Source organism: Strix uralensis, chromosome 17, assembly GCF_047716275.1.
Source record: "Strix uralensis isolate ZFMK-TIS-50842 chromosome 17, bStrUra1, whole genome shotgun sequence".
Lineage (NCBI taxonomy): Eukaryota > Metazoa > Chordata > Aves > Strigiformes > Strigidae > Strix > Strix uralensis.
Window position 1 is genome coordinate 4,592,891 of NC_133988.1, and position 142,610 is coordinate 4,735,500.

General features: G+C 47.5%; 1 protein-coding gene and 1 long non-coding RNA gene across 5 annotated transcripts; one reads left to right on the forward strand and one right to left on the reverse strand.

Annotated features, from left to right (window-relative positions):
* The first annotated feature begins 3,303 nt into the window (after nt 1-3,303).
* TBX5 (T-box transcription factor 5) lies at nt 3,304-74,308 on the forward strand. 3 transcript variants are annotated; one of them, XM_074887308.1, is made up of 9 exons: nt 3,304-3,412; nt 35,186-35,361; nt 37,166-37,260; nt 39,969-40,088; nt 40,747-40,894; nt 43,055-43,207; nt 52,326-52,417; nt 63,521-63,747; nt 72,075-74,308. In XM_074887308.1, the coding sequence occupies exons 2-9, from the start codon at nt 35,215-35,217 to the stop codon at nt 72,656-72,658; spliced, it is 1,566 nt and encodes a 521-aa protein (XP_074743409.1). In that variant the 5' UTR covers nt 3,304-3,412; nt 35,186-35,214; the 3' UTR covers nt 72,659-74,308. The 3 variants fall into 3 exon arrangements, with proteins under 3 accessions (XP_074743409.1, XP_074743411.1, XP_074743408.1); XM_074887310.1 differs by lacking the exon at nt 3,304-3,412 and adding an exon at nt 28,562-28,587; XM_074887307.1 differs by lacking the exon at nt 3,304-3,412 and adding an exon at nt 31,890-32,709.
* Nucleotides 25,188-31,101, reverse strand: LOC141951273 (uncharacterized). 2 transcript variants are annotated; one of them, XR_012631308.1, is made up of 3 exons: nt 30,974-31,101; nt 28,893-29,003; nt 25,188-25,370 (listed from the first exon to the last, which is right to left on the reverse strand). It is a non-coding gene; the product is annotated as an uncharacterized LOC141951273 (long non-coding RNA). The 2 variants fall into 2 exon arrangements; XR_012631307.1 differs by lacking the exon at nt 30,974-31,101 and having other exon boundaries at nt 28,893-29,743.
* Nucleotides 74,309-142,610: the final 68,302 nt, after the last annotated feature.

Genomic DNA, 142,610 nt, shown 5'->3' on the forward strand with positions numbered 1-142,610 from the left:
TGCCTCTGTAAGCAGGACACACTCAAATCCACAGCCTTTGAGTATATAGAGCCTCAGCCCATCCTGTGTTGCTATAGGATTCCTGGTGTCATTGGATTCATTCTGATTTCCATCGGTGGAACATCTGGTACTTTGTGCTCATGTCCCTGGTTCAGTTTAAATCCACAGCCCTGTTCTGACAGAGGGGCTCTGAACACCTGGTATGTTTGCTGGTACCTAAGCTCTTCTGCTAGCACCTGTGTAACCACTTGGAAAGCCCATGTTGCTTCTTGCTTTGCATCCATCTATACATCCTGAAATGGCAATCAGAGGGGAGAGAGGTAGAAACACCTATTGGGTCATATTGTTCATCCTCTTTTTTCCCCGTTCCCACTTTGTACCTGATCAATTCACTTTTTGTTCAGGAGATTCTGGCCTTTTAAGTCTCTAGTCAGTGGAGAATTGAAACACGTTCCACCCTTCTCAGGCCAGCAGAGCTTGTGGGGAGGATTTTCCTGCTTATTCATTGTAAAATCGCCTGTGCTTCATTGTATAGCCTCATCTTTCCTGGGCTGCTTACTGCCAGGCTCTTGTTTGCCCAACAGGAAGGAGCAGAGGGACGGTGTGCTCGGGCCCCACCAGCACCCTGTCAGTGCTCTGGGGAATGGGCCAAGGGGTGGGCAACAGTCATAGGATTCCAGATATTCAATAAAGGAGAGCAAGTGTATTTTCTCTTTATGCTCATCCTCGCAGACCCTTCATGGTTAGGGAGTGTTATTTTTCAGATGCTCCCCAGGATGCCCATAACAGAGCTGAGGGGGAAAGGTGGGCAGTCAAGGTCCAAGATTAGCAGCCTCTATCAGATCTACTGTGGTCTGGCATCTTCTGGATCACTATCACAAACTACAAGTGATCCAGCTGTAACAGATCGATCTGATGATACATGGCAGAAGCACAGGGAACCCCAAAAGATATGGGGGCTTCTCTGCACTAGCTGTGTGTAGCACCTGATGATACTTGTCCTCAAAACTGAAGGTCCTTTCTGCCCTTTTCAGCATGAGCATTTCTTTCTGTGCTTCTAAAACTTTCTCTGGCTTTTTTGGCAATTGCCCAGCAATAGGGTGCACGTCCCTTGTATCCCACCTCCGTGTGTGAGCAGAGCTCTTGCTGCGGTACCTGCCCTCCCGGCACTCCTTACTGCAAACTTCAGGCTAACCTTCTGCCCCGTGCTCTCTCTGGGACTAATAATATATTTTTACTGGATTTTGGATAAAACCACAATTGAAGAATCTGGATTTTGAATAATTGTTCAGCCACTTTTCCCTGAATTTAATCCTCACAAATAATTGTGTGCTCTTTCTCTGTCCTTTCTTTCTGCTTTCCTCTGTCTTCTTTTTCCCCTTTTTTTAATCCTCTCTTGCCTTTCATGAGTTCCCTTAACTGGGTAGCATCTGCCAATTTTATTAATGGGCTGTGTAATCCATTTACAGGGTCATTAATGAAAATATTAAATAAGGCCAGACCTAACAAAAGATCCTTGGAGTACTCTGCAAGATACCTCCCACAAGTGTAATACTTGGCTTACTGCCTTGCTGGCAGGTTTGAATCCACAAAGCAATGTTCATATTATTATTATTATTGTTATTATTATTGGCACTAGGTGATAACTAGAAATCCAAGCCAAACCCTGGGTTTTGCGGTGATAGGCATGGTGCGCATATGCTCTGATTATTTATTAGAAAACAGCAGAGTCATAGTGTGATGGGGGTCCTGGTTTTGTCCAACAGCTACGCGAAGAAGAGACAGTTACTGGTCCCAGGGTGGTTACAGCATGAAAAGAGGGACGTAAATGAAGGATGGGAAGGGTAACAGCGAGATCAAGGACGCTGCCAAAGGCTTTGCCCTCTGACAGTAGCCATGCAATAGTCCACACTGCCTCCCAGTCAGATAGCACTTGTCTCCATCTGCTTGATTTTACCTTCCCCATTAAAGTGTGCAAGTGCTGGGTGCCTCATGACCAGTTTCCACTGCCCAAAATTGCCATTTTTGTAGAACAGCAAAATCCTGTATCTTGAGGGGGGGGACGGGACCAGAAAGTATATAAACCAGCCTGTGTCTTCTGGAGTGCTACTGCTCAGCAGAGAAGCTGAGTGCCTGATATAAAACATAATCAGAGGGGATTCAACTGACCTACCAGCACATTGCAAGCACCATCAGTGCTTGTTTCTGCTGACCTGTTACACAAATGAGTGTTCAGGTTGATTTTCCGATTTCCGAGTAGATCTCCAGTCGCTCCTCAGATGAAGGGGTTGAAGAGGCGAGCACAGCGTACAGTAGATGGTAGCACAAAGCCGTAGGTAATCTGGAGAGAGAGCAGAGGGGGAATACAGCAAAATACCCGATGAAAAAGATTCTGGTGGGTGATTTTCTGCAAGAAAAGTGAATTTTCAGAGCTACTTATAGCGCTGGGAGCTACCCAGCTCCCAGTCAAAATCCCACCTTTCAGGTTTTGAAGAACTAACACTAATTAAGATAAATGCTTGTATATGTAAAGTGTGTATCAGATGTGTAAAGAGGTATTTGTGTGCACACACCCACAGATGTTTACTGCGGATTATTTTCATACCAGCGCATATGTGGAGCCTCCGGGATGCTGCAGGTTTAAGGCCTTCAGCTGCATTTCAGGAGACCTACCGTAGTGCGCGTGCCTGTGTATAAGATACTTTTATATAGTCTCCTGTCCAGGTGCATTTTCCACAATGTGTATGCATATACCAGAACTCCTGTGTGACTGTATAGGGAAAACAAAGTCTTTTTGTTACTTTGCAGCTTCGTCTGAGCAGCTTTCGGGACTCCCAACCTTGCAGCACTCCTTGCAGACCCTTAAGTCCAGGCAAAAAAACAAACAGAAAGGGTTAGGGGTTGAAGGAGGGGGGGAGAGGGAGACGTTTCTATTGAAAAGAAGAAATTTCTGACCATGTTAGTTTTATTGGCCTGGAGGAACCCTATAGATTAACAACCAGCAACCCCCCCCTCACAACACATATACACACACGCACTCCTTCACTGCCACCCACCCCCACTCCAACCCGGAGACCTTAAACAATCCGGTAGAAGGTGTGACTTCAAACTTGGTGGTAGGGATAAAGAGAAAGGAAGCCGGAATGTAAGCACTTGTGTGATGTGATTATTCCCAGAAATGCCTCGACATCTCCCCGCTGTCCCGGCACGGCTGCCAGCGGTGCCGTGGAGCTCCAAGCTAAGGTGCTGACCGCCGACTGCAGAGACACTGTGATACCTTATCGAGGAGAGGCATTGGGTCCCCTCGTAGTTACAAGCGGAAATAGGGCCCGTAGCCAGCCGAGCCTGCTGCCAGGGCCACTGCGGCCTCGGCATCCATGAGACCTCTGCCGAGCCCCTGTCTGCCGCCAAGGTAAAGGGGGGCTCCCCCAGGCTCCCCCCCCCCACCCCCTGCCCCTGCCTGGGGGCTGCCCTTTGGCTCCCCTGGTCCGGGCTGCAGGGCCACGCCTGGGGTTGGCACCGATGGGATGGACACGAGTGGGGGCAGCTGTGATGGGAGAATGTGTGGGGATACCCCAGTGGGTGGGCATGGGTGGGCTTGGCCTGACGTACGTGGGGTGGACTCGATGGGGTGGACACGTGCTGGCTGTGGCAGGGGGGTGTTGAGGCCCCACCCGTGGGTGCGGAGGGTTTGGGGTGCGCTGACTGGGGCTGTGAGCACTTGACGGGTGCCTCTGGGCTCGCTGCCCTCCCTCCGGGTGTCTGAGTTTGAGGGTAGGTCTGGGGTAGGTCTGGGACTGCCTCTGCCTCCACCGCTTTTGGATGCGAATGTGCCTAAAGATGCTCTGGTAGAACTTGCCTGGTCGCTTCCCAAATGCTTTAATATTCATTTGTTCACCTGAAATGATGCCCGGTTCTCCAGCTCTGATCCCATATGTTGGGGAGAAAAACAATAAGCTTATTCTCTTATATTTTTTCTTTCTTTATTTTATTTAAATGATTTCATTTACAGGGGAGGTGGAAGTGGGAGAGAGCTAATGTATAACAGGTGTTTTGATTTCATGTTACTCTTTGAAAAGCAAATCTTGCCATTTGGACCCCGTATTCACCCTTGGTTGGTGAAGAAAGTAATAATAGGAATTGTTTAGGAATTCATCAAAGAAAAACCCACCCCCTTTCCCCGCCTCCCCTTTCCTGCGCCGTCGGTGGGATCCGGCACCCCCTGATTATAGATGGCACAAAGCTTCGGGTTTGGGTTTTTTAAATTATTTGGTTTTGGTCCGTTTTGTTTTCTAAGACGCTGTTTGGCGTTGTGAGTTAGCAGCTTGTCATGGAGGGTGAGGGGTTGGCTCTTCCCTCCCCGTGGCTGCGAAGGACGGGGCGAGCAGGGGGATGCGGCTGCGGCTCCGCGGGTGCGGAGGGCAGCTCTCCCGCGGGAAGCGCGCAGCCTCCGCGGGTGGCGGGGTGAAGGGCAGGCAGGATAGGGGCTCGAGGAGCCGGAGGACACACGCATGTGTTTAGAAAACTGCTACCGAGCAGCGCCCGGCCCTTTCGGGGCTCTGTCCTGTATCTCCGCCTTTGCCGCTGCTCATGTCCAAGAAGTAGCTCAGCATAAATACATATATTTCTTTTCTATTTCCGCCTCCCTCCCACCTCGAAAATAATGAAAACCATGATTCATATAAACCACGGCCCGGCCGCTGCGTGCTCCCTGTGTCAATCGAGGGGCGCAAAATGCGCCTGGACAGGTTCTGCGGGCTGAGGTTGAGCAGGGTCCGAGGTGTGGCCCCGACGGCTGCGCGCCTCTGGCCCCCAGGAAAAAACCCCGGGGACACGGGGACGAATAAAGATGTTTTGTTGTTTGGGTTTTTTGTTTGTTTGTTTGGGGTTTTTTGTTTGTTTGTGTTTGTTTTTTTTTTTTTTTTCCCCAGTGAATGCGTTCTCTGCCGGGAAAAGCGCGTTTCGATGATTTTCTTGTTGCCCGAGAGCTTGAAGATGCCTCCTTGCCCGTTCACAAATTCGTAAAAACTAAAAGCGGTGGTAGGGCTGAGGTAGATCGGTACACGGGGAAAAATAATGTCTTTACACTGGGGTGATTTGGAGTAAAATCTGTGATTGGAGAATTAACATCGAGTTGGTAACGTGACAGTAACGATTCCACCACCCCGGGGTTTTTCAGGGCTAGTTTTAGGACGGGGTTTTAAATGCGCCTAAAATGCGAGTAACTTCTGGCTTGTATTAGTCCAGGTCAGGGTAAAATGGATTCAGGATCCTAAATGATGTCCACTCCCCAAATCAACAAAACTAAACAAATATTTGGCAATTCAAAGAGCCCGATCCTGCAAATCGGTTTCACGGCTTGTTTTGATGCTTTGGGAAACCCGTGGGTAAACGCATTTCTGCGCACAATTATTTGGAAAATTTTATTTCTCCTGCCTGATGCCGCTGTGGGTGCTTGTGCAAAAACTAACTGCCGGCTGCCATTGCTGCCTGCTCCAAGAAGATATATTTTCCTGGAGCTCAGGACAATTTTCTCCATCCTTCTCTTTGCGAGGCTGCTCCATCCTGCAGAAACCCCTGCTAATTTGTCCGACCGATCTTAATATTCAACACGAAGCCGAAGGAATGAGCCGGCTCATTCTTCCTTCGGCTTTAAAGGCTGTTTCAAAGCTTTGATTTGAGCGCAGGGTGGTGGGAGGGAGCTCTCCGCACCCCTGTGGAAGAGGCAAGGAGGAAATCAGAAATGAAACATCTTCCCTCCGAGATGGAGAAAGTCCTGCGAAAACTCTCCAGACACTCACACCCGCCCGGGAGCTCTCCCTGGCAAAAAGCGCGGCCGTGATTTCTTCAGCAAGTGCATTGCGAGAGCTCTCCGGAGCAGGAGATATTCGGGGTTTAAATTATGGGGACAGGAAAAAAAATAAGTGTTTTCTGTCTGGAAAGCAGGGAATTCGCCTCCTTTTCCACAGGCAAAAAAAAAAAAAAACCCAACAACAACTTTTTGCTCTTGTGTTGAAGCCGTTGTGATTTATCTCTCGAGCGGCTCTGATTTCGTAGCGATCGCGATGATGGTTTTTAATCCCAAACCTAACTGTAGCCGGGCTTTGCCCGAGGCCAGACAGCTTCTTTCCCTCTCAGCCTGGTCCCGCGTCTGCCAAGAAAATGGGTGCCTCGCGAATATTATCGACAAACCGCTTTATTTTCCCCCAAACCCCAAAGGTTCAGTGATTCTCTCTAATGCCCCCCCACCCCCCCGCATCAAACCCAACCCAGCGCCACCGTTAAACCTGGATTTTCTGGGAGTCACTTCGGGCGCGATTTTGGGGATTTTTCTCCCTTTTCCGTATTTTTAGAGGAAATCCTTTTCTCTCCCATTAGACACACATAGACACCCCTGAATTCCGCCCCCCCCCCCCCCCCCTTTTTGGCTGGGGAGAACAGCGTAATTTAAAAGCCGCCGTGCGCAGCCCGAACAATAGGAGCCGTAAACTGAGACTATAAGAAAGTTGTCGGCAGGGACGTAGGAACCACAAACACGTTTTTTTTTCCCCTAACCATACAATGTGGAAACTCTTAAAGGGCGCTATCTGTAGACATCTTGCAATCACTGGTCTTCCTTGTCATCTGAAGGAGAAAGGGGAAAATATATTAAGTGAAGACACACTTTAAAATTACTTATACATTTTAAACATGCTGGCAAAGGGAACTGCCTGATAAACTCTTGCCCAGATTTCCTTTTTCTAGGGTAAATTATTTCAAGTTGTTACACAAACATCTCCCTCGTCTCTCCTTCCCCCCCCCCCCCCCCCCCCCCCACTTTCCCGGATTTAATTCAAACGAAAACAAGCTCCTGCAGCCCTGCAAACAGCCCGGCCTTGGGACAATGGCAGGGCCGGTCCTGTAGCCACGAGTGGGTGCAAACACCCTCCCCAGGTGGTTTTAGGCGGGGGGTAAAATGAGAATGATGATTTAAGTCGATTAAAATGCTTAATAACGACCCGGCATACCGCTTGGTTTTGCAGCCAGGTGGGAGCGGAGCTGGTCCCGGCCGTGCTTGGGCCGGTTCCCCTGAGCCGAAATTGCCCAAAAGCAGTCGGGGCAGCAAATTATTTCCCTCCTAACGAATTTCCTAGCCTGGATTCCTGTGCCTGACGGCGAGGGCTTCAGCCAAGAGCACGTTGCCGCCTGTAAAGCCGCCAGCTCCAACCAAGTCCAGCGGTGGAGGTTTGGCCCCGGAATAAGCGGCGCAACTTTCCCACCGTGAGATCGCGCTCCCTGGCTTTACAAATGGGATTTAGGTGGGAGAGAAGAACGATGTTAAAAGGAAGGGACGCTCTGGCGATTTATTTGTGCTTTTTTTTTAATCAGGGATAATATTAGGCTTTTTCTTTTTTTTTTTCCTTTGTTAATAAAAACGGGGAAAGGCGCGGGATTTGGGATAGAAACAGGGCAGGAGGATGCGCTGCCCGGTCGGGGATATCCCTTTGTGGAGGGGGGAAAATGGGGCAGGAAGGGATGGAGGCACTGCTGCGGCTTCTCACTGTCGGCGGGAGGAAGGATCCGGCCCCGATCCGCGGCCCGGACCCACGGGGGGGTGGGGGGTGCCCCCACGGCAGGACGGGCCGCCCGGCCCGGCCACACGCTCGGGGGGGGTGGGGAGGGAGGCTCGGGGTCTGCTCCGGGTCTAAAACCGTGTGGCAGGATCGGGCCCTCCTTTGCCAGCGGGGTCTCCTGCCGCCCCCCCGCACTGCCAGCATCTTCAAACGGCGTCCATCGGACAACCTGAGGGTAACGGGGGGAGAGGGGGGCTTTTTTCTTTTTTTTTTTTTTTTTCCTCCTAAGTCTCTTTCAAGCTGAATTTATGTTTGTGTGATGAAATGCCCCTCTGTGTTTAACATTCCCAATGATCATTTGTTTCCTTAGCTCCATTACTCCTTTATGAGAGCGCCTTTCGCCCGGGCATGTTTAATCATAACCGCTTACGCAATATTTTCTTTGGGATAGATTCACTCAGCCTTATTACATATCAATTATTTCCTTACAACTTCGTTCCACACCAGCTGCTTTGTTATCTGGGCCTGCCACCCCTTACCCCCCCGGTGTGTGGTGGGAAGGGAGGGAGACGTTTGTTTTTCCTAGGATAAAATACTGCTAATAATAATGCAGATTGAGTGGAAGGAGAAGGGGGAAGAGGCGGGGGGGGAGCAGCCCCGCAGCCGGCTGGGCTGGGGATGCGGTGCGGCCGGGGATGATGCTCCGCGTTGCCGGGGGCTGCATCTCCCTGGCACAAGCAGGATCACTGAGGGTCGGGGTCCCCTTCCCCACCCCAGGGGCTCCCTCCCCGCAGTGTGTGTGGGGGTGTGTGTCTCCCCGTTTCCCAAGGCTCCAGGACGCTGCGTTTTTGCGCCCTATTTTGGAGTTTCTCCACCGTGTCTGCGCCTCCCAGGCTTCGTGCTGGCGCAGAGGAGAGACTTTCTGCTTTACAGTTCCCCGGGGGACCTTTACCCACCCTCCCGCCGTCTCCTCCGGCAGCCACCCTCCTGGAAAGGACATTTAGAGTCGATTCGAACTTCCCCCCGCCACCCCCCACCCCGGTTTGGTTGTCAAATAATTTCAGTGTAAGTTTTATCGTGATTCTACATCGTAAACACGCTGCCAGGCTTGGCTTCTCTTTTTCTCCTCTTTCCGATCCCCCCGGGATGGGCTCCCCCCGCCGCACCCAAGGGAGGGGCAGCGGGGCTCTTCGCCCGGGTCCTGGCTGGCGGGGGCAGGAGGGAATAACCCCTTGTAAGTGGGGACAACCAGGAGTCTCGGGGTCCCGGCAGATCCTGCACCCCTCGGTCCTCCTTCCTCGCCCTCCGCTCTTTACTCTTCCTGCTCCAAAACTCGAGCGGCAGCTTTTTGTTTGCCATCTGGGGAGTCCGCAGCACAGCCCAGATTTCTTTTCTTTTTCACTTTTTATTTTATATTCCCCCCCGATGCCAAAGAACCCGAGATCCTTTGGTTAAGCTGTGTCTTTATAGGGGAAATATATATATTCCTTTATGTGGGCTATAAAGCTGTGCTGGGGAAGTGAGAGGGGCCGATGTGTTTTGGAGCAGTCCTGGTTCACGCACAATCGTGACTTGCTGTGACAGGGACCCTGAACAACACCGTCACCATGACACGAGCAAAGTTGGGGGGCATGCAGGTATGGAGGGTGTCAGGCGTCCAGGCAGATATGTTGTGGAATTGGGGGGTTAATGCTGAATTTCCTGGCTCTGGAGAGCTGGTCTCTCCATCATCTTTACGCGCGCACACGTATATGTGAACAGATGACTTGGCACCAGCGAAAAACACTTAAAATAATGCCTCTGCCTCTGGCCAGGCCTGTGTAAATATCTCACTCTCCCACATGCCCGCCTAGCTTTTCCTGATGCTGCGTTACTTGATCACAAATACATAATTTGCACGAGTGTGTGTATACACAGAACCGCTTTGATCTTGGCGCAGAAATGCCCCCCCTCGCCTTTGGAGGGGCTGCAGCCCCAAGAACAAAAGCAGAGAATAAAAATGGTCAAATAACACATTTTCAAATGGGAAGCGTGTGTCGGCTTCCTCGAGTGGTTCTGGCACTTGGAAGGGGGGGGGGGAAGAGACTTTATTGAACATATAAATTTAAACTTAGTTACCGCTAACAGTTGCCTTATAAAAGGGGTCCATATAACCCACATCTTTTTTTTTTTTTCTTTCTGGAGTCCCTAGGCATGTTTCCCAGTGCACCCGATCTCTTGGCAGCGCTGGCCTACAAGGAGCGGGGCTGGCTGTGGGCTTTTGCAGGGGGAGATGTTTATTTTTCAGTCATTGTTGGCTCCCTCCCCTGGATTATTTTACTGCTGCAGATTTAAGCCTTCTACTTATTTCTTGATTCTCTGGCAGAGCTTTCCACGAGTGCTCCCAGCTCTGCGCTTTCTCCCTTCGCTGTGTCTCGGGGTGGTGAAATTACAGGGTATGAGGGAAATGTGTAAATTATAGGGTTTATTAAAATGTAGGCGAGCGTGGCTCTCTAGGCGAAACAGATGCAGGATGGCTTGAAGTCAGCCGGCCTGACAAACTGCAGAGCAGGGAGGCAGGGGAATCATTAGAGGGACATTTCCCGCAGGGAGAGAGGAAGCGGCCCTGGGGTGGAGGGGGAGGCTCTCCCTCCAGAAGCCCCCCAAAAGCAGGGCAGATTCCCCCTGGGTAGCGCCAAGGAGGTTGGTCCCAGCGAGCCGGAAGAAGCCTCTGAGTGCTCAGCCCCTGCACGCTGCATCCCCTCACTCCCAACCCCCGGGGGGGTCCCAGTGCTCCCCAGAACTTCCCCTGCCCAGCCACAGACCTGGCCTCAAAGGTTATGATTTATTTAGGCTGAAGCATAATTCTCAGTTTATAGTTTGGCTTCTCTGATATTAACCTCAGCCGCTTTTGTGTTAGTCTTAGGGATGATGAAGGGACTTTCTGTGGCAGGAGAAAGCTCTCAGAAGGATGTTGGGGTTTGGGCACTGAGACTCCCTTTTTCTCCTTCCCCTCCCTGCAAGGAAGAACAACTGGCAAGAAACAAGGCTGTGATATAAATACAAAGTGGGGAGAGGGAGAAAAAAGGTCCTGGATGAGGTGGTCTTGGTGCTGCCCCTGCCCCCAGCTGTGCACCCTGCAGCAGGGGCTCAGAGTCCTGCCAGTGCCTGGGAGATGGAGGTGGGTAAAGCAGGCTGAGATGCCACCAGGAGGGTGAAGGCTCATGGCAGGAGCCTCTCCAGCTTTCCCTGAGGTCAGGTGGAGAGTGGGTGTCTCCTTGGCAGGGCTGAGATACACTGTGCATCCAGCACCCTGCTGTGTTCTCGGGAGCTGTTGTCATCCTCACAAGAGGGCAGACAGATCTCATGTGGTCCCTTCTCCTCTTATCACAGGACCCAAGGGCTGACCCACACTCATACCATCACCCTTTTGATCATTCTCTTTGTTGCTGCTTCTCCACAGACCCAAAATTTGATGGAGAAGGTTGTCTTGAAGATAACTACTTAGCCATAAGTGACCTCACACAGCACGTCCTTCCACACCTGGGCCCATGATGTCCCTATAGCAGTATTTGCTTTCACAGAAAGACATTATGAAAGCAGGCTATGCTGTTTAGCTGCCTGGATTAGACACTTCAGCATGTGGCAGCAAGGCTTAAAACAAGGTAGCAAGCCAGGCAACTCTGCTCAAACTACTAGGATGTCCTCTGTGGATCCTAAATAGTCCAAGGTAAATAGTTTGAGCTTTGCTAGCAGCGTTACACTTACAGTCTCTCTGAGAATTTTTATCAGCCCTGCTGTACTGCAAGAAGCAGAGCACAGCCTCTGAGCTGCAGAAAGTCATACAAAATCTCACATGGAAAGATCTTGCAACTCTTTTAATCCCACAATATCGATTGCTACCATAAAAGGTTCTGTAATGGGAATTCTGGGGACGTTCTCTCCTATCCATCAAACTAACCCAACTGAGCCTTTTTGCACCACTCTTGCTTCAACACCTTGTGGAGCTGATGAAGTCTTCATTTATTCATGTATTTTCTGTTTGTTTTGGAGGGTGTCAGATCTTGGCAGAGCAGCAAAAAGCAGACAGGAAGGTTAACAAAGGAAAGCATTATTTACTAATCCCTTCACACACTCCACTTGAGGTAACTAAAACATGATAATAAAAAGAGTAATTAAGAAGGGCATTGAAGTATTTATTCAACTCTCCAAGAGCCCGGTTTGGGGATCTCAACCAGCCTGTTATGTTTACCATGATGTGGCCGTCATCCCCTCCTGCTGCTTGGTGTGTGAATCAGTGAGAAAGGCTGCCCTCCTCTCCCTCAGCCTTTCTTGGTTTTACAGCATTGGTTGTCAGTCTTGGATCTCAATTTATGGCCTGCAAACTCTTCTATAAGCTCATTTGCTGTTCTTCCTCTCTCTTTTTTTTTTTTTTTTTTTTGTTTCTAGCTACTACATTAATTTAAGAGGAACATGTGGAATAGGAAATGGTCCTTACCACAGCTCTGGGAGAAGTCATCTGAGTGGAAGAAGAGACAGGTCTAAGATAGTAGAGACTGGAAAAGCATCTGGATTTTAAATAATAAGGATATGGAAGAGCTCAGATTGAATAGTGAGAAAGGGAAAAGAGGTCATGTCAGCAGGGAACAGGAGGAGAGAGCCTCCTTGACGAGCTCAGTTCCTTCTCTGGGGAAGTCTTTTCTCTTGACAGATGCAGAAATCAGTGAGAGCTTCATTTTCTCATTCGGTGAAGTTTCCTAGCTAAAATGGCTTTGAAAGACAAGCAGATTTGCAAATAAAGGACTGTCAAAACCAGCTTCTTGGTTCAGAGTTCTCTCTCTTTCAAAATAGGAATGGGAGTCAAAAAAGGCTGGTGGTTGAATGGAAATGTGCCTAATGTGATGTGGAGAGAGCTTATGCACTCAACAGTTGTATTCTCAGTGCAAATGGGGGCTTTTGTGTTGTTTGATATTTCAGCAAAAGCTGAAGAGGAAATGAAGCAAACCCGTCTGCCTTTCCAGAGGGAATTTTGCAGTGTGCATGCTAGAAATATCTCCCTCTTTTCCCTTGGACTTTGTGGCTATTTTTATGTTACCTTAGATCGTGATCCTGAGTTCTTTGATTGTTACTTCTGGGGTGCTATTATTATTCCTAATAGCATTTGCTTTCTATTTTTGACTGTTGACTTGGTTTTTTTAATGATTTTTTTTTAAACAACAAAGTTGCCTCTTCTCTTTAGCTGCTGGCTCAGCCTGGGGGGAAGGAGACCTTTGCATAATTGTCTATACTTTGCCTCTGTTCTTATCTCAACCATACATAATTCTTCCAGTGCTCTACTGATTTCTGAGACACACACAATGTGGTGAGTGCAATGCTCATTCCTCTGTGTAGAGGACCAGGGGAGTGGGTTCATGTGTTTGGAAACATCAGGACAGCTGGCCAGGCAGTAGCTATCAAGTGTGAGGGTGATTAACTGAATGGAGGCCTGTAGACTGGAGCAGCAGAAGTACTGGGCTGTGAAGATGGAAGAAGGCAGGTGTCAAGTGTTGGCTCTCAGCTGCACACGGAGTTTGTTTTATTCCATGATCTAATGCCCAGGCCAGTCCCCCCCTAGTACCGAGCTTAGATGTTCCCCAGCTAATGAACTAAACAAAGCAAAGGTGCCAGCTGAGGAGTCTGGTTAAAATTGTCCTGTTAGAGCTTTGACTGTGCTCATAGGACGTGTAGACAATATTCCTGACCGATGTAAACATCGAGAAAAGAGTGCAAAAGGCTAGTTGTGTGCGGGAGGCAGTGATAAAACAGGTGTTATTCAGTGGGAGGGAGATCCTGCCTTGCTACCGAGCGGGTCTGAGCTGCTGCTGCTGAAGTCAAGTGGCTTGGACAGTTGCCTGTGCTCTCTGCTTCCCTGGGCTGCTCCTTCTGCTACAGATGGATCCATCAGGCTCTGACTCTATTTCCACTCCTGTGCCAGCCTTGGCCATCCGTGTCACGTTCCAGAAGAAGAAAAAGGTCCCATGACTCACCCATGGTTTCTCTCTTGTGCTGTCTGCCTTTGAAGTTACTGCATTTTGATCATCAAATCCACTTTTGCTGCAATGGTTTGTGGATTCAAAGTGTCTCAGCAGCAGATCTGTTGTCACAACAATTTTTTGCTTCCATGGGACAGTTGTCCCTGCCTGGGTAGCTCTTGCCAAACTGTGTGTTTTGCCTGGTTGAGGTGGGCTTGGAAGGATGTGAAGTTTGCTATCTCAGAGCAAAACCAGCGTGACAGCTGGCACATGAACTGGGCACCAGGTGCAAGTGTTGTGTTTACAAGTGTGCATATGCCAATATGGGTATTCGCCATGTACTTTCTGTCTAAAAATGCCTTAGTCCATTTCAATGATCCCTGTTGAAATGAGCAATGTGTCTCCCTTCTGTCTACTGCTGTGCCTTCAGCTCCTCTTAGAGCCACTTGGGACTCAACATCTATTTTATATACAGAGACAGAAAAAACTAAAGGATTTTATTGTGCGATACAGGGAGGATGGATTGAGATGGGAGTCCTGAGAATTCCCAGCCAAGGCTCGATGGAGGTGCAAATGAAGCAAAACTGAAGCAGGCTCTTTACAGGGAGGGATTGCTGCTGGTGGGATAGCAGTAACAGTGGTACTGGCTTTTCCATTTGAAAGGAAGAGCAAGGATGTGGGAAGGGAAGAGGTATATGAGTCCACTCTGGGAGAGCTGAGGCTGAAAGGAGGCCCCAGCATGAATTCTTCCCTTCCCACTAACTTAGAGCGTTTTCTCTATTCTGTACAGAACGTGATACTCTCTTAGGAGTGACCCTGCTGACCTCCCGCCTCCTGATAGGATGGCGAGTAAGTGAGTGCAAAATAAATGGCACCAAATAGACCTTTTCAAAGAGAACGAGGGAAATAAATCAGGTTATTCTGGTGCGGCATTGACAGCATGTCAAAACAACTCCCCAAAGCGTGAAACTTGGCTGGGGAATGGTAATTCCACTGCCATGATACTTACATGCCAGATGTATGGCTTATCATCATGTCTGTCTGTCTGTCTACCTGTCTGCCTACCTGCTGTTACTGTATCCATTCTTTAAGCACACATAAGCTATTTATGATCTTATCTCCAGTTCTGGAGCGGGAAGTGGGATCTAAATGTGTGAGAATTACTCGGGGAGGAAAGTCTGCTAGATTGTGGTAGTTGGTGACTCAAAGTAGCAAAATAATCTGCTAGTCAATGCTGTATTAGATTGATGGCTATATCTTACTTACTGCAGAAGCTCTGCCATCTTGCTGAGACACATAGATACCAAGGCAGGTGGGTGATAGCAAGAGTGTAATGGATGCTGCCAACTCAAGCTGGTACTCAAGGCTAGTATTATCCAGATCACTTTTCCACCTTTCTAAAGAACAGTGACAAACAGATCTAGAGCTTGTCCTGCCAGAAAAATGTATTGCATCGTATTCTGCTGAGACCAAGCCTTCATAATGCACACAGAAAATCACTGCTCAGTAATTCCACCAGGAAACTGAGAAATGAAATCCAAACATGATGAACACCTCCAAAGCCCTCAACATTGATCTGTGCTGATCAGTAAGAGCTGATGAACGAGGTGTAAGAAATTAGGCTGGAGAGCTCCACACCCTCTCCTATGTGGTTCTCTGGACACACATCGCTGAACTTGCTGTGTACAGGAGTCTTTGAGAGGGAATGCATTTGTGGATTTCATGCCTGTGAGCTTCATGGTTACCCCAGTATGAGCAGAATAAAGAAGGCTTAGAAATGCTGATGAAGTTAGTTAGTATACTGGAACATTCCTGTAGATTTCTATAAGTTCAGAAAAACTGTAGAAAATTATACTCCCTGGTAATTTCCAGGGCTAAAGTCTGAGCTCACTTCCAGTAGTGCAGCTGCTGTAAATTTATACTAATTAGCAGTAGTCTGAGTAATTTGGGGAGTAGTTAACGTTTTGGCATTTGTATGCTTGTTTGTTTTTCTCTTTGGAGGATTAGGGGGAAATATATCTGTGCTGCACATTGGATCTGGTAGCAGGAGGGGGTGTTTCTGTTGCCAGTTTCAGACCAGATTTCCCGGCTGTGCAGAGCGTGTTTGTAGAAGTGGAGCTCAGGACATGGCCAAGGACTTGAGCACACAGACCCCTTTGATCCCAAGCAAGCCCTATGGCTTAGCACCAACAGTTCTGTCCATTGGGTATTTTGTGTTTCTGGAGGAGATCTCGAAGCTGTCTGTGCTCTCTCTAGGTGGGGAAGTGTGGGGGTCTAAAGGAGCATGATGTGCTTTAAACAAAATCACTGCTGTCTGTGAGAGACGGGTGAGACATGAGTAGCAGAAGCATCCAGATATGAGCTTCAGGATGATGCCTCATCCAAAAAGTATTCCTGGTCCACAGGCATTGTTTTTTGCCTAGGCTGAAATGTAGCAATTTAGGACTGAGTTGCTATGCAGGATGTCACTTATTTCTGTTACCTTCCACTCTTGGAAATGACCAGGGCAACAGCAGCATCTGTCCCATTTTGTCTGCATGGAGACCTTAACATAACTAGGGATGAAACATATACCCGAATATGTACCCTTGTGTCACAACGTGGGAGGCATCGTGTTGTGCCTCTTCATGCCCTGTTTGGTGGCAAAGATCTTGTATTTAACATGGATGGGTTCTGTCCTGGTCACCTGTTCTGTAGAAAACTCAGCTAAGGTCAGACTCACAGTGCTAAACTCATCACATGTATTCATCAGGGCTAAGAGATCTAAAAAGTAGATACTTCATTCAAACTGGTTGTTGAGGTTCTCTGTTATCAGTGGATGGGCAGGGGCAAGCCATCCCTACTGTTGCAGAGTGGTGTGATGACTAGATAAAACCCTTTTCTTTTGACTTCAAAGGGAGCCTGGGGTAACCAGGGTGGTCTAAATGCCTAACTGAGGTGGTGTGAAGGAGGGAAGGGTCCTGTGCAATCAGTTAGTAGCAAGACGGGAGCAGAGCCCAGGCTTCATAATTTCCCATTCCCAGGACTTCTACCTTGTTTATTAACCTAATATCCTCTATCAGCTTGGTTTATAAGCATCACACATCAAATAAGAGAAAGGGGAGATGTCACATGTGACTACGCTGGAGGTGTAATTGCCTTGTAGCTGGATGTCAGAGCCCTGCTACTGGAAGATAAGGGAGGGGTGACAGAGCATGAGGAAGGACCACCTGCCTCATTGAGTACAGGCACTCGCAATTACAGGTGACCATGTAATAGCCGCTTAATCCAGAGGGGTCCCCAGAACATCCACTGCATACGCTGCAGGCCATAAAACACTTCCCAACACCCTATAACAAATTTAAGACCGTTAGTACAAAAGACCAAAAGCCACAAAATCTCAAGCATGCAGGAGAGATCAAGGGCATTGCCAGTGTCCCGGGTCCCGGCAGTAGCTGGGAAATTGTTAGGTGAAAATGTCCAGATGATCTTAGGAAGTGGACCATGGCCCACCCTACAGAGGAAAGCAAGAAAACCTTACCAGTCCCTGCCAAATCTGACCCGAGGGGAAATTCTTTCCTGAATACAGGCCAAAACCCAAAGTAATTGCACATGTACTCTTTAAAAATGGATTTTATTTAGGAGAAACACATTGTCATCATCATCCTGTAAACTGCGCCAAATGTGTGCTAAGGACTTCCCGTAGAAGGAGAAATGGAAAGGCTTCAGTTTTTTGCAGAAATGCTGCAATGAGTGAGGTACCTCCACCCCACCACAACCTGACTGGTGCTAGATGGAGGACCCTCTGTAGATACCCCAGGTTTCTTGGGGAAAGAGGCATTACTTAGCTGGAGTTGCTGTTTTTTCTTGCCAGAGTCCCCAGACAGCTGTGGTATATTGGATTTATGGCTTATAATCAATCTCAGTCTTTTGAAAACAAGACAAAGCTTTTTGGAGGGTTTACTCAAGGTCCTGGCCTGAGGAACCTTGCCTAGGGTTGGTACATCCATTGTGGCTGATTTAGCATAAATCAGCTACTCTCTGACTCCAAGGAAATTCTCTGTGATGTACAGGGTTTGTAAGTACCACTTACATCGAACTAACAGAATCAGAAGGACTTGTTCTCTTCCGTTTCCTGTAGTCCCAACCCAGTTTCTCTCTTTTCCATCTCTTTTCCCTTTGAGTCGACTTTCTGTTCTCAGTTATGGCAGCAGTTGCAGTGAGAGCTATCTAGGCTGCAGTTTAACCATGTCCATAGGAGCAGATGGATTTTAGAGTGTTTGCCAGTAAGACTTACCCAGATTAGAGGGCTGCTGAGTTTCCAGCCTTACTAATGTAGCCAGCACTATGCTCTGGATAGAATTAAGAGAGGGTCTGGGAGAGGATGAATAGACGCCCACTTGTTCTCTTACATCCTTTTGCAAAGTTATGTGATGCTAAAGCCTCTTATTTCCATGGCGGGTGAGCCCACCACGGGATCTCAAAGTACTCATCCTACCCAAGACCTTAGTACTAAGTAATGTCATCATGAAAGACATCAAACTACAGATAGGCACACAGTTGTTCAAAAAATGGCCCAAAATTGAACAGAGCAACTGGTCTTGGACTTCCTGTGTTCTTACCCAGGGTCTGAGACCCAGAGATCTTGCCTTTACCGGGTGAGGGGGATCAGGGCTGACACGACCACCCTCCCCAGGGTACTGCTCGGGGATGGTCTGTGAGCGTGGGACATGCCGCTGGCCCTGAGATGGTGTAATAAAGACACTTATGCACTAGGGACTGCACAGACACCACTGAACCAATTCAGAAGCCACCGAGTAGGTTTCAAAAAGCTGTCAGAAATGTAGGTATTTGCATCCCACTGAAATTTAAGTGGGCACCTAACTCTCTTGATCTTGTTCTGTGATTGTGTTGTGACAATGGTCATGCATGCAGGGAACTAATATTTCCTGCTCCGTGGGTGCTGTAGAGCTCTCCCAGGTGCAGCTATGGGAGAACAAGTTGGGACAGGGAGGACCCCAGCTAGGGACTTCCTTTGGGTGAAGTCTTAGCCCTGCAACCGTGGTGTTTGCCATGGGTGGATCTGTCCTCCCTGTTCCGTCCTGGTGACCTTGTCTCTGTTCTGGCTGTGCTGAGGAGCCTCTCCGGCCCCGGGAGGGTGGATCACAGGCAGCCTGGCCAGTGGTTGCTGTTTGGAATCCAGCAGCGTGCTGCTCCTCTGAAATCTGGTGGCAGAAAAGCTTTGGCAGAAGTAGTGCTGTAAGCAGCAGTGGTGTTTCCAGCATGCCTGGCTGACTGGCAGTGATGATCCAAGACAGGGCAACTGGTTCAAGCAGCCACAACTTCACGCTTCTTGCTGGCCCTGAATCTGCTCTGAGTGGACATCTCAGGGCCAGCCCCCTTCTGAATTCACTCTCAGGAAGCTCAGGCTGATTCCTGAGAGTGATGAGCTTTCTGGCATCTTGGGTTTGATGGGAACCTTGCTGTAGGCCCCCTTCTCATGCCTGGAGAAAGCCAGGAGGAGTGTGGTCCTTGATCAGAGCTGGGTGCCAGCCCTCCTACCCACCAGACCCTTTCCCAGCTCCCACTGGCATTTCCTATGCAAGCTCTTGCTTGTCCAGTTGTTACAAAAAAAACCCTAAGATTTAATGACAGCTAACCTCTTAAAGTTGAAGAGCCAAGTGCTGCTGAGAGAGTGTTGCCATCTATTTTTTTTAATATGAGGATTTTATTTATATATATTAGGAAGGAGCAGATTAAAAGCAAAAGTCAATATTAAGTTAAACTGTGCATGAAAGAAATAAAAATAGCCCAGGTTGCACTAGGTGGGGAGAAGAGGGCATTCCATTATTTCCTTTAAAAATTATATTTAAATGAAGGGTGAACTTGAAACTTTGATAGGACTGTGTACACCCCCTTTGGAGACTGCTCCTGCAGAGCCAGGGCAGCATGGTTTTCCCTCCCGATGATCATTTCCTAATTTGTGTGCCCTTTTGCATGTGGGAAAAGCTCACTAAAAAGAGGCGTCATGGGACGTTTTCTGAAATATATCAAAATCAGCACCTACAGACAAACCCCCCCTCCTGCTGGAGGTTTGATTTGGAAACTGATGTGCTCCTCTTTGTTCCTCTCTCTGAGCGATGTGCTCAGGTGCCACTCCTGTTTCTGAAGATGCCATGGGGCCTTGGTCTGAACTTTAATAAAGCTCAGTTTCTTCATGTTTCAACACCTACTGAGCCTCAAGGCCAGATCTAGAGCACATTTGCTGGGATGTGGGTCCCGAATCACTGCATGGTGGGGCTGGGATGTTCCTTATTCCCACAGGGCTTGGCCTTGCCCCACACTGCTGGCTGCAGAGGGTCCAATGGGATGTGAATGGCTGCTTCTCCTTCCAAAACCACTCAGGGGAAATCATACCAAAAAAGTCATGGAAAGACAAAAGACATGAGCACAAGGCAAAAAAACAAACCAACAAAACAACACAACGAACTCCCCCAAAAAACTCCAAACATCCACGTCCCTTCCTCTTCTCCATGATTTTGAGTGGATGGTTTAAAGCGGTGAGACCTGTTTTCACTCAAGCGAGTGGGGCCATCCTGCCACTGTTGCAGGAGCGGGGAAGAGCCAGGTCCATCCCCACGGGCCTCGTGCCCTGGGGCGACTGAGGCGGCTGTAACCCCAACCCGATGGGCTCGGCCAAGCCGGGCAGAGCCCTTGGCAGGCATTAATAACCCAGGGGAAGGTTCATGCTGCTCTGGCCAGAACAGGCCTTGCTGCGTACGGAGCCCCAAGCCAGTCGTAGGGGTCAAGCTAATGCTGACATTGGGGCCTTTGATTGTGTTTGATTCATGTGTGTACACCCCTGGTAGGTCAGATGGGCTGTTAATCCCTGAGTCCCTTCCCCCTGCCCCAGGAAAAAAAAAAAAAGATAATGAGAAATAAGTTTAGTGGGCGACTTCCCGGCTCACTTCAAGGTTTGTGATGTGAGCTAGCTGCAAGGTCTGGCTGTTCAGAAATGCATTTCCTTCATGCTTTGGGGTTTTTTTGCTGGCCTGGTGACTAAAATGTATTGGAGGGGAAAAAAAAAATCTCAGCTGATGCATGGAGCAGAGCTGGGACTGGCAGTGAGCATGTTTTAGGGAGACCCAGGCTCCCTGGGAAGCTGTGGGAGAAAGGGAGTGACCTCACTTTTGCTGTTTGTATTTAATCCTGGGAAATAAATTTCCATTTAATCTCAGCAGCCAGTGGATTGGAGGAGGCAGGTTTGGTGCAAAACTGTGTGCATCTCCACCCGTTGTCTGTCCAGAGGAGAGACCTTTCTCCTTGCTTGAATGTGCATTTGTATGTGATGGAGAGGTTTTTTTCCAGCTGACAAAATATATTTGGTGTCCCAAAAAGACCTAATAAGCAGTCTATGGGCACTCTCGGCCAACAGACAGAGGGACAGGGCTGCGGGAACAAGCCCTCCTCGGTGGGCAATCCCGAGGGAGTGATTCCTACTGGGAGGAGATGGGGCAGAGACACTCGCCCCTGAGGCCCGATCCATGCGGTGGCTGCCCCCGAGGGCCCCCCCGGGCTGGGTGGGGGGGCCGTGGCGGGGCCGAGCAGCGTCTCTGCCCTTGTCCGGGGATGCGGAGCTTCCCCGTCTGCCCCAGCCTCAGCGTGTGCGGGTGAGTGGGAATGAGGAGACGCGATCCCGGGGAATTCGGGAAGGGAAGAGCCCGGGGACCAGCAGCTGAGCGGGGTCCCGGAGGCGCGACACCCCCTTTGGAGGCTGAAAATAGCGTCTGCCGGGCCCCGGGCTGGGGAGGCTGCTGTGGGCAAATGACCAATTAGGGAATCTTTGTCAGATTCGGGAAAGCCGAGATAAGTCTCTTTTATCAGCCTATAAAAATACCACTTTCACTTATCTGGAGCTACCTACGCCGCCCAGCTGCGGGAGCGGGGAGGGGGGAGCGGAGCCGCTCCGCAGGCAGAGGAGGAGTCACGGATGTGCTTGACAGCGAGGGGGGTTTTGGAAAACCGTTTTCTGCTGGAGAACGAGCGCTCTCCCCTCTTCCCCCCGGAGCCCACCCGCTCCCCCCGCCGCAGCCCCCTGGGGCGGGGGGCCTCTCCACCAGCAGGGCCCCGCTCCTTCCCAGAATCTTGCCTTTCCCTCTTATTTTCCACCCTTTTCCCCGGCATCATGCCGAGGTGGGCGGGGGGCTCTGCCAGGCGGCAGAGGAACCGAAGAGTTATTAGGTCAGCGCCGATGGGTCCGTGTATATTCCGTGGCCGGAGCCTGGAAGAAGCACCCACGGGCACGGGTGGATTCTGCACCCAAGGGGTTCAGGGAAATACCCCGATGCGAGCGGGTAGAAGTTGGCTCTACGCCTATTTGTGCACGTATCTTCCCGTGTTTCTATCGAAATACTCAGATCCACGCAGGCACGTCCGTGGGTCCGGGTGTTTTCTGGACACCCAAACGCATTCTGCATCTGTGCATCTGCATCTGAAGGCATCTCCGTATGGATACCCACACGCAAACAGAGGATCAAGACGTGGAGAGAGTGCTAACATGCATTCCTACTGTGGGAAAACATGCTGCACTTTGATTATTTTCTCTGTGGTTTCCAGTCTATTTGGGCTGTAAGAAAACGATCAGATAGAGCGTGGAGGGGGGGAAAAAAACAAAACAAAATAAAACCCCAACAGATTAGGCAACTCAAATCAAATCAGTGCTTTCTAGGGTTTTTTGTGTGTGCGTGTGGGGTGCTGGTAGAGAAAAAAATACGGGGAAAACTACGGTTTTCGTTAAAATACCCCAAGCAGGTTTGCCCAGGTGGTGCCTCGGGTGGGAGCAGCGCGGAGAGGCGGAGGCTGTCCCTCGCCCCTCGTCCTCCGAGGTCCAGGCCCAGCCGACACCCCCTGCTATATTTTTTTCTTTTTTTTTTTCTTTTTTTTCTTTTTTTTTTTTTTTACGGCAGAACAAGAAAATCTGGCTGGCACAGGCAAAGTAGAGCCTCTTCACGGGGTTTCGGGGGGGCTAAACCTTGGTTATCGTGGGTGGGGGTAGGTGGGGGTGAAGTGCCTCTCCTCGGGCGTGGGTAGGCAAAGGTTTGCACCAGAGTTTTTCTCGCGTCGTTTGGCTTTCGAGGAATAAACACGCGGGTGGGGAGCAGGACGCTGCCACCTCAGGGGGGGTGTGTGTGAGGGGGGGGGGCTCGGGGGAAGGGGCAGCCTCTCCCATCGGACCGGTACCTTTCGCACAGATTTGCTGGAAAGGTTTCCAAATTCTTTTCCAAATATAGCCCCGGGGCGGCCGCCCGCCTCCCCCATGTGCCCTTCACGGCCCTGAGCTGCAGCCGAGGGACAGCCGCGACACCCCCCTCCCCCCCCCCCCCCATGCCCGGCAGCCGAGAGGAAACCCTCTGTGGGGGGGGGGTACTCCCACCAAAACACGCGTGGAAGCTGCTGGTCCGAGCCCGGGAGCCTCCCGCAGCTGCCCTCCGCTTTCCCTGGGTTTCAAGCGTTTTTGGGGGGGAGGGAATAGGATGTTTTGGTCCTTTCTCCCTTGCTGTCACCCCTGGTCCCTTCCCAGAGGAGGGGACCTTCCCCGGCTGCCCTGTCCCGGAGTCAGCGAGAAGGGCTAAGGATTTTTGCTCCAACCTACGCGGCCTAACCCAAACCTGGGTATTCCCACCCAAAACGTCTTGGATTAAAGGGGGGGGGGGCACTGCTGGTGGGTCGGGAAGTGCCCGAAGGAAGCACTTAGCTCCCGTGGTGGGGGACATCCACCCCCCTAGCCCCCTCCAACATTCCCATCCCCGAGTGGAACCTGGGCTGGGGGAGGGAGTCAGAGACCGGGAAGCTGGATACCCCGACTGGTAACTGGGGGGGACGGGACACACACCACACACACACACACACACACACGACACCTCTCCCCAACGAGTCCTTACCCTGGGAGCCTTCAAAGATCATTTTAACAGCGATAAATGTAATCCCCCCCTTTACATTATAAAAAGCTCCACCTGGGATATTTCTCCCCCATCACGTTTTTATAGCGAGATCAAGGACAAACTTGTAGTGGCGGGTCCTTCTTGGGTTTTGGTTTTTTTCTTTCCTTTTTTTTTAATTTTTTTTTTATTTTCCAAATGCTCTTCGAGGTAAAGCTCGGAGAAGTTTGCTGTTCTCCTGTTGCAATTAAGAGGGAGAGGGAGCGAGATCTTGATTACTGCTGCTTGCTCTGATCGCTTCGGAGGTGGGGAAGCGGGGGGGGGACGGGACGGGCGGGAATTGATTTTAGATTTCTCTTTTATGTCGGGTCTGGTTTCTGGTGATTAAATTTCTCTCTTATGTGGACTGAACCTAGGGATAACTGATTAATAACATGCCACTTGGCGCCAACACGGGGTCTCGAGGCCTTTAATCGGCAAGATGCACAAGAGAACAGAGAGAAACACAGAGCAGGACAAAACTCCACCAACTATTTTAGCCTGCTGGTCTCTGCCGCGGCGGATTTTTTTTTTTTCTTCATCTTTTCAGTATTTCCTGCTAAACTCGTAAACTTTATTTGATTTACAGCTATTTCATGAACCTGCTTAAACTAACATGTGTTCCGTCTTGTCCAACTGAATCATAAAAAACAATCTTGGATCCAAACGAGATCTTTTTTTTTTTTTAAAAAAAAAAAAAAAAGAAAAAAGAAACGAGTTATTAATGACAGAAAATAGGCATTGTCTTGAACGGCGGCTACTCTGGCCCCCGGAGCGGGGAGGTTGGCGGTTCCTGCGCCCGGCAGCTGCGGGGGGGGGAACCGGCCTCGGCTCCGCGGGTACCGCCCGGGCTCCGGGCTCCGCCGAGGGAGGGTTTTGCGCGGAGATTTGAGCTTTCCTTTCCCCTAAAAAGAATTATTCGTTGGAAACGAACGATTTCCAAGCGTACAGTACCCAAAATGTGCTCGCAAAGGCGCTAACCCACAGCCCCTGTGCTGGCAGCCGGCAGACGCGCACCAGAGCAGGTAAACAGGCATGTCTGTCCCCCAAAAAATAACTAGTCAGGCACGAAATGAGCGCCTAATATTTCCTCAAAAGCGTGAAAGCAGGGTTTTCTGTCTCCGCAACCAACCAGACAAGCCCGTATCTGGCATGAACGCTTAATACACGCGGAACAGGTATGAATCTATGGCGATGTATGATATAGATGGAGGCGCACAAGGGCTTATAGAAAATGGGATTCACCAAGCCGAGTGCCAACGCCAGCATCTATTAGCACCCAAATACTCAGCCCCGTTCCCCACCTCTATCTGAGTGGAAAAATACTCCAGGAAAGCTACCTGCAACCCTCAGAATTAGAGCCCCCGCGCTGCGGGCAGCAGGATACGGCCGAGGCCCACTGCCCACAGCCATCTCTGGTACTTCCCCGCACCTCGTGGGTCTCTGGCCCTCGGAAACCGATTTCTATTCTGCGTTGGTTGCCGCGGAACCGTACGCGGCCGCGGAGCGCACCCGGGGTTAGCGCGCAGGGCCCAAAGATTTACAGCTTGTGGCCTCATCCAGCCCTGGTGCAAGGGGCAAGTCCCTATAAGGGGGAAAATGCTCTTTTTTCCTTTTCTCTTTCTCACGTGGATAGTTTTTTCGCACTTAATATTTGCTGAAGACAACAACAAAAGTCTCAGGAGCTGTTTAGGTGATTCACATAATCTGTATTTTCCCCGCGCGGATAAAAGATGGGGTTTAGGATGCCCGTGACACCCTCACGGATGCGGGTTAACGCGGTTCCCGTCCACAGAGCGGGGCTGGGGGGGCGGCAGCCTCCCTCCCCGCCTCCCTGGGAGCGTCTCCGGCTCCCGAAATTTGTGGGTATCCTGTGAATATAAAGGAAAAGATGGTCATAACAGATCGGCCGGGCTCGGCTGCGCTTTGGCTCTGCGTTATTTAGGGCAGGGGGCGAGAAAAAGGGGGAGAAACGGGGGGAAAAAAAGGAAGAAAGAAGGCGAGGTGGATTGGGAAGGAGGAAAGAGAAGAAGAAAAATGAGTTGGAAATAAAGTTTGCCGGGGTGAGGGAGCTGCGTCGTGCCCTGGGCTGCCCTCTCCCCGCTAAGGACTTGTCTCGCCGGGGCCGGTCCTGCCACCGGGGCGGTGGGGGGTGGGGGCGAAGGACAATTACAGCTGTCCCTTGTGCGGCCTCTTTTTTTCAGCGACTGATTCAAAGCCTTTCGCTTCGGGCTCCTCTCCCCACTCCCCCGACCCATCCCGCCCCCCAGCAACCCCCTCAAGGTCATTGCAAGATCACTTTCAGGGAAAGGCGCGGGGCGCGAAGACTTTCCCCCTCTCGCCCCCATTAGCTTTCTCTCTAGGGCGAGAGCGAAGGCCTTATCTGCTTTTATTTTCTTCTTCGGGCCGAGATAACGCCCTGACGGACACCCTGTTTGGCAAGAGCAGATTAGCCTTTCCATTCTGGCATCGATAACGCGCCCCTCTCCATCGGGAGCATCAGTCCTTGATCAGGGCGGGGAGGGGGATCCGATGGACACCCTGTGCCAAAAAAATCACCCGAACTGGCTCCCTGCGAGGGGGGGAAGAGAGAAATGCAGCCTAATTCCCCCTTTCCCCTGTGCCCACAAAATTTGGGGAGGGGGCCCAACCCCGGCTCCCCCGGGCTGCAGTTAATTCCCGGGGAGATGCTTTTTTGGAGGCAGAGAGGGGAGAGAGAATAGATTCCTTTTGTTCCGGGGATGCTGCTAGCTTGACTTTGGGACCCTCTCCTCCCTCCCTCTTGTCAACTGGGAGAAAAAGGGACCTCTAGCCCACGGGCACGCGTGGCAGGCTCCGAAGGACAACGTTGTGCCCACGCCACGCAGGGCTCTGCAGCCCTGCCCCTGCCCGGCTGCTTATTTTTCATTTTCGTCACTGTTTTAAAGCCTGGAGTTCGCCTGGGAAATTAATAGGCTAAAGGGAGGGGGGAACAGTTTTTAATTGCAAACTTTTTTTTTTTTTTAATAGCCAGAAGGGCAGGAAAAAAAGGACTCGAAACCACAAACTTAAAAAGAAAAATGCTGTTCACCTGTAATTACAAAAAAATAGAGTAGAAAGCTCGACCCAGGTATCTACCCCCGAAGGCTCGTCTAAGCATACAAACTCTAGACCACTAAATGCAGAGTTTTGTAATGGAAATACTGACATGAGGAGAACTGTATTGGCGTTACTTTGACACAAACATCTTGCTGATAAACCCTCAAATCAATGCAGTCAGTCACTGCCCCGGTAATTTAGGGAAAAAAAAAAAAAAAACCAAAACCAAACAAAAAACAAAAACCGAGTGAACGGACCAAAATGTTTCCAGAGAGGATGATTATTTTAAATACTTGTTTTCTCCCAGGTGCGTATTTCGCCAAAGCGGGGATGCGGCCAACAAAAGGGAGTTAGAAATAAAAGAACAGAGAACTGGTCGGAGAGGGGAAGTAAATTACCTGAAAATGGAAAGGGGAAAAAAAAATTTCCCTGCTATGGGGAGCTAAATCGGGCGGGGGGGGGGGGGGGGGGGGGGGGGAGAAAAAAAGAAAAAAGAGACTTAGAAAGCCCAAAATGCCGGAGTATGTATGTTTTACAAGGTGGGGGCGGCCAGCGGCGCGCTGCCCCGTCCCCGGGCAGGGTGGCTGCGAGGAGCCGCAGGCTGCGGGCGCGGCGCAAAAGGCTTTGCAAGTTGGTTAAGCCGCCCCAAGAAGTGATTTTAAAGGGTGTGCGGAGGGGGGGGGAGTGAGTTCATGCTCGGCACTATTTCTTACTGCTGACACCTCGACCCCACTGCAAGCCAGCACCCCGGCCACCCCCCCTCCCTCCACCTCTCCAGGGTAAAATCCGAAAGGAGAAAGCTCTGAGGCGAGTGACACCCTCCAAGAAGGCAGAGGGGCTGTGCAAGGCTCCGGCCATGCGGCCCCCAAAAACGGGGGCTCCCCGCGGCCTGAGGCCTCCGGGCAGGGCGGTGGGGCCCGGGCTGCGTGAGCCTGATCCTGCGCTCCTGACTGCGGCGAGGAACTGAGCAACAGGGATCGAGCCCGGGGGAAGGGGGAGGGGGGCTGCAGAGGGCTCGGGGGGGGCCCCCCGCCCAGCCACGCACCCCCACACCCACGTAGGTAAGTGCCCACGGTGTGGGTGTTTGGGTCCGTGGCTGCTGACGGACGCTCCGGTGTTTCTATGCATGCGGGAGCATTTTTTTATATATATGTATATGGAGTACGACGTATAGGCGGTGTGCACATATTTCTCTACTCGCGGGGTTTCGGGTGTGCGCAGAATTGCGCCCTGAGCTGCGCGGAGGGTGGGGGCAGGCTGCTGCTTGCGCGCACCCAAACCCTGCGCGTAACCCATAGGTGACATGTAAATATTCAGGCGCAGGGACGGGGCACGGGCGGCTTTGCGCTTGCACGGACGCTGTTGTGCGAGTGTGCACAGCGGTGGCGTTACCCGCAGATCCACGCACCCCCGATTTTGTGATGTGCGTGTGTGTTTGTGTGTGTATAAACAGATACGTCTAGTCGCGCGTAGCTGTATTATCTCTGCGCTCACGCGGTTACACTGCGCGTTCAGTTTAAAGATGTAAAACTTGCTTAAGCACTTGCGGAAGGAGAAGGCATCGTGTGCGTGTTTGCAGACTGTGTGTGTGTCCAGACTCATATATGCATGCCCACCTATATTATATATACGTGCACACACATCTGCGTACATACGTGTCCCGGCTGCTCACCCCCCCGCGCCGGGCGGTGGCTGGGGCCCAGCAGCAGCGGGACCTCGGGGCTCGGCTCGGGGGCCGGATCCGGAGCGGGGCCGGCGGGGGGAAGCGGTTCCTCGTCCCCCGGCTGCAGCCGCCTCGGGGGGACCTCAGGGGGCACTGGGGGGGTGGGCGGATCGGGTGCGAGGAGAGGCTTTTATTTCTGATCTGGGGTAAGGCTTCAACAGGAAGGTCCTATCCTGCTCTGGTAGCGCCAGCACCTCTGGGCAGTCAGTGCCAGCCTGGCTCCCCGCAGGAGAATCTTCCTCCGTGGAGTTTTTCCCCCCATCCCGGTTATTTGAGGGGATCCCGAGGTGAGGAGCGCGGCCGGATCCAGCGCTGCGCTGGGGCAAATCGAGGCAAGGGGTGGCGGGGGGGGGGGGGGGGGGGGGCTTTTCCACCCCAGCCTGTTCCCCCCCCCCCTTATCCTTGTTGGTGCTTTTTGCTGAGGGTCTGGCTTCCCTTGGGTGTCTGCAGAGCTGGGGAGTGGTGGGGAGAGCTCAACTCAGCTAGGGGAAAGCGGGTAAATCCAGGCAGGGTTTTGCCGACAGGGAGGGGAAGGCTGCGGGCAGCCCCCTCGGCCGGCGCAGGGCCGGGGGTCCCTGCCTGGGACACTCACCCTCTGCAACGCCCAGCTCCTGCGGGAACTTCTCGCTCTTCCTTAGGTGTTGCTCTGTATTTTCTTTCTCCCTATTTCTCCTCCTCTTCTTCCTCCTCCTCCTCTCTTTTTCTGTTGGAGGAAAAAACGTTTTAGCATCTCTCTTTTTTTTTTTTTTTTTCTTTTTATTAAATTTTTCTGCAGCGGCCGCGAGTGCATCCCAAAATCCCTCCAGGTTGAGGGAGAGCTGGGGCGCGGGGAAGCGCCGGCGACTCCTCTGCAGCCACTGGCTGCACTTGGAGGGATTTTGGGGTTTTGGGTGTTTGTTTTTTGTGCGGTTTTTTTTTTTTTTTTTTCCCTTGTCAATCTCATTTGGCAAATAATCGCCTCGATTTACTACTTTTTTTTTTTTTTTTTTTTAATCAGAGCAAATAATTGGTTCCCGAAGCACACTTGAATCTGTGCAAATAACCAGGTTATCATTTGCTATATATAGCCCAGCGTGCTTGCTTCCAGAGGCGCCTGAGCATTCATTTGACAAGTTTCCTGCTCGTTCTAATAGCATTATTAAAAAAAAAAAAAAAAAGAAATTAAGCTGAATAAGGCCAATACCGTTGGATTAACTGGGCTGCTCCTGGTAAAGTGGGAGCTTTGCTACTGGTTTCCCCCTTTTCCATTCCAAGAGCGGGTTTTCCTGGAGTTCCCAGCGACTCCGTGCCTGCTTGGGTGATACACACTCATATATAGTATATAGCCCCTCACACCCACGTATGTATGTCTCACATACGCGTTGTATGTCTCGGAGTGTGAATATATATATTTATGTGTATATATACACACACGGGTCTATATACAGAGGCTGTACACGCAGAGCCTCGCTGTATTTTGCATTGCACGGAATGGATTTTTTTGGGACGAAAAAAAAGCATGAATCTCACTGATAGAGCTTTAAAAAGAGGAGAATAATACAAATTAACCTTCCATTACTGCTGCAGTCAACCATGACAGAATAGGCCAGTTGCGTGGTTGGTGACGTCTCCGTGTCCTATAGGAGCAAAGCTCGTGAGATAGCAGCTATCGCCTTGAACTCTCTTTATTTTATTGGAGTATGGCTGGTAATAAACAGTAATATTTAATTTGTCTGAGACCACAAATCGGCTTCTAGCTGGAAGGCTCCTTCGCCTTGACATTACAGTCCTAGAGAGCCTGGACTTGCCATCCCTTTCCCAGCTGATTTTTTTTTTTTTTTTTCTCCTCCTTCTTCACCCCCCCCCAACCTGCAGACGGAAATAAATTCGATTTATTTGCATCGTTTTCAACTTGTCTTCAAGGTGTTTGAGAGCTAGTTTGGCATTGGAGAGGTGAGTGCTTTCCCAGGCAGCGGCCGTGCTCGGGTTTGCTCTTACAAACTTCAGAGATTTTCACTTTTGCCTTTCTTTCCGGCTAGGGGAGGGAAGCTCGCGTTTTCTCTCGCTAGCAGCTCCGAGAAACCTTTCTCCTCGCTGCTTTAATTTCATTTTTTGAAGAGAAAACCCGCTTCTTTCGGGCGAGCTGATTGCCTCGGGGGATGCTCCCAGCACAGGCGCGGTGCGGGGCGGCTGCAGCCCCCGCGGCCGCGCTCGCCCGTCCTTCCCCGGCTTGCCCGCAGCGCCCGGCACCAGCACCACGCTGATCGCCTGCTTTATTTTATATTATTTTTATTTTTTTTCCTCCCCTCGGTTTGCACCTTTCCGAGCAGCGCCCATGCGATGGGAAGGGCTTTGCGGGAGCTGCCCGCTCGCCCCAAGGCCGGAGCCGGGGTTGCTCGCTCGTTTATTTGTGTTTGGAAGGGCTCCACGGCTCCTTTCCCCTCTAAAAATAATGAAATATGGGACAAGCTTTGTTCTGTTTGTTTAAGTAGCGTTCTCTGGCTCATTCTCTGCGGCTACAAGTGCAGTTATTTTATTATTCTTATTTGCAACCGTTTACTGTTGGCTGTTTCTTCTCAAGTAGCTCTTTGAACTGGCGTGCACATGGAAAGGGCTTGGGAGATGCCAAACTACACCCACACAGGAACCCCCCTCCCCAACAGCCGCTCACCCCCAGACTTTTCTCTTCCTCACCTCAAACTTTCAGAGGGCTCCGGTGTTATCGCGCCCTGCGAGAGCTGGGAGCAAGGGTGGATTTGCTGAAAACTTCCGCGAAATGCAAAAGAAATGACCGAAAGACAGAAAAGAGTGAAGGATTTTGGCGGGGGGGTGGGGGGGAGGACGGGGGGGGGGGGGACGACACCGACGAGGAGAGGGTGGGGGCAGGAGGAGGGTGGGCAGAGCAGATCTAAACCATGCCATTTATTCCGAGTCTTATCAAAAATCCGCCTCGCCAATCTGGTTCTCTTCAGCCTGCAGAATGCGACAGGGAGGCTGTTTACCCTGCGCTGACCTATTCAACTTTACCCTCCAAATAATACGTTAAAAAAAGGGAGCGAAGGAAGATGCAGATAAACCCACATCCCCGCTCCTCGCTGACGGTTTGATTATTTGAGCACGGCAAAGAGCTCCGGGGGGCTGCGGCCCTCGGCCGTGGCGGCGGGGCCGTGGGGCAGCCGAGCCGCCGGCCGGGCAGCGCTGCGAGGGGTGAGGAAGAGGATGGGGAAGGGCAGGGGAAGGATCCTGGCTGCCTCCAGAAGCGGGGACAAGGACCACAACCCCACGCACACACCCCGGGGTCCACCTTCGCTGGGTTTCAGTCCCATCGCCATCATCCCTTTTTTTCCCAGGTTATACCCATTAAGAGAGTCCATTTGGGGGGGATCCCCCCCACCCCCCCACCCCCCCAATAAAAGGCCTCTGTGACCACTAGCAAATATAGAGCTGGGTTCAAATCCACACCTCTAGGCTGGCTTTGAGGGCAGGGGGGGCCGAGGGTGGTGCGAGCTTAGCGGAGCCAGCGATTTATTTAAAGGGGTGAGGGGGGGGGGGGGGATATTCCCAGGCGCTGAATTTTCTCTTTGGTTGGGAGAGATGGATGGAGGGAGGGAGGGAGCGGGGAAAGAGGTAAGGGAGAGGGGGAGGGTTGCTGGGGAGTTTGATGATTGTCTTTGTGCCTTGTTCTTGTTTGCCGGCCAGAAAAATAGGCTGGAAAAGGAGGTTTGAGGGGGGGGAGGGGGCGGGAGGGAGGGCTGTGTGAGAGTGAGTCTCTCCGGAGCAGGATCCCAGCTGGTTGGGCAGTGGGTCCCGGCACTTGGCGAACGGAGCTGGACGAGCCCACGTCACCTCCGCGCTCCGCTCCGCGCCCGGCTCCGCGCAGCCACGGCGGCAGCGTCGCGAACCTGCCCGGAGGAGCGGCGGCTGCCAGCTCGCCCGAAACTTTTTTCTTTTTTTCTTTTCTTCTTTTTTTTTTTTTTTTTTTTTTTTTCCAAGGGGGTGCTGTTTTCTTTTTCCTCTCTTTCGTCCTCTCCATTTTCTTTTTATTACTATTACTATTTTTTAATTTTATTTTTAGGTGGGGAGTAGAAAGAGTGGGGTGGGGAAAACTGTATCTTCCAGATCAGACTGAGAAAAGGGTGGGGGTGGGGGCTTTATCTTGGTCTCAGGATCCTTTCTAGTGCGTCTGACAACCTGGAAGTGTTTGGAGAGAGCAGGGGAGAGAGAGAGAGAAGCAGGCAAGCAGGCTTGCATTGGATAGATTTTTTTCTTCCAGGCTGGGTTTTCACATGCTGATCCGCAAATAAATAAATAAAAGGAAATATGCACACGAGAAGCCTGATCCCATTGTAATTTCCATTGCAAAGGGGGAAAATATACACATACATTATATATATGGAGATGCATTGATTGCATGGAATTCAACAAGCAAGGTAACAGCTCTTCCATTGCCATGTATGTCCGTCGGTGTCTGTAATCTGTGTGCGTGTGTGTGACCGAGGGAGAGCGAAAGTGGCTGGCTGGGGGCATTGTTAGACACAAATTGTCTTTGCCGAGGAGCTGCGAGGCCTCGGGAGACATGGGGTGCAGGGGAAGGGGGGGGGTCTTCTCTCCCCAGGGCTCCCGCGGCGGTGTGTGGGGCTGGGGGGGGCCGGGGTGAAGCCGGAACAAAAGCAGAGGGTGGGTATTTATTTTTTTTTTCTCCCCCCCTTCTTTTTTTTTTTTTTCCTCCCGCAAACCCACTTGGTGCTACTTTAGCAACGCAAGATGCATTTTTCATACAGCCACCGCGGCCTGGTTCTGTCAAGCTCCATTTCTTCTCAGAAGCTCTTTAAAGGGGAAAAAAAAAAAAAATAGAAGCCACGGATGGCCAATTGCTCTTAGTTGTCGGGTTATTTTTTGCCGTCACCCCCCCCTTTTTAAAAAAATTATTATTATTTTTATATCTGCTTAATTATGTCTCGGCGCGGAGAGCACCGGGGAGGCTGGCTGGAGCCGGGCTGCCCTGTGCTGCCATAGCTGCGTCCCTCTTTGTTTTAATAAACATGATCTATTTTATTTCCCCCCCCCCCGTCCTCCCCCCTAACTTTGCCAACTCAGGGGGAATAATAGCTCCAAGCTGGAGGGAAATCGATTAAAAAATGGATAACCGGCACTTCCCAAGCTGTAGCAAGGAAAAAAAAAAAAAAAAAAACAAAACACAACAGTTCAGGGAAAAAAAAAAAAAAAAAAGAAAGAGGAGGAGGGGAAGAGAAAAGCCTTAAATGGTCCCTGGAGCTACGGCTCTGCCCCCGCGGGCTGGGCCCGGGCCCGGATCCGGGCCCGGGGCAGCGGCTCCCGCAGCGCCCCGGGGCTCCGCTCCCCTCCGCGCACTTTCCGCGCTCGTAGCGGTTTCACTCACTTACTGCCAGGCGCCTGGCTGGTGTACGGTGGGAAAACAGGGGAGGGAGGGAGGGAGGGGGCACGGGCCGTTTCTGTACATGATCTTCAGCTCCAGAGCTGTGGACCTGGAGTCCCTTCGCTTTTTGTCCTTTTAAATTATATATACGTATATGTATATATTACCCGCCACTAGCAGGGAAGATAATTTTCTGCCCCCTCCTTTTCACTCCCAATTTTCCTCTACATTTAAAGGAGAATTACTTTTTTAAATCTTCTTCTTCTTCTTCTTCTTTTTTTTTTTTTTTTTTTTTTTTAACGGTTTTTAGATATTGTTGCAGGGAGAAGAACTTATTTCAAAACATTCTCATGAACTTACAACCAATATTGCCTCCATATGGTTGGCCTTTCAAAATTGAATCCCCTTCTTTGAAACATGCAAGAGAGATTTTTTCTAAAGCTACCAAAACTCTAAACTCCTTAAGAACAAAAAACTAACAGATAATTCAATTGCTTTTATCTTTTTTTTTTTTTTTTGGTGCTGCTTTGAAACTTTTACTATTCCTGATAGAGCCTTTAAAGCTGCGTCAAAATACTGCTTTTAAAACTTACTGTGGTTACTCGCATCAGATGTAAACCGTGTATTTTTTAACCTCGTTTTCTCTCCTGATGCAGTTTTACTCTAAATGTTTTGGCTTAGTTCACTTCAGCCCCAATTCCACCCCCGTTCACCAGCCCGAGTGCGCGTTACCTTGCACAGTGTCTCGACAAATTGATTTATTTGCACTTTTATATTTTCATTATCTCGTCCATCCTTTACTTGCAGCTGTCCGGGGTGGGGCGAGAAAAAGCTTTATTTTTATTTATTTTTTTTTTCCGTAGGGGTGCGAGAGGTTGAATTTTCTTTGAAAATGGGGTTGTATAAGGGGGTCTGGCATATCGGTGGCTTTTGCCTGGTCGAAGCTGGAGTGGGGTGAAAGCTCCCCATTCCCTGGGAGGAAAGTGGGGACTTTCACCCCCCTCGGCCGCAGCGAGCCCGGAGGAATTGGAGGTGTTCAAGGCTCGGGGGAGGCTCTGCCCCCACCTCCCCACCTCGGACCTCCGACCTCTAGAGTCACTTGTGTGATGAGTTGGCCGGGCCACGGCCCCCCGGTGCCTTGCTCCCTGTGTCCTGCCAGACAGACCTAAAATACGCTGTTTACCTTTTCCAAAAGATGCATTTAATAATACCGCCTCCCCCTTCCCCTCCCTCTCCACCCCCCTACCCCCCCCCCCCCAAATCCTATCATCCCTTGCGGGCTGCGATAATAAATAAAAGTCTTTATTTCTCCCTCTCCCAAAGTTAAAGGGCCTTGTTCCCTCCCCGGGCAGCTGAAAGTGAGTTGCGGGCAGCGCGGGTTTGTCGGGCAGCCCTGTCTAGCGCTAAGGCTCGCTCCCCATTACATATGTATGGATATATATATTTTATTAAACGTCAGCATTGACTTATGCGTCTCTTATCTCTGCTCTCTCCCCGATGTGTGCCTGCAGTGGGGGATTCAGCGAAGGAAGCTCGTAACATGGCGGATAGCGAGGAAGGCTTTGGGCTCCCGACCACGCCGGCTGACTCGGAGGCCAAAGAGCTCCAGGCTGAAGCCAAGCAGGACGCTCAGCTGGGGGCCACCAGCAAGTCCCCCACCTCGCCCCAAGCAGCCTTCACCCAGCAGGTAAGGACCCACGCTCCTCTTTCTCTCCCCCTCGCTCTTTATTTTTCCCTTTTCTCTGCCTTTTCCCCCCCAAATATCAGCTCAGCTGGGTGGCTGCTGCAGCTCTGGGCGGTGCTGAGTCGTTTTAGGCCCCACGGGAGTGAAAAGTCTCACCTGATTGTGGGCCTCATCCTGCTGTAGTGTTATTTGGGTTCTTGTTCGAGCGCTAAACCTGCGGGGAGGTGCATGCGTGAATGTTGGGGTGCGTGGAGGGGGACGCACGGAAAAGCACCCAAAATACGGGTGAGAGGCAGCCGCTCCTGCAGCGGCAGACGCAGACCCATAGGAGTCCACGCGTGAGCATACAAACGCACACGCGAACACACACCCAGCCAGCTACACGTGCGTGTATGTATTTGCTAAGGACCTAAGGACGCCCGTGCGTGTTTGTGTAGGTATGAATATATATATGTGCCCCCCTCGCACACCAGGGCGTACCCACGCACACGCAGATCCAGCCGCAGGGGTGCGCACACAGCTCTGCCCACACCCGCGCAATGGACCCCGGGTGTCACGCGTGGGCACCCCCGTAGCGACCCCGGGGCCAGGCACGCCCTGGGGTGCCCCTCATAACCCCCTCCATCAGGCCTCGCCCCCCACCCCGGGCGCCGCGTGTTGCCGGGACACGCGTGGGCTCCCACGCGAGACCCGCAGGCCGCAGGTCCCGGCGGACCGAGGCGCTGCCGAGGCGAGCAGGCCGAGGCGGCAGCGGGCCAGGCCACCCCTCGGCTTCTCCTTCTCCGTCGCCGGGGCCTTCCCCGCCCGGGCCGGGCGGTACTGGGAGCCGGCCCCGGCCCCAGCCGGCTCGGGGCAGCCCCGGGGCGAGGCGGGGGGGAAGGCGGGGAGAGGGGCTTTTCCACCGAGATCGTCTCGCCTTTAGCGGCTGCCGAGCCCCTCCGGAGAGCCCCGCTTACCCCCCTGGCAGGTAAACCCTCGGGGGGAAGCCTTCTCCCGCCGTGGATGCTGCCCACGGGGGTGCGGGCAGGAGGCACGGCGGGTCCCGATGCGGGCAACGGGTACCGGTCCCGGGCTTGCCCTGGGACTCGGGGCCACCGTGTGCATTTGGAAACCGCCCCCCCCATCCCGCGCCGAAGCGTTTGGCGGGGCGCTTCGGCTTCATTTTCAGCGGGGAGAAGGTGTGCTTGGATTAGGGGGTGCCACTGTGCCTCCCACCCCGCTGTGGGGGGATATGTTGTCCCCGTGGTGGCATCTGCGGTGCCAGGCGTGGGGTTCCTGGGGGCCGGCCGAGAGCAGCCCCGGTGGGGTGCGGGCTGGGGGTGAACGAAACGAGCGAGCGAGGGGAGCAGAGCTGACACCCCACGCTCCTCCAGCCCGCAGAGAGGAGCGGGTGGGTGTAAATCACTCATCGGAGGCGCGTAAATCTCCTCCGGCTGGTTCCTGGGGCAGCTGGGCCGGGGCGCTGGGGTACTTCTCCCGGCAGTGGGGAGGATGCGGGCTGGGGCTGGCTCCGGGCGATCCCTCCCCCGCCCCCCTCGGCAGCACCGGGGCCCGCAGGGTTCTGCCCCAGCCCCCCCACCTTGAGCAGCATCACCGGGCTCCGGTCTGAAACCCTTTTTCTCCGCGGCTTTGCAAACCCGCAAGCGGCTGGGTTTATCCCGGGAATGCCCCGAGCCCCGGCCCCCATCGCCCGGCCTTTTCCCGCCGAGCTTCCCGCCGGGGCCCCGCCGCCCCCTCCCCGGCTGCCCCCGGCGGGGCTCTCCCCGCCCCACTCGGGGCTGACGGTTTGTACCTTCCTCCCTCGCAGGGCATGGAGGGGATAAAAGTGTTTTTGCACGAACGGGAGCTGTGGCTGAAATTTCACGAAGTGGGGACCGAGATGATCATAACAAAGGCCGGGAGGTAAGAATGTGGGGGGGGAGCGCGTTCCCCTTCGTGTCTGCGTGGTTGAATCTGCCTTGGTTTGTGCGTGTTTGCGGGGGGAATTGCCTACGGGGGAGGGAGGGGGGGGGACGCGTGTTCACACAGCCACGTGGGTGGGGGTGTGTGTCCGCGGCCGCAGCCCGTCTCTCCCTGACATTGATACGGTCACGTCTCTCGTGTGCGAGGCCCACCCGTGTGCGTGTCTGTGTCCGTGTGTGCCCCGGCCCCGGCAGCACCCGCAGAGCCCTGCCCGGCGGTGCCCGGGGCGGCCGTGCGGAGAGCCCTCCCCGCGAGGATATAGTCGGAAGAAATTGTTTCTTCTGGCTTCTTTCTTAACCAGAACAGTTGGATCGTTAATCCCAATTTCAGGCCTTTGGAAACTTTCCAGGCGAACGCGAGTTGCAACCACTTGGCCAAAACCTAACCTTGTTTAGAGCAGCTTGCTGGGCGGTTTCGTCATTATATTATTGTTATTATTATTATTATTAATATTAATTAAAGGCCCTTCTGCAATTTTGTAATGCCTTGCGCTGTTTACAGAAGTTCCTTATTTATTTTGCGCGCGCTGAGGCGAATACACCCAGAACACCCACGCCACCCCATTGAAAAGTATATGTGGTCTTAAGCTACTGTTTATATACTGATAGCAAAGCTGTTTAGATGCATAGATAGATGTGTCCGCAAATAAATAGCATGCGGATCTAACTGCGTCCAGATACACATTTCTGGATGTGTGTGTCTGCGTGGGTGTGTAGAAAAATATACAGCCTCGCAAATCCAACTTTATTGGGACTGCGCGTAATCGATTCCATGACCGGCTTAGTAAACCTGATCCATAGATATTTATATGTGTACGCGTGTGTATTCGAGTGCCTTTGAGGCGATTTAACATTACTCTTAATGTGTTGGAGGACTGTTAAATTGAAGAGTGCCTAAGCCAGCCGAGACCCAGTAAAATAGTCTCTTCAGTCCCATCGGCAAACTGGGGGCAGCCCGAGAGAGGCTCTTTTCGTTGTGATTTTAAATTAAAATCCTCGGAGGAAGAGGGGAAAAACCCCCTCCACGCGTAGAAATAGTAGTAGTTTTAGATTGCAAGGGCACAACGATCAACGCAGAGTCAAACTTTCATTTTGCTCTGTCATCTGGTATTTGTTGTGGTCTTCCAAAATTTGCCTGAAGAGGGAGGAAAAAAAAAATAGAGCTGGGTGTATAAAGTTTTGGCGAAGAGATCTGTTTCACGGCTCGCCTTCCCCTTGAACCTCGATGTTGCTGGAAAAATCGGTTTTCAAGAAGAGTCTTGTGTCCAAAGGGACGTACTACAAAGGAGGGAGGGGGCGGATGTATGGGGAGAAGCTGCTGGGGGCCGGGGTCCTGCCGACCCCCGCAGCCCGATGCCGGGACACGGGCTGGGGGAGTGGAGGGACCTCCCGAAAAACCCGAGTTCACAGGAGAAAAAAAAAAAAAAAAAAAGCAGCGCACGGAGGGGAGACATAAACCACCTTGCAGAAATTTCAAACAAAAAATCGCAGTGGATAGAAACCTCATCTGGAGAGCAATAAAAGAGACATTTACAGTGCAGGGACTTCAGGGAGATGCGGAATAGGTTTCCTTATTTATATAATTCCCCGTATTTATCGTTGGAGAAGTCCCTGTTCTTGCTGGTCAGGTGTTTTCGATGGTTACAGATCATTCTTCAGGTGGAATTCTTCTCCCTTAAAACGTTGAAGCTAAATTCTCGCTTTCTTGGTAGTTTGCCCCCTCCCCTCCATTTTTTTTACAACTGAATTAAAACCCAACCCAGATTCCCTATCGTAGAGATAAGAGCCCGAGCCTCGGAGAAGAGTGCAGTATTTTTAGAGGTGTGGGGTTTTTGTTTATGCGTGTTTTAAGTCCAGGGATACATTTTCATCTGCTTTATTTTTAAATATTTGGAAAGCTCAAATTAAAATAACATCAGTGTTTTAAGTCCCTGCGTCGCAGTAATGGAAAATATTTCGAAAAGCCCCTGTCTTCAGTGTGTACCCGAGTGTTTCCAAGGATTTGTCAGGTGTGTTTGCTGATGTCTCTGTACGCGCGTACGGCTGCACACAGATTTGGTGTTACACCTGAGCGCGTGGAGGGGTTTTTTGATATCTGCACACAGAGCCGTTAATACACATGGGGGGTGGTTGAAATAGACGTATTTTAAATACATATATTTATAGAAATAGATATATTTTTACTTTGGCAAATGTCCTCTGCTGTTCCAGCGGCTTCTGTATAGAGGGAAGTAATTGTGCTTTCAAAAGTTCTTACCATCAGATTTGCTCAAAGAAGGGGGAGTCGAAGCCTTGGCGAAACAAATAATAATAAAAATACGAATAGACGAGCAGGCACAAGAGTAGGTGAATAAATAACCCCACCAGCCTCGTAATTGTGATTCTGCCTTGATAAACCACCCGTTTCGCCTCAGCTGGGACCCAGGGCGGGACCCAGCGGCACCCACACATCTCCCCCACCCCAGGGGACGGGTGCACCCCTCCTCTGCCCGGGCCTTTCGGGAAGGTCCTTCTGAGAGTGTGGCGTTGCCCTTTTGTTAAGTGACACCCCCCCATCTCCTCCTCGCAAACACACACGCGGAACCACCTTGGAAAACTTTCCCTTCTCCGCTTTTATACTCATGTACTTTTATTTTTCTTTTTTTATAGGCGTATGTTCCCCAGTTACAAAGTGAAGGTCACTGGACTTAATCCAAAAACTAAGTACATACTGTTGATGGATATTGTACCAGCGGATGACCACAGATACAAATTTGCAGATAATAAATGGTATGCACGCGTGGGGGAAAGGGCAGGGAGAGGAGCTTCGCGTCGGGCTTTCTGGGCTGGCCAAACCTGGGCGGCACAGGTTGGGGGGTACCCTCGAACCAGAGGTTCATCCTTCTTTTTCCCCTGCAAAAGAGAAATGTTGGGCTGCAGGGGCTTCACCCGAGCCCCTCGGGATGGTCCCACGGTCCGTGGGAGAGAAATACATCAAAAAAAAAAAAAAAAAGATAAAAAGTCTGTCGCAATTAGCTAGCGATAACTGTAATCCTGTTTGGCGATGAGATTATTGGCTATTGTGGAGCTGACAGTTTAATTGTATTAAGGAACGGAATATCTCCGGGCAGGAAAATCTTTAAGGGTTGGTACACGGTCCATCCTTTGCTCCTGGCTTGGATGCCGGTAATTAGGGAGGGGGCAAGGATGGGGTTAAACGGGGAAACAGCGAGAGCCATCTCCGACGGGAAAGGTGCCAAAGAGCTCCATTAATTCCCCCCGCGGTGTTTGTAAATGCCTTTTCTCCCCAAGCACGGCGTGACTGTCCGGCACAGCGCTGCCCCCTCGTCCGAGTGGGAGGGAGCCCACGGGAGGGGATGGCTGGGGGAGCAGGAGCCCACGGGAGAGCCCCCTCCGCCTGGAACTCAGTGCCTGTGTCCCCACGCAGGTCGGTGACGGGGAAGGCAGAGCCGGCCATGCCCGGGCGGCTCTACGTGCACCCCGACTCCCCGGCCACGGGCGCCCACTGGATGAGGCAGCTGGTTTCCTTCCAGAAGCTCAAACTCACCAACAACCACCTCGACCCCTTCGGACATGTAAGTATCGGGGGCCCCACGCGTGCTCACAGCCCGCGTGTGTTCTCCCCCACCGCTGCCAGCGCCACCAAGGTCATGGTGATGTCACCCACCACCAAATCCGCTGTGTTGGCGGGGTGGTGTTTTCTTCCCTGAGAGGGTGGGATGAACCCCAATGAAGCACCCCCCAAAATGGAAGCATAAACCTTAAAAATGGGTTATGTCGCAGCACCACGTGGGAATTGATTACAGACTCCTGGGGGCTGGAGTTCGCGAGTGGGCAAAACTCGTCCAGCTTAATTGAGTATTTCGCTGCCTGGTTTTAATATCATGGGGACTCTTGGAGTGTTAAGATCTGCTCGCTGCCTCCGTGAATTTGGCTAACAGGTAAAATCAATCAGGCATAATTATTCGAGGAAATAGGACCTAAAACCATGTGGATCCCTCGATGCAAAAAAATTGCAACAATAATTAAAGACAATAAAAAAAATAATATTGAAATCCCGCTACAGCTTCTTGGACATAAAAAGGTCTTTGCTAGACTCGTGGGGCCGTGAAAGCTTGTGTGAATTCTGCAGCCAGAAACAGCCCTCCTTCGAAGGTCTCCAAAGATGCGTGTTCCTCTGAGCACATATATAACTACATGTATGAATAATATAGATCTCTCTATAAAAATATATATATAATTACTTAAGCGTGTATGCGAATCCAGATCCCGCCATCCCTTTCCAAGAGCGTATTTTTCTCCAGTCTCGTTTCAACACTTCAGTTGCATTTTTTTTTTCCAAGTTTGTTTTTTTTTTTTTTTTTCCTTCGCTTTTTAATGATAAATCTTGTGCTATTAAATCCTCGCCCACATGGTCTCTAAGAATTGAGTGGGGGGTTGCCGAGGAGAGCTGCCAGACAAGTCCCCAGCCCACCCCAATGCTGAGCATCTTTTTAGGAGCTCTCTTTTCCCCCTCCAGCTGGGGGCTTGATTCTTTTTTTTTTTTCATAATTTTTATTTTATTTTATTTTTGCCTTGAGCTGGTGGCAAAGCAGTTTGCAAGCGCTGCTTTCCAGGGATCAGGTCCTTCTCCCCCCCAGCCCCGGGAAGAGGGAGGGGAGAGCGGGCGCTCCGCAGCGGCGCAGCCGGGGGGACCTCTCCGACCCCCCGGGCTGGTTTTGGGGAGCAGTCCCAGAAGGGGATCCGGCCCGGGGGGACGGGGCCAGGCATCCCCCGCTGCGAACAGGCGGCTCTGGGGAAAAGCCCCTCTAAACAAACCGAAGGCGCTGAGGGGACAATAAGGGACTTCAGAGGAGGAGCTGCACCAGGAGTCTCTCAATTAGAGTCGCTGTAATGAAATTAAAAACCATTAGATCGTTCACCGTTGATGTCTACGACTTTCCTGGATGTCAAAGCAATTTGCTTAAACCCCCGGGACGGGGGAGGCGGCGGCGGGGCGCGCTGCGTCTCTCTGTCGCCAGGGTCCGGCAGTCATTATCGTGACCGAGCGGCCCCCCGCCGCCCCCCCCGCCCCCTTCCCCCGAGATTAACCCGGTACCGAGCAGGGACCGCTTTTTATCTTGAACACAGCGCGTTCCCCGCCACCCTCCTCTCCCATCCTCTGCGGGTGGCTGGCGGGGGGGCACACCAAATCCCTCCTGCCCTCCACTTCCCTCCCCGCTCTTGCCTCTTTGCCCTCCTTGGCGGGGGGGGCTTGAGATGCCTGGGCCGTCGTGGTGGTGAGCTGGAGGTTTTAGGGGGGTGGGGTGAGGCTGTGAAGGTCCTGGAAAGGTGGGAAGCCCCCACCAGCAGCCGGTCCAGGATGCCCAACACGTGTTGGGGGAGCAGCTCCGGCCCCCCCCGAGGGTCTGGGGGTACAGCAGCATAGCCCAGGGCTGGTGGCGGGGAGCAGCGGGTAAGGAGGCACCTTCCACAGCATCGCCCGGCCCTGACGTGCTCCTTGGTTGCGGGGGGCGATTTTCTTGAGAGATGTGCCCCCCCCCGCCCAGCACCTATGTCAGCCCTTCTGGGGGAGCCCTGAAGAGGGAGAAAATGTTGGGGAAGGGAAGGCGAGGACCTACGGGCCCCTCTCGTCCTCCTCTTCCTCATCTCCCCCTCCTAGGGCAGCGGGGGGGTGCGCCGCGCTATGCCCCCTCCATTCCCACGGGATGTCCTCTCCTTCTCCCCTTGCCCAGATCATCCTGAACTCCATGCACAAATACCAGCCCCGGCTCCACATCGTGAAAGCGGACGAGAACAACGGCTTTGGCTCCAAGAACACCGCCTTCTGCACCCACGTCTTCCCGGAGACCGCCTTCATCGCCGTCACCTCCTACCAAAACCACAAGGTGAGCGGCTGGGCCGGCCCTCGCACCGGCCCGCCGCGTCCCCGGCCTCCCCTCCTCCCGCCGCTCCTTCGGAGGTCCTCGGCTCCCCTTTACCCTTCTCCTTCCTCCCCCCCCCCTCCTCCCCCCCCTTTTTCTTTTTCCCCTTCTCCTCCTTTTTCTTTTTCACCCTCCTTCTCCTTTTTCTTCCCCCCTTCTCCTTTTTTTTTTCCCCTTCTCCTTTTTTTTTTCCCCTTCTCCTTTTTTTTTTCCCCTTCTCCTTTTTTTTTTCCCCTTCTCCTTTTTTTTTTCCCCTTCTCCTTTTTTTTTTTCCCCTTCTTTTTTTTTTCCCCTTCTCCTTTTTTTTTTCCCTTCTCCTTTTTTTTTCCCTTCTCCTTTTTTTTTCCCTTCTCCTTTTTTTTTTCCCTTCTCCTTTTTTTTTTCCCCTTCTCCTTTTTTTTTCCCTTCTCCTTTTTTTTTTCCTTCTCCTTTTTTTTTCCCCTTCTCCTTTTTTTTTTTTTCCCTTCTCCTTTTTGCTTTTTTCTCCCCCTTCTCCTTTTTGTTTTTTTTTTTTTTTCCCCCTTTTCCTTTCCTCTCACCACACACCCATCCTATCCCCTGTTATTCCTGGCGACACATACAAAGCATCTAAAGACGGGGCTTAGCGCGAGCCGAGGGGGAATTAGCTCAACAGGATGGTTTGCTCAGAGAGGAGACAACCAACCGAGGAAGTTGGCTTTATCTTCTCTCCTCTCCCCATCGGTCAAAGGCTTGTAATCTGGAGAAGGGAGCCCGGCGCTCCCCTCCGCGGCCGGGGGGCTGATAACCCGGGCTGGCTGCGCTCCGGCCCTTTGTTTGGGACAGGGCTCCTTCCTCGGGCAGCCCTGTGGGGAGGTCGGCAGGGGGCTGTGGGGTTGGCAGCGAGGAGGCCCTGGAAGGAAAGGGAGGCTCTGCGCCTGAAATCAGTTCCCTGCCTGCCCAAGCAAAACAAAGCAAAAAAAATAATATTCTTAAATAAGGTTTTCTTGGGGTACTGCTGGGCAGACACATGTGGGTTCCCGCTGCTGTCCCCCTCTGCTTGCCCACCCGGGAGGACCCCGCTGCTGGGCTGCTGCCCTCTTGACTTCCCCTGCTCTGCTTTTGGGCTTCCCCACCCAGCGAGGCCAGAGGAGGAGGAGGAAGGCACAGGGCTGGGGAGGAAGGCTCAGGGCTGGGGTAGTTCCCAGCAGATGTATTAGGGATGCCTTTCACCAGCTGCCCCTCATCGCTGTCTGCAGTGACAGTGCCCTGCAGTCTAGGGCAGACCCCTATGAAATGCCAATTTTCCTCCAGAATAAGAGAAAATTCCTCCCCCATTTGCATAGACAGTAATTACTACAAACTTTTACTTGTACTTAGGGGCAGGTAGGATGGCTCCTTTGCACTTGACAGTGAAATAATTGTTTTTCAAATGGAGAAAGGTCATTGAACACCCTAGAAAAATCCTGGATGCTTTCCTGGAGATGTAAATAGGAAGCTCCTAAACCTGCACAGAATGATTGTGTTTCCTTCGCCCATCAGTTGTCAAGGGAGACACAGAGAGCAGAGGTAGGCTGGAGAAGAAAGACTGTTTCACCGTAACTAGGAAGAAAAGAAAACACTTCCCTGCCCTTTAAATAGGAGCTGTTGGCACAACCAGGACAAGCAAACTGAATCCAAATTGAGTACTCGCCAAATTATGCCTTAAATTATAACTCCACTGTGGATGCTATAAAATCAAGTTTAACTTCTGCTTGATGGATTCGGAGAAAGAATATAATATTAATAGAACTGGGAGTTAATAAAACAGGACACACTGCTTGCTTTAAAGGCATTTCCCTGTAAGAAAACAGACATGAATTTAACTGCTTTCCTTTGAAGAAAAATAGGACTGTTTTATAGAAAAAGAAATTATCATGCAAATAAAACAAAAGCAAAGCAGAAACATGTAAGTACAGTAGTTTGGGAAAACTGCCATATTAGGAGGAGCAGGAATATTTGATTGTAAATCAACAACATCTGGTTGATAAGAAACGACATCTGCGTATCTGTCTCTGTCAAAACATACGCACTGACAAACGCATGGATCCCTACAGACACACACACGCTCGCATCCCAGCAGACACATGCACCCGCACGCAGACACCACTACATATTTTACACACACCCCTACACATTTTACATACACTTACATCCCTCCCCCCCCAACACACACATTCCTCTTGTTGCTGCACCAAATCATTGGGGGAACAAATAAAGAGTGGCTGTAGCCCCAAGATAAAGACCCAATTGAGAAAGATAGAGCCATAAAAATAAACCAGGGAATGATCTACCCTAAATGGCATCTCCCTCCAGGGAAGGGAATAAAATCTGTAGCTTGCCCCAGTACAGATGGAGAATAATATCGGGGCTGAGGCGGCGCGCAGCTGGTGCTGTTTCAGATGCTGGCTGTGTGCAAGGAGTACGTCCTTCAGCTGAGTCAAGTGGCAAGTGGGGTCTTTTCCGCAGGCAGAAACCTGAGTTCAGCTTTCACAGCTGACATGTTGCTTGGCAAAATGTATTTTCACATGGCAATGCAGCCTGCATTTCCCATTGCCATAAACAACCGCAATCCCACCGATCTCTGTCTGTCTGCATCGAGCTCCCCAAGGAGGGTCTATCTGTCCTTCTCCTTGTCTCTTTGTCAGTGCGCTACCTATTTTTTCCCATTTACAGCCATCTCTCTCTCACTTCCACCCATCACCTGTAGCGTATCATTCATGCAAACTTTCCTTTCTGCACAATCACACGCAATTTGTATATTTTACACATAGTTTTTATACACTCTTGTATTTTACACATACACGCACATATATACACAAATTTATACGTGCGTGTGTTTTATGTTTGAAGAGCTATGTTATAGGTGGGGACTATACTACAATATTAATTGTATGACTTGTCCACAAATGCATTTGTGTCTATGCTTACACAGCTTATAGAAATACCTGCCTAATTTCAGATCCGTCAATTTATTTCAATAGCACAGCTGCAATCCCAATGTAGGGCTTGTGCTTATTTCCCCTGATATTTTAGACAGCCTGAAAAGATATTTAAGCACACTGGGATCTCCCCTTCCCCAGCCCTACTCCCCAAAAGGAGGCTTAAGCTACGAAGAAAGTTTTGGTAAAGTTTTCAGTGTGCTTGTCAGCAACTCGGCTGACCACCTCCCCCCTCTCTGCAACCCTGAAAAAATACCCCAGAAATATTGAGGTGTTAAAATAGGTCACATGCACATTTCATTTCCTTGCCATTTACACAATGGGTGCTTGCAATCAGGTTGATTCCCAAATATTAACTTCCCCTGCAGTTAAGTACCATTTTGCTGTAGCTTAAATCATTGTGTTACTAGCTTGTATTTATTAGGTACTAGCTCTCTGCTTAGGACCAGGAAATGAACCCTAATAGACAGAAATAATTAAGGTTCTGCCCTCTTGAGGGTTCTTTCAAAAGCAAGAATTCACAACAATTATTCTCATTAATTTTTACAACCTACTTTCCCCGTTAGCTGGATTTGGGCTTTATATTGGTTTCTCCCCCTCAGGATATCCGGTTTTATGCATTTTTTTTTTTTTCCCTAAGATATTTAACATTCTTGGTAGCCCAAATTTTTTTAAGGAAATGTTAGCCCCAGCTGGGATGCTATAGGCACCCAGAAATGCTAGGTGCACCATAGCAAAGCAGAGGACCAGGAAAGGGCCTGGCTGAAGACTAATCTGATGCACTCCCAGAGAGCTAGTGGGTATAGAGAAACATGCTGGTGAGCTTTCTGAATATATAGGTTCATCCCATCCCAGAAAGACCTCTGTACTAAAAGAGTGCTGTTAAGCTGGCCAAGTCAAGTGGTGTTCCATCCTGCCAAGTTTTGGAGAGCTGCCTGTGTGGCTCTCCTCTGAGCATGGTGGCCTTTTGCCGCTCTGTTGAGGCATCTCACAGGGTTGTGTAGGTGTAGCTGCTGCTGGAGGTGGGCAGGTCCCTGCGCTCGGTATGTTTTGCCCTGACAGTTCAGTTCTCCTTGTCTTTGGTTGCAGGTAGCCACCTCCATCACTTCAGTAGAGGCCAATGTGGTGGCCTGGCTGGCATCCCAGGCAGTGCCTCCATGCAGAGACTGGATCTAGTTCAGTCCCCCAAAGCAGCATTGTAGGGTTGTGTCCCCCGGCCTCTCCCTGCCCAGCCTGGGGCCATTAGCCCTGTGTCTTGCCACCTCCAGGGCAAGAAGGGGCAACCTCTCTCCTTACTCAGGGCAGGCCCTTCTCCAAAGGAGGGTTCTCCAAAGGGGGGTTCCCCAAGCACTGAGAGAGGCAGGGCTCCCTGGGGTTAGGTGAAGCTCTTTTTTGTCTCCAGGACTGGTGGCTTCTGTGCAGCCCTTGGTCGCTCAGGGACAGCAGTCATCCTTTCTCCTCTCACTGTGACCCTCTCTGGGGCTTCTTACATCTCTTCTCTCAAATGCTTAGTCCCGTTCCAGGCTTCAGTGGGAGAGTGTTGCCTTCAAGAGGTCTTGTGAACTTCACAACCGGTGTCTGAACCAGCCCTGTCTCTCTTCACCCCTTTGTCCTCGGTCTTGTCCCTGCTTCCCTGCCAGCCCCGAGACAGGGTGCTCAGCCAGTCCCAAGCCCCCATGCCACTCATTTTCATCCTCAATCCAGACCCCTCACCAAGCTCTGCAAAGATACTACGTCTTTCTCTAGCCTCACTCCTGCCTCCCAACCCAGCTCCTTCCCCCTGCACCCAACACTGTGCAAGGTCTGTCTCTTCTCATCCTATGCTCTTGTCTTCCAGTTCAGCCAGCAGCCTCCTCAATGAGCCCTTCTGTCTTGCACCAGTACCACCGACCAGCCACTGGTTCTTAGTCCCTCCCATTTCCTTCACTGGCTTCTGGGTTCTGCATGTCCTCCCCCCTGTCAGCAGCCCTCCCTTCCCCTGGCCTTTACTTCAGGCTCTGAGTCCCAGCTCCCCATCCAGCTCCTCTGTTTGGCTCAGCCACACGTACATAGTCTCAGCAGGCACCTTGTCTTAATCTATTTCTTTCCTTCCCACTTCTCTGGTTTGGCTTCCTCCTCCATGCTGACTTGGTTTTCACCTGGGGTATGTGAGAGTGTAAAAGAAAAAGGCTCTGTGCTTTCAAGCCTGAAGCCCAGCCTCCCAGTTACTCCCATCACAGTCAGCCGCAGTGGTGACAGGGATGGTCCTGACGTATCTCAGATATGTTAAGCAGAACCACGGTCATCTGCACGGCAGGGACAGCACGTATCCCCACAGCATGAGAAGGTCCATGCATGCTCAGCTCAAGGGTAATTGCCTCAACCTCTCCATCACTAAATGGGGTAAGCTGAATGGTAATTTTTTTTCCAACTCAGGCTTTTAAGTGGTTCAAGAGATGTTCACAAGAAGAGAGCTTGGAAACTAAGGATCCCATCCCTTGTAGAACGTGAAGTCCCTTTTCCAGTATGCCCAGCCTTTGGGACAGTTTCAGAAGAGCCTCCAGAAGAGCCCAAGAGGGTCAGGGTGGTGTGTTTTCCCCTAGCTGAAGTGCTCAAACAAAAGTGGGACCTGTTGGGTTGATAGCAAAATAAGTAAATAAAACGGACCACAGGGCATATACCTGGTGTGGAACATTTCAGCCCTAACAAAGTTTTCTAAAGTTATAAAAAATTGAGAAAAAAATCTTATTATGGCAAGTGCTTGACAAAAAGTAATACTGAGTGGTAGTTTTGACCCTGGCCATAGCAATATTCATGAGCTTGTAGACACACATACCCATATAAATACCTGGCCATGAAAAAAAAAAAAAAAAGTGAAACATCTTTCCTGGACCTAACTAGATGCAAAGCTAAATTTTATCATGCTGGAGCTAAAGATGTCATTGGAAATGTCTCATCAGAAGTGCTTTGTGATCAGTTAGCCCAGAGAAAAGAGTGCAGAGGAGCGGCGCTGAGATTTCATTGGGAACTGTCACTTCCTGTTGAAGTGAAGATGAACCCATAGGTCAGACAAGCCCCGAAAAGTGTAAATCTGGGAGTCTTCACCCTGGAAAGCTCTCGACTCAGAAGGGTCTGCAGCAGCTTTAGAAATCAGTGGTCAGAAGAGAAGTTTGCCATCAATTCCTTTCAGTAACAAATACATAAACAAAGCCCTATAGTTTTATTGAATCTGTGCTATATAATTTAGCCCTGGGCACTCTGTCTTAATGACCTTGCAGGACGTTGTATTTTTTTTATTTTTCATGATGTAACTGTCAATTGACTTTCTGACAGCTTTTTCTTTCCCGCCCCAATGAGTTACAGTCAATTAAACAGTTTTGCTATGGCAAAGTTGATCCAGAAGAAGGTTATTTCCACCCATTCGTTTGCTTTTCCACATCTGAAATAGTTTGTAAGTCAGACAAAAACTAGCCAAACAAAATATCTTCCACGGGCTGTTTTCTAAAGCAGGGATTCACCAACTTTTCTCTCTTTTCTATTTTGTTGTGTACGGTTTTGTTAAATCTGGCTTGGACTCTCCTGGCTTAGTGCTAGGGCTGATGCCATGAGTTATCATCTAGGGAAATTTTGTTCTGAAAGCTCCTGCTGAAATCTATCTGAAGTACACCAAAGAGCTGAGACCCAATTTCAAACCTTCTGTAGTCCCCGGTTTCTAGATGTCTTCAATCTAGCAGATCTTTAATTTTAAGGAGACTGAAGTTAGTCGTGCTTCACTTGAGGCTTTCTGCCACCGACACGTATGTTAATACCTTTGCTTGTAAGAGTGTTCCTGATGTGGGTTAGGGGACTTCTCTACTCATAAAACAACGTATTTGCAAGATTGAGGTCCATAGGATATTTTGTCTGACATTTTGCGGGTGATTAAAGACTTGATTCATCAAACAGGGCATTCATCTGAAGTCCTTAAATTAGGGGCTAGCATGTTGACGACTCCTTCTCTGGTGAATGGAGAGTGTGGGGGACCTGTGACGGCAGTGCTACCCACCTCAGAGCCCCAGTGCCCTCTGGCAGTCCTCATCTCCCTCCATTGATTCCAGCAGGAATGCTGGGAGACGAGGTTCCCAGTGCAGGCGCCTTGGTTAAAATGCCTTCGGTTAGGTTGGGATGAATCTGGCCCTTTGTACATTTGTGTGCTGGTGCCAATACTGTAAATCCTCACTCAGTGAAGGACTTCACTTATGCAAGCAAATATTGCCATTGGGTTCGGCAAGTGAGGACAACTCGTACATTTAGTGTGCTTCAGAATGCAAATTGCATAGAAACATTCAAAAAGTTGAATAATGCCTATTATTCATTATAGAAGTGCCACCACCTCTACGGTGGAAACCGATAGGCAGTTTCTTTGCAAAATACACAGCTGGTTGTCTAATGATTCAGGGCTTTTAATTATAAAATGCACCCCTGTTTTACTGCGAGAGAACGGCTCAAATGGCGAATTGGACCAAATAGATTGTTTGTTTACCCTTCTCTTTGAAACCTGAAATGTGTGACAAAAAAAATGCAATGCCCTGTTTATGTACTAAATTAGGTCCTGATTTAATGGGAATGCCCATGGGGACAAGTGTAGCGGTGATGGGGTCTTTGTGTGAGATTTGAGGCTGAATTAGGCAAAGATGGCAAATAAACAAACAGCCTTTGGAAAAAAATATGCTATAAAATGAGAAAATAGCAAAATAATCTGGTCATGCAGACACCTGGCGGGATTTGCTATTGACACTAGCTGAGCCAGATTTTTCTCTTTGAATTTTGGCAAAGAGGTGGGTCCAGTAGTGTGTGCTTGACTTGGTGAACATGAACCTCTCTCTGTTCTCCCACCATTAATCTCAAGCTCTTTCCTTCCCATTGGCCAACTTTCAATAGGAAGGAAGGACGGTGCTTCCATAAAATGTGGAGAGCTCATGAAGTTCCTCCAGTGGCAAACACAGAGTTGTCTCTCCTCCTGGACAAGTGCAAGCAGCTCTCCTGGCTGAGGGCTCGTACTGCCAGGCAGCGATGGAGAAAGCAAAGAAGGGGAACTGTTGCCTCTTATGCCTGAATATTAGGGCATTGCAACTAGATGACACTTGATCCAGACTCAGCCCTGCTCTGCAAAGCATTTGCATCAAATTTGGCATGGCAGAGTGAGGTTGTACAAGGTCAGCAGGGCATTTGAGGGTGTTGCTGGTCCACAGTTAATATTTGTTTAAATGACAACCCCTGTCTTGAGAAAACCTACCCACCTAAGCCCTCAGGGAAGGTATGTGAAGGAGAGGATTGCATCTCTTTGAGCAACACAGTTGTTTTTGATAAGGGTGCGTTCTGTGCGGCAGCTGCTTTAAACATTTAACTTAGATGCTGTAAGAGGACCAAAGTTAGGAGTCTGAGGGGAAATCAATCCCAGTAAACTTTAGATGCTGAAGGTAGCCAACTAAGGGAGCAAACTATTCCCTCTTAATTCCTTCTAGGACTGATGGGGAGACAAATATTCCTCCAGGGCATGATGGTCAGAGGTGGAGGTGCCCTTCAAGTACCTTAGGTAGTTAGTCCACGCAGTGTTTACAGGTGTGGGGCGGGTTGGGGAAGGATGTCAGATGCAGAGCACCTGGCGTACATTTGACTGGTCTGAAATACAGAAAGGGTGAGTCTTGCCAGTCTCAGTAAGAAGATCGAGGGTCTGAAAGGTAAGGTTTTGGTCATGACTGCAAGTTGATGAGAAAATGCTTGTTGGCATCAGTGGGATTTGTTCAGGCAGTATGACTGTTGTCCTTAGTTCTCTAGTCAGTGCAGCCCTTTCTGTCCCAACAGCAAAAAGTAAGTAAGTAACTTTAAGAAAGTATATTTCCTCCAGAGACAAATTTGTGTGTGTGCATGCAGTCCCACATGTTAGTTATGGGAGAAGTCTGAGAGAAGCGAGAGCTTGTTGACAGGAGATATTTTTTCAGTGGAGAGATCTAGAGGAAGGCCCATCTGGAGTGGTCAATGCCTGAGCTGAAGGATGACTTGAGCTCCTGAAAGCTGTGTTTTCCCCCACATCCCTATTGGCTTGGGTTTAATAAACAATATCCCTTCTCTCCCAGGCCATGCCTTGGACTTGCGATGAACCCATTACATTTCCTCCCTTTCAGATCACCCAGTTAAAGATTGAGAACAACCCCTTTGCGAAAGGCTTCCGCGGCAGCGATGACATGGAGCTCCACAGGATGTCCAGGATGCAGAGGTAACGCGTGCCTCCTTCATGGGGACCCACTCAGGATCGTGAGAGCCACCTGGGCTTTGCTTTGCATGTCACTTGTGGCTTGAGCTAAGCATGTGCATTTTACGGCAAGCTGTTGAAATGTTGTCAGGATGTGGGGCCAAAATCCAGGACTTCCCACTCCGAGGTGAATGCCTTAACTACTGGGTTACAGAGGTAGGATCTCACTTGTGGGTTGTCCTCTTGGCCGCAGAAACCTTGTATTTCTTTCTGACATGTCCCCATTCAGAGCAACCTCTAGCTTTGTGCTAAACAGATGTCTCTGCGGCTGCAGGTGGGCTTAGACCTGTTTAAAGCAACAAGAGACTTGGACTAGCTCTGACACACTCTGAACATTGGGCTGCTGCAGAAGAGCTGTTGGGGTACTTTTTTCCCCAGGTGGCAGTGCTTTAAAGACAAAGCTCACAGCCTTTTTCTGGAAGCAGGCATGTTAAGGATGCTCCAGATGCCTCTGGAGATCTTGGTGTGGAGACCTGTGTTGTGCTGCTTTCTGGCGTTTGGAGAGTCTTTGGCAGGAGGGGAGTGTTTACCTGGTTGGTTCTGGATGTGCAGAGTAGGAGCATAGATGTGGTTTCAGGTTGAAGGAAGGTATTAGAAAATGTTGGGATCTCCAGGGCCAGGTGGCTGAAGAGGTCTTTTTGAATACCTGTTTTGGATGTAAGTACTTAAGCTGAAAATCAAGCCTAAATCTTGTTTAAAAATCCTGTTTAAAGTCCTTTTCTAAATGTCAGGTACTGCCAGTAATTAACTTCATGCATTTCACTTGGAACTTTGTCCATGTGTCAAGTTGCTTCCTGGTGCAAATGTTTTGCAGGAACATTGCCATACCCATGATTATAGCTGAGGCAGATGTAGATGCTCAATATAGCTTTTTCCATCCAGGAGGACAGGAGCGACTCAGACCCCTTATTCTCTGGGAGCAGCAGAGCTGGCTTTCAGTGGAGGGCTGCAGGGGCCTGCGTTGTGACCTTCTGCTGGGAGGGCTCTCTCCACCGCCTGCCCTGGAGCTGGCTGCCGGTGGTCACTGCAGGCTGGAGTGCAGATGTCAATGCAGATGCAGGAGTCTCTTCTGGTTGCCATAGTTGGTGACCTGAGCATGGCTCTCCATAGCTGTGCAAATTGTGCCAGTGGGCAACAAATAATGCCTGTAATCCTGCAAACGCTTACACTTGTAACTCTACTCAAATGGGCAAATGTACTCCTGTGTACAAACATTTTCAGGCTCGGACCCAGAAAAACATATATGTATATATTTTAATGTATATATAACACTTGCTCTTCTCAATCTAAATCATCTCCATGGTCTTCTGAATGTGCCCTGTGTTCCCTGCCTGCCCTTTCCAACGACAGCACAGATCCTGGCATAATATGTCAATATTTATTTATTTATGGATGCACTACCACTTGAAATAGTTTTTCTCCCCCTCCCTCCCGTGCCAGCCTCCCAATCTCTACTGGAACTTGAGTAACGATGTTCCCCGCACATTTTTGCTGCTAAACTACCCTTTCATTACAGTCAATGGAAAGATTTGAAGGTTTACATTCATCGTGGGGTTTTTTGGAGCAGGAGGGAGGAGGTGAAACAGTGAGGACTATTAGAAGGGCTTCATGCCATATGAAGAGCATGGCATCTAGCCATGCTGAGCTTGTGCTAAAAATTGCTTGGCATTTTTATGCGGGCCTGTGGTCATAGTTGATGATACAGTGAACAGAAACACTTGGAATATATAAATACACCCGCTCAGACCTGGCAGGGTTGGAAGGGTTAAAATCCACAGCGTTGGCTTTACAGGATAATTTCTGATGCTCACTTCCTTAATAACTTATCCTCTGTACCGATAGCATAGAAATGACTGTGTACCTTTACAAAGATGTCATTTTTTAAGGGAGAGCAGGATAAGATTATTATAGTAAAACAAAGACCCATTCAAGGTTGAAAATATTAGACAAATACGCACCCGCCTTTGTGGTTTTTTATATATATTTGAATATATACAAAATTATATATAAAAATATATGAAAACATATATAAAATAAATTATATATATAAAAAATAAATTGCATATATAAGATAAAGAACCATTCAGGATTGAGTATGTTAGAGAAGTATGACCTACCTTTGTGGGTTTATACAGGTTTAACATATAAATATATATTAAAATATAATTAAATGTATAAAAAATATATTTTAATATATAAATGTGTGTGTGTGTGTGTGTGCATATGTAGTGAAGTTGTTTCCCAGGGATGGACCCACTCCCCAGCTGGCAGGCATAAGTAAGTCTGTCTCAGCTTTAGGGGAATGATGCCTATTTATGCCTTTGGAGAATATAGTGGGATGTATTTTTAGTGCTATGCCTTCATTACAGACAAAAGGTAGCTGGAAAAACAACACTTTTTTAAAACAGTGCACAGCCTTTTGTACTGGAAACTGGTGACCTGACATTCATCAGGTCACTGATCATCTCATTAAGGGGTATAGTCATGGAGAGAATGAATTTTTCATGCTGAGGAAAGCCTCGGCACCTATATGTTTTCTTTATTTAAATCTCAAATGTTTCTTGATTCCCTGCATAGGGCTATTGCAGAGGGGCATCTCCTAGCTGAAAGCAGCCCTGGGAGAAGCAGACCCCAGCAGACAAGGCTGAGAGACAGCAATGACCCAGCCGGGTGTGTGAGCTGGCTTGTGACATCCCATTTTTGGGGAAAGCTGGCCCCAGCTACGGCCAAAACATGTCCCTCTGCTCACCCCCCTACACTTGCACTTGGAGGCCTGAGCCCTGGTGTGTGCTTCTAGATTCTAGCACTAAACCTTCAGGTCCTAATGTGTTGTATGGGGCTTGGGTCAGATCAGAGTAGGTGTGTGGTGGTTGAAGATGTAGTCTAGAAGCAGTGTCCCCAGGCTGGACTGGTGTCTAGGCTCCCTCTGTGCAAAGCGGAGCATGGTGGGCGCTTTCAGAGAGCAAAGCTGCTTTCTTTCGAGAACTCACCACTTGGATGGCATGGTGGGTGAGGTGCCCTCCCTCTGCCTGTCTCACCTGCAGAGTCTGAATGATTTGGTTAGAGTAGATGCCTGCCTTTTAAATAGCTAAAATTACATGAGATAAAGTCCATCCTAATAGAAAGAATTGCCATCTGGCCAGCCCTGGTGGTCTCCTTGTGCCTTTGGGCTGTCAGAGGGTGGGAGGGAGACCAGTTTGCTGGGTCCAGAATGACTCACCTCAGAGCAGGTCTTGCAGTGGGGTCAAGTAGAAGTAGGTTTAGGTGCCAGTGGAGACTTGTCCTGATGATTCATCCATTGAACACCTACCGTTGGAGAACGATACAGACTAAGAGAAAGGAAGATGTAGCAGGGAAGAAAGACAACTTCCAGTGCCAAGAGTGAGCTCAGAGCAAGGTCTCGGGTGCCTCATTGAGGACTCTCCCTCCATCTCTGCTTGCTTCCGAGTTCTCTGGCCAAGCAAGAACAATGTGTTGGCCTGAGTGGCCTCTGGGGACAGGAACTTTGCAGGGTGGATGGTGATGTCTTTCTGAGTCCATCCCTCTCTGTGTCTTTCTCCTTTGCAAGGCCTCCGTGGTGGTTTTTCTTCTCCTTTTTCCCAGAAGAAAAGTTAATAAGTCTGTCCAGGTAGGAAACTTCATTCAGTAGTGATATTAAGCCTGCCAACAGCAGATGATTTCGTCGAAAAAGAATAGCCACGAGCTCCAGAGAGATCCAAATTTCAGTGAACACAGAGACTTCTGATATGTGTTCATTTTCCCCCTACTGCTTTTCTTTCCCAAGATGCATGGGACCCCTTTAGCAGTTTCTTTGACAGGATGAGTGCTCTGGGAGTACAGACTTTTTTAAAGTTTTCAAGTTCCTGAGCATCAGATCAAGTTTGTTATTTCCTTGAATTAAAAAAAAAAAAAAAATTAAAGAAAAAGGAAAACACACTAGAGGAAAATGTGTAGAGGGATGTGAATTACACTGCATCTGTATCCTATGGTCATGCTGCAATTAAAAAACATAAATGAGGTAAAAATTATGTAGCTGTGATGTTGGGGATTTTGGGCAAAGTATTCCTTTTGGATTTCCTGCCCCTCTGCACTGTAAAAATTCCTTTTGTCTCTACTTAGAACTTCTGCCTGTGCCAAGGGGAATTTGTTGTGGAGAGCAAGAGCAAAACACGTAGCAGAAATCCACAGATGGTGAAGCTTATGCAGAGAGACGATGAGATCTGCATTGCAGATGCCAGTGTAGGACTTTGCCCTTGAAATTCCCCATGCATGAGAGTCAGTGGAGCTGTATTAATAACCTATAGCTATTGAGTGATTTGGGGAGTTGCATGCAATTCATAGCTTTTAGTTTGTTGTTTTTTTTTAAATTTGTGACTGCCAAAAGACAGCAGGAGAGAAGTGTTTGTGGGTCTGGGGCTAGAGCACTGTAAAAGAGCAATTCTGTTAAACTCTTCGCTGATCATCTGCAACTCCCATTGTCTTCAGTGGTTATTATGGGTGCTGAAGAGCTTCTGGAAGTCTCGGGCTATAGTTACTGTTCATTGAAACTGATGCAATTTAGTCCTTGAAGGTTTTTATTAGGAAAGCTTTTGAGAGGAAAGATGATTACATGAAAGGGTGGCTCTTAGCTCCCTTGATGGGTATCCTGGGCCGTTTCAAAGTGAGACAAAGATCTAGAATGATCCACTTGACAAAGAAGAGTGGCATGTAGTTTGATGTTGTGTATAAGTTTTCTCTGGCAAATATTAAATATCGTGAACTATAGTTTGCTGTCTTTGGCATTAGTCCACAGTAATCTTCCTGGCTCCAAAGGAATTATTTCAAAGAATCCCTGGTGTAACTGAGAACAGAAACTGGGCCAGAAAAAAAGGACATAAAATAAGTACCATGATTCAGAGCTGGCATAATGGAAAAGACAGTGCATTTTGGAGTTCCAGTAGAATAAATGGATGAGCCTCTAGTCTACAAAAGGGTTGTCTACCCTGACATGTTCAACTGATAGGCACCGATCTGACTAATACAAGTAGATCTCGGTCCACTGTAAACAGCCTTGCTCTTCTTGCGTCTTCTCATTGCATCTTTACATCCACTTTCATTTCCCATGTTCTGTTACTGAAATCTCCCAAGAGTCACATGCTGTCTGAGACATTTTCAGTGTGAAACTTAGAGTTATAACATCTGTTGGAGAGACGATGATTTCCTCCAGCAAATGTCCCCGAGGAAATTTTCCTGGTCAAAGCCCCAGTGGAAACTGTAGGCTTGAACTGTATTCTATAGAATTTGATGGAATTCAGATGAAATCCAAAATAAGGCTCTACAGACTTCACTGGAGGGGTATCCACAGCTCTTTTAAAGTGAGAAAGTCAGCTTAAGAAACACAGGATAGATACAGTTTTCTCCACTGCCCCTTCTTCGGGGGATCTGCTGAAGATGCTTCTGATCGGCAGGACCTGATCTGCAGAAGCTCAGCCCAGCATGAAGGGATGCTGATGCTGTCTCTGTTGGCCAACATCCATGCTCCATCTCCTTTTACTCTAATATGAACAGTGGTATTTGTCTGCAGTAATCTAGTTTTTTATTTGTCTGATAATGATAGCTCTAGATCTCTAGCTGGTTCTTTTCACTGCTGGTTCTTGGGTTTGTTGCAGGGATCTCTTTGGGCTGCACTGCTGCACTAATGTTAACATACCATTCACGCACCCAAACCAGGGTTATTGGATCCCTTCACATCTTGGCAAGAAGGTCAGGACATTTGATATGCTGGTGGAGAACGCTGCAGTGAACAGCCTCCCATAATTCTCAGTGAACATTTTGACTTATATTACTAGACATCGAGTCTAGGGTATTATTTTCTGTGGGACTGGCCTGCAGCCCCCATGCAGAGAGAGCTCATATTTGATCTAAGGGTAAGACTGAAGGGAGTACTCAGAAGTTCCTCTCCTATGAAGTCCTTTTCTGCTGTAGTTTATCCACTTTAGACTCTCCAGACACTCTCTTGAGAGCGGTTCAATTTTATTTAAATATGCTGGAAATAAACTGAAATGAATGTACATTGACAATTGTCAATTGTTTTCTGGTTTATTTTTTTCCTGGGAGATGGTATATTTATTCCAGGCACTTTTTTCTCTTCCTCTTTCTATATCTGTTATGGCTGGCTTCCATTTCTTTCCTACTCTTGAGTCTTAGCAGGAAGGACAACAATTGGTGGCCTGGGAAATATAAACCCAAATGCCTTTGAGTTATAATTGTCCATCTGGAGTTGAGGTCTGAGTCTGCACCACTGTATCCACGGTGCTGGGTGGGCGGAGGGGACGGGACTGATAGGATGACAAACATTTGGCCTTTCGTAGTGACTGACCAAGGAGAGGTTAAAATCTCCTGGCAATTTGGAAAGAGTGTAGGGGAATCACTCTGTTTGGCCACTGATACACTTTTGGTCAGATTTTAGGCTAGGAATTGCCATTGCAAACAAGATCTAGACAGTGCCCAGCTCAGGGGCTTCAAAGGATGCTGTAAGAATGTGACAGCAACTAACCACAGGGAAATCTTCCATATCATGACCTCGAGCAGATATCAGTATGGTCCTTGGGACCTGACATTTAATAAGTCTTTTGAAGTCTTGTTACCATGAGCCACAGTAGCTCTGGAAAGCCTTGGTATATAATACTTTGTTGCAGAAATATCAGAAACATCTTCTGAAATAATTTGCTTAGGACCAGTAGGGGTTGGATGCTTCAATGCAGAAGCTTCCTGTTTATAAACTGTGGATATTCAAAGAAATTTTTAATGAGGTTTTTGTCTGGCAGCTGCATTTACTATGCACTGACTGGTATATTAGGAAACTTCAAGTCTGCATGTGAAAATACATTGAAAATTATTACTCTTTTACAGCGTAGTGATAAGCAAGAAAGCGGACTGTATGTCACTCTGTGGAGCTTTGTATTTATAATTTTTCCACAGTTTTGGTTAGTTTGCAGAGGCCAACAAGGTTTTCAGCTCTGAGATTACAAAACAGTCCTGAATTTGCTCCTTTGAATTCTTTGCTAGATACGAGTTTGTGGCATTAGTGATCTTATGGAACTCCTGAGTCTGTCATGGTGAGGGCATCATTTGGCCAGGGGAGGGGTAAGATGTCATGAGAGAAAATGACATCTTGTTTGTTAATTCCACCTGGCAGAGGTTTGATTTGGGTGGAAGAGCTCGAGGAAATGCAGGAAGGATGTAAGTCCTGATCTGTAGGGTCAGGTTTATATGATGAACTCAGAAGAGGAATGCGTGTGTAATTAGGAAATGGTTATGCAGAGCCAGTGTTGGATCCTAAGGGTCTGGGAAACATCTAGCCAGGTGGGAGTTAACAACTGAGTCTGGATTTCAGGACTGAGTGCCTTCACGATAGACTTAGACATCATCCCTGGTTTGTTCCCCCAAGCTTTAATGAAAATCAAAGTAATATTCTCTCCTGGTGGCCCTTTCGCTGGAAGCCTGGTGGTACAGAGACTGTACAGAACCTTGCGCAATGTGGCTCGCCTCTTCCTCCCCATCCTCCTCTGCTATTGTAATACACCAGCTACGGTAACTGAATATTCATCATTAGCCTCCAACAGACTTTAAATAGACCAGTGGCAGCTTCCTTCCTTGTAAATTCTTTCCCCAACCAACTTTTTTTTTTTTTTTCTTCTAATTTTACAATTTTTAATGCAAGAAAAATGTAGCCCATTAACACTCCCATGTAAAACTAACTCATATTCTGGCCCAGGAACAACAGTCTCTTCCTTGCTGTGTGGACAATTTCTTATATTGCCTGTGTAAGTCAAGCTTTAACACTTTTTTCCCCTTCCTACTTTACTACAATTTTTTTTTGACAGCAAAATTTCTGGACACAACAGTCATTTTGTGCCAGTGGTGAACAAAACCTTTCATTCCATTAAACTGTAACCCAGGATTATAATCAGCTATTTTGGGAATAGTGACTTATAGGCACTAGGAAAAAAAAAAAAAGAATCTGATACATTTTTAAGGACTGAAGGACAAACCGACATGGTAGCTGTGCACACTGCATATTGAGTGGGCTCAGGAAACAGTATAAATAGTTCAAGATGACTGTTGCTTTACAAGGTACCAAAGATATCTCTTTATTAGAGCTCAGCTCCTGTAAAGAAGAAAAAGGCAGAAATACAGAGATAACTGCCTTTGTGTACAAAAAAATGGCAAAGTGAAAGGAAGAGAATATTTTAGATATTTAGTTAGAAAATACTTTCCTTCCTCTCCCTCCTCAAATAGTTGATTTTTTGGCAAAAATAGCACCCAACATGTTTTGACTGAAATGGAAATATTTCAGTCTGGAGGGAAGTCATTGCAATACCTCCTGGGAACTGCTGTTTGGAAACCTGCTGTCTCCAACCTGTTCCCTCTCTAGCATGACTCCTTGCTCGCACCATGTCTCCCGCAGAACACCACGGCCCTCTTTTATGGCCATGGAGGCTGCCCTGTGCCCTGGGAAATGCAGTCTGAAAGGAATTTGATCTCCAGTGCACAATGGGAGTGTGGGATCCTGACACCACCTATGCTGGCATTCAGGGTAAAAATATTGCTGTTTCAGGCAGACAGCTCCCTTAGGGAAAGAAAATTTTTTTTTTTATCAAGGAAAAACAATCAGGTTGTAAATTTTTCTCCCTCTCCGCTCTCCATTGAGACAGAGAAAGTGTTGATTTAGGTGAGAAGTATCTGTGATGACGATGGCTTCTTAGTGTGGTGCTTCGCACAGTGAGGGTCTGATGTTTTGATGGGGTCCCTGTGAGTTACCGTGAGAATTTACTGTAGGAAACCCCCATGCAAATCTAACCCTACATCCCAAAGAGACGTTCAGTTTTTCCCCCACTGAAGCAGGGAGAAACTGTGAAAGCAGTCATCTCTACATTCCCCCAAAAAGCCACAGAGAACTCGATGTGACATCATGCCACGGTCCTTCTCCACTATAGCTTACAGGTACCCCACTGAAAAAAAAATGAGGGTTTGTCATATCTTGGGGGATTGGGTGTCATATCTTGTGTGGTGTTGGAGCTGAGGAAGAAGGAACTAGCCAATCCATGCAGCAGCCTCTCATTAGGAAGGAGAGCTAAGGGCAAGGTCCATGTATCATCTCCCTGTAGATTGTCTCCTTGGAAGAGAAACATGGTGGGGATGCAGCTTTGGGGTCTCATGCTGGTACTATTTCCATGAGGATCGCAGTGTGAAGGTGGAGCATGACAGGAGTGGGCATCTCAAAACCGGGACCTGGTAGGGCTGGGAGATCCTCTAAAACCTAGAAGATTTGAAGGTCACTCAGGATGTTTGAAGGCTATAGCTCTTGACCTTCCTGAAAAGCCACCAAAGCTAGCAAGAGCTCTTGGGGTAGAAATACTTGTGCTGGCGGTCCACAGGCAAAGAGGTCCTCTGAAGCCCACCACATACCCTGGTATCCATTGCTGTCTTGTGTATCTGAGGGATAGGTCTCTGCTTCCTCCCAGTCCATCTTCCTCGTGCACAGTCTAGACTTCAGTTCTGGGAAAAATCTGCCTGGGATGGGAAGCCATGCTCCTGCCAGTCCTGTGGGGAAGAGCTGCTGGGCTTCCAGGGGAAGAAACCCCACCTTTGGAATAGACTCTCCTTGGCAAGCCACCAGTGCCCAGGGTTTGGAAAGCTTTCGTGGCACAATAAGAGACACATTTATTTGGTTTTGAGCTCCTGTGTGAGTTTCCCCTCCATTACAGCCTGGTTGCTGATGTTTCTGGCAGCCACCACAGCAGTGGTTTGGATGAAAGCTCCCTGCTGTGAGTAGGTTTATATAATTGGTATTGTTAAATTTTGTGAATAAGTTCTGAGTTGCTACAGTGATAGGTCCTCTCTAAGAGATATAATTGGAGATTCAGGGCTCGTCCTCCACATGTAAGTGTTCAGGTGAGCTGGGATCTGAGGATCTGTTCTTGTTCCAGCACAATGATTTTGGGCATGTGAGCAGGGTATCTCAAAGCCAGCTTGGTCCAATGGTTATAGCCTCAAAGAAGAAAACTTGTGTTGGAATCTGGGCTCTGGTTTGTGACTGCTCTGAGCCTGGTGGCTCTTTGCGAGGTGCTGTTGCACTACCTTATCTTTACGCATCTTAACAAGTCCTTGGGTTCAGGAAGCACCCAGCTGTCTTAGAGACAGCCCAGGAGGAGGCTTGCACCTTGCCTGGAGTCTCTGAGACCCCCTACTCAGCTTCAGTTCTCCCTCCTGCAGAGCAGGAATAATCTTATCCAGCCACGTTGCTGATGTGCTTGGAGAAATGTCTCAAAAACACACTGTAGGGTCTTGTAGGAGAGGGGATTTCCAGCCAGTGTTGGCAAAGCATCCCTGCTTCAAACCAGATTTCAGAGCAAAGGAACAAACCAGATTTTCCATTAGTGCTCACCCTCCCAGCCTGGCTCCACTGAGGCGTGTGGCTCTGGCGTGCATCAGGTCTTGGTGATTTATTTATTTCTCTTTTCTGAGCACTCTGGAGTGGAGCTTGTTCTCTAGTCCAGTGATCCCCCATTCAGGACAACCAGGCTGGCAGACCCTGGGGAAGAATAATGGGGATAACTACCATAAGGGGAAAAAGTAGACCTAAATATTTAATCCATCTCCAAGTCAGCTTGGCAGAAATGAGGTTTTTATTTACATGCACGTGTGCATCCACATATACAGTATAAATGGTATATAATTTATAAATGTTATCATAATATGTAAATATAAATCTTGTGTATTTTGTTATATCTGCAAATATCTATTTTACGTATGGGTGTAAAATAGCAGTTGTGGTGGAAAAGGCATGAATCTAAAGAGAAAGATACTGAAAGGAAAGTGAAATACAAGAGTGCTGCATGGATAAAGTGTGACGGGGCTGCAGTCTCCTGGGAGGGATGTCTCTATTTTCCTGAAAGTCTAAACAAACACCATGACACTAATGTGCTGCCTTCATTTGTTAATTCACTGATCTACTTATTAATTGATTGCTTTTCTGCCTTGGTTTTTTTTTTTTTTTTTGTTTGTTTGTTTCTTTGCTTTTAGTAAAGAGTACCCGGTTGTTCCCAGGAGCACAGTGAGACAAAAAGTGTCCTCGAATCACAGCCCCTTCAGTGGTGAGACCAGGGTCCTTTCTGCCTCCTCCAACCTGGGCTCCCAGTACCAGTGCGAGAACGGGGTGTCGAGCACCTCCCAGGACCTGCTACCGCCTGCCAACCCCTACCCGATCTCCCAGGAGCACAGTCAGATCTACCACTGCACCAAGAGAAAAGGTCAGACCTTGGCTGCTCCCCACTCGGTGCTTTCCCCATCCTGACATGACTGCCAGCATTGTTTTCTACTATTTCCCCTTGCCCACAAGCTGGACAGCCCCAGTTTTCTTTACGGTGACACTTGAGGATGAGCAAGGGATGAGGGTTGTGTGCTGGAGGCGGGCAGCTCCCCCAGGCTGTGCTGGGAAACTCCTCTCACCAGTGTTTGCCTAAAATCCCATCTCTGCTGCCGGGTTGGGAGCAAGCTGTTTGGAGGGGTGGCAGTACCTTTCACCCATGTTGAATCCACATTTAGTAAGATAGCTAGTGCTGGAGATAAAGATGACTTATCTGCCTCCATAACCCCTCAGACAGGGTTAATCTCCAAGGGGAGATACCTTGACAGCTTAGATTTTGCACAGTTTTCAACTAAGAGTCTCACAGTTGGGAGACAGTTGTCTGTCTGTAGAATGCAATTCCACTTAAATGCTCGGTCTAATGAACGGGCCGTGGGATTGAAAATCATGATATCCATGTTCGTTCACCTCTGGTGCGACTGACCTGCTTTGACAGAGCTTGAGGGATCAAACTGTGAGGGCTTTACACTGACTGCTCAGCTCGTCCTGGCGTGAAGAGCCCCATGATATCGATGGGATAATTGTTCTCAGGCAAGAGAGAGCAGTTTGCAGTCTCTCCCAAAGCAAGGGGAATGCTTAGATGCAGCAACATTTACAGAACTGAGATAACAAAAGCCTCAGATCAGCTCCACCCCGGACACTCAGAATGAAATAGAGAATTTCCAGGGCTGAATACAACCCTATGCGGTGGGCAGATAGTTACTGCCTACCCCTGTTCCTCTTTCTCAGGATTTAGTCTACATTGAACGGAAAAAGTTAACAGGAGTCAGCATGCACCATGGCATTTGAATGCACCGAGAAGTTCTCCAGCCTGGTAGCCTCTCCCCACAACAGATCCCTTCCTGCTTCCCTGCACAGTCCTATCAGTCAGCCACATGTCATTATTTTTAGTAACGTAACCCCTGGGGCGCTGGGATGTGCAGTGTAGACACACAGTCTAAGGTAGCGGATGCCAGGAAGTGCTGGCAGATGAGGTGGGAGGGCAGTGGAAATCCCTCTCACATCCTTGGTGACTCCCCTAAATGTTGTAACATCACGTGTGTTGTGTACTAGTATATATGCAAACAAAAAAAGTTGAGAAATCTTAATATTTTCCTGAGACTGAGCTGAACAGTGGGAAACAGAGGTATCGTTTTCTGACCCCTCCAGCTGACCAGGCAACCCTTGTACTCATATAAAGTCTATCAAAGCTGTGATTGGAAATCGTGATGCTAGACTTGAGCTACCTGTAATGTAGGGAATAAGGAGCTGACATGGCTTCCTGGAGTGTCCCCTAAGGTCAGAGGTGGGGTGTGTGGCCCTTGCTACCCCTGTGCTGGTGTGGGACTGTAGGTGCCAGGTGCTGGAACACAACTGGGTTGCTGCAAAGCCGTTGGCAATGGAAAGGCAGGTCCAGTTTGCCCTTGGTGTCCCTCAGCCTGCAATCTGTCCTCGGTGCTCCTTTGCCCTGAGAGCTGAGTTTTCACCACTCCTCTTCCCCTTTGCAAAAACTAGCCAAAACAAGCTGGCCCAAATGGCAACAAACCCTTTGGACAATCTCTGACTGCTGTGTGTCCCTGTACCACAGGGCAATTCATCATTTGCCTCCACATTGTAACGTGATAAGGAATCAACAGAGGTTTCCTTCCAGTTTTGGGATTCCCGTTAAGTGGTGTCTCCATGGGTGGTTTCCCTCAATCCCCCAATTATCTCACTTCCTCTTATTGTCACAAAAGAGACGACTATCTGCCCTGTAATAAGCTCCCTGGCCCCTTTTGGCCTGCGTGGCCCTTGCAGGAGACTGGCAAAGCGAGTCCTTGTCTGTACGGCTGATGGCCCCTCATTATCTCTACGATGGCTTGAGTGGCACAAGCAGTTAAGGGCCTTTTATCAAAGCCGCCAAATGCTTTAATCAAAGAGAAGCAGTGTCCTGTCTGATACCACCGGCTTCTTCCATGAAGCTGCACATCTCAGGAGCCTGAGTCTCTGCTTTCCTCCTTGTGCCTTTTTCCTCCTCCCCATGCATCTAGTAAATCGAAAACAGCCACCGGGGCTTAAAGAAAAGAAACACAAAGTTAATGGGAAACAGAGAGCCAACATAAGCTGCCAAGCAGCTCTTTCCAAAGTGAAATTAATTAAAAAAAAAGTCACTAGAGATGAGCAATTCTGTTCAGATAAATCAGAACATGATCCAAGATTTCATCTCAAACTCAGGGTGAGCGTGGCACTTTCTTCTAGCACTGAGCAAGGATCTTTATTGAACTGGGGAAAATAAACTTACCAATAATATTCTGCTTTTTCTGCCTTTTCCAGCCTCTCCTTTCTAAGTGTAATATCAAGCTTTCCCTCAGAGCAATCCTGCTTTCCTACTTTTCTGCATAACTTTTAACATGCCTAATCATCTAAGAAAACATGAAAGCAAGAGCGTGTTCACCCCTGATACATCTCTGTCCACTTTCTGGACTGGAAGTTTTATTGATTTCCTTGGATCATCAACTCCCCAAACATTGACACCTCTTCAGTCAGTTTAGGATTTATCTCAAGCAGATGATTTCCTTTTTGCAAGGCTGTGGTTATGGATGAGTTCTCACAGTGGCAGAGGGCAATTCAACTGGGTTTGAGACCAGCTGGTATCTGTATCTTCTGTAGCAAATACCACCACTGTTTTCCAAGATAGTCTCTCAGATATGGCTCCTTCCAGCTTTGACATCTTATGATGTTTCTCTGTATCCTTTTTAATCAGAAGGTCAGGTCTTGGTTTAGGCTCAGTTAAGAATAGGTATGTATTCGAGCAACTCAAAGGCACCTTATTCAACTTCTACTTCCTTGGTGACCTAAGACAAAGATTTAGCTCTGTGGTTGACAGTGTTGTTCTTAGCTGTCAAGTCAAGATGGATTCACTCTGGAGATCTGATATGGAATTGCATTAGGGGAGGGCAGCAGGGCTGGGAGGGGATGTTATCTTTGAAGGCTCCTCTGTTTCAGGGAGGTGATATCCTCCTGGGTGAGGAAGGAAGGAAGGACACATCCCAGAGCCTCAGATCTAGCAATTCCTGGTGCACAGGTGGGAGTGCGGGGTTGCAGCATTGGGAATGACCCTAGCATGGTGCAACAGGGTCGCTGCTCCAGGCACTTTGTGAACATGCTGAATGTCGGGGAATGGCAGTCCCCCAGGAGAGAATCATCCTGCATTGTATCCCAGCTCCACACTGAGATTGCTTATGGCATTTCACAAAGTCACTGGTCTTGAGAGAATGGATTAACTCCAATCCAGTATCCTACCAAGGAGTGGCCTCAGTTCTTGATGTGGATTTTTAGGCTGCAGCAAAGACCAGTTAGAGCTTTGCCTTTTTTCTAGTTGTTTTCCACCTCTCCCTCTCTCATTGTTGTGCTTGGAGAAGCCCAAAAGGACTTACCAGCAGGCAGCTTGCTTTCTGTCTTTCATTTTAGCCCCACATCCCAATTAGGGCATTGGGGCTTGTTTTCCCTTGTGTTATCCTCTCCCTCAGACTTCCTGTGAACTAAAAAGCCATCCCTCTAAACCTCTGCTCCCTCCCAGCCTTACACAATCTCAACCACTTGGCAGATTTCTGGGATGCTTGTGATGCTGAACAGGAGGCGACTGAAACAGCCTCTCCCTGGGGAGGTTATAAAAGTTGTCATGTTGGCACTTTGAGGGAGAAGACGTGGCAGAATGCACTGGCTCCAACCAGCGAGGACTGTATCCTTCAGCCACCTAGCTTGGACATGACCCTGACCGTGGGGAAGAATATGCCTTTCATCTCCTTTCTGCTCTGATGAGGTCGGTGGAGATACAGCAACGCCTTTCCTCCTTCTCCTCAAGAACAGGAACTCTTAGGGTGGATAGATCTCTTCATTGACTGAACTAATTTCTCCCTCATCCCACCCAGCTTTTCTTTCACTCAAAGAATCTGTATGACAATAGTCAGGTATGGGATGTCTTCTTGGAGGACATGCTGCTTGTCCTGCTGATGTTAGGAGATGCAATGAGTTGGCCAAAGCTTGAGCTGTGCTGCAGCCGGAGGTGTTTACAGCTTGGGTAGATGCAGTGAAGCCTGGAGCAAAGTTGCTGCTGGAGCACTGAGAGTGAAGAAGAAGACCCTGCCTGCAGGGTGGGGAGATATTCAAGGGTCTGGTGTGCACCCAGCTTTTGCTGTGTAGCCACGTTGCTTGTGGCACTGTAGTTTCAGCAGCTTCATGCTCTGCCCTGAGGAGGTGCCTCCTGTGCCTCTGCAGGCAGTGCTGGCAACTTGCTGCCTCTGGAAGAGGTTCCAGATTTTGGTGTTGGATTGTCGCTGCCCCACAACCCTTTCTGCCGTGTTCCCCTGCAATGCAACACAGCCATTGCAAAGCGTGCGATTGCTGAATTAACTAGCGTGTCTCAGGTTTCATGTCCTAGGATGTATGTTTTATTTGCCCTTTAGGGATGTTTGTTTTGATTGAATCTGCCGTTTTCTTTTCTTCTTTGACAACCCTTGTCAGTCTTGCACATTGGTATTGGCTATTCAGGCTCATGCTAGATTCATACTAGAAACCAGACTGGATAGAACAGCAGTGTTAGTGATAATCACCCATTGTGTCTCCCTCACAAAGTCGGGATGAACCTACTGTAATTCCCTGAAAGTGTGGGTGAACTTTAAAAACTAAACCAGTTGGGCCCCATCCTTCATTGTCTTCTGTCCCAGGGAGCTGATTGTCATGAATTGGAAAGTAGCTCTCCTGATTTACACCAGGGGAAGAGATGGGCCCAGTGCACCCTGAAGCCCAGAGATTGTACATGTTTGCATTTCATTCTGAACGGCCCTAATCTTGGAATTGGGAAAATTCCATTTAAAAAGCCATTTGTGTGGTATTTACAACCCAGCTGGAAGTAGTAAATACCGGAAATCTTGGAACTGCTTATGCTCTCGCTCAAGCTCCTTCATTAGATAGATCATCAAATTCCTTGTGAGGGAGCCAGTTTCCATCCCATTCTGCAGGCTCCGTTTTCCTTGGATCCACTTCGGAGCAGCTTCTCCCAAGCGCTGGCAGCTTCCCCTGCTTGGCAGAACCTTTTGCTTTTTGAGGTTTGCGCAGTATCGAGGGGCTGGTCACAAGAGCTGATCGTCACCCTTGGCTTCCAAGAATAGCAACAGAAGTGGAAGGTGCCCAGCACCTCCTAGGGCTCAGTGGCAACAGGAAAAGGACAATGAAGTGCTATCAGGGAACTAACATCAAGAATCAAACCCAGACCAGACTAGAGAGTTATCTCCTATGTTCTGCTTATGCTGATGCCAAGGAGGTGAGAGGACCTTCAAAGAGAGGATTATGGCCTTGAGATAGGCTGCCCAGGCTCCAGAGCAGGTAGGAATGAATTTAAGCTCCAGCCTTCAGCATTGCGTGAGACCTCTGTTTGACTTGTCCTCCTTCTGTCATTCTCTTACTTGAAGATGTCCCCTTTCCACCCCCGGATCTGCTCCACACACCATGGGGATGCACTTCACCTGCTCTGTGCTGGCTCTGGTCTCCTCTGGAGGAGTGGTGGGACAACGCCAGATCAGACTAGGGTGCCTAGAGCAGTGTATATTTGTTAGCTGGCACCAGCTGAGGATCTCTGGTCTGCATCATCCCATCTGAAGATGAAGATGGACTGTTCTCTTCCCTCTCCAACACTTTGAGGTTACATAGATGGGAAAATCAACAGGAAGAGGGGCCAGAGGGCAGGCAGAAGCTGTTAGGGTAGGCTGCAATCCTTCATTAGTGACTATGTGCTGTTTGGAGATGGGTATGGTGTCCTTTACACATCTTAAAATCTGGAGTGATGGTGCCCTTTCCACATATGACATCAGTGAGCCTGGCTCTAGAGAGGCCAGCAGAACGATCGTGAGAACTTACAGAAGAAGAGAGGGCACCTATAGGGTTTCCACTGAAATCCTGGTTGTTTTTGTTTTTCTCTCTTCACCTGCGATGAAATCTGGAAGTGGATCCGTAATGCTGCGGCTCTGCCTGGCTGGGCTGTGGCAGGCAGCGAAATGTCTGGGCTAAATGGAAAAATTAGCAACCTCAGGTTGTAAGTCAGGCACATTTTTACACAACGGAAAACAGAGTTTGACTGTTTTGTGTTGTATATTTTAAAAAAATAAAATAAAATAAACAGTCAAACCCCAAGCCAATGATTTCTAATGCCAGCAGAGTAATGCGGTTTAATGCTGAAAACTTTATTAGCAGAACAATGCTTCATTTTACAAGACATTGTTTTTCCACCCTAGTGTTCTTATTACTCAGTGGTAGGTTAGGGATCCAAAACTTTTAGGCTGTCTGTACAAGCTAGAGCTCAGGCTGTCCTTCCAGATGTACCTCCTGTGATAGACCCACGTTCAGGAGGGAGCTTAGACCTGTGCTTCCAGCTTTTGTCTTTCAGGGGTCTAGAACCTCTCCACCGCTCCTATATAAAATGAACCTGATCAGGATTAAGGAGAGTGAGACTCTTTTGCATCTATCTGCGTATAGTTTCAGCTATTTTAAAGATATGATTGCACTGCTTGCTTATCTCATCCTACATTCTGTCATGATTTAAGAGAAGGCAGAAGAGGAAGATAACTTGATTGTCAGGGCTTTGCATTGCTGGAACTAAGAAGTCAGGTTTTGCTGTTGTCAGGAAGAAAGCATGAAATGGGACCGTGGCTTTCCAGCTGAATTTACGGGCAGCTGCTGTTACAAAGTCAAAGGACACCAAGGGGAAAGTCTGCATGGTGTGTACCTCAGCACCTCATGTTTTCTGGGGTTGTCAAGCCAAGAAGATTAACAGCAGCAGTTGTTCCAGCTGGACTTGGTAGACACCTGAGTGGAAGTAATGGGTTATTTTACAAGCAGAGTGGGTGCAACTTCCAGGAGAAAGCACATGGCTGTTTATAGCAATAAGGGTATGCGCATGTGCATGTTTACAAGAAACAAAAGGTGCCTGCGCTGGCCATCTGCACCTCTTGAAGGTGAGACGTGGGCACACACTTTGGAGCAGCTCAGCAGCAACACCCCTGTTTCTGCAAGTGCTTCTTCAGAGACAGATGCTTTTAGTCCTCTTTTTTTGTGGAACTGTTGCTTTTTTTTTTTTTTGGTATTTTGGGGGTGAAAAAAATTGGAGGTCAAACTATGTTGATTGAGAAACTTTGAAAAGGGCCATTTCTTGTAGTATTCTTTCAAATTTTACCCCTATTGAAGGGTGCAGCCAAGAGGGCTTTATGTGAAGTGGGATGTTTTTCTGCCTGCACCAGAAGTCTTGTTCTTGAAGCAGCAGCAAAGTTAATCCGGGTCAGAACAAGCTCCCCTTCCCTTGCCTCGCTGTCCTTAAAATCTCTTGGTGAAGTTCTCATCCCTGGGAACTTTGCCATCCATTCCAGCAGAGCTGGATTTCATTTGATGACCCTGCGAATGAATAAATAAGTGCATATTCATTTATTCATTTTGCTTCACCCTAGAGATTTCACCTAAATTGTTTATCTCCTTCCCTCTGTTGGCCTGGGATGCTGCAGGAAACAAAGGGCTCTGCAAGCTGCGCCTTCTTGTTTCTAGCTGTGAAATTTACTTTTCTTTTTTGTTACGCTTGGCTCCAGCACACAGCCCTGTGTGGATTTATATGCCCAGCTCCCTTGGCACAGCTAAAGACAGGCGCTGTAAAACTCTGATTGTCTCAACTGTGCCATCGCTGATGCTTTCCGGGGGGGGGGATTTTTATTGCGATCTTCATTTTTGTCTCATTTGTCACAAAAATATATCATTGTAAAGGCTTTTAGTTAACAGCATCAGCTCTGAGCCTCTCAGCTGGGATGGGGACCTCTGTTAGGTGCACTGTATCCGCAGGCAGATGTTACTTCTGCTGGCAGCAGAAAGCAGATGAAGAGCTTGGTGGTGTGGGGGGTGTGCATGGGGTATCCCCAAGCAAGCTAATCCTCAGGATCCCTCCAGCATCTTATAGCCTTGATTTTCGTCCCAGAGCTCCCAGCTAATACCATCCCCAGTCCAGCAGACAGGGCCAAGTGCGAGGCTTGGTTTCAGCAGGATTGATTGAGATCGATTCCAAGGAAGGAATCTGGATTTACGCTGATGTAACTGAAAGACGTGTCTGGATTAGCTCTGTGCAGACTGTGTCCTTGGTAAAATGAGGATTATGGAGAGGGAAATTCAGCCAAGGGCATAGTATTATTGGTCGCTACCAGGAGTTTTCTCTCCCAACAGATGAGGAATGTTCCACCACCGAACATCCTTACAAGAAGCCCTATATGGAAACTTCTCCGGCAGAAGAGGATCCTTTCTACAGGTCCAGTTACCCCCAGCAGCAGGGACTGAACACTTCATACAGGACTGAATCAGCCCAGCGCCAAGCATGTATGTATGCCAGCTCCGCTCCCCCCACGGACCCTGTGCCCAGCCTAGAAGACATCAGCTGTAACACGTGGCCGAGCGTGCCATCCTACAGCAGTTGCACAGTGTCTGCCATGCAGCCGATGGACAGGTTACCCTACCAGCATTTCTCTGCCCACTTCACCTCGGGGCCGTTGATGCCCCGGCTCAGCAGTGTGGCCAACCATACCTCCCCCCAAATAGGAGATACCCATAGCATGTTTCAGCACCAAACCTCGGTTTCTCACCAACCCATCGTCCGGCAGTGTGGACCTCAAACTGGCATCCAGTCCCCCCCCAGCAGCTTACAGCCCGCAGAGTTCCTGTATTCCCACGGCGTGCCTCGAACCCTTTCGCCCCACCAGTACCACTCGGTCCATGGTGTGGGCATGGTGCCAGAGTGGAGCGAGAACAGCTAACAAGGCGGTCAGGAAAGTGCAAGAGCATTAGCCATGGAAAAAAAAAAAAAAGGGAAAAGGAAAAGGAAAAAAATACCCTGTTGATAATAAAAGTGAGAGTATTTTGCAAGACTCCTTTAACTGAATGTTCACTGATAGCACTCGAGAGGGACGGACACTGATTGAAACCACAGATGAAATAGTCATCGGCCTCGGTGTGACTTGCCCCCCCCCCTTTTTTTTCTTTTGTTTCAAAAGAAAAATCAACAGATCGGCACACTTCTTCCCTGCCACGGTCCCCACCCAGTTTGTGTTGCTGCCACCACCAGCCCTGTGCCCTTGTCCCCCCCTCCTCTGCCCTCCTGCTCTTTTTGTTCTTCAAGGGACACCAAACTCCTACTGCCTTTCTCAAAACAGTCAGAGTGCTTGAACGAAAACAACTAGGATGTTACTTTTTTTGTGGTGTTGATGTTGACAATGTTATATAATAAATAATAATATATATATATTTTCTTTCAATTTTCTCAAAAAAAAGACACCAGCCCTTTTTACCAAGGGTGGATTTTGGAGTGGTGTTTCTCTTTTTTTTTTTTTTTTTTTTTTTTTGGCATTAGTATTATCATTGTTACTTTTCAACAGAAAGAGGTTTTACAAACCCACAAATAAGAAAAGCAGGTACCTACCTCACCCAGACTTTGTACCACGGGTGAAATCACTCCCTGCAGGGTGCTGTGTTTCCTTACAAATGCCCCAAAACATGTCTCTGCAGGAACAAGCCCTGTAAACTCATCTCCTTTCCCACTTGCGTGTGATTCTCTCAGTCTTCTTTCCTTCCCATCTCCCAGTCTTTCCCAGTCCATCAGCTGTCTCTGATGGAAGCACGGGGTATCTTTCAAACTTAAAAACAGCCACAGCTTGTCTCCTGCCGAATTTTTACCGGCATGCGGAAAGCGAGGCTCTGAGCCAGCTGCGAGGGGGGAAAGGGGGGGAGAGGATGCAGACAGCAAAAGGAAAAAGTTTGCTCATAAAAATGATGATGACGCTTGTTTGCAATCCCGGACTTTAATTTTATTGTGTATTCTTTTTCTTCCTCTCAAAAAAAAAAGAAAAAAGGATACTGGTCTGGGTGTGTTAGGTGAGATATTAAGTAAATTGTTTAAAAGGAGCAGAAAATGATCATGAGAGGCTGGGAGTTGGGGATGCAAGAAGAGAAGAAAAACCAAATGTGTGTAAGTAAACATGTCTACTGCAGAATTTTTCAGGTGTAGAATTTCCTGGTACTATTTATTTATACATGACAGTTCAAATAACTCATAGTATGTCACAAAGCCAGCAAAGCAGCTGATTCAAAGGGGTTAAATTTTTTATTGAAACAGAAGTTTGCTTTCTTTTCTTCTTTTTTTTTTTTTCTCTCCAAGCTGTGCACACTATATAATTTACATATATTTTTAATTAAAAGTAATTCTAATTAACAAGAGGTATACCTGTGTGTCAGCAACTGAGAATGTGGGTGTGAATGTGTGGGAATGCTGGTATGTGCGTGGGAGGGATTATAGACAGGTATCCAAAGCCATGTAGCTGAGAAGAAAAAAATAATCCCTACCTAGCTACGCTTTCCTATTCTTGTGTGCCGATTTATGTCTAATAAATACCACATGCTCTCAATGGCAAGGGACCTGGCCACCTATTTTTAATTTTTTTTTGGTTTTGGTGTGGGTTTTCATGGTTCTTTCTACTTGATGTCAATCAGTTTGATTTTTATTTATTTCTGATGTACCACAGGAGGTACAGCATCCCAACGGGAAAGGCTGTTTGGCAGTGACAGGCTGAGCTTGAGACTGCTGTGCCCTGGGTTGTGTGTTTGTCCACTACAGAGCTGCCTGGGTCCCCCAGATCCTTCCCACCCAATCCGTCCCCAGGGGACGTGCTCTCCTGGGGTCACTTGCCTGTTGAGGCAGATTGAGAAGCAGGGGAATGGGAATCCAGGTGGGTGCTGGGGTGGCACTACGAAGCCCTCATGGAGGTGGAGCTGCCCCCTGTTTCTATGTAGATGGGATTGGTGGGGGATGTCTGGTCTGGGGAAGGTGTGGGGCCACGTCCCAGCCTCAGCAAAGGAGGGAAGGATGCTGGATGTCTCATGGATTAGAAACAAGATGGGAAAATCAGCTCCACAGAAATAAAGAGATTGCATCCAAGAAGCCCAGCAGAAAGGTCTCCTCTGTGTGGCTGCTGAGCTGTGGCCACCTCAGGGAGCAGCATGGCCAGGTCCTGCGAACGAAGCACGGAGGTGTTCCCAGGCTGTTCCACCAGCAACAGCACGTCTGGCTGCAGCAGTGGCACTGCCAATGCATGGCTCGCAGCCCTGGTGGCCTCCTGCGCACCAGAGATCTAGGGACACCTTGCAAAGGGACGGAAAGTGAGTAGGATTAGTAGAGCCCCTTCACAGGTGATGTTCCCACCTAGCTGTCCCTTGGCAGGTGGGACCTGGGGGATGGTGTCTGTTGGAGCTGTCCCAGCGCTGGCTACAATGCAGCTTTCTTTCTTCAGCTGTCTCTGCTTTTACTGTCTTCTGCTTGCAACAGCTGTGTTCGACACAGTCAAAATGCAATGTTGCGCTACCCTCGGAGCTCACTCTGAGTATCAGCCACATTTGTAGGCAGAAGGAGATGTGGGCATCATCTAACCCTTCCGCAGGCACCGCTGGGACCTCAAGTTATACACAAAGCTGTTTGTCTTTGTGGAGCCACGTCCAGGGAATTACTCAAATGTTGCATTGCTCGGTAAATCACATGCTGTTCCTCCAGAATACGCAGTTGTCCAAGATTAATGACTGAGTAAACTGAATTTTGAGTTAAGGAATAAAAAAATTACACTGTATTTAGCTGTCAATTACATTGTACTTGCCAGGCTTCATTATCCCACTGATAATCATGTAATCATCTTATCTCTATATGGTAATTTACATGTAATTAAACGGCCAGTGGTTACTCTGTAAGTAAAAAGGTCTTATCAGAAATGTGTGCCACGCATCTCAAAGAGTATTAAGGAAACTAAACCTGCACGGTAAATTCTTTCTCAAGATTTGTAAGGAAAGCCTCAAGTTTTCAACTTGACTAATTTCCTCCGAGTTCCTCCCATTATTTTTTTGGCTCTTCAGAGAAATATCAAGGCTCTTTGGTGGAGTCTGCAAGGCCACGATGGGCTCTGATTGCTGTGTTTTGGCTGCTGAAAAGCCAGGTATCTCCTCAAGGACACAGCCTTGTGAGGCCGCATTGGCATGAGGAGCAAGGAGGCCATCAGTGGCAGGAGGATGGACCTGTCACGCCCACAAAATCTGGGATGAAGGCAAAGGTGGGTAGGAGGATGTGGTATAGCCTTCTACTTCTCTTCTTGAAGAGTTTGTTACTGGCTACTGCTTCCATATGGCATTTCTGTGCTTTTTCCTTGATGAAGCCCAGTTGGGCCATATGAGCATGGCCTGGCCTGCTCTTCCGTTCGAGTAAGTAGGACTGTGAGGAGTCAGATACGACATGAAAGAAAAATGTGACTTGTTCAAAGGCCCATGGTGACTCCCAGCCTGGATGTGAACGTGCCTGGTCTATGTTGAGCCTTGAGAAACAGCTTGTACTTCCTCCCAAATGGTCCAAAACAATACTGGGAGCTGTCAAGGAGTGTTCTCTCCCTTTGGTTGTGATTTTATATTACAAAGAGCCTGAAGTGATTTCCTTCATTTCTCTTTTTACGGACTTATTCCTTACCAGAGTATGATAATGATGACAATAATAATAAACAATCAAACAAACAAATTATCTAAGAGTTACTATCATTGAAAGAATTGGACAAAAGAGGTTGCAAAATTCACCCTATTCAGAGCTAAACTGGCAATTCATCCATAAGAGGCCTTGAAACTTGAGGAACACCATCCCAGCATGGTACAAAGGACTGAGCACGGCCACCACCAGGCTTTCTCTTCTTGCCTACAAGTCCCAGGAGCCAGAAAACAATCCTCAGCGTTGCCTGGTGGTTTCCCATAAGCACCACTGAGGGTGTCAGGGGTGGGATGGACCTGGGGTCCTTCTGCCATGGGCCTGGGGACAGGGATGGTGGAGTTGTCCAGGAGAGCTGAACTTGCTGGCAGGTGAATGGTGTCCCTGGGCGAGGAGGGAGCTGGACTCCAAAGGGAGCCCTGTAAAGCCAGTGGAGGAGGAGGGCTGGTGTGGTGGGTGGAGAAGGCAATGGTGGCCCATCCTCCTCCTTGGGGGCAGGAGACCTCCTTGCCTCAAACCTCTACCTTTTGGTGAGGAGCCTTGAAGCAAACTTCCTTCTTTGGAGGTGTGGAAAGTAGCCGTGAAACATCACCAGGCAGAAGAAAAACAGGGCTTTATAGATGAACCATAATAAATAAGTGCAGGCTGCGTAATTCCTTCAAGCAGAGAAGGATAGAAAGAAACCCAATCTCTGCTAAGAACATCTTTGAAAGAGCAAACACAAATTCCCAGGCTGCGGTCACAATGCTGTTTTTTCAGCTGCCTTCCTAGGCTAAAATACTCCCTGCAGTTACCATGGCTCGTACCTGGGGAGGCTGCAGATGCCCTGAGCAGGCACAGAGAGCTCTTTGTTTGCCCCTATCAGCTCGCCTCCACATTTCAGGTTTCAACAGCAAGGATGCTGGGTGGTTTTGGGAGGTGGTTTTTCCCCACCGTGGTACCTGCTGGGATCAACATCTCCCAAACCTGCATTGGTGAGGTTTCTCCTAGGGACAAGGATGCTTGAGAGGGGCAAACTCACCCCTTTCCTGCTCAGTGCTGCTTCAGGCTGAGCTCCCAGAGCAGAGCCGACCTCCCGAAAACTGCCTTTGTGCCTCTAGGGCTGAGGGAAAAAAATATCCCAAAGCCTCAGGATTCTTGCTCATAAATCCAGCCCACAATATCATAGATTTTACGGTGCTGCCAACTCTGACAATTTTATGATGGGTCTCATGTGATTCGCAAAAGTGTTTTTTTTTTTTTTCTCTTAAAGTTTCCAGTTCCTGGAGTCCTGTGATTATATGACACTCTCAAGGGATTCTGAGTCTTTCCCCCCTCACCCTGTTTTTTCTTCTTTGTTGGGTTTTAGGATATATAATAAAGTTGGAAATTTTACTGGAGAGGAAAGTGAGGCAGAGAAAAGAAATGACTTGTCCCACTTGGAGGTGGGACTAGAACTCATCACCAGACAAAAAATATTTTGCTTTTTTTGTTTTTTTTTTTTTTTTTTTGAGTTCTCCCTGGAAAAGTGAATGCCTTCACTGCATTTTTTTTAGTAATAAAAATTTCAAAGTTTTAAGTGAATGGAAAATGTTTAGAAAGTGGCTTGAATAAATTCCCACCCCCAAAAAGGAGAAATATTTTATTTACAGAAGATTTTATTATTTTGAAATTTCAAAGGAAATTTTTCAACCTGAACTCATTTCAGAGTGAAATACTGACATGTTTCCCTTGGAACCCACCACACCCAGCGGCTCCAATGTCTTCTACTTCCTTTGTTTGGTTGAAACAAATCCCACAGCCTCAGTGGCTGGTTCTGACTGTGCTTTGGTGTGGGTTTTGCAGGCTTTACCCTGCACCTGGGAGGACTCAGCTACAGTAAAATGTCAGCAAGAGTCTGCCGTGGTTCCCCTGAGAGATAAATAAAATGCAGTTAGGAGCGACGGCTCCTACTGTCCATCAGAAGGGCTGGTGGTGGGGCACTGCTGCTTCTCTGAGCATCCCAGCCAGCTGTGCTGTTAACATTGCCCCTCTCCTGGGAATACTTGGGCAATACCCATTGCTGCCCATCAGCAGGAGGAGAGTCCTGTGGGATCTGCAGCCACCCTGAGTCAGGCAGCAGCAGCTGGGAACACTCCCCAAGGCTTTCCACCAGCATCATTTCCACCTGGATAAACCCTCCCACCAGAGGGATTAAAGGCAGAGACAAGACCAGTCTTGGGCTTTGCCATGAAGTTTTTCCATTGGTAGCTGCTAGTGATAGTGTCAGCTCAGCAGCACTGCTGCTGTTGGGAGCAGATTTAAGCACAAGTAAGTAAAAAAGGGGGATGTGATGAGGAGATGGCAGTTGGACCTTATGAATGGGTTTCTATGTAACTGTGCAGTGGTCTCACTTAGGGGTGTATAATGTGCTACAAGTTGGGGCGGAGGCGGGGTGTGTGTGTTTGTCCTCTCCTTAAGACCTAACAAATGACTTGTAATCTGCCTTAAGGCAAAAAATGTTGCTTGAATTATGAACAGAAAGTACAGCACTAAATTGCAGGGGGGGGGAGAGGCAGAAACCTGCTGCAGCACATAGTGAGCCCTTTAATAACAAGGGATTGAGGGCTCCAGTAGCATTTACATCCATAAATGCTGGTATTGAGATGTTTTTGTTGCATAAGGCCAAACAAGTATATTATTATTTTTGCTAATATCATGATAATAGTATACTGCTGCTACTCCTCTACTTTCTGTGATCTGGCATGCGGAGAACGCCATTACTAATGTGTATCTGTATCACTGTGGGGCTTTGTGCTGTTGTGATATCCTCATCGCTAGCTCTAGGGATCCTAAAATCATCAGTATTTCACTTCAGCTTTTACTAAGACCTGGGATGTGGTGAATCAGAAATTTGTTTGTTGTCCCTGGGGTTTTCAGAGGAAGGTTTTCATTAAAAGGCAATGAGGTGGTCACGATGGAGTACTATTTCCTCTTTTCTTGCTCTTGGTGTCTGGACTTCTAATACATCCTTTATGATCACAGCCCTGGACCTGCTGGCTACGCTTCTGCTCCTACAGCTTAGGGTGCTGCTGATCTTTGCTGCATGGTTGGCTCCTGTTCAACTTGTTCACAGGACCCCCAAGTCCTTTTCTGTAAAGTTGCTTTCTAGCCCCAGCCTGTCCTGTTGTATGGGGTTGTCCATGCCAGAGGCAGGGCTTTGCCTCTGAACCTTTGAACTTCATGAGGTTCCTGCCATCGCACTTCTCCAGCTTGTTGGGATCCCTCTCAGTAGCAGCTCTGCCTTCCGGTGTATTGGCTGCTCCCCCAGTTTGGTGTCATCTGTGAACTTGGTGAAAGCGTGCTCTGTCCTATCATCCTGGTCATTAAGATATTAAGATACCAAAAAGCATTGGTATCATTGGCCAATACTGACCCTTGAGGGATGCTGCTAGTAGCCAACACCAGTTGGACTTTTTGCTGCTGATGATCACCCTTTACACCTGATGGTCTAGCCAATTTCCCACTCACCTTGTCTACTTATCCAGTCCATACCTCATCAATTTGAACTTGGAGAACACTGTAGGAGACTGTCAAAGTTGCAGGTCCTGATGTTCATCAGAAAGTTAGGCTGGGCGGGTTCCCTAACATTTTCCGTCTCAAGATCACTATAAACCTGAGGATGTCTGCATGCACCTTCTTCATCGTAGCCTTTAATTAGAAACACTGTGGCCTACTAAAACACAGGATGGTTTTTGTGGGGCACATATCTGGGGAAAGCAAGTCTAGCTGAAGCCTGCTTGGAAAGCTAGGTTAGCATGATCTATTTGCTGCTGTTCAACTAGTGCTGGCTACTCTGCCTGAGCTTGGCATTTGGCATGCCCAGGCAGGGAAGGAGAGGTAATTCCAGACTTGAAGAGCTTTTAATTTAAGACAGAGGGTCAATGGACCATGGATGGTCCATGATGCCATAAGCAGTCTGGAGCTGGTCAGTGAGTTATGAGTATGTGCCTGTACACAGACACTTTAACAGCCTCACTGAGTGACAGGCACCAATATTACTATTGGGTCAATGCCAGTCAAGGTGGTGATGACAAACCCAGCTTGGCAGCAACTGCAGCACTTGCCTACGTGGGGAGCAAATAATAAAACTCTGTTTTGGTTCATTTCCAAGTGTCCTACACTGAGATTGTGTAGCAAGGGAAGGAGGCAGCACTGTGTAGCCAGGGTCACAAGCCACATACGAGGCAACTTTGCACTACTGGGTGACCTTCAAAGCCTCCAAAAACACTTTGCAAAGGAAATTAAATACCACTATTGGACCAATGTGAATAACTGCTTTTTTTGGGTGTATTTAACCAGCTTGAATGACATAATTTGCCTAGGTTACAAAGAAATAATTGTATTTTTCCCTTAACTTTTAAACAAATCACCTGAAACAGTAAAATATGTTTCTACGTAAAGCATCTCCTGGAATAGGAAACATAAAAGCTGCTTAAACTTTGACATAAAACGCTGCTGCTGGGATGGGAGGTGAGGGTAGTTCTCAGTGCGGTGGCTGAATCCTTTTGTAAGGGCAATATGATGTAATTAGCTTTTTTTTTTGAGGAAAAAAGTCAGTTTTCACCTCATGCCACCCCACCATCCAAAAATGTTGCTCAACTCTAATCAGTATTCAGAAGAGAAACAAAACATGGCAAAGTCAGGACTAGGAATCAAAAGAACCACCTCATTCCTAACTGTGTTATAGCATTAAAAAAAAAAAAAATCTAAGAAAAGTCTTAAATATTTTCCTAATGTCTGTCTTCCAGACATGGTGGTTTAGTCTATGCCAACATTTGAAGACTCTTGCCCATAAGGAAGTGAGCTCTCGCTCTGAACAGGATTATCACCATCCCAGGGTATTGCTGATCCTTATATGGAATTATTTTTAATGTTGGTTTGCTTGGGTTTTACTCATATTTACACAGCTGTTAATAAAGTGAAGGAAAGGTGTGTGTGATATCTTTTTTTCTCATCTGATTGTGGCAGCTTTTAGGATGACTTTAACAACTTGATCAGGTATTGATGGATGGGGCAAGCACCCCCTCAGTTCATTAGCTGGGTCCAGCCTGTAGCGCTGTCTCCTACTCCTGCTGGTTGGCAGAGAGCTGCTACTCTTTCTGGGAGGACTGACTTCTAAGAGCAGGAGAGGTGGCCCTATGCCTGAGAGATGCAGCTAGCTGAGATGTAACAGTAGCTATATATAACCTAAATTAGAACTTAATCTGAAGCCAAACCTGGAGGCTTTGTGAGCCAGGAAAAGTTTAACAGGTACTATTTAAAGAGTGGCCAAGCTTGAAAAACTCTTCAAGCTCAATGTCTTCTTACTGAGGACCTTCAACAATATTCAACCTGAAATTTTTAATTCTGTCTTTTTGTTGAAGGTGGTTGAATTTGACTCATGAAGGTGAAAAGCTCCCAGGAGACAGCTGCAGTGATTTGATTAGTCTCATTTCTTTAGGAAATGAAGCTACAACATACTCTCTGGACCATCTAGCCCTTAAGCAAAAGTCTTTATCCATCAGTCTTGTCTGCAGTGGGGCTGCTATTGGGATTCCAGTAGGAATATTCCTGTAGACAAGTTACATATGTGCCCATGCAGGGCTAGGCTGGAAACAAAGTCTTGTGGTTTTTTTTGAGCTTGAGCCATCCTGATAAAGCTCAGTGTAGTGCAACTGTATTAATTGAATCCTGTACTGTTGGGAGTCTGTCCTCCTGCAGGACAGATGACTGGGATAACTGGGGGATAAGTTATTTGTACATTAATGATAGTAGAATGTGTGGCCATTGTCCAGACCTGACTCGTGCGACTCATTGCCTGTACTGCTTGGGATTCAATCAAGGATGTGATACTTGCCTGGAGAAGAGAGATGAAATGACAGGATAAAAAGAGTAAAATGGCAAAACTCCCCTCCTGCCCCAGACTCTAGTAAAAGACAAGAAAATGCTGCTTTATTCTCACAATTTGGAGCGATCCCAGCAGCCGGCAGTGCCGGTGGGGAGATGCTCCCTTGTATCTCAACCTTTCCAAAGTGCTTAGTGCTGCTGTTTGTGGTAAGCAAGCAGCTTCTTGGTGACACAACCCTGAGCTGTCTTCTGCTCCCATTGCTCATACTAGTGCTGAAGGGCCTCTTTATTAGTGTCAGTGATGACCATGACCTTTCTGTTCAGTCTCTGTTAGAGTTCACGGTGCTCCCCCATGCTGGGGAGGAATCAGGCTGTGAGACCTGGCAGTACCTCCTCCCCATTTGCCTCCTGGCGTTAGGTGGGATGGAAAAATCTTCAGGCTACCTGCCTCCATTTCTTGAAGCGAAGGAGATGAGGGGAAATGGAGGAAAGCCCCTTACATCGCTGTCATTTTTGAGACATAAAAGCTTTTCTTTGAGAGCAAATCCTTTTTTTTTTTCTTTTTTTCCTCCTCATGGCATTAGGGCTCAAGAAATTCCTCAGAAAATAATTTGTCAAGGCCCTGACTGATCAAAGATGTATATAAAAGGACCCTTTTTTTTAAAGGGGAAAAAATCCCCCTCCGAGCTCAGAATGAATTGGCAATTCATTTACCAACTGTCAGATAAAGTAGCTCAATCCCTATCACGTCTTTAGCTGGAGCTGTGGCCAGAAGGAAGCAATTCTAGGCCCACTGTGCGTACATGTTTGGGGTATGTTAGTGATTAGGGTATTCCTGCCTGGGGGATGCAGAAAGATATGACTCAGATTTGCAAAAGAGCCATAAATCTCCCTCCTTTTATTCAAAATGTGTGTTTTATAGCCATTTCCTGGCCAATTTCTGCCTTGAATAAATATGTAACATATCTCTGTGTGTATAGTTTTTTAGGTCCAAGCATTGGGCTCCCTCTCAAGAGTGAACTATCTGCTCGGGAAAAGTTTGAGCGTCGCACTCTGCTGTTCATTTATTCACAGAAAAATCCCTCACTGAGCCTTAATTTGCTGAGTGGTGTCCTGGTGGCACCTGCTCCTGTTCTTGTCCATCTGTGGTGGGGTGACCTGGAAAGGGACCAGGTGGGAGATATGATCCGAAGGACCCCAAAATGTCATCTAGGCCCCAAGGCAGGATCAACTAGATTGAAAACTGGAATTTTGGTTCAAAGGCTCAGGCAGGATTTTGGTGATCTTAACCATGAACCAGGCCTCACACAGCACTGGATTTGAATGTCAACAGCAAGTGAAGCTCAAAAGCTCAGTAGGTGCTCTGCTAACATCCATGACTGGGCTGATGTTCACCCATGAGCTGGGCTTACCATGGTGTTGGAGCCCACCTGTGTCTGCAGCTGAAATCCTGTCTAGTTCCCAGCTTGCAGGTGATGACAATATACCTCCAGCCCATAGTACCTGTGGGACTGCTTTTCCCCATCTCAAGACCAGCATTGCCCATGCAGCTCTCCCCTCCTTATCCTCCTACCCCATATCCCTTCCAACCAGCTTGGTGTCTCAGTTTACTGCTCCCATACTCTCTTTTCCACTCCTGTTTCCTGAGTGTCATTTCTGTCTGGATGATATAGAAAGGATGATGTGGACCTGAAGGAAAAGGCAGGAGGAGATGAACAGCAAGGCAGGAGGAAGTAAAGGCAGGGATATTTCTCTTTTCTCAGGTCGTCATCATAAGCTGTGCAAGTAGAAATGCCCACTGATAGACTGTAGTTCTTAATTGAAATCAGCTGAAGTGGCTAGGCAATGCTCACTAGGAAGAGGCTGAATCACTTGCTCTTCTCCATGTTTAGCCAGAGGATGAGTCCTAGGAAGAAGGAAGAACAACAGAAATGACTCTGCTCTTGAAGAATAATATCAGCAAGTTTTTCCATCAGTGTCCTGCTCCTTCAAGTCATGTAGAAGGCTGATTCCCCTCAGTAAAACAACAGGAAAACCCATCTTCTTTGCAAGGAAAGCAGTAAAAGTTTGGGGTCTGGCATTGCTGGTACTTTATTTTTAGCTCTTCCTTCTAATCCTTTAAGCCTGTAGTTCCTTTCTGTTTCCTTTTCCCCTAAACCAGGAGCTGCAATCATTTGGCCCTGATTCAAAGTCTCAAAGCCAATGGCAAACCTCCCAGATCCCATGCCAGGGAAGTCTGGTAGGGGCCTAAGGTTTATCTCGTAGAGGGCCTGATCTGAAGGCTGCTGAAGTTGGTGGGAATCTTACCACTAACCCTGAGGAGCTTTTTTTACCATGCCCTCAAACATACGCTGCCTATCTGACAGTATCATGAGTGTACATGTTATTTAAAAATAACATGTGTGGCTGCAAGGAACAGTCTCAAAAACTTTCCTAAACTTTGATCTAAGACTAGAATTGCTCTCACATACACAATGTGATACCTCAAATAAAGGATAAACCAAGAAAGACATAGCAGGTTACTGACCAGGGGATGATGGGAATTTCTTCTAAAGGTAGATGACAGAGGGCAACATCATTCACTGGAATGAAATACATGTATGTGTGTGTGCTTTGGATGCTCTTCTGGGGAAAGGCATTGTCAGGCTGCCCTTTCTCTGCTGCTCTTTGCTGCTTCTCAGTGATCTCTTTAGGATGAACATGGGCTTTTCCTTGCAGGTTTAGACCCTTCCATTCCCAACATGTGTATAGTCCTGTAACTCCCAGTGTCAGGAGACATTTATTCCCTTGAATTACTTTCGTCTTTAGTATTGCTGCTACGTCTGCATCAGACACTATGACTACTGCTGTCATTTACTAGCAGAGGAAATTACTTCTGGGGTTGTCCCAAGTGCTGGGGTTAGTAATTCTGCATGTGTGGGGACAGTTTGATTTTAAATCAAGAAACATCAGATCTGAAACCCTTCAGACAAGTGTCTTTCAGCTCTGGCTACAGCTTTTAGGTTAATGTATTTTTTTTCCCCATGGTATCTCCATTTAAGGCCCACTCATGTAAACATTTATAAGCACATGATGGTTTTAACAATGATTCATTCTATTAAAGTCCAAGTGGCTACTCACAGGATGGTTTCCAGAACTAGGCAATAGATATAAAAAGGGCAGGGACCATGACTTTTCTGTGCTATCTCAAGTGGCTAACACTTCAGACGCAACAGGCTCAATTTCAGAGGAGCTGGGCTCCCTTGGCCATATATTAAAGCTACATAGAAACATGATATTCTTTTTTCCTCTGTCTTCAAGCATCCAAAATAGGCTCAGATTGTTGGGGCAGCCCAAGATTTTCAGGCAGCCCCAGTGATGGTTCAGAGCAGGGGTCTCGTGCAAATGGTCCTGGGAAAAGGAGAGTGGGATGTGACTTTCTATGTGCAGCAAGTTTTATTACCAGCCAGGAAAAAAAAAAAAGAAAGTTGAGACATGCCAACTTTTCCTTTTTTGACCCAAACAGAGGGCTTCGGGGCAGTAATGGAGAGATACCACTTTGCAAAGCTTTTTTTCTCTGAGTTGTGGCACTTACTGTGTTTTACCCATCCCCAAAATGCAGCCAGTGGACAGCCTGTGGAGGGATGTGTCTGGTCCCCATCTTGGGACGGGCATTTGGGAAGCTGCTCGTGTGCACATCAGAAGCAGTGGCCAACGGCAGCTCCTGGCTCTGCATGGGCACCACGTGCTGCCCTGGAGAAGGCTCTTAGCTCTCCCGGCTGCATTCAAGCACTTCAAATACCACTGTGAAGTGGCCTGCGTACCCAGAGCAGCTCTGTGCCCCCTGGTCTGGGAACCCATGTTCTGGCTGGGAGAGGCAGGTTTAACTAGCTCTGTGCTGCTGCAGGCATGCTGGCAGCAATGTCCCTACCTGCAGGTGTCCCACAGCATGTCCTCCATTGCAAGGGTTCTCCAGGATCCTGATGGGATGGAGGGAAAAGCCAGGCAAGATGGAGAAGGGGGAGTCCCAGATTATTTCTTAGCTTCTGTTTGTGAAAGACTATCAAAGCTACCTCAGGAATGGGGCTTTTTTTGATGCTTAGCTTTGCATTTAGGCAGAGAACCTCAAAGGGATTTCAGGGGACGTCTGTGTGGTCTTTTGCAAGCAGACGTGACCTTCTCTGCCCATACCCTCAGCTGACTGGATGTCAGCCAGCTCTGCACTAGAAGGCATGTAGCTTTGTCAGTGTGGTGCTAAGCCTGAGCTATTACCAAAAATAGGAATTAAAAATGCATTCAATGCTTTGTTTAATGATTTTTTTAAGATGAAAAGTAGTAGAGGTTTTACTAGCAAACAGCATATTTTTCATGTGAGACTTAGATGAAAACAAGCAAAAAAAAGTTGTTCAAAACTGAAGCCTTGGCAAAATTAATCTTTTTTTCATTACAAGATAATTCAATGCAGAGAAATGTTTTACTTTTTTGATGATTTATCAACTGTCTTCAAATATATTGGGAAATTTAAGCTAAAAATTATCACTCAAAAAATTACATTTTCTCTTGAAAAAAATGTTTCAAGAGAAAAAGCTTTCTCTGGGTAGCAGGGAAGGGCTCCTGGAGATATGTAGCTTCATGCCGTGATGATAGGGAAAAGGAATGAAGTGGGCTGGTTTTATATTTTTCTATATATCTAAAAAAATAAAATACATAAGTTACATATTATATATAAATATATAATATGTATGTTTATATATATACACACAAGGTATTTGTAAGGTGTCTATAAAATATTTTTAATCTGCTTGACTGGTGGGCAACAAAACACTGAGGTAGAGATGTCAATATAATATCTTTGTGGGAGTTGCAACCTCATCAGACATTTGAGGAAGGTATCTGTGGACCATTGAAACTTCAGCAAAAAGAAAAGTGGTAGCAGGATGTTACCAGGGAGAAACACAAAAGCCAAAGACACTGATCATAGCCAGGCAGTTGCTTTAGGAAAAAAAAAAAAAAAGGTCAGAGTTGCCAGGAAAAGCCTCAAGATGATCGTGGTAAGGTTGAGTGAGGGAACACCTGGGGAAGATTGATTATGAGACGGCCAATGTGTGTGTGTGATTTATGAGGCGTGGTCCTGGCTTTAGTAGGAGTTCTTTGGAGATATTGCTGCTGTGGTGCAGGACAAAAAACTCCTGGATGCAGTATAGTTAGTGGATTGTCAAACATCACTTGATAAGGTTCCGCAAGTGAGATTATTAGCTTAGCAAGGGAGAAACAGAATATGAGGTCAAATAAGCTGTGGGGCAGAAACTTGCTTCAAGAAACTGTAATTCTCTCTATGCATCCAACTCAATGTGTATGTATATGTGTGTGTGTGTGTATATATATCTCCATCCATCCGTCTGTCTGTCCATCTAGCCTTTTTACTCAGCTGACATCAGTCACTTCTGCTCCTTGGTCCTGGCAGCTGGGAGTAATTCAACGTGGTGGAGGGATGACTGCTTCAGCTGGGAGAAGATTATTTCCAGGACTCCCAGGATGCCCCTTTGGACTTGAGTGTTCTCATGTAAGGAGAGGGACTGTTCTCCTGTGTGTTGACTGATGGAGCTGAAATCAGGGGAATGGTGTTTTGAGATACAGCAACTGGTGAGTAGCCCTTGGGGCTCTGGGTAGTGGGCACACTGGCTGGGAATCATGCAGCAAAGTTGGGTACAACCTGGGGGCCTGTACTCCAGTGAGTGTGAGTTCAGTGCCTCTCTCCTCTAGTCTACTGTGGCTTTGTAGGTCTCCACTGGTGCCCATCCAGGCTGGCTCCCCTTGGAGTAAATGCAATGGCAGAAATCACACTGGAAATGAAAGAAAATGCAAATGGGCTGTACTCTCATGCTATCTCTGCTTCTCTCCACCTCCTGAGGGGCTTCCACCCCCTCCTTTTTCTCTTCCACTTGATCAACCATCTGTCCAGAGTCCCTGAAAAGTTTCCTGATGCAGGGGTGAGTGTCAAACCCACTGGCACCAGCCCTTCCCTTTGAATGTGAGCCACAGAGTCCCCAGGGAATGATGGCCACAAGTGGAACACCACAGCTCTGATAAATCCATCCCTCCTCTTTTAAGTGCTTACACTCTGTCCAAGGCACCAAAGCCTCCACTTTAAGATCTAATGAATAACTAGACCATGTCTGAAAGATGGTTAAATGAATACACAGTGTTTTCCAGCTGGATAAAGACAGGGGAGCAGATAAGAGAAGTTGGATAACTTCAGCTTTTGGTGTGAGCAATGACCTCAAGCTATGTCTTATTAATGTTGGCAAAAGGAAGGAGTCTGAGCATCCCTGGAGCTTGCAATGCTCGAGGGTCTGGAATATGCAGCCCTCTATATACTGTCTTTCAAATGCATCAGTAGTTTTCTGTAGTGTAATCTTTGGGTTTATTTGTTTTTATGTCATTTTGAATTCTCTAGGGAATAACAATGACTGGGCTGTGTTCCCTCTCCTTTGATAAGGTTGTAGCTTTTGGAAGTTCACATTTGGAGGTGAAGCTTTGAAAGATGTGTCCGAAAGGGAGTGAGGCAGACAGCTTTATAGACTTTGCTTCTGCTCTTACTCAAGAGAAGTTACCAAGCTGCTTCTTTCTGTTCTGCTCTCCAGAGCCTAAATAACAAGATCTCTTTCATTCTTGGTCAATAATCACTCTTCTTGGCACAAAAATGTGCACTTCTTAAACCATATGATGAGACATCAGAATGCTTTCAAGGTCATATTGAGAAGTCAGACTATTAGAACAAAAGAGAAAGGAGGAAGGCATAAAGCCCTCGCATAAATCACAGAAATCTTTTGATGTCTTCAGCTCTAAAGCTACAACAGGGTAAAAATCACAGCTAGAAAAAGGACATGGGACACTGGGCTTCCCTGTATCAAGGAATCAGCTGGGAACTTAGACAAGATACAGTTATGGCATCACCCTGGGAGAGTGACCATACTCAAAACAATGACCGCTTTTGCTTGTGGTTGTAAGGAAGGATGTTACTCTCGTATGGACTGGGACAATCAGGGATGAGTCCACATCCAAAGCATACTCTTGGGGGGGGGACCTAAACCCCTAAACCTAGGTTCTCCAAATTAGGAAGGGACTGAGCAGGGTAAATGGCTCATACTGGTATTGGGAAGGAGGTTCCAAGTCAGTGGGGCCACTGCCTGACCATTAGTGAAAAGGGAATTCCAGACAAAATTCCCTGACAGTGCAGTAAAATGATGGAGCCAGTTGCAAAGAAGGCCACAAAGGTCTTATGTGCTTTTAAGAGCTAGCTAGACATTTTTATAGAAAAAGAAATGTGTGTCAGGGAGCTTGAAGGGAAAGGAGTGAAAGTTGAGAGGGGGATGGGATGCAATAAGTGAGAACAGGGATGTGTTTTGGGGCTCACGGCCCTTGTTTTGAGAACTGTCTGTAGGACTGTCTCCTGTGATCTGTGTCCTGACCTCCCTAATGTCAACCTGAAAGGGGCTTTTCCAGCAAATTCCCACCCTGACTTGTGTATGAGACTGCCTGGAACAAGACCCAGGAAGATCAGGTCCAAATGGAGCAGAGCCCATAAGCTTTTCTGAGGGAACATGCCTGTGAACTGCATCTTGTACTTGTGTCCAGCTGATGCATGTTCCTACAAGCACTGTAATCATCAACCTACTGAAAAAGGTACTAAACCACCAAAATATACTTGGGAGCCTTCACCTTGCATAGACTGTACCAGCACTTGCAACACCTTGGCAAGCACAACATCTGTCACTCTTCCAGGGCAGAATGGGATGGCTGGCAGTGTAACCCCATCCCCACATATGCTTTCCTTGAAAATTAACTCTATCCCAGCCAAAACCAGCACAGGGAGAAAACTCTACCTCCCAGAGAGATCAGCTGTTCTTGCAGTCAGGGCTGAGAGTCCTCATCATATAATTTTAGGAATTTAAAATTAAGGCACCAAATCTAAGATGCCCATCCAGGTTTTTCTTTAAGAAACATGTGTATCCTTTGGCTCCTAGAGACACTGCAGGTCAGCAAAAGTACAGATAAAGTGCATGGTCGTAGGGATGCCCCAGCAGTGCGAGACAATGCACGGGCTTTGGGTGAGGACATGCCGTTGGCACAGAGTCAGATTTCTGTTCTGAGGCTCTCGTATGCCTAGACAGAAAGATAAACAGAAATGGGAAACAGTGGCTGGATCCACAGAAATGCAGCTTCTATTCTGATATTTGCTCTTGGTGGTGGTTACATTCTTTTAAAGCAGAGACAAAGTCAACAAGAACACTATAATAATCACAGCAACAGCAAAAAAAATCCCCACTAGGCCTGTTTCCTAACTCATGCTTTGGCATGGACTGTCTGCTGCTTGCTTCTTGTGTTATAGCACTGCTTGGAAGTGATAAGAAGCACATAACCTCCTGTACTTTAAAGTGCACTAGAAATAGAAAGAGAGATACAGTGCTACAAAAGGAAACCGACTGGCTTCAGGCTTTCCCCAGGGCTGACTTTGTGGTTCAACACCCAGGAGCCTGATGTAGCATTGCAAATCAAGAACAAATTTTCCGTTCTCTTTGATGGGCAGTAGGTCAATCTGCTAGTCAAAAATGAAACATCTTTGCTTTAACCAAATTTGCTGGGATGGAGGCATCAGTGAGGTAAATGACACATATACCATTGACACAACCATGCTTTGGCTGAAGCCCTTTAGTCCAGGACCTTCTTTTCCTTTTAGGTATAAGATAGCTGTGGACTTAGCAGTGTTAGAAAAACAATGGATTCTTTAGCAGACAGTTCCATTGATCACCTGAGCATGATGATATAAAAGACAACCTCCCACTGTCTGGAAGGGAGGAGCTTTGGGTGGCTTATGGCTCATCAGATGTGGCCCCTCTTGGGCTCTTATAGTTCTTCAATGAGTCTGTTGCCTTTTCTTACTGTTCATCCCACAGATGGCAAATCTCTTCCAAAGCAACATCTACAGAGACTGGCAAGCATGCTAGGTGATGGAGTGAGGAACTTTTCCAGCAGATGTGGGCTTGGGCTTGCAAGACCAATGGAGAGTGCCAGACTCTGTGGTTTCCCTGTACTTGGTGAGGTACGCAGGAGAGGGAATTGGCCTCTGTAAAGCCAAGAGTACTTGTGTAAGTATTCTGTAAAGCCAAGAGTACCCAAAGACCAGCCTTAGGGAGGACTTGTATTTCACTAAGCCTTAGACCAGTAAAAACCTGTAATGCTTAACATCAAACATTTGTTTAGATCCCTTGACCTCAAGGGACCATCCAACCTTTTGGTCACAAGATAAGTGAGGGTGAGATGATGCTGTTTGCTTGCACAAGCTGGCAACTAAGTTCAAACCATCTCTGACATTGGGCATGTGCTGAACTTGCACTACCGTGTCTTCACCAGCGTTTTTCTCGTGCTTGGTCTAGCACATGCTCACTCTGCATTTTCATTTTCCAGCAGTGAATTTAGTTATGCACCTGCTCAACTATTTTACAGAGGTGGACCCAGGACATCAAAAGGTGCATGAGAATACCTAATCCCCATTTTCCACCCCACTGATGCGTATGTTCTTCTACACTCCAAAGCAAACATTTCACCATACAAGATGAGGACTGCTTTCCATGAATAGTTTTGTTCTCCTCTTAAAGAAGAGACCTGGGAAAATCTGTGGAAACTCTCTCGCTGGCCAAAGTGAATTGAGAGAAAGAAAACATTGCTTCAGAATCAAAAAGTGAAATTTATTTGTTTTTTCTTGCATTCAGAGATGAACATGAAAGGCAATTCATGAGGGAAAGGGGAATGGCTGTCTGTAGAAACCACAAAAAAAGCTTTCTAGGACCTGGCTCCAATCTTGCTGCGCTTGGATTAATCACTGGTTTACAACTTGGATGTCAACAAGTGTCATGCATGATCAGCTTCTCTGAAAAGTGGGCCATATACTGTGGGACAGGGGAAGGGGCTCTATCAGTGAAATTCACTGTTGGACAGGACAGGCCAACAAATAGGCAGCTGTTATTTGATCAGAATTAGTTCAGTCTGGATCTGAGCTTGCCAATCTCTGCTAAAATCCTAGCCTCGTCCTTCCTCTTGTGCCCCTCCCCATCCCAAGGAGGGGGGAATAAAATAGAAGGAAGTGGTTGAAAAAGTCTTTAAAGAGGAAATTCTTGTCTAATTCTAGGTCATGGCAGGGGCTGTGTTCTGCATGGGGAGATGATAGAATCTACCATGACTGGAAAAGACATTGGCCATTTTGAATCCAGCACTAAAGACTTCCTCCCATCTGGCCCCAAAAAGGGAGAAAAAAGGAGAAGTGTTTTTGTGCATGGAAAAGGTGGCTCGTTACACGGGAGGAATCATGTCCTGGCTGCTCGGGGAGGCAGGATGTCAAGCTCGGAAGGCCAAGCGTTTATTTTGGAAAAGCAAGCTTCAAGTTTCTCATCTGCACATGGATGTACTTCACCTTCCTCTCCTCCTCCAGCCCCCTCCTCTTTCATGCCTTTCCAGTCAGTGTTCCTGGGAGGAAGAGGAGCTGTCTTCCCAGCCCTCCTGGTGGCCCTGTCCCAGGGCAGTGTCACTGTCACCTGTTGGCAGTGAAGTTCCTGGCAAAGGAGGGTGAAGCTGGAGGCTGGTTTCCTCTTCCCAAATTTGTTGTGGTGCTGCCCTGCTGGGAAGCTTTGGCTTCTTTGGTTTCCCACACTCCAGCTTGCTCATTCCTTCCTTGAGTTTCCAAAGTGTTTTGCGAGAAGCCAAAACACCTGCTCTGTGAACTCAGATCCTTGGGGGAAGTTGGCAGAGATGTTCCTCCTGGACTGGTATGATTTTTTAAAATTGCAGGTAGATGTGATTCCTTCTTTCTCTCCTGAAGCACTTGGCACACTGCTTCATTAGTTATCTCTTCTTTCCCCCTTGCCAACAGTATCTGTCCCTCCAACTCCTCCCTTACTGCATTTTAACTGTAAAAATGGCAGTATATTAGCTGTGTCAGATGTGTCAACTTGAACCCTTTGTTCTGGCTCCATGAGCATGCCACCTCACAACCAGCCTTGCCTCCAGGACGAGCCTGCTGTCTACCAGCCAATGTCACTTACAGAGCTCTTCTCTTCCTGCTGGGTGAATAATGGCATCGCTTGGCGGTGCCAGCTCTTATTTCTGCCTAATGCAACTGTCTGAAGTCAGTCCAGGAGTCTGATCTTGAATTAGAGAATGACAGTGAGGACTTAATCTCATGTACAATTAGTGGTCAAGACTCAGCTCTAGAGATATGAGCGAAGAGACAGAGCTTCTGCTATTTGCCTTTTCAGCAACAGTCCAATAATTCTCTAAATCCAAACTTTGAATTGCTCGGCTATTATTTTGGAAAGGGGAACAAAAATAACATAACTAAGCCCATTGCAGCCCCTTGAAGTGGACTCAAATGGAAATAAAAGCCCTTTGCGGAGTGAGCTTTGGATTGATTTTTCATTTCATGTCCAAAAATTACTTGGAAAGACCATGTCGGCCAAAGGCCAGGGTCTAGTCTGCGTACCTGCGCTGCTGTCCAGATGGAGAAGAAAAAGAACAGATGCACTGAGATGAAGAGAAGGGTTTCAGAATGTGTTTTCAAAGCCTCCTGTTCACTGAAAAGGCTGGAAAGCGATTTAGAAAACATATCTAGGGTTTCCTTTGAACATAAGGAAAAAATTGACTTGGACAGTGCTAACATAGTGTCTTTCCAGGCTTACCACAGTGGGGAAATGTCATTTGCTTGCTAGGAACTCAACTCAAACTCTCCCTTGGGTCAGCTGCTGCTCTGTATTGAACAGGCTGGTGTGGGAGGAGACAAGCACATGGGAAGTTGAATGAGACTTTTAAAATATTTGGCCTTCCTATAATGGAGGTTAAAGTTGGCAAATGGTTTGGTATTTTTTTTCCTATGACTTTGCCCAATTGTCCGAAGAGATCTGTGATCGTAGTGCTCTCACAGGTTCATTAGTTATAAGCAAAAAGAAGGAAAATTCTTTGGCTGTCCCAGATCTGGCTGCTCATAGAGAGGGCTGGGTGAGGCTCCCATCCAAACAGGGAGGCTGAGCAGTTACACCCACCTTAGGTGGTGCATGTGCTCCATTGGCTGGTACAAGTGGGCTCTTGCTTTCCAGTCCTTCAGTGAGTCTACAGCATCTCTACCCAAGCTGTCCTTTACCAGTAACCTCAGTGTCTCTCTTTGGCCATGGGCAGATCTTCCACCTTCTACCACAGAGGACATGGCTCTGCCTAGCTCCCTTATTTCTGGATTCATGCAAACATGGATGGATAAATGAAAACTGTGCACCCACTCTCTCATCTTGGACAAGTCAGGCAGGAGAGGCAGAGAACCAGCACCTTCCCGCCCCAGTTGCAGCATCAGTGTGGCTTCAGCTCCTGGCAACCAACTACCTTGGACCGTGGAAATCAGACTCTCTCTTCTCAGTCTTTTAGACATGTTCGTTTTTCCTCTACAAAGAGAAATTTTGAAAAAGAGATTCACGTGCTTCCTTTACTACTACGTTAACTGTAGGCATGGAAAAAGCGAAAGCAGACATCTAGACTAGTATCAACAATGATTTCCATGGAAACCATGGGGTTTTTAACAGCTCTGGAAACTGACAGTGATGTATGTTCACTAAAGGTGAAGTTCTGGCAGCTGGAGCTAATGCTGAAACCAGTGGATCTAACATGGAAATCAATGTGGGACTAGTGTTGAGCTTGATAGAAAAACATGGTGCTCACAGTGAAATGCTCTAAGGCCAGCAATACAAATCAGGTAAAGCCAATATGGAAGAAAACATCAGACTTGACCAAGAAAAACCAAATGGAGGGCTAATGTCCAATCTCAGATATATGAACACCAGATCCTGCTTTCCGTTTACAATATTGCTTTACAACCCTCTGGCAGCATTCCTTAGCCTAAAAGTCATATTCAATTCCCTTTACACTGAAGGCCTATGTATCCCACCACTGTGGACTAAGTTTGGGATAATAGAGAACTAATCTTTACATGTCCAGAAACCACATACAATGAGAAAAGCAGAATTGACAAGTGTAAAAAGTCTATTTTTACAGAGTATTGGAGCTGCAGCAAGGTGTCAAATGCAATGTGGACTGAAGTGATCCAGATTCTAGCCTTTGTTGTGGGAAGTTATGGAAGTTCCTCATCTCCCTGAAAGAGACCCTGAGGTCTAAGACCCAGGTCTTGCATCATATTTAGTCTCTAAGTTTTGTTGCGATTCTTCTGTATAATGTGGATTTAGGGACTTCATCCTTTGTTTTCAGCTTACCTAAGATGTGTAAATTAGTATATGCCTGAACCTGTTAAAAAACATGCGTCCATCGTTGATATCATCCAAGAGTTTCTAGACTTGAATGTCTAATGAGGAAAGACCTATGCCTTGGATGTAGATCTGGAAGTGACAGTTAAACAGAAAATGGAACTCCTGCTGCGAAGAGAGAGCACAGGGGAAGAGCAGGAGAGATCTTGCTCTTGCTTGTTTGGGCTCCTCAGCAGAGTTATGGATGTGTGAATTGGGGCTCGGGGCAGCCATTCCTGATCTCTGCCCCGGGGCTGGTTTTGGCTGCAGTGTCTCCTGAAGTGTTTTAGAGCATAGTCTTGGCAATGCAAGAAATCTGCCTTCTGGTGTTGCTAGTGGTGTGTTGATGTGACCTGACTGAGGAGGAACCTGGAGCTAGAGTTCAAAACAGTCTTACCATATTCTGGACTTCCCAGGTTAGTGGTGATCTTGGAGGACAGCAATTCTATCATCACTAATCTGGAGATCCTGGCTTTGATGGGCTGTGACTGTGCTAAGTGATAGCCTGTGCTAAAAAAGGGGGCTGGAATTAACCCAGAGTATGATGCATGTCTTTGCATGGAAGAGAGAGAAAATTCCTCAGCTAGATGCACAGCAGTGGTAGACTCATGCATGGAAGTTCTGTGCCTGAAAAATTGTCTGTCTTCAGCTGTCGTCTAGCTTAATAAAGGCAGAATGGAGAGAGAATAGCTTTTCTTATCTCCTTAGACCATCACAACTTAAACAGCACCACAGCAAAACTGGATCAATATGCAGAGAGGAAGAAAAAGTTGTCTCTTTAGAGAGACAAGCAGACAGACAAATAGACAGCTAGCCAGATTCTTCTCTGTTATATGCATGTAACTCCAAAACTATTAAAGGAACTATTTGTAACCAGGAACAGAATCAAACTGCTGGCGTAGTTCACTGTAAAAGATTTTCAATTCAATCTTTGATGGCATTTTAATAGTAACAACTACTCATCAGCAATGTCAGGGTTAAATACTCCCAGCATGTGTGCAATTGCAGAAATACCCCAAGAAGAACCAAGGAAATATTTCCATCTTAAACTCCGATAAGGAGTGAAAACGTGCAACTCGTTCCATATGGTGGCTGAAAGCCCTGAGCCAAGCGGAAAGCCGTGGAGTCTGCCAATGCGTAAGAACTTGCAAGCCTGATAAATGAGTGCGTTGCTTTGGGAAAGCCAGAGATGAAGTCGCACTAGAAAGAAGAAAACAGAAGAAAAGTGAGGAGGCTTTTTTTTTTTTTTTTTTTAAAAAAAAAGCAAAAAGCCAAGTCTTACCCATTTTTCTTGTTGGATGGCAGCAAGCATTTCTGGAAATGTTTTACATGTCAAAGATTTAACCAAGCTGGGATGTTTGTGGACAAGCCATTGTGCAATGAATAAATAAATCAGAAAAAAGCAGGGGGAAGAGTCTATCTTCTCTCTTGCTTTACAAAAATGATCCTGGACTGAGACAGCTGCATTCTTCTGGGATACTCTGCGCAAGCCAGGATGAAAGTGCTCACAAACGGGAGACGGACCATTCTTGGATTTCTCCAGCATTGACATGGAAGACAATGCTGTGCTTGGTCATGTGGCAAGGAGGCAAAGGGCACCAGGGGGGAGCTGGAGAACAGCTATGGCATCCCAGCACCAGGCATCCTCCAGCAGCAGGATGCAGGCTCCTAGCTGCTCTCCAGGACTGTGACAACCCCCAGCACCAGGCATGGGTGCTCGGCCAGACAGAAGTGGGGCCGTGTCTGGCACCCGGGGTCAGGGAGCAGGGGAGAGCCAGGCCATGCTGGAAGGGAGCAGAGGGTCAGAGCAGATTGCGCGTCTCCTGCTCAGTGCCTGAGATTTGACAGGTCTGCATTCTTGGCTGAAGGGATCTGGCTGTACAATCGATTTCTGGAGAGGAATGGGTAAATTCACAGCTTGGCTGCCTGGAGGAAAGGCTGTTCCTTTGAAAAAGTCTTTTGACAGTTAAGCAAGCCACCTCCTACAACCTGAACATACTCCCGTGTTAAGTTAAATCAGAAATAGAGGAAGAAATCAACCATACAAACAAAATCAACTCCCCTGTTCCTTCTCCAAACAGGGATTTTTCATCCAGGAGCTGCTTTGAAGCTGTGACTGTAGAAGCCCTTGGGTGCCCTGCGATGGACAGCAATAGGAAATCTTAGTTGGCTCATTTGCCTAAGCAAATTTGTTGTAATGAAATTGTCCTGCTACATAAGCCCTTCTAAATGGGCAGAAAGCAATCTGACCTGTGCCAGCTTGGTGACTTCACCCAAACAAGGCACGCAAAGCCAAGTGTGTTTCGTTAGGCTAAAAAGAGCAACAAAAAGAGCAAACCCCGCAGGTTGTAAATTGCTAGGCAAGGTGATAAATGGTATGTGGACTGGCCAATATAATATGTCTGGAAAGTTGAAAAGAATCCTGCCTTCTCATGAGCCTAAAATATTTCTTTTTCTAGAGTACTTTATTTTCCAGCTATGTGCCACATTCATTCACTTGCCAAAACGTTTGTTCTCTTAGTCTGTGCTTCTGTCTTACAGCTGCTGACAAAACTGGCCTCTCACAAGATCCCTGGTGAAAGGGAAAGAAAAGTTTCTTGTATTTGATGTGCTGTGCAAGGGCATTTGTGTCCTTACAGTGGTACCTGGCCCTCCAAGTTGTACCTGGGTTACAAACAAGGGTGGGTTATTTACCTAAGTGTGCTGGAGAGGGTTCAGACAGAAGGAGGTAGCTTTGCTAGGACAGAGGTACCAGTGTGGATCATTGTGGCTGCAGTGGGCTGGGAGGACATTCGTGGTGTGGATGCTTGGCTGTGGTCAGGCTGGGGCAATGTTCTCAGCAGAGGAAAGGTGTTCCAGTCCCACCTGGACATGCAGAAGGTGAAGATGTGGTGGAGCAGGGAGGTGCAGGGATTTAGGAAACTTTATTTCCTGATTCAGGGATGGTGTCTTGGGCCATGTAGGGCTTCTCAGGTCTGTCTATTGGTATATTAGCCAGTGTCTTGAACCTGCTTAGCTCACCTGGGGGGCTGTTAGGGCATGGATTAAATCAACAGGCCGTGCTGACGCTTACTGCTCTGGTTGCTGCTAAACCGGAGCAAGACTTTAAACCAGCCTACTCCTGAGCCTGTTCCATCCCCTTTGCCAGCCCTTTTATCTGCTGTATAACTTGTGTGTCATTTCTCCCCACCCGAGCTCTGGCAAGATCCTTCGCTTTAGCCATGGATGTTGTCCACCCTCTGATTCAGCCGGCTTCCCCTGCCACTCTGTGCTGCGGTCTCTCCAGGGCTGTTACCTCCCCTTTAGTGTTGCCTAATGTGATGTGCATGCTCCCAGGCTTATGGCAGGGAGGTGCTGTGTAATCCCACCCCTCTGTGCCCACAGGCCTGGCATTTATTATTGCTAAGGCTTTCTTGAGCCAGCCCAAGACACTGCAGGGAAGTCCTCTCTAGGTCTGGGCTGGCCAAAAATTCAGTGGGTGGAAAATCTTCAGAGACTAAATGTTGAGACTTCTCAGATGATGGTCCCTTTGATTTCTGCTTAAGAACAAGTTAAAGAGCTAAATTTTGATTATGACATCTCTCTGTCCTTGCAAAATAGCAAGGGGGGGGGCTAAAAAGCATAGGCCTGAATCTTAGGTCCAGATTTTCCTTTGTATTTTATTTTGTGCTGTCATTTACAGCTCTGAAAAATGCCTGTAAATGCACTCAGTTTCACACTGCGTTTCCTATGCAGCTTCCATGTGGCTGAACAGATCCTGTCGAAGACCTCAAAGGCTTTTAGGCACCTAATTTTCACCAGTGGGAGTTAGATGACTAACCACCACTAGGTTTGGACCCAGCTTGCTTCACTTCAGTCCTTGTTTTTATTACACAAGAGAATATCTGTAGTGGCTGGAGAAGTCCCTGAGGTGAGGTCTGGGAAATTCCAGATGTGCTGTTCTCCAGCTACTGCTGAACGTTCACCATTGGGTTTGTGCCATGCCGATGAGCCAGCAGCCAGTAAGAGATCTGTGTCACCTCCTACACCAATGCTAATGTTAATCCAATCAAAGGTGACTGCTGAGAAATCAGCCTTGTTTTCTAACCATTTGTTTCAAGCAGATGAAACTCCAGGTTGCCCAAGTACATTTATGGGTCTTTTAAAGCATCGCTGAGTGTGAATAGCTGTTTCCTCCAGGACAAAGATAGCTGTCAGCTCTGCCTAAATGCATAACCTTAATGTAAGGTAGATATTCACCCCTGTCACCCAGCTCCAGGCAAGTGTCATGCCCAGGTTGTTCCCAGCAGGTTTCTAGTTGCTGCATGGCTTTTGTGGGAATGTGGATCCATTTGAAATGTTGCTTGTTGCCTTATGAAGATTTGATCTCTTCAAACAGAAATCTCTTTGACTTAGAGAAGTATTACGAACTACTGCTTCACTTTAAGAATAATGCTTAGCCCTTTTTCTTTGCCATCCCTTGAAGTGACTCTTTACTATCTGTGATGGTGCTTTAGATCACCTGCTGTAACAGGGGATGGGACTCCAGCACCTATCTGTACTCCATGCTCCTGCAAAAACAACTTCTGCTATGTCCTGGCGGTTTCCTGGTGGGTCACTGATCACAGGAAAGCAGGTCTGAAGTTTTCCCCCATTTAATGTACATGAAACTGTCACCAACAGTGGAGATGCTTTGAAATAGGTATTCTAGAAGCAGCCCTTCAACTGGTATGAAGAAGCTTTGTTGCCCTGATTTATTCCTGGCTGCATCAATTCAGTGCAGCAAAGGGCTTGGCCAGATCATTCTTCAGCTACTTTGACTGAAGTTAGAGATTTTCCCCTAATGTTACACAAAGTCGATGAACACCTCTATCAAACTGACATCTTCTGATGTTGTGTTTGCCTGGGACAACAGAAGAACACCACCACAAGGTAAGACCAAAGGTCCATCAAGTCTCACTCAAAGCGGAACAGTTTCATGAATGCTGTGAATGCAGGGGACGTGCCTTACCCGGGAAGGTTTTTTCCCTAGGCTGAAGTTCATCTCTTGCACTTTGGCTATGCTGACCCTGCCATCACCACAATTGTAGAAAACTCAGCTGCATGTTTTGTGAACTGGGATGATGTTCATTCTCCTGATACTTATTTTTTTTAAAGCATTGCCAACTTAGGCAATCAGAAAACTGTAGCAAACATTGCAACACTTGTTTTTCAAGGTTTTCTTCCCAGTCATAGAAAATTCCTTTAATGAAAACACCCTTTTGAAGGACTTCTTGAGACTGAAGCTTGGAAGATGTGCCAATCTCCTGACCTGAGGTTCTGGCTCAGTCTTCTAGGTGGAGAAGATACAGCTTTTAAGTCAGGTCTGTATCTCATGGGCCTAAACCATGATCTAGACTTGTCCTGACCTAATGCCTTTTGGAAAGAGTAGATCTATTAGAGGTCATGCTATGTAGACATTGGAATAGATGTGCTGGCTCAGATCAAAGATGCATCTAGCCCAATATTCTGTCTCTAATGGTGCCAGCAGCAAATGCTTAGGGCAAGATATAAGACTATGGCAAGCCCCTGGTGATACTTCCCATGGTCCTTCCAACTCATGGCAATTTGCAGCTGAAGGACTTCCTGAGCTATGGGTCATAGCCGCATCCTGGCATGTCATTGCTCTTGCTGGATCTTTCAATGTCTTTAATTGTTATTTGAACCCATTTATGCTTTTGGCTTCTACAATGTCCTATGACAATGAGTTCTACCACTTAATTATGTGCTGTTTAAAAACATAACCATAAATCATAGTAGTCTTCAATTATAAATAAAAGCCTTGAATTTGGATAAGATTGCCAGCATGGATAAAGTCTACGTAATTACATTCATGTATTATGTCTACAGCAATGGGAGCCTCATACTAAAGTGTGGGGAATACATATGACTAGTTTATGGCAGGGTCTCCAAGAGAGACTGGTTATTCAGAGTCCTTCAGCTCTCAGCTGCCTGATGTCATGTGCTATGGCGGGATCTGGTTTATACGGAGCTGTCCATCTGTTTTCTTTTCCCCAGTGCATTTAGTAGGAAAAGTTTATCCATCTTTGCAGATTGCTGTGGTCTTGTTTAAGGAGAAAGGTCAGGGTACTGGATGCTTTTCCTGTGACTTTTGCTTCCCCATGAATCTGCAAAGACTTGAGGAGCAATTCTGCTCTGCACTGCAGTTGTGTTTCTAACCTGCCCACAGATTCCCTGCTTATGGCTCAGCCTGAAAGAATTTCCTTGTGAAAACAAGCATAGCCTTGGGCATATTACAGGCCACAGAGGAAAGCCTGGCTCTGCTGGAGAACTCTTCTGGGAAATTAATTGCTGGCTAGGTTGTTACTGTAAGGTAAGGGAGAGCATGCACCTGCTTTGAAGACCAACCTCACCCATCACCTATTTGTCTCTGTGCAAACCTGGACTCACAAGTGCTTGCTGGGAGAGCCCAGAGAGACTGGGATGAGCCCACACTCATTCAGCCATTCAGCTGAGGTACCCTGAGGCATGGGAGACTGACGTCTGCCATTCTGTAGGTGGCTCCCAGGAGGGATTTCCATTTATCAGAGCAACATAACAAGAAGACCTGCTCTGAAGCTTGGCCTTCATATGGTAGGGAAACATGTCGTGTGTCCTCAAGGCAGCTCTGAGAGCTAGATCTGATCTGCTTCCTGGCATTTTTACTTTTCCTTCCCAAGAACTGATTTTTTGGGTATGACAGTGGTGAAGTGCATGTAATTCTGCAATGTTTTTTGATGGAAAAAAAACCCATTTTGTTTTCTTTCAGGTTTCAGGTAACCTTGGCACCGTCAGCTCCTCCGAGTTTCTCTGGGAAGTTTTCTTCTGTGAGTTTTGGGGAGAAAAAAGGGGTTCCGATTGCTTAATGTTTCCAGCTAAGTAAAATCATCTGCACTGGTAAATTCTCCAGGAGATGTACAGTTCACTGCTTGTCAGGCCAGGATATTAAATTAAGCAATTTTCATCAGATAACACATCTTCTGGTTCATGTAAAATGTCCAGCAAATCGCTGCACTCATAATTCAGCCTGATTGAAAGTGAGCTGCTAATCCATTTCACTTTGGAGATACACAAGAGCATGGCAGAGGGGCCATCTCTGTGGGAGACTCCCATTTGCAGCCATGCACGTGAATGTGCTCCCCTTGGGCTCTCCTCCCCTCCCCACATCCCCCTGCAAGGGCAGGCAGATAGTGCTGCTCTCACTGCTGGTCTTTGCTGACCCTTTCAATGCTACATAGTGTGGCCTAGATTAGCTGCTACGTGGGGAATCCTTTTAAAAGATGAAACCTGCATTTGGGGAAATCATTCTGCTTCAGTTCCCTCCTGGCAGATGTAGATGGTAGAAGTCTCCGGTAAGGCTCAGTTCTGGGGTTCTGTCCTATCGCTCTCCTCAGTGGCCCTGAGCTCCTGCCCCATCCAGAGCTTTGCTGTCCTTGCCAGCCCACATGAAGGTCTTGCCCAGAGCAGCCAGACAGTGCTGCCAGGCCTCTGGGGCAGCCTGCCCTCCCGTTGCAGCCAAACCGAGTACCCAGCGTTAGAGTATGGATTTGAACGTTCAAAATTTATTACTTGGGATGCATCATGAAAGCATCTGAAAATGTTCTGGTTGTCATTAGCAATAATAATGATAATAGCGGTAGTAGGGGAACATTTTATTTGCTGATGCTTTATAGATTCACATTGTTCTAGTCTCCTCAAACAGCATTCTGGGAACCATTTCCCATTTCTTCTATTTCTTTTTTAATTAAAGCTGAGTTACCCTGTAATTACATGACTCCAGAAGCTGGGGCTTGAGGAGAAGCAAAAATGTCTGCTGTCATGAGGTTCAAGAAAGGGACACAGGTTCTTTCCCAGGGTCAGCCTCTCTCCGAAGGACCCTTTCTCCTAAGAGACTAAAGACAAGCGATTTCAGCTATGTCAGGTGAATTGCTTGTTTTGCCTTTATGGGCATCCATACTTGCCATACTACACCTGGAAAGTGGTTGTGCAGTATAAACCATTTAAACCAATTCATTTCCCTTTAGCCAAGATGGAAAATACCCATCTTCAGAGCAAGAGATGTGAGCCAGGGGCAGCTCCGTACCCCTCCAAGGCGATTAACAAACCAGACATGAATTGCTTCATTAAAGCCAAACAACCATGGGCAACCACATCATTATAAAAGACCCAGGAAATCCTATAGCTGGGCAGACCAGAGACATTCTCCCTCCCCCTGTGAGCAGAGCCTTCTTCTTCAAAACTCAGTGACCTTATGCTCACTTGCTCCCCAACTCCTGCTGCTTTGCTGCGAGGCAAAAGTCCTGTGTGATGCACGAAGGGGTAGGGCTTTATTGCCTCCTTCCCCTCCACGGGGGGCCCGTTTTCAAAGCCCAACTCTTCATATCCAGCCCCACCCACTTGTAAAAGGACTTGCAGCAAAATAAAATGACAGGTGAACAATCCCACATGACCGGCTCCTGTCTGGACAGGAGGGTTGAGGCTCAGTGATGAACAGCCGGGGTTTCTGTCTTGGGTGGAGCGGGACAGGCGGTGGGAGGGAGCAGAGGGACAGCAGTGCTGGGCTGCTGTTAACGAGCCACAGTTCGGTTTGTTGTTATTTCTTTGGTACATATATTGCAGATAAAAAGTCTATGTCTGTACAAAGTCACTCTCTATGTCATTATGGCACTGCAATAAAGGTATCTCTCTCTATTACAAAACTTTGAATGTTTTACATAGATAATAATAGCAAGGTGTTTTCTTTCCTTACTCAGATCTGAATGCACCATCAGCATTTTCAGAGCCCTCCCACCTTGGCTTCTTCCCACTCAGCCTCTCGTTACATCTCACCAGTGCATCCTTGCTCCCACCACCTGGTGCTATGAGAATCCTGGCTTCATGTTCTGTTGCCCAGGAAAATCCTGCCCTAAGTCCTTTTTGGGTCCCAGGTCCTTAAAACATCTTTGCAAATCCCACAAAATTTCATCTGTAAAAAACCCTAGGGGTTTTGCCTTAATAGAGCTGGATTTAACCTGATGTTGCCTTTATCAGCTGCTCAGGTTGAAATAGTCAGGTGCTTGGCAAATGTTCCCTACCTCTTCATATTTCACCTCTAACATCAATGACTTTGTTGGTTGGTTCAGCCCATATTAGCTGTGTATGGATTTGCATGCTACTATTAATTGCAGAGCAAATTAACCTTCTTCAGACCATATGTTGCTGCTATAATCTATGCAAATATGTTGTTAGAGACTGTAAAAAATAAAAATAAAAGCACAGTTGGACTCATATTATTGCCAAGAGATTAAATGCTGCTGTTTAAAAAATTGGCAGCGTTTCCACAACGGGACTTTTGTCGTATAAATGCTGTATCTACTGGGATTATCCTTGTAAAAAATTGGCAGTGTCCTCAGAAAGTGCAGCTCTAGCTTATAATTTTTCTTTTATCTTTTTTTGGCAGCTGCTTGAAGAAATCTCTTTGCCATTTCCAGACTGGAGACCTTTTGTTTTTATACAGCAAAGTACCAGTTCTGTAAGCAACAGATTTCTCCACTCAGCATCTTTGGGACACCCATCGATCAATGACAGCGAATTTAAGTAAGAGGAGGGGTGACTTGGAAAATAAACTCTTCACATTCAACTGACGAAGTGGGAAACATCCGCTGCTGGCCTATCTCCACCGACTTTGATGGAGTTGTGCCAGCATGGAGTTTGGCCCGGCGTCTTTCAAGTCATTATTCTTTCATTGGTTATTTGCTAGAGTGTATTGAAAGCCTGAGTTTTACATCTGCTTCCTTGTGGACTTTCTTTCCTTCTATGATGAACACACTTTGTTTTCATATTTGGCATTCACAAGGCCTGGGTTGCAAACCCTGGTTTAATGGCGAACAGGTTTTTTTGTGGGAATCGTGGGCCATGTGCACACATAGGTATATACCAGGTTTGTTATTCCAGAGACGCTCATCAGCAATGAGGTATTTTTATGTAGCTGGAAAAAATTAAGTGCAGAAAAAATTGTTCTGAAGGAAAAACAACACGTATGAAATACCTATTTTTTTTTTCCTTCTTCAGCTTTAGTGAAGTCCTATGTTTGAAAGCAGAAGGTTGCAAAGGTGCAGACATCTTAAGTACTGTCTAGTCTACCTGCAGTTTAGATAACTATTTAGGTAATTATCAATTAAATATAAACAATCAGTGTTAAGTTAATGATAATAATTAAGTTAATTATAACAAGTTATTATACATAAGTTAATTGCTTAGATAACAATTAGTTATCTTGCTGCCCTCCCTAGGCCCTCATTTCCCAACAGGTCTTGAGGACATGCTCAGCCTCGATGACCCGAGCAGAGCTCCCTCCGCTGCTGAGTTCACCCTCTCCATGGGAGGAGGTGGGACTGCGAGAGCTCAGCGATGGCTTTTAAATGCTGAAGATTAAGCAAAGTTGCTGAAAGGTAAGTAATTAAAAAGCTGATAAAATTGCTTTTTTTTTTTTTTAAATGCCTATTAACATTTCAGAAACTAAAGTTGTAGCTGGGTATTTGATGGCTGCTAGTTTGCCAAAAGCAGAAGATGAATTTCAGATATAAAATGCTCTGTGCCCAACAGTAAGATCCCAACAAAGCCACAAATCATGCAGACATTTGGGTCCCAGCCGTGTTTAGTTTTTAGCATGTGCAAAGAGGAACCCACAGCAATGCACCCGACCTCCTGCGTGGCTCCTGCAATGGGAGGAGGCTACGGGACCTGAAAGCTCCCTGGCAGAAAGTGGGTTTGCAACTTTCAGGCAAAAGATGTTTGGAGAGAGGGGACAAAACCTGCCTTGTAAGCAATCTTCAGAAAGACATACGCTCACAGATAATCTAAATTTTGTCAACATGCTTTCCAAGAGGATGGCTGAAGGCGTTGCTCCTGAAAGGGCAGCATCGCAGCTGGAGAGGCTAACCCCATGGCTTCTGTAAAGAGCAGACTCTAGAAGAGCCCTTGGTGGCCAGCAATAAAGGTGATCCAAAGCCCACTGATCCTCTGATAACAACAGTGGCTTGTAAGCACGTTTGGGGAGGGTTTATCCCTCCTTCGCAACAGGAGAGTGTGCATTTGGCTGTAAATTTCTTCCAGCTGTAAAGTCAGAGAAAACACTGATAAGCTCTCTTTGTCGTCCCCCCAGCTGGGAATGATAGATTTACCAGAGGGTAACTCAATGTACCAACTCCCTTCTCCTCCACAGTTGGAGCATATGGAATATATTGTGGTCTGAGGGAAATACATCTCAAGAATTTCTCCTGCGTCTCTTCAGGAGCATTCCAGGGTGGATTACAGCAGGTGTCACAAAATTGTGCACTTAAAGCAGGTTAAGTGACGAGCCATAGTCAACTACACTGAAAGTCTTAGCAGACCTCTGCATCAGGCTCCAAAAGTTTTGCTATTGCTTGGGTTTGGGTGAGACTAGCAATGGAAGCTCCAAAATATTGGAAGAAAAAGAGAGACTTTCCAATGAGAGGGGACAAGGAAATATCTGAGATCTGCCTGGAAAAACCTGCTCCTGCAAAGTGTCTGATCCTGGACTGTGATAAGCACTTTCCATAATGTGCTATTTATTCTCTGCTGCATGAGGAATAAAACCAAAACACTCTTGTTCCTCCTCTGCAGGGATTGCCTGGGAGATGCACTGGTAAACAAGAACTACAGGAGTTCTTCAGTTCTCAAGGAGTCCTCACTCATGTAAATCTTTCTTTTAAGTTAGTACCAATTTAAGTATTATCAGTGGTAATATTTTCAACCAAAAGCAATAGGCCAAATCCTGCAGTTAGTCAGCACCTTCTATTAAGGTACCCGGCACCAGAAAGGACAGTCATCCCCATGGGATAAATACACTGTTTTTTCACTAGTGGCTACAATTCACTTTGGGTAAAAAGTGGGATCAAGCTGAAACACCAGCAAGGGCACATCCATTATGGGTAGTCAGAGCTTAAGCTGCCAGGCTGATGGGAACTTAGAGTTGAGATAAAAATCTGTGCATTGACCCATGAGGCTGAATTCTCCACTATATGGAAAACCACTGACCTAATCGTCTTCCAGGAAAAGCCACAGCGTATTGGAGAGTACACAGAGACGTTTGGGAAGAAAATTGGGAAAGACAGACCATTTGTCCCACTGGAAGATCTGGGACCTACTGCAGGCTTGGGGAGGGTGTTTCCAGAGTGCTTTTGCATGTGGAGGAGTTTTCTCCAATGAAGTTTTCACCACAGAACTGAGCGGGTCCTGATTTACTGCCCTCAGAGCATCCAGAACACCAGAATTGCGTTCATTTTCATGTCAACCCTGCATGCAAAGGCAGGACTTAATGTAGGCTAGACCTATGCCTGTCAAGCTTGCTTTATGCCTCAGTCCCTCCCCGCTGATCTGCAGCATTTTCTGTTATTTCTGCCCTAATTGTCTGTACCAAATCCAGGAGTATCCTTCGCAGGGTACTATCATTCACCCAGGGGTGTAGGAGGCTGGACACTGATAGGGATGTCAGTGGGTTCACCTATGGTTGGGTTTTGCCCATATCCTTCCTTTCTTCTCCCCATAAACTGTGACTGGATGGGGCTCGAGGCTTATAGGCATTTGTCTGAGTTTTCTGGATGTCTTGTCAGAGATAAAGGTTGCAGGTTTCTGGCCTGACAAATAATATGAAGTCATGTGTATGGCAACAGGGTATCACCATAGTCTTGATCACAGCCTGATGCTAAGAAGGAGGCAGGTTGGTCTATGGCCTCTCTGCACAGTGGTGTGTGCTGATAAACCCCTGCCCCGTGCTTGTATCAGGGCGCAGAGAGGGTTGAACCTTATTTACTGCTCGGTGTCCTGAAAAAAGGGACAATAACATCCCAGAGCATGCGAGTAAGATGCGGGCACAGAAACTGAGACAATTCTTTGTGGAATAAAACATCTCTGAGAAAGTGTCTGGGCAAACCAGTCCCTATTTTTACCTAAAAGGGACCTTCAATGTGGCTCTTTGCCTTGTAAGGAAAGGCTGTGACATGCAACCCTGTTGCCTGTTCCAATATCTTTTGATTGCTAATGTCTGACAGTATGTCTGGAGCCCATCACTGGGGGATGTGAGATGATGCTAGCCACACTGGAGGAGAGGGATTCTCCTCAAGTAACTTTCCTCATCTACAAACTAAATTTCCAATCGTCCAGACTCCATCCATAGTCAATGGAGAATGACCAGGAGCTGGAGAGACTATCCTTCAAACAAACTTCTATTTTTAAGTGCACAGAAAGTTCTTCTGAGGTGTCAGTCCCTTCACACTACCTACGTGGCCTGGTGACAGAGAACCTTTGATGGCCAAAGTTGGGTAAATGACTCTCAGCCAGTATCAATGCTGGTGGGTCAAGACACAGACTGGAAGGAGTACTCTCAAAGTGGGTTATGAACAAATTCCTCTCACTTGGAGGTCTATATGAATTTGCTACTAAAATAAGAAAATTTAAAAGCTGGGGAGGTGCTGAACATCTCCAGGCACAAAAGATGTTTAAGGATGTAACAAAGCACAACTTGAATACCTTACACCTTGCCAGTGAGCCATGCTTAATGGGTCAGGCGACAGAGGTGTAATGAAATCAATAGAGTTGGAGTGGAGATCTTTGCAGATCCAACAGCTGGGTGGTTTGGGTTTGTTTTGGGGTATTTCTTTGTGTGTCATATTGATGTTGGTGTTATTTTTTTTTTTTCTTGTTTTTTTTTCCTCTCCAAGTTTTTTCTTCTCTTGTGAATTTTTCATGTTTAACTCTCAGGAAAGCTAAGATTTGAAGAGTAGCTGCAAGAGAATTGAGGTCTATTAGGACATAAGGTATTTGACATGATTTGTGCTAAAAAATATCTGTGAGTGTAGAAAATAGGAGCTGTGTCCAATACACTACGGAAGGAGCTGAATCTTGCAGACAGGGCTGCAGGCTCCAGCTCTAACCCCAGCCTGACAATTGATATAGAAAAATCCTGTGACTGCCGTATTACAGCACTAACGAGGAACGCGCGTTCTATTCTGATCAAAAGTCTAAAACACAGCATGCTCTCTGCTGCTCTGCCTCTGATCTGCAAATACATCGCTGGTTTTTATCACTCATTTTTTCTTTATCTGAGCAGAGCTGGTCTCAAGCGCTACAACCTGATTATCTCTGAGGAGGTTGCCAAAAGCATGTCAGGGATCGTTAAACGTAATAATAAAGGAAGCAGGAGGAATCAAGTGGTTTGAGTAGGAAATCAGAGGGAATTCCTGGCTGAGGTTGCCAATCCAGTGAAGGCTGGGACTTGCAGCTTGCCGTGAATTAGGAGGTCACAGCTCATGACTCCTAAGCCTCCTCAAATTAGTGATATGTTAAATGAAAATGCCAGCGTGTGTCCTTTTCCCCAACCCTCATTAAGAACATATTTACATACATGCATATAATCTAGAGGAACAAGTAGCATTTAAAGTCGAACTTAAAATTTGCACTCAATCCACGGATTTGGCCACACAAAAGTATGTATTAGACTTTGTTATTTAGCCTGTAGCTTTGAATTTGTTAGTGCTAGGGAAAGAAATGTTATCAGTTCAGTTTGCAGGAGAATGAACAGCACCACAGCTACGTATTTTTTTTATGAATTAGAAAATAAGCAACAACGTTCTTGGGCCAAAAGCCCTTCTATTCAATTTGAAATGAATTTTATTTTGCATTCAAGAAATCTTGAGAATCATTTTTGAAGAAAATGAAAATACATTTTTAACTAGAAGTGGACTGTAATTAAATGCTTTAAAATAATAAAACAAAGTGGTTAGGTTTTCTCCATTGTTGAGCTTGCCAAAAGATTTGTGTTTAAAAATGTATTACAAAGTGGTTTGCTCTGTTTGAATTCCACTTATTTTGCTTCAAAATATAAATCTGGCCAAAAAAAGTCTTTTAGCTCTAATCAAGATCAAATTAATCAAACCTTGTTTGCTACTGGCTTGTAGCTGCATTAGCAAAGGGGGTCTTCTCCAGTTAGAGAAATGGGGTTTTGATATGAATTCAAGTTTCTTATTGGTTTTGTAACAACTTTCATAGAAATAGGATAAAACCAGAATAAAAAAAATATCTAGGCAAGAATTGCTATTAAAATCAAGCTATCCTTAAGTAGGTAATTTCTTAAAGCTTTTTAGCTCCTCAGTCTCATTGAAGTGGATCTTGGCACCTACAATCTTCTCTAGATCTGGATGGAAATCCTCTTTGTTGTCTTACAGTGTCTCTCTCTGCCTTAGCAACGGTGTTTGCATTTCCTAGCAGTCCCAAGCCCATCTCTGTTGCATCAGGAGGACTCAGAAGTGCCTGCTCCAGAAGTCTCTGCTTTGTGAAAGGCTTTTCATTGTATTTTACTTGTGGGTTGTTTTCTTTTTTTTAACGTCGAAGTTGATCTGTGAGGAGCAGGACTTATGGAGCTTGGTTTCCTGTGGCTCTGTGTCTCACAGCTGGATTATCGTGTGCCTAATAAGGTGTGAGCTCTGATCGGAACATTTCCTGAGGTTGGGGCCTTTCAAATATCTCTCTCCTGTGTGCCTTTTCCAGCATCTAACAGTCTCACTGAGCTCCAGCCACGGCCCCTCTCCCAGAAAGGGCAGTAATTCAGCATTTTTCCCTCTATCCAGCTGCCTACAGCCATCAAACCAAGCCAACTCCTAATGCTTTTGAGGCATTTTTTGTCCAAATTGATTGAAATGGACCCATGGATTTCAAAAGTTATTACTGGAGGGACTCGGGTGACACACAGGGATGGTGTGATCTAGAATTTTGGGTTGAGATCAGACCTGGTGTGCTTCATCCCAGAGGGAAAGCTCCCACGTGGAGGAAAATGGTGAAGGAGTTTCAACTCTAACAGTCCTTAACCCACCATGTGGTAATCCTAGACTTATTAAGTGAATGTTTAGGACCAAGACAGGAAAGGTGGAGCCCCGTGAAGGCGTCAGGACTACCTTAGGACAAGTGTTGTGAACAGTGTGGTTGTGGGGACTGCCCTGGCAGTCAGACTGCCCAGACTAGTCCAGAGGCTGAAGTGATGGAAAGACTGGCTGAGCACTAGGACATGGGGCTCTCACCGTACAGGTGCACTGCAGTCCCCATGCAGCAGAGCAGGGGCAGATGGTCCTACCATGGGAAGGCTTAAAAAGACCCCATCAAACCCATGCATATGGAGTGTGATTTGCCATATGGAAAATGAATTGCCCTGCAGGAGTGGTTTAAGCTTCAGGCAAATTGTTTATTCTGGAGATTTTGAGGAGTGCTTAATTCCTGTAGATAGTGATTTGAGAAAGACTGTGAACATGAATTTCCCAACAGATTTATACCAGCCCAGGCTGTGTGTCCCCCATTTTACACACTGAAAAATGTTCATTTTATATCAAAGATACTTCAAAGCCACTAGGATACATCAAGGTTATGGGTGTCTCAAACTGAGACGCTATCTGAACTCCAAGCAGGATCCAGTCGGGGTGGGGTCATGTGTGGTGTGGTCATGTCTTTATTAAAATAATTAATGACTGGTTTAATTTGTTGTGGGGTTTTCAGATACATACTAGAAATAAATTGCTTGGTGTTCATTATCTGCTTTCATCTGACTGCGTAACTTTTCCTGAAACAAAGAAACTATAAAAACATTCTAGATCTGATTTCAAAATTGTAATGCTTACAAAGAGTTCTGTGAAGCAGCAGAGGAAAGAATCAGCCCCTTGCTCTCTGCACGTTTTGAAATGCACATAGTCTGAGCTTAAAATCATTGCCCTTGCATGCATCCTGTCCTGAACAGCTTCCCTTCTCCTCCTGCAGATGATGAGGAGGGCTGATGGGAGGAAGGCCAGGTATCCCTTTGTACCTCAAGGAAAGTGAGCCTTGAAGCCAGCGAATGGATGATGCCTCCTCTCTTTGCTAGCTACAGGGTCATTTTGCTCTTCAGCTGGGGCTCCCTGGTGCTGCTGCTCCCGGCAGGTTTTGGGATGCTGGCAGGAGGGCAGTGCAGGCAGGGGAGGCAGGCAGGCACGCCAGAGTGCTGTCAGCAGCCGCCGACATTCCCGTGGGTACTATGGCACCTTGTGTGTTTTGACAGGGGACAGGCTGTTCTCCTGCTAATAGGCTGTTGGACATGGTGTTCGCTGCCTGGCGGGAGGAGAGGGTGGGAGTTTACAGACTCCAGGCACAGCTAAAGGTTAGGGATTTAGTGGTGGCACATCCATCTGGATTGACAAGTGTGAGGATCGATACTCCCATGCATTATTGCTCCTGAGGGGCTGGAGGTCGACTCGCACTGTCGCAGCTGCGTGGGGCTGGTGCTGTCCTGCCGAGACACAGGGGAGGCAGAGTGGAAAATACAGCTTATGGAGACGCGAGGGCAGAGATATGCTGTTTGGCTGGCATCAGGGAAGGAGGGACCTGGCTTTTTAGGCTGCATGCCATCAGTACGGTTGCAGTTTGGGGACCCTCTCCAAACTAGAAGCTGCCACCTTGGCTTCTGTGCTCGATCTGAGTTTGTTCTGGAAGGGCGAGTTGGTTTCCAGCTTTTTTAGTTTCAATTTATTTCTTACGTTTGTTTTTCCTGATTAGGGGACACAGAGGAGGAAAAAGGCTGGGTTGTTTATTTATTTACATGCACCACTTTTGCTGCACAGTCCAGAATTACAGAGCTTTAACTCCTTCAGTTTGTGAGATAACTGAGAAGGGAAAAAGTTATTAACGCTTGCCAGCTTAATCCCAGACAAAAGTTGTCTGTGTGCCCTTCCTTGCGTATGTCTATGAGGATGCAGGTTTTAATTAGGTGATTCCAGCACACAGGCAGTACCTTTGTAACAGTGATCCCAAAGTAAGACCGATGCTTTCAGGGAAATGTGCCCTCAAGCGCTTCATCCCAACCCCATCCAAGAAGGGAGCAGTTAGGCCAGGCTGTGAATCACCCCGCAGGGGTCTGATGGACCTAAACCGAAGGATGCAGAACCAGGTGGATGCAGCCCTGTTAGGAAACTCTGTGTAAGGTGTTGCAGTTGGGTTGCCAAGCCGGTAAGCCCATTAAAATCCTTGCTAGGGGAACAGAAGAGCTAGCGTTTGCATGTGTCACCTTCAGGCTAAGATAAATAATAATAATGAGGACAATGAGTGATTTAGAGGATTTTACCAGCATAATTAATGCTGATTTATATCACAGGGTAGCAGAGAGACAGGCTGTGATAGAACGAGTGGGTGAAGTTTCTGAATGAGACAGGGAAGGGGATGACAGTGGGGAGTGAAAAATGAAATGTGCTGCTAAAAAAAGCAAGCAGAGCTGGCTCGAGCAGCTCATGGAGCAAAGCAGGTGACATAAATAATACCAGCATATCTGCCATTCCCCTTAAGAGGGATCACTCATTCTGTAATTAGATGGAGTTATTAGTGTCTTCAGTTGCTGTAAGAGGGGATATAGGGTTCTGTAAGACAGAAAATAAGAGTATGTCTTCATCCTATGGAGCCAATTAAATGGCAGTGAGAGGGAAAGCAAGTTTAGTCTAGGTAAAAAAAATGACTGCATGAGTTACATGACTTTCAGGGTGGGCTTCATAGGATCCAAATTAAACCACCTAACCTCTGGCTGGAGAACTTGTTCCTCAGAGCTTGATCCAGTCAGCAGCTCTGCTGGGAGGGCCCCTCCCACCTACAGGGACCTGCTGGAGTCACCAGGACTCCCTGGGGTCCTCTCTGGTGTTCCAGGGGAGCCAGTCAGCCCTGAAACTGCTTGTTTTTACCACATGCCCAACCAAGAAGTCCCAATCCCAACGTCCTCCGTTACAGTCAGGTCTCGCACAGGTGACCCTGCTGATCACACAAAGAGTGATGGGACTCTCTGGGCTGAATCTGCCCCAGTGTAGCTATGGGATCTTGGCTGTTGACTGCTATTCATTGGCTATGAATTCAGGACGTTGCTGATCAACATCGGCAATGACATGGTGCGTACCAGAGAGCTGAAACGAAGCTGTCACCCTGCTCACTGGGCTGTCAAGGAAAAGGGGATCGTCTCTCTGACACAGCGCCAATGCCTGCTCCTTGGAGCAGTGGGAGCTTCAGCACATCTGAAAATAACAATTTTTTCTTTTTTTTTTTTTTAATTGTGAACTTCATCTGGCAACAACCCCATTATGGAAGCAACAGGTTGGATCAATGCAGAAGTATCTCCCAAACTCCCTCTGCTGGGAAGGAGGGCAGTCAGAAATCAATGGGGAGCTTATTGGCCTGTGCAGCTGGCTGCCTGGAAGTAATCCCTGTAATGAGCTGCCCCATTTCCTTGAGATGGATTGCAGCATGGCCTTGGGGAGCTGGATGCTAGGGGAGCACTCTGCCAGTCATCCAGGACATACCACCCATGTGGGTAATGGCCTGGCTCTGTTTATCCTTCTCCCATGCACAGCATCACTGGCCAGTGGCTTCTCCCTGCCTCCTCACCCAGTGCTGCCCTCCATCCCACCGCTGCCACCCAAGTGATAGCTACAGAGGCTTCCTGATGCCTGCTGTGTGTCCTCTGAGATGCACAGCCTTGCTGGGGGATGTGTACAGATACTGCAGTCAGACAGGGGCTGCTTCTTCCTCCAGACCCAAGGTAGCAGCCATGACTTGACTCCAGGGATGCCCTTCATCTGGCTGCTTCATACAGCATATGACTGGACCGAGGAAGTTCTCTGACTCTCAGGGACTCAGTCTGAAAAAGTAATTTAAATAAAATGCACTGGGACCAGGGACATATGCAGGACAAAGCTGACAGGGAGGGCTAGGGAAGTAGTAGGCTGGAAGGACATTAGGTACAAATAAAACAACAAACCAGCTTTGGGACTGCTAAAATATTGATTGTATTCTTCAAGAAAAGTCTAACATATCCCTCCTCCCACTGTGCCACCTGTGTTTAATGTCTTGATCCTCCCTCTACCCTTTTCTGCTAGCACTGGGCAGGGTGAGTCCAAGTCTGTTTGCATCCCTTTAAAGAAGGCACAGTTCAGTGTTTCAAAGCCTTTGCCCAGGAAAAGAGGAATTTTACCTCCCTGCTGCTGGTTTCCAATTAATTCCCTCCAGCATATGGTGCTAGGGACATTGAGGGAGACATTGTGCCTTCAAGCCCAGAGACGTTCCATCACCTTCCTGCTCCTTCCCCACACTGCTGCATTTTTGTCCCTTCTGCACCCCAGGCAGGTAGCTGAGGGCTCGCAAAGGCTCTGCATCCCTGGTCAAAGCCACACCAGCCTCTGTGTCTCCCATCACAGCTGTGCACAGTAATGCTGGGGAGATGGCCAGTGGGCCCACAGCCACACGAGCGGCTGAGCAAACTCTCCACCACTCCGGAGCAGCTGCACCGGTCTCTCTCCTCCCGACAGGAGTCCAAAAAGACACCATGACTCACTCCTTTTCCACAGGCCACATTGCCAACTCTTGAAATACTTGGTGTTTTTCTTAGAGTCCTGGCTCCTGAAGCCATGTAATTACTTGAGCTTCATTTTCTTTAAATAAAGACCATTTCTAACACTCGTATTTGCAAAGAATAGCCGGAAAATGTGACCTCTTCTGAGCTCAGAAGCCACATAGTGAAAACCCCACCTTTATTCTTTCTTATTTCTTTTTGTAATTTTCTTTCATACCATTGGTTTTTACAATCTTCTCTTGCAGATTGGGGTTACTGGAAGTCTTCTTTCTCTACCCCTTGAGTCTTGCAATGTTGCAAATGAGCTGGAGTTTGTGCCTTGGTGGTGTTGACATCTGAGGTCCTTTGGCTTCAAGAATTTGATATTTTTCTGCCTGGTGACACAAAGTTTTGTGTAACACAAGGTGGGTAAAAAGGTAGCAAACCCCAACCTACGCAACAACCCCTTGCTGGTATGACTTGTCTTGTCTCTGCACATCCTGGATCCATCCCTTGTTTTGAATTCCATCAGAAAACTCTGAGTTTATGCTGGTCAAATTTAATTGTCTCCCAGAAGAGTCCAAGTTCTTTATGAGTTCTGTTCTGCTGAGTGATGCTGCATTTCCTATACTCAAGCAAACCACAATCCCACGCTGCGCCGGTCCCTACACAGCGAATGTTCTGGTCCCAACTTTGAAATCTCCTGCCCAACTTGTTTCCCCGCTCCTTTTAATGCCACATAGCAGGGCTGAAGATATAATTTCTTCCTCCCTGCCCAGAGGTGCCATGAGGTTAAAAGTCACAAATAAACCTTGTGCTTTCTGGCCCAGAAAGTGTTCCAAGATGTTCTAGACTTTGTGCAGCTATGGACAGCACAAGTTTGGCTCTGGACTTTGTGATCCAAGAGTATGACATATAGTTTAAGCTGGTCCTTTAAGCTTAGAGGAGAAACAGAAGTGTTTTCCTTGGATGATTCAGTTGATTCCAGCAGCAAACATACCTCAGGTGGGAATGGATGAATGACATGCTAGAAGAGCTGCCCTTTTCCTCTTGATTTTGAAGGTAACTGGACAGCTAGCTGCTATCCTCCAGCTTTGATGTTTAGCACTAGGTGATATGAAGAATCTCATTTGATGCTGCCATGCTAGGACATGCTATAGAGAAGTGGCATTACCTGGTGATGAGGAAGGAACCCTTCCAGTCTCACTCATCAGCATCAGGGAGACGTGCAGGATGGAGATGCTACAAAATGATCCAATCCCAGGCAAAACTCTAGCTGAAGCTTTTGTTTTACGAGACATCAGAGATTGCAGCCACAAGACACAATGGCATGGAAAACCAGCCTCTGCAGCTAAGGAACAATGCTGTGTTTTCCTTGCTCTGTTCCTGAGCTTTGAAAATTTGTCTTCTGTCCTCAACCAAAATGGCAGCCAGTGTGCATGGGCAGGGGACCAGTGAATTGCCTTTTGAAGTAATCCACTTATTTTAACAACAAACACCAGTGATCTCCAGCAAGCGAGAAGCTCACCAGTAAAAGTAATGCAGAGACATTCCAAAATACATATTTTCTGGAGGGCGGAGCATCAAGCGTTTTTAGTAACATCAATCAATGCACTGGCCAAAGTCACACATTCAAATCAAGACCTACAGAATATGGAAAACTTTAAATAGTCCTTGGAAGCAATCCAGGAATTGGTCATTCAGTCTGCAGGGCCTTTTATGAATAACACTGTAACACGAGCCTGTAATGGAAGTACCAAGATCCAGCCCATTGGTTTTCCAGTCAGAGTTTCCCATTCCAAGATGAATGACTTGGATTTTGGGGAGGGAAAGTAGCAGAACTGGTTTGTCTCCTCGCTGGGAGAGTTTGGCTTTGAAGACGTCAGCTTGAAGGAACAGGCAGCAATGTGAACTTTCTCCACTTGAGGTTTCTCTTGGCCTGGATCTCCTTTTTATCCTCTATTATTTACACCTCTATTACATAGTCAGGAAGTTGCCTTCACTGCAGGAGATGCTCTGCTCTCTCTGCTGGAGACCTGATTGCCATGTAGTAGCCAAAACCTTGGAGGTCCTGTAGACCTGCACATTTTTCTTCTCTGGCTCTCTCATCTTTCTTCTCTCTCTCCTCCATGCTGACATCTGAAGTTTTTAATTCTTGAAGCTGTGGAACAGAGCAAGAGGAGTAATTTCACCGCAAAGGCCACTAAAGTAACCTCTCCTTAGCGTAGGTGTCTCTTCTGTAGTGCTGTGACCCCACTTTCCCAACAGCAGCAGCCAGTGGATAGCAGAAGAGAGGGGACTCACCATAGTGAGAGCTGCTCTTCTGTTTTTAATTAAAGCTGACTTGCTTCAGATCTTCATAGGGAAAACCCCAGTTTTCTCACTTTTGTTTTTCCTATTCCCCAGCAGCAACCTTAAACAGAATCCCCTTTGCCACTGTTAAAAGAAAGATGAAGAAATAGATGTGGGAGGTTGTGTTTCCCAACCATCTTATGAGTCAAAAGTCTCTGGAAAGGATGGGAGAGGATGGATGAGAGCAGAAAGCACAGATGGTGGGTGTATTCCTGAGTTACAAAGTGCAACGGGCAACCTTAGGCAAAGCAAAACATTCTTCATCAAACCATCTCCAAACTGGCATCTGGCAGCTGCTGCATGGGGTCTCTCGATGACACCAGACATTGGGCCATAAGGACATCTTCCACCTGCCCTAAAGGCATTGATGTAGCACATTAATGCATCTTTCTTCCTGATGTTAGGAAAAGAAATGAGGAGCTTTAATACAGATATGCATTCACTGACCTGTGATTCATGCTGAAGCAGTCAAGCACCTTCCACTTGGTTTTTATGTGGTTTTAAATGTTTTTTAGAAGTATCTGTTTATTACAGCTCAATAAAGTTTTATTTTGCGAAAAACCATGATTGATTTCCTCTGCTTTAAACAACAAACAGTCAACCTCCCCAGCTAGCACCTCCTCCTCGATTCATAAAAATGTGTTAACAATTCATTTAAAATTCATATACAAGCCAAGCACAGTTTATTCATGAAGTTACACAAATTAATACAAAGCAGCACACTGCCTAGGCCTGGCATAAAGTCAAAGTGTGCTCTGAAAGCCTCCCTCTGCTGTACAATACGTCAATGTGTTCTTGGAAACTGCCCTCACGTCTGGCGGCTCAGCAATCGGCAGATAGCATTTCCAGTTCCCCCTCCCCTGCCTGCTTCATTCTGCACGCCTGATGGAAACACGCTGCAGAGCAACAATTAAAGTCTCAGGCTGTACGAGACTTTGTGCACCTTCATAGTCTGGTCATCCTCCAAAAGGTGCATTTGAGAGTTGTCTTCCACATGCCATGCTGATTGTTACATTTCTCCTTTCTGCTGTGTAGATGCCCAGAACAGAGCATTGTGAGCTTGGAAAACAGAGGTGGTTTGATGGCCAGGGGTGGTAACCAGCTCTGTGAGTCTATTGGCTGGGAAGGATTGCTCCAAGGGAAGAGCTGTACTCTGATGGTCATCTAGAACAAGTACAGGTGAAACATCCTGAGCAATTCACAGGTATGTGTGTAACAGTGAGAAACAACATTTTTCCTCTGTGGTGTTGAGGGCAGAAATGGCGCATCTGTCCCATCTGTCACCATTTCAGCAAATCCACCACATCAGATCCTTCTGTTTGCTCCCCACCAGCCTGACTCGCAGGCCTGGGCAGTGAGATGTGCTCAGGTCCTTGCTGCTCTTGGAAGATGTTTCCTTAGTGCGATTTTCCAATCCTGACCCAGCTCCCTTGAGGTTGACCCACCAGCCTCTCCCCTGCCACAGCAGGAGCAGGTGCAAGTTGGTCATCTGGAGGCTCTAATTAGCCTTAATTGACCTGACCAGCCTCACTTGGGACCTCCACCCATCCCTCCTCTTCCCATGGCCCTGGAGTGCTATTTAGGGGACAGCCCTGAGCATTTCCTCCCTCCCTCCCTGGGCTGGAGGTGTGTTTGGTATGTCCCTGGCCTCCTGGATGGATTGTGGCCATGTGCTTGTCTCCTGCTCTGCCTCTGGGATGCACTTGAGCCCTCTGTTGTAGGTAGTTTGTCTCTAACCCGGTCTCCTGCATGAACTTCAGACCTGTACGTAACTTGTCTCTTGTCCTGGCTGTACCTGGGATATCTACTGTAGGTAGTCTGTCTACATTCCTGTCTTCTGGATAGACCCCTTGCCTCTAGTTCTGTCTCTGGTTTTGTCTTCTGCTCTGGGTGGACTCTGAACCTGATTCATCACTCACTTTGTCTGAGACTGTCAATGGTCCCTGCTGTGTTCAGACCCTGCAGAACAGCACCCCACTGGTGAGGAAATTGCTTGTGCTGGGGTCACTCTCAGCTCCCAGCTTGTACCTCCTTGTGGTGTAGCCCTGCTCCTACTGCTCCCAGCAGGTTCACCTCCTGGAGCTGAGGTCACATTTCACCTCTGCTGGGCTTTCAGATGCCACTACAGTCACTGGAGAAGGATGGACAGGTCCAGAGGGTTGGTCAACCCATCCAAAGAAAGGTGGGCAAGAAATATAGGAGTTCTATTTCCCTTGGCAGTAAATGGAGGTTAACCTCAAGTAAAACTGAGCTCCTGTGCCTTGAACCAGGCTAATGAGCAAAAATAATTTCACCCCAAATGCCAGAGGTAGCAACCCTACGCTGCTATCCCTGCTGTTCTTCCTTTATGGTGCCTCTGCTTCCATAGCTGCATGTCTAGCTCCGGCCGATGTCTGTGTCCTTGCTGAAGAAGAGTCTGGGTCCTGAGCCATGAAGAATCTGGGCTTCTGATGATGAGTCTGAAAAAATGACACAGCACCATGTCTGCACAGGCTGCCATCCACAGCAGCACTGGAAGAGCTGGGATGCCTGTGCAATGCTGGCAGCTACAGCCTGGGCAGAAAGACTCAGAAGCTTTTTGGTCTAGACAGTATTTAAGAGTACATGACTCTGAAATGCCTTCACCCAATGGGTAATGTCTGTGTAATGCATGAAGAGAACCTTTGCACAAGAGGACAAACCCAAAACACGACTGTGTGATGCTGCACTGTCTGGAGGAAGGTGGGGTTTTGGCTTGTTTGACTGTTCAGGTCAAGCATGCAAAAATGATAAAGAGTGGAAATGTTTTCAAAATTAATTTTGTATTTGAGATGCTGAGATCTTGCTGAACAAAATATTGGGAAACAGATATTTCCACTCATGAGTTTCCTTGTATCTAAGAAAAGCAAAATTATTCATCCTTTAATTTGTTTCATTGTTTTACTTTTCAGCTGGTCAAAATAAATGCTGCCATTTTCCAGGACTGCTAGTGTGCAGATTAGTTGGTCACACTGCTCTTAAGGCAAAGCAAACACAAAATGTGGCTGAGCTTGCTCCTTTCTGTGCCCTTGCGATGTCATAAAACTTGTGTAGAGGGTTTTCTGCAAGTTTGTTCTTGGACACTACCATCAACTGCCTTTCATTGGAGGCATGTAGCATGGGCAGCACAGCTCCTCGCCATCAGCTTTTCAAGGGCTGGAATGGTGCAATTTTAACATTACAACAGTGATGGGTTTTGGGGAAAAAATGATACAGTTAAATATCTTGACTAGTGTTTAGGGCTAGATTCTCTGTGGTAGCATCCAGCATTGCTCTGCTAATCTGCATTCTAGACTGATTTATAGCAATGATCTGATCTACTGAGTAAGCCTGTGTGTTTGTTTAAATACCTATTCAGCTCCATTCCCCCTCTTTCTTCTTTTCCAACGAGAGGCAAGCCAAGAAAGTCAATGCTGAAAGGGTACTTTGTATGGGAAGCCTGGGGTTTCTCCCCCTTACTGCCTTGTCAGCGCAAAGCCCTGAGGTTGTCTTGTTTGTCAGCAAGAGGAGGGAGGGCTGGGACACATCGATTGTCCTCGATGAAGGAACCTGGAAGTGGCAGGAAGGAAAGTGTGAGGCCAGGTGGGACTTCAGAAAATATCCCTTGCTCCCACCACCTGTGCCCTTCTGAGCAGGGAGTGATCAGGTCCACAGAGAAGCTCAAGTGTTGCTTGATGTTATCAATAAATTGTCAGCCTGAATTTCTCTGCATTGCTGAGGGTCATTGGCTGTGGTGTTGGAGGCATCTTCCCCCAGGAGGGTGTGAGGCAGCCAGTGAGGATCCTGGATGTGCAGCACCTGAGCTGAGAGCATCGGCTGTCCTGCCTGGAGGGACAGAGGTGTGGATGTCTGGAGCTCTGAACTCCAGCCTCTTCCACAGGGACCCTGTGAGATTTGTGATTGACAGCATCAAATAGCCAGCATGCTTGCTCCTTTTTTTTCTTATCTGAAGTGCTTTCTCCTGCCTCCAGCAGCTGAGTTTCATCACACTGGGGACGTCCAGCAGCCTGTAACCCCTTGGTAAAATCCACTGCTCCCAGAGCACATTGAGCTGGCCACAAAGTGCTGCAGTCACTTTTTGGCTCTAAGCTCAGAGCCCTCTTCCCCAGCCCTTGGGGAAGTAGCCAGGGTGGCTGAATTGTCTTGAGATGCTATTTTGTGGTGCAATTTCCCCAGGGCTACCAAGATGGCAGTGAATGATCCTTTGTGAGGTGCTTGGTCTTGTCTATGGTGAAATACAGTTGGAGTTTGGCCCTAACTCTGAATCAGCTGTAAACCCAAGGGGAATCCTTGGCACCAGCTTCAAAAACCTGTGCTTCTGGGCAAGGCAGGACCTGAGCACAGCTTGGCTTTGCAGGCTTGCTTGTTTGCTGGAGAGCAGACCTGCACTGGAAAGTCTCTGTGGGAACATTTAGATAATTTCAAGGAAGATAAATCTACTGCATGTAGGAGAGATGTGGGGATGAGGAGGTAGACATTTCATCAGCTTTGTCTGAGTAAGAAATAGGGGTATAGTCTAGCTGTTTTCAATCTTTTTCTAAGTTGCAGATTCCCCCCTAAACTCCCCATGAGCTCTGCACAGGCATCTTAAGCTCCTGGTTATAGACTTGCTTTCCCTAGATATCTCTCATGGATCCCTTCATAGCAGTCTGTGGCTCTGTGAAGGTGTGATAATCGACTGAAAACTTTGGTGTGCAGGATGGCACAGTAAAGGCCATAGCTCTGCCCTGCCTGAGCCGTGTCGCTCTGCAGTTGCTGATATGCACTTGTGACCTTCAATGCTAGAGCAGTGTGTGCATCTCAAAAAGCTGATGTTGAGGACATTGTGTTGAGGACAGGTCATTTTCCAGGTTCGTTACAGAATCTGTTTGTTGTGTCAATACTCAGTAAATGGGAGTTGTATTTGCTGAGGTCAGACGAGAGTGTATTTAAGACCTTTTCATTCTTTTTTACAGCGAAGAGGCTGGGAAATACTGTGGTGATGGAGCAGAGTTCCAGTTCCCTGTTTGCCAAAGCTGGTATGAGTCCAGAACTGCACTCCAAGGTAAGAAATGTGCCGTGTGTCTTAGCAAACTGTAGCTCTCTGTAAGATAGATATCTGAGTGCCCTTTATAGCTGATGGAACAATGCGGTGGGGATCTCTCTCCCTGTAGATCTACTGTCTGTTGACGGCAGAAGACGGCCACACAGTCAGCATAGATGAGACACTTCACTGCAGATGGTTAAGCTTAAGCAAAATGCATCTATATTACACTCTCTTGAATTAAATTCCCAATTGTTTGGCGAACCTATTGCATAGAGGAAAAAGTAGATCACGTTTCACCAGACAATGCTTCAGCTGAAAAACTGGAGCTGGTTTTATAGAAGACAGTTGATTTTTCTCCCAACATTTGGTCTTGTTTTGCAGGAGAGGGAGAGAGAAATCCTTGCAGATTACAATCCTTGATGGAGAAAGGGAGTGAGGTGAAGGCAGAATGAGAGAGGACAGTCACTGCTATGGCTGGCAGCAGTAGGAGAGGGCACCGAGAGCTGCTCTTCCTCCTCCTGGACTATGAGCCACAGCTGAACCCTGGGAGAAATGTTGGGAGCACAGAGATGACTGGTGATCTCCAGGGTAAACACTTCACATCTGCTGGATTCCAGCTGGTACCCTGGGTTGGTTTTGGCTTGGGTTTTTCTAAGGGCTCCGATACCAATTCAGGACTGAGAAGAGGAACAGAAAAAAAGGTAATGCTAGTGCTGAAAATTCAGTGAACAGTTATGTTGAAGATAAGTGTCACTCCAGGATGAGCAAGAAAAGAAAGAGGAATTCAGGTGAGAGGATGGCAGGGGCCTGGCTGGTATGAAGAATGAATCTCTGACTCAACAGAAAAAAATAAAGGGTTTTTTCCCTCTGAGCCCATCCTGAATTGGGGAAAAGCCACTATCCTAGAATTTCTGCATGTTCAATTCCAAAAGAAAAAAGCCTCTTAGAGTAGTCAACAAATTCCATTTTGGTAGAAAAGTTGATTTGTTTTGAGTTGAATGTAGAAAATGAATGTCAAGGAAAAGTCAGTTCGAAGCAAGAAAGTCCATCCTTTTCGTTGGGGAAAATGTCAAAAGGGCACGCTGACATTTACATTTTTTCCTCTCTCCACTTTGTTCCTGAACAAAAATTTGCCAAAGCCAACAGGGTGTTGCTTTCTGATGGAAATTGGTTTTGACAAAAATTTTCCAACCAGCTTCACTAGCTACGCACAAACATTTCCACTCTTGATTCCAATCTGGATTTGGCAGGGAGTGGGGGTAAGGATGAAGAGGGGCTATTCTTTTCAGTACCCATCAGTGATGTATCGCCCTGTCAAAGGACCCAATACTGCTAAAAGCATCCTGCTTCCAGGGATATCTCAGACCAAGGTTCACTCTTGCTGGCTGGCTGACCTGAGCAGGAATTAAAGCACTCCCTTAATGTGAAATGTTCACATGTGAGTTGAATTAGGGCTAGATAGCTGCTGATCCAAAGTTAGGTCCCAGTTAGACTTCAAATGATATGGGATCCCAGACTTCTTTCTGCATCTATTTACTACTGCTCCTAGCAGTAGAGGATCTCTTGGTGTGTATTACATGTGGGACTAGTTTGGAAGTTCATCTAGGCTTTGTTCAAGCTGTAGCCCATAAGCATCTTCTATCTGGCGACATGGACTGGGATATCACTAGAAGGAAAGTCCTCAGAGCTTTTCGTTCATCTGGGCTGAAGTGCAGTTGTAGCTCACCTGAATGGACCAACACAGGTAATACATGCCACTTCTGCCTTTCAGGGGGTTGTTCTGCCAAGTTAGAGGTCTTTCTTACCGTTTTTTGTGGTTTTTTTCTTTATGATGCAGTTCCTGGATCACTGTAGAGATACCTAATGAAGACAGGAATCTTTCTGCCTCTAGCCAAAGGCAAGGTAAGTGCTTCCACTGTTTGTGCTTTTTCTACTGGCCTTGGCAAAAGGCTGGTGCCTCTAGAGATGGCTAAGGAGGCAGAAAGACTCTTCTTGAGGAGCTGATCAATCTTCTCATTATGGTTAGACTCAACATTAACTTTGGCAATCTAAGTGATGTCTAGTCTACGTTAACTGGGATTAATTCCGCTTCAACCATCTTGCAGAAATGTGTTACTGTGAATACAAGAGGGTGAGCATATGTAGTTAGCTCCTCTCTGGTGGAAGAGACCAAGGCATTGGCTGATAGAAGACTTTTGGGAAGGAAGGAACAGATTCACACAACTCTGCACTTCTGGGTGACATCATCAGTTTGTCTTTAAAGAGGGAACGTCCTTGATGACTGCAGGCTACAGATCACAGCCAGCTCCTACCTGCTGACAAGGTGCTGCTGAGATGTGTGACAACTGCAGATGGCTATCAGCTCCCGGAGATTGCTTGTCCATGCTCTCTTGTCCCTTCATTTCACTGAGTGGCACCAAGGGAAAGTGACGGTTGGAACACCACCTGACTGGACAACAAAAGTACTAGCAAAAATACAAAGGGAGATTTTCAGAAATCACTTTTTCTCTGTTTCTTTTATGCTCAGATCAGATGTATGGTAGTTTTGATACTACACCATTTCCTCACTGACTGAGCTCTTCCTTGATGTTATTCATTTGGTCAAAAGCTCCAATGACCAAGTTTAACTCTTCCTGCAGAACATGGCTTCTTCTCCCCTGTCTACTCACCCTGCTTCAAATATGCATCTGAGCTCCCAGGGCTCACTAGCTGAGCTTGTGACGATGGCGTAACGCTGGTCACTGATAATTGTCTTAGCCTGGACCATGTACTTCTGTGCCAAACACAGTGTCAGCTGTTCCCCTGTGTGCACGGGACCTGAGGTGCAAAGTAGGGAGCTTGGCTTATGGCCAGTTGTGAGAAAACATATATTCACCCCAAAATCTACAGTGCCAATCAGTTCTGTTGTCTTCTCTAGTGTACTAGCTGGGTTGGAGGCAAAAGCTGATTGTCTTCTCTGTCATGGCTGCAGAAACACTTGATATATTTAGCTGTTCTGATGTAGCTCTTTTCAAACAATTGGCCTGGGAATTGGGCATCCCAAATGATGCTTCCTACTATCCTTGAGGTCCAGTTACCTGCTTATATTTGGATATTTACAGACAAAAAGAAAGTGTATTCTTGTTGTAATTCATCCATACAACATTTAAATCCAGTGCATGCAAAGGAAGAGGTTTGCAAGTCTTTCTACCTTGTGGGATGGTGTTGGAGGGAATGCTCCTCCTGGGGATTGAGATGAGGGCCCAAGCCATGCTGGAAGCCTCTTTCCAGTGCCTCCCCCTGGGAGGAGGACAGTCCAACTTGTACTTCAGCTCCAAACACAGGGGGCTTGCAAAAAAAAAATCTGAGCACAAGTGGTTGGACGTTACCGGCAGAAAAAAAAGCCACAGCGGCAATAAAATTAATTTCCCTCTCTAATATATACAAGACTTTCTCCAAGAGAATTATGACCCAAGCTGATCAAAGTCTGTAAGTGGTACTTATGCTATCAGTTTCACCCCCTTAATGCCCTCCTGTCAAAACAAAATCCCTTCGAAAGGCTTTGAGGAAAATCACATGAGCATAATGGCTTTCAAAAAAATGGCCCTAAGTACTCAGTAACATATACAGAGAAGACTATTAGATCGGCTGGTGTAATTGTACTTATATTCAAATGTAAACATTCTTATATGAGCAAGTTACTGCTTACCCACAGAGCAGAGCACAGGCGAATCAGTCTGAAAATGCTTGGGTTATCAAGAGAAAGGAGGGGAGGGGTTGGCAGTGATGGGAACTTTGCCCTAAGACAGGATGGTGACTTTAGGCAGAATTAGATAAAAAGAGAAGGGAAGGGGCGGGGAAGGATGGGGTTTATTAAAGAACCATTTTCAGATATATAGAAAGGATGAAATTCAGGCAGGGTACAATTGTACTGCTATGTTGCTCTCAGGTAGGAGTCAGAGACATCAAATTATCTGATCCTTTATCTGCTGTAATGTGTTTGTTTGAACATGTTCTTGGTGGATTTAGTGCTGCTCTGACAGCTCTGGGAACCAGAGTCCTTGGCATATTCCCAGAATAGACGCACCAGGCAGCGCCGTGTCCGGAGAGAGGGGTGATGGGGAGATTCTGTCTGCTGAGAGCAGGCCATGACCATTCAAGCCTGGTGAGTACAATAAAGATGATATCTTAAATGCCCGGTTTTTGGTACCGTTACACTAGGAGGCTGCCCAGACAGAGCTCTGGTTAAGAGCCGCTTTATATCTTTTGAAGATTTGTAGATACACCTGTAGGAAAACACATATTTTGGCCCCCGGCATCTTCACAGGGGTACCCCACTGCCCTCTGGAGCCATGAGAGTCACAATGCTCACTCCATGGGCAGCTCCAATAATCGCAGCCTTCTGCAGGCACCTCCTGATTGGGTGCTGAACTCTCCTGATATAAGCCATGCTCTTTTCCCATCATTATCTGGGAACATAGCTCTTCAGGTCTCCTTTGCTGTGAGCAGCAATGCCCCAGGTGTGTTCAATAGCAGGGAAAGGATGAACAACATCAGTGGGTTCAGAGTGGATGGTCTTAAATGGGAGCTGTGTTTGGAGAGATACTGATGTTATGGCAGCACAGCTGAGCATCATTGGTGGTTTGGATGATTCTGAGGGTCAATGCCACTTCTGTTTCATCCTGCATAAACCGAAAGCAGGCACAGTGTCCAGTGCAGAGTCCAGGACTCATTTATTCAGTCCTTGCTTTCCCCTCTTCCTTCTCCCTTTTGTATTGCTCCCTCTCTCAGACTGAGACCAAAAGGTTCTTCCTTGGAGTCTCCTTTCTCTCTCCCATGGTTTCCACCCTTTCTTTGTGCTGTGCAGACCATACAACCTCTTTGCCACATGACTTTTCTTCCTGGGGACACCAGCTCAGTCTACCAAAAAGTGGGATCAGGCCACCTGGGCAAAGAGCTTTTTTTGACAAAAGCCTGAAATGTTTCAAAGGCTGTCTGAAAAAAAAGAAAAATAAAAATTCAAACCAACCCAATGAAATAATACCAATAATCCCATACAGTTTCTAATGCTCTTTTTTTTTTTTTCTGGTGATTTGAAAACTAATCTTCCCTGATCATCCTTCTCTTGTGCTGGGGCAGAGACAAAGTCTGCTGGAGTCAATGAAAAGATATTCATAGATCAGGCTTGTCCAGATTCCTAACATCTCATAGAGGTATTTCCCTATCTGTCCCTCTTTCCTGGACTTACTGTCTTGCTCTCCCTTTGGAGGAAATTCCTTTCCTGGTGATAACCATGTCTCTAGCTCATATTTCCTCTTTCTTGTTGACAGTTTTAAACCAATAGATTTATGAACTTTGAAGTAATAGAAATATTTAAGACATACCTACTCCTTCCCTTATCTAGAACAGGCTAGGATTATTCTTTTTCTAGGCACTGCACTTGTAAAGGGAGACATTTGCCTTCAACTCATCTGCTGGAAAGCCAACCCTAGTTTGCTTAATGAGGATTTTGGTAACCTCTGATTATTCATGTATAGCACCAAATGTTATTACCAGTTTCATTCCAGTGGATCCCACAGCTGTTTTGCCAGCTTTTACCCCAGCTGGGACCAAAGAGGTGAACCCACATTTGGGGTGGCCACAGCAAACTGTTAATGCCCAGCACCTCTGATGGGTATGTGAGATGGGGTGCGGGACGGTCAATGGAGCAGCTTGCAATTATTTTCCATCAAGACTGGATAGGACATCAGGCTTAGTTAGCGGGTCCATACCCTGCTCCCCTCTTGCAAGCCCTGTCCCAAATGCCACACTACTTCTCAAACTTCAGCTCCTGTTCTGAGTTTCATCCTTCAAAATATGAATAACCTCCCTCACAAAGTGATGTAGGCTGGGTGGCAAGGTCAGAAGTAGCCACAGCAGTGACAGGGGACATGGAACTGCTCTCCTGTCTTGACTAAATCAGGCAAGGAGGGATGTTATAGGCTATAGCCCATCCTCAGAGTGTCTGTCCTGGTAGTGGGGGGACAGCTCTTACCCCACCAGTTCTCAGGTGGCTGGGCTGAGCATGCTGGAGGATTGCTTTCCTTTTCAGACCATGAGCCTGCTGAGTGTAAATTCCTCCTTCAAGGACTTCACAGATAGGGACAGACTTTCTTCACCTTTTTGCTTGCTCTCTCTGCTGGATCCCTAATTAATGAAAAAGGGTGGAGGGGGGAGACCCTTCCTATAGTAAGTGGCTGTCTCTGTCCTATAGGAGATGTCTGGACAGGACAGGGCTACATCCAAGGCATGTTAACCCATATGCTGATTTAATGCAGCAAACCCCACAAGAGACTGGAGTTAGAGGTAACTACAGAGGTAGCAGCAACTTTCCACATTAACATGAGTGCTGTGGTCTGGGGTTTGTGAAATTACTTGGCATTAAAAACTGACACCTCCCAAGGGGCAGAGGAGGAATACTAAGAGAGGCAGGTAAGACAACTTCTTGGTAATTAAGATTTTTGTGTAGCTGTAACCTCCAATGAGCATAATTTGGCAAACTCCTGTGGTAAAAGTATCTCTAGATATGGCTGGACTTAGGGGAGTTTGTGCCTTATTTCCAACAGTTCAAGACCCCAAAAATGATGCTGCAAAGACGCTGCTGAGAAAGTAATAACATCCCTGTGGTGCGCTGGTGCCAAGTGTGAGGGGTTTTTTTTTTCAGGCTGCACACCGAGCAGATACTGGGCAGATTCTCCAGCATGATCCTGAGACTGTATATCCTGCTCCTTGACAGCAGTATTGAAGGCAGGATTTTCTGGTGGGATGAGGGATTGTCTGAAGGCCTTGGAGGATCCTTGGGTCCCACTGGTGGGTGCTGCATGGTCTGCATCGCTTGTGAGATGGGTGAGCCAGACTGACCTCAAAACAACACTTAGCCCAGGTGAAAGAAGGTGGAAGTGTTATCCTGAAGCATCTGGGACATCTTTGAGTGCCAGGAGGTGCCTGCTGGTTGTTTGATGAGGATCTACTCTTGGGACAAGGGGTCTTTAATCCACCCCATGCCTAGCCTGCTTGTGTTCCTGTCTGAAGATGGCTTGGTATGGAAAACAGAGCTGATCGGCTGGGTCTGTGCCCAAAAGGACATAGATCTGCTTAAACAGTGTTTACTGCCATGGCGAGCAGCACATTTTGTGGCTTTTTTTGTTTGAGCATTTCTCCCCCTTCTGTACAGCTGGCGTCTCCGAGATGCAGTGCTTGAGCAAGAGACGGTACAGGGAAATCACACACTGGCATTTCCCCAGCTTTATCAGCTGTGGGCTTAAAAAAATAAATCATTTTCCAAGGCTATAAATCCAGAACCTTTCACCAACTCTTACAGTAACTCACATGTGCAGAACAACAGCAGGCTGTTTATCCAAACTAGCAAAAGCATCTGCAGCAGAGTTAATGATTTTGCAGCAATGCTGGTCACCCACTGGCTGTGGGGTTGGGAGCTGTGCTGCTGCCCCAGAGCACGGGAGGGGAAAGCAGAGGTGTCAGGGTAAGACAAACTACATTTCCTCTTTCAAAAACCAAACTGGGATGTTTTTGAAGTGTGGTTTTTTTGGTGTGTTTTTTTTTTTTTTTTTAAGACCCCAACTTTTTTCCTTCCTGCTTTACTCCATGCAGTTTCTTAGCTGTGATTTATCCAGATCAGCTTTCAGAGTTGTAGAAATTGGTAGTGTAAGGGTTAACCTGATGTGCTGGGATGTTCCTCTCCCCTCTTGATCCCCAGGTCTTGGCTCTGTTAAACATCTCCCCCTCTCTTTAACATTCAGATCTTCTTTTACAAGGCTGAGCTTGGGAATTTCAGCCCAGCCAAGAGCCATCTTCCCATCCATTAAGGCTTCGTGACAGCAGGTAACAATATCACTTCAAAAGGACAAAGTTGCACAATTTCCACTCCCCCTCCCCAAATTAAACTAACCACAGCATCTGAGCACAACATAGGAAGAAGTTGCTGCCCTGTTTCTTTCTAAGACTTATCTACATCCACCTTGAAATGGGTCCATTTCGGGGGGGAGAGAAGACAGAGCTAAGCCCAGTGGCCACTGATGCTTTTCGGGGACTGCAAGGCTGTTTGCTCAGAGACCCTTGCAGCCGGGTTTTAGCCATCTCACCCCCCAAGAGGAGATGAAGATACTCTGTTTTATCAGCCTGCTGCTGACCTCTTACCCTGCATCAGGCCAGCGAAGGCTGGATCATGTCTTGGCTAATCACTGTGGCTGCAGAGCCCTAAAGGTCTGCATCTACCGTGGGATGCAGTGAGCTCACTTTCTCAGCCTGCCTTGTTGCTTTTTTTTTTCTCCACGCTTTTTTCCTCTCTGCTGACTCAGTCTCATATTTCTCACATCTTTATTTCCATGACTTGCCACGCTGGCTGCCATCTCTCACACATCTTGTGCACCTTTGCTATCTCCCCATCTTGCAGGGCACAGGTTGCTCTCGAGCTCTTGGCCATGCTCGTGTGTGGTCCTCCACCTGGGAGGAAAAGGGCTGAGTGGTGTAATTTTGTCTCTCCTGCCTGGGCACTATTTAGTGATAACAATAACAGTTGGAGGAAGGTCTCTTGTGAGGGGAGATCAAACGGGAGGTGGAATGTCGGGTTGGACGGTGCTGGGAGGGCAGCTCAGGACGTGCCAGCACTCTGCAAGGGCAGGGAAGGAGGCATTTTCTTCCTTTCTTTCTAAACATCTACTCTTTTTGCAAGAAATATACAGAGACACAAATAACCGTGGTACCTTTTTAGTTTTTAAAAAAAGTCTGAAAACCTGAAGGCATGCACATGCAGAAGCTCTTAGACTCTACCTACAATTTCTTTTTAATATTTATTTCTCCCAGCAATATTAATATAAAACACTCATCATCTTCCTAAGAGTCCTTCCCCCAAACCCGTTTAACTACAGAGAACCTTCAGCCGCTGCAGCACCCACACACAAACCCCTCACCTGAGTTAGGAGTTGCTGATAACTCACACTGGTTTTGCTCTAGCTTTTGAATTGTTAAGCCTCCCAATTTCCATGGAAATAGTCTCTCAGGTGATTATCGGAAGAGCTGCAGTCCTCCTGTACCACCCCTGAAACCTTCAGCAAGCCTGCATAGGATGAGAATATCTTGTTTAATTTGCTAATAATGAGTTACAGCATGATTGCACTTGCAGAGTACCAGGTCACTGCGTGGTGTATTAATGAACACGGTTGTGTAAGTATTGCAGCTTGGATCTGGGCTATGCTAGTGTTCTTACAGCAATTAAGGGACTAAGGTTTATGACTTGTCCTTTGGCTTGTAAATCAGTAGAAAACCAGTCCAAAATGTCCAGAGCCCTTCTCAAACCTTGCTCTGAAGGGCAGGGAAGTTTAATGCTAAGGGATGGAGAGGCACCTGCCGTCATGTTACCATCACATCTCCCTGCTGCGCCCCAGTCAGCCACTGTGGACACCTTATGGTGTGGCTGTTGGCTCTGGGGGAGACCTTGTGGCTTCTGGCCTGCGGTCCTTGGCCCTGCTGAAGTCCTCACATCCTAAAGGACACTCACTGCTGGACAGTGCTGCTGCAGAAATAGCACCTGTGCCTTCAAAGGCAGGGAGCTCCTCTGGCAGGATGGCTCTTAATATGTAAATACTTACAGTTTTTTAATGGATGAAATAGATTTGGACCTGTGTAAACCCTTGGAGAACTCTTCCAGTCTCCCCCCAGGCTTTCTGATATCTTTTTTCTGTGCTTTTCAGGGGATTATGTAAAGGAGATCACTCTCATTCCAGTTTATGTGTCAGTGTTTAAAATACAACTTGACTGATAATTCGATCAACTGATTCAACTTATGGCTGGTTTGAAAATGGCTTTTTCAGGACTCTCCAAACCTGTGATTTCCAGAAGCACAGTCCCCTCTGCCCCTGCACTGCTCCAAGACTGATGGTTCTGAACACCCCAAAAGACAAGAACCCTCCCTCCAACCCTGCAGCCAGGGGCTTGTGTGAGCTTTTATCAGCAACCAGACAAGTGTGGGGTGCTGGCATATTTTGGCAGGAGGAAAGGTGAGCTTCTTTCCCCACACCAGATCTCTCTCGCAGCACCTCTTGGATCTTTTTGACCCCAGGGATCTCCAAACACGTCTTTTGGAAAGTCAGTGTTAGCACCCTCCCCCTGCCCTGTGTATTCAGGTGGGGAAACTGAGGCACTTGCAAACTAAGTGAGCCTCCTTAATTGGACCCAGGGTGGCTGACCTCAGTGGCCAGTGCAGCAATGCAGATAAAAGCATGATTTAGTCATTAAAATAACTTAAAGGCTGTAGGACAGTCTTACAACCTGTGATTTCTTTTCCCATCATCCAGCTTTTAGGATGCTGGAGAAGACAGAGGTACCCCCACAAACACCAGTGTGCATGAAATTACTTATTTCCAATGAGACCTTTATGGTGTCAGCCTCTTCTCTGGCTACCGACTATGACAAATCCAAATTTTTGCAATTAACCCCTCCAAAAGTTGAATGTCAAGTTAAAAAAAAAAGGTGAGATCAGGGTTTGGATCCTAGTGCTGACCCTATTTTGCACACCTTGCTGGCATGGGGCTGATGCCATCCTTCTGCAGGCTGCCCGCACCGCAGCAAGGAGGGACCATCCCTGTCTGTCCGCCCCAGTCTATCCGCAGGCTGACAGAGACGGATAGCGGTGCTGCCAGGAACGTGCTGTCAGGCTGAAGTTTTTGTCCCAGGAGAAAGCTGCAGGCCTTGAGGGAGCTCTGTGATGAAGATGTAAGAGCAATGTTTGACACGCCATCTCCTTTGTTGGGGCTATTGCGGCTCGCGTCAGCCGCCTGCTATCCAGGAACACAACAGTCCCCCGTCTAGAAGGGTCACTGTGCTTCATGGTCCCTGTTCTGCCTGCAAGAAATGGCTGAGGCTTCACGGAAGACATCACAATAGGAAATCTGCTCAGAGAACTGTTTCAGGAACCATTTTTTCGGGGGGATGTGAGATAAAAAGATCAGCCAGGAATCATCGCATCAGGGAAGGATGTGGGGAGAAATGCTTGCTCCCCCTGCAAAAGGGAAGAAAGATGAGCAACGAGCAGACAGACCCCTCCTGGGCAGAACCCTGTGAGCCTGTGCCTGGCGCCGCACCTGAAAGAGTTAATTCCCCCGCCAGTGCACTAAGTGGTCAGCAGCCCAATAAATTATGCCCTCGAAAGACAAACCACAATCATCATTAGTCACGGCTCATTGGCCTGTTAAGGCTCCTCAGTGAAGTTTATCTCTTCCCTCCTGTCCACGGGCAGCCATATTTCATGCTCCGAAAACAGATGACCCCCGGGGTCAGCAAAATGAAAGCCCCATTCAACAGGTCTGCGAAGGACTTGCCACGGAAAAAAACGGCCGAGGTCAAAATAACATTGAGATACGGCCAGACCTTCAGCCGCTGCCCTCCCCGAGCAGACACACACCACACGCTCAAGTGACCAAGACATGTTAATCCGTTTCAGGATCAGGCAGGGTCAGGCTGGGGCTGGGAGGAACAGTGGCATAATTAGGTGAGGGTGACCTCCATAAAACAGTAATGGGCTTCCAGAGGCACGCCGGCACAGCACAGCCCGTTGTGCTTTGCACCCACTTCCCTGCTCTTTACAAGGTGGAAATGGCCAAGTGGGATGGAGGAAGTCCCAAATATTGTCATTGTCCCTGCCAGTAGCCAGCCTCACGGGTAGGGAGGGAGGCAAGCACATGGTACTGTGTACCGGGTGCAGTGAGAATCACAGCCCAATGTTTCACCACTCAGTGTGATTTTAGTGTGAGGCATTTTAAAAGAAAGGGGGGGGGGGTATTTTCCTCATTTCGATCAAAAAAAAAAGATTTGGAATGCATGCAGTTTTACACTGAAATAGGTGGTGTTGAAAGCCCTTGCCTGCGCATAGCAGTAGGAAGAGAGGAAAAAGAGTGTGCTGAGAAATAAGGGAATTTTGAAGAACATTTTTGTAGGATTTTATTTTCCCTATACCCTGTGAGATCACGTGTACAGGTATGGGAATCTACCTGGGAAGAACTGGACAACTTGGGGTGAGATGAACCACTGTGTCCTGAAGGGATGGAGGGAGAGGAGCTCTGGACCAGCCACAGCTTCAGCTTCCTACATGGGATGATCATAGAAGTCTATACTGAAGGGCACATGGTAGCATGGCTCACTATAAGTTCATGTTTTCCAAACCAAACCGAAAACTCCAAAAATGCTTTTAAATTAAAATTTAATGCCATGAAATTAAAATCTCAGAGACCAATATCCTGTGAGGATACGCACTCTTCACCAGTGCAAGCAGGGCAACATTTTTATTCTGGGGAGGTGTTTCTATGTGGTAGAAAGAGTAAGAAAGATGGTGAGGAAAATACCTTGATTTTTTTTCATTTTATATACACTGTTTTTGAACCAAAATGGCACTGTTAACAGTTGGACTTGATGACCTTAAAGGTCTTTTCCAACCTAAATGATTCTATGACTCTGATTCAGTTCTTGGCTACAAACGGGCTAGTCAACCTTATGACCATTTATTAAATGTGAAGTTGTAAGCATTTCAGAAATACTTCTCATTTAATTAATTCAGACTTCAAGGGTCTGACTGAGAAACAAGTTTCAGAGATCAAGTCAAACTCCTGTTCTACCAGCTCTTTAGTGGGCAATGCAGCATCACCTTTAGGAAGTTGGAGCCGTGCTAACAGCTCAAGGCAGGGGACCCTTGTGGAAGACAGCACAGGTATTTATTTATAGGGACTGAAGATTTTCCTGTAGCAGCAGGAGATGCTGGTGCAGGAACATGTTCCCCTCACTGGTGCCTGCAGGGCCAGTTGCCTCTTTATCCTACTTCATGTACAGCCTGCGCTTCTCCAGGTGATAACAGACATTTAGACTCTGGAAGACAGGTTGTACCCACTAATATAATTTTCCTGGCACTGGAGGTCAAATTTGGGGCCAAACCCACTTTCATATCTGTGTCTCTATGAATGAAGAGTTTTAAAACCAGCTCCCCTAATGACTCTGATCTGTGTCTTTGAGCACCATAAATCAGAAGGTGCTGGCTCAGGGCTTTTCCAGCAAGGGAGGCACAAGAGGAGTGAGTAACGGGGGTAATTCTAGCTAACGCTCTGCTGAGATAATTTCTTTTCGAAACAGCTTGTGGGGATCACATTTTAAAATGGCTATTTGTCTGCCTATTTATTGCAGCGTGTGTCATGGGTTGTTTTAATACAAAGCAATAGAGATGATGTGATTTGGGACATTCAATCTCCCAGCTTCCACCCTAATTACAGCTGTGCCTGGGCACAGATAACGGCTCAAGAGTGCTGCAGGCAGGTGCACTGCATCGCAGCCCTGGATCTCTGCCACTGCTGCAGAAGAGCTCACATGGGGTGAAGGGATCTTATAAAGGGAGGGGATGATAAGCAGGGCTGTGTTTTCTCTGTTTCCTCACTGCTGGTGCTTAGCCTGGGCTTGCTGCTGGAGATTGGGCAGCTCCTTGCTCTGAGCACTGTTTGTAGCCAGCGATTTGCAAGGAAGACCTGCAGGACTTGGGTAACCCAATGCAGGAGCCTAGACTGCCAGCTCTGGTTGGTGGGGATGGAGGGGAGGAGAGGGGTCCCCCTTCTTTTCAAGGCTGGTGTTGGGTCTGCCTCCCCCAACTCCCAGGGATGCAGGATGGGGTCCCTGCCTCTTCCCAGGGAGGGAGTGTCTGGCTGGGATGCTCTGCCTGTGGGATTTCAGGCAGCACAAGGATGTGAGAGAGGTATTAGGGAGATGAGCAAGGAGTGCTTGTGGGGAAACTGCGAAATGGAGTCTCTATCTCTCCACCCACTGTCTATCTAGGGTCCACCAACCCTTAACTCTTTTGCTGTGTAATTTAGAAGACTAAATTGAGCAGTGTCATGCCCCTTCCCTTGTGCTGATCTGCCAGGAAAGCTTCAAGCAAACAAAAAAAATCTGTTCTAGATAAAAATTGTGGGGGTTTCCACAGTAGTTTTTTTTTTTCCCCTTCAGTTAGAGGTGGAAGTCTTTGCTGCAGAAACTCATTTTGGGAGACTTTTCTGCAAAGCCCGCATCCCCCCTGGAGCTGCAGCCTCTATTCCCATCTGCTGAGCCCACATAGGAGCCTTTTTCTCCCATCTCAGCTGGTGGGGTGGCACCGAGCCCCTAGCCAAGGAGCTGGCGTGTTGCACCATGAATGCCATTAGCAACGCAGAGCTGCCAGAGCAGGTCTGGCCCTCCCAACCTGCAGAAGGTCACAGCAGTTGTTTGTGGCAGCCCAGGGAATTGAGCCGTGATATCCCACACCCTAGCTGAGCATGCCAGCCACCAGCCCATGCTTCCTCCCCGCTGGCCACCAGCTATTTCTGATGACAACGTACAGTCAGGACAAGGTGCGAACTGATGCGGTATTGATTTGTTTCTAGACAAGAGAGATGAAAATGGATAGCAAAGTAACAGCATGAAAGATGTGGAGCTGGCAGCAGGTAAGGCTTTGTTATTCATATCCATTTATTTACAAGCTAGTTGAAAGCAGACACAGAGGCGAGACTGAGAAGTCGGGACAGTATGTAATACATATGGCTTTTTATTCCCCAGTATATAATGAATCCATTAGTTAAGTTGAAATAATTAGCTTCTTATGGTGGTGTTTCCCATGTTGCACACAAGCCAGGGATGAGTGCTGCCAGGCTTTTTCCTCCAGCTGTCTGCATGGAGCACAGCAGAGTCTGTTCTCTGTATCAGACATGCATCCCTTCCTTCAGTTACCTGGGCTTTGGAAAAAGCAAAGTCTATCCTAGTTTTTCTGCCTTTCCTTTAAGTCATTTTGCCCCTGCTAGAGTATCTATGTAATTAAAGCCCATTGGATCAGCTCCTTTGAAATGCCTAAATCAGCAAGGCAAAGTGACAGCACACAAGTCTCAGCAGTGGGACCAGGCAGAGCAGGGAAGAGATGCAGGAGAAACGTCTAAATAGGACGACAGGCATGGTGCTGGAGGAAAATTTACAGCCTCAGGCTTGGGCTCTGGGCCCCCTTTTTATTACATTTTACACCGAGCAAGCTAGATTGAGTTACTATTGCGTTTTCATCTGCTCTATCAGGGCTGTTTTCAGATCCAAAGATCGTGGGGTTAGAAAGAGGGAGCCGCAGAGATGTCTGTTCTGGCCGTCAGCAAATACATCAGATATATAAATAAAGAACAGGCGATATTTCATAAGCTTAGAATGGGATTTAGTTGTCCAGCAGAGTCCGGAAGAAAAGGAGCACAGCTAGTGTTTCCCCAGTCCCCAGGACTGTATAACTTAGATGAATCTCCACTTTTCTGTTGTCCCTGGATAATAGAGGCATTTCTAAGCTGTTTGCTGGCTCCTCCATCATCCTGCCTTTACCAGTGCAGAATGGCTGCTGGCAAAGCTGGCAACATGGAAGCAAGACTGGACAGTGAGATTTTAGTAGCTGGTTTCCAGAATAACAATCACAGCTCTGGAGTTTGGGAGGAGAATCCTTGCTCAGGGCTTCATGTGGTGATGTACAAATGTTTTTGTACAAACAAAATACAGAAGAACTGGAACATACCTGAGAGCTACTTGCAGGTGGATATGCCTCCTCCTAAGGTGCTTTGGCAGGGATGAAATGGGGCTTCAGTTGTGTACATATTTTTATGGCTTCTCACCTTTGAAACATTGAAGCTGGTGAATGCTGGTAGATATGGAACAGTCCCCACAGACTGGGTAAGTGTTGGGCTGCATGCAACAGATATCAGGAGATACAGCCTCAGCCAGAAAATACTGTCTAAAAGAGTTTTTATTAAAGAAAAAAGTAGCACATGGATGCTATTACACTTTGAGCCATGGTGAAATTGGCCATGGGTTTTGGCCAGTCTCTGCCATGGATGCAGGAGGGGAAGGTGCAGATGTCTCCGGGGTGGTGGCTGCAGTCCTCTGCTGCAGTCTGAAGGGTCTGGTGACATGGGCTGTTACCCAAAACCAGCAGAGCCAGTGTGCTCCGTGGGTTATGAATCCACTCCTTATTTTCTGGAGATACTTTTTCAGAAATCATCTCCTCAGCCCCTAACCTCCTTCAATATTTGGGATTTTTGGCAGCAAAGGAATGAAACTGGGCAGAAAGTATTTTTTCCATCGGGGGAATTCAAACCTTCTGCTCCCAGCTGCCATCACTCTGCATTAGGGTGAGTCCTAGGCTCAGTCTCAAGACAGAGCAACTCATCAGGGGACTTCACCCCAAATAGCAAAACACTGCAAAATAGGGACAGAGTGTTTCATATGATCAAAACCAAAATGGTTCTTGATTTTTATTTTTTTTCCAGTTTTACTGATGTTTCAAACAGTCGAATTGCATGGGAAGAGATCCTTCCCTGTGATGGAGGGTGGGAATCTTACAGGCACTAGTTTTGTCCAAATTTCTCACCACTCCACTTCCAGGCGTGTCTCTCAGGGTACAGGCTTATGGTAGCCCTGGTCCAGGCTGTCAGCTCGCAGCTGGTCACTGTGTTGGTGCTAACTGGTTTTTGTTCTTCTCAACACCAAGCTGGAGGGAAATCCTGGAGGACAAAGCTGCCATTTTTGAGGCTTCTCCACAGAATGGAGGCATGGTCTCACAGGAATCTCATAAAGTTCAACAAAGGCAAACTCAAGGCCTTGTTTCTGGGAGGGACTTAGCCCTGTAATAGGACAGTCTGGGGTAAACTTTTCTAGGCAGCTTTTCAGAAAAGTTCTGATGAACAGCTAGCTGAAAAGGAGCTGGCAGTGAGTCCTTGTTGCAGAGATGAGCTGGGCTGTATGAGCAGGAATGTAGCCAGTAGGTTGGGGGCAGTGACTATTCCCCAGATAAAGGGGGCTGCACTGGAGTATAGGATCCAGTTTGGGGCTGTACAGGACAAGGAAAACATTGTCATAGCGGAGTAAGTCCAGCGAGGGACACCAAGATGGGACGGGGGGAATCCAGTGCATGTGATGTACAGCAGATGCTGAGAACCGGGTTTCTTCAGCCTTAAGGAAAAGGCTAAGGGGATGTTATTGCTGTCTGTGACTGGCTGATGGGAGGCTATAGAAAAGATGGAGCCAAACTCTTCTCCAAGATGTGTGACAGTAGGACAAGAGGCATCAGACAACGTTGAACAGGGAAAACTAACGTTAGAGATAGGAAAAAGTTTTTCACCTTGTCCTGGTCGGAAACTGGCAGGCCAAGCTGCCAGGCATTGGACTAGAGACCTCCAGAAGTTCCTTCTAACCTACATGTTTCTCTAGATCTCAGAATTCAATTCCCTGGTAGATTCAGCTGTCTGTAGTCATTCCTTTTTCAGTGCAGCAAAAGCTGGTGTTATGATGTTTCCTTTTATTTGCTTGAATGATTTCACACATGGCACTTCACCCCTGCCCTCCCTCCTGCTCTCCCCCCAAGTTCTCCAATCCTCTGTCAAGGCAGTGCTGCTGCAAGTTTTGTTGCTCCCAGGCTGCCTTCCCCTCCCTTATCTTCTCTCCTAGAAACGAGCTTCCCTTGCATCTCTTCACTTCTCCCCTCCCTTAGATTTGACATAGCACTTAGGGATATGGTGTAGTTGGGATCTGTCAGTGCTAGGTTAATGGTTGGACTAGACGATCTTCAAGGTCCCTTCCAACCGAGATGATTCTGTGGACTGCCCTTTACTCTCCCATTTCAGTTCCCCTTGTAGCCCACTACTCCCTTCCTGAGCATGTGCCATGTGGGCATGGTCTTTAGACCCTTTAAAGCAGGATGGAGTTTAGAGTCTTCAGCTGGGACTGTCTTGCCCTGCTGTGCACAGGGTGGGAGATGTCCAGGGAGCTGCCAAGCCCATCCTGGCAGCACTGAGAGTGAGAGCTGCCTGGAGCATCTGTTCCCAAACCTCCTAAAGGTGGGAGCTGCACAGCCCCGTAGTGATGCCCTTCCTACTCAACCGTCCTCTCTGCTAGGCAGGTTGTCCCGGGGTCTTGCCTAGTCTGGTTGGTCCCTCTGCTGATTATTCCATCCTCTGGTCTAAGTTTAGTTATATCACCAGATGCCAATAAACCAAACCATCCCCTCACCCACCTGCTCCCTCCCCAAGACCTGTATTTAGTCTCTGGCTTTTAGTTTTGAGTTGCAATATTTGCTTGGGCTGTAAGCCATCTACTCTGCCCTCACCAGTATATGGTGTGTGGTGGTAGCAGCTGGTTTAGCAGAACAACTGGGGCCTTTTTCTGACTGTCACTATGCTTCTACAGACAGAGCTGAGTTTGGCATCCTGTAATCGGTCAAGTTTAATATGGATTCTCCACTTGCAATTTGTCATGGCCTTATCAGAACATCTGCATCCGGGCCTCTTATTAAGTCCTTAGAAAAATAGAAGTATCTAATGCCTGAATAGCTTTAAATTTGGAAGCAGAGTGGGAGTAGATGGAAGAAAATACATTCCCCTTCATGTAATCATCAGAGGAGGACAGTTCTGAACAATGACCAGATCATCCTCACACCGATGATGACAGCAATTTCAGACTTATCACATCCCAGCACTATATTAAGGCACTGAGATTACATTGTTATTCATTAGCACAACATCTGCTGAAAATCAGCATGGAGAAGGCTGGTGTAGGTGCCAAAAAGCTTTATGATGGGACAGAAAATACACCCCCACAGGGAGAATAATGCCTTTGCCCCCCTGAGTGTTGCTTGGTGACAATGCTCCACAGGAACCATAAACACTTGATGCAGCCACTTGCCTTGAGTCAGTGGGGATATCAGTCAATGAGATCTGCAGGCCCCAGGTCTGCCCAGCCGTGTGGGCCTGAGTGAGTCTCTTCCCTTTTTCTTGCTTATTCGAAGTGGTCTCCTGCTATTGTGGGCACAGCTCCTTACATGGCATGTCAAGTTTAATGCATATCACTACTGCACTTGCCATGACGTAGGACGAAGATCCCATTTCCTGTATTTTGAAGTTCTAAAATATTCCCAAGTTGACCAGTCTCAGCACATTCATACCAGAATACTTTGATTCATAACAAACCCAGACCTGTGTAGGCACCTTCTGTCATTTATCCTGCCTTGCACCGAGACCTGCTCTGCCCTGGCTGCCCCAAAAGAGCTTCAACTTTCTCAGTTTCCTCTGATAGATGAACCAAACTTGTGGATAACTTTAGGAACGACTTGCTGACTTGGTTCGCTGCCTGGCCTGGCCTCATTAGTGTCTAATCTCCATGACCCTCCTTGCTCATAGCCTGCAGGAATACCTCATTGAAG

Coding starts and splice junctions, on each gene's coding strand:
- TBX5 (XM_074887307.1), top strand. Junction 37,261..39,968: donor ATCATAACAAAGGCCGGGAG/GTAAGAATGTGG, acceptor CTTTTTTTATAG/GCGTATGTTCCCCAGTTACA. Junction 40,895..43,054: donor ACCTCGACCCCTTCGGACAT/GTAAGTATCGGG, acceptor CCCCTTGCCCAG/ATCATCCTGAACTCCATGCA.